Source organism: Urocitellus parryii, chromosome 9 (assembly GCF_045843805.1).
Source record: "Urocitellus parryii isolate mUroPar1 chromosome 9, mUroPar1.hap1, whole genome shotgun sequence".
NCBI classification, from domain to species: Eukaryota; Metazoa; Chordata; class Mammalia; order Rodentia; family Sciuridae; genus Urocitellus; species Urocitellus parryii.
The window spans coordinates 46,142,944-46,287,122 of record NC_135539.1 but is presented as its reverse complement, the minus strand read 5'-3'; the positions used below and the strand labels follow the sequence as shown (position 1 = coordinate 46,287,122).

The 144,179-nt window shown below is 40.8% G+C and overlaps 2 protein-coding genes across 11 annotated transcripts; both read left to right on the top strand.

The window, feature by feature from the left end:
- Window positions 1-74,409: 74,409 nt before the first annotated feature.
- Window positions 74,410-105,296, top strand: Sephs1 (selenophosphate synthetase 1). Of its 7 annotated transcripts, XM_077803054.1 has the most exons (10): window positions 78,581-78,953; window positions 81,006-81,280; window positions 86,492-86,595; window positions 88,874-88,981; window positions 90,074-90,228; window positions 93,762-93,852; window positions 96,154-96,253; window positions 101,285-101,497; window positions 102,442-102,554; window positions 103,405-103,516. In XM_077803054.1, the coding sequence occupies exons 2-10, from the start codon at window positions 81,088-81,090 to the stop codon at window positions 103,414-103,416; spliced, it is 1,089 nt and encodes a 362-aa protein (XP_077659180.1). In that variant the 5' UTR covers window positions 78,581-78,953; window positions 81,006-81,087; the 3' UTR covers window positions 103,417-103,516. The 7 variants fall into 7 exon arrangements, with proteins under 7 accessions (XP_077659176.1, XP_077659180.1, XP_077659179.1 ...); XM_077803050.1 differs by lacking the exons at window positions 78,581-78,953; window positions 102,442-102,554 and adding an exon at window positions 74,410-78,159 and having other exon boundaries at window positions 103,405-105,296; XM_077803053.1 differs by having other exon boundaries at window positions 102,442-103,495.
- A 20,680-nt stretch (window positions 105,297-125,976) lies between these two features.
- On the top strand, window positions 125,977-142,288 carry LOC113197763 (phytanoyl-CoA dioxygenase, peroxisomal-like). Of its 4 annotated transcripts, XR_003302744.2 has the most exons (10): window positions 125,977-126,126; window positions 129,190-129,248; window positions 130,634-130,744; window positions 132,283-132,451; window positions 133,995-134,076; window positions 135,291-135,472; window positions 138,034-138,183; window positions 139,633-139,767; window positions 141,063-141,230; window positions 141,838-142,288. XR_003302744.2 is itself a non-coding variant. In XM_026410272.2 (9 exons), exons 1-9 carry the CDS (start codon window positions 126,040-126,042, stop codon window positions 141,889-141,891), a joined length of 1,017 nt encoding a protein of 338 aa, XP_026266057.2. In that variant the 5' UTR covers window positions 125,977-126,039; the 3' UTR covers window positions 141,892-142,287. The 4 variants fall into 4 exon arrangements, 3 of the variants coding, with proteins under 3 accessions (XP_026266057.2, XP_026266056.2, XP_026266058.2); XM_026410272.2 differs by lacking the exon at window positions 141,063-141,230 and having other exon boundaries at window positions 125,977-126,114; window positions 141,838-142,287; XM_026410271.2 differs by lacking the exon at window positions 141,063-141,230 and having other exon boundaries at window positions 141,838-142,287.
- The last annotated feature ends 1,891 nt before the right edge of the window (window positions 142,289-144,179 follow it).

Sequence of the window (144,179 nt, the reverse complement as noted above, 5' to 3'; positions counted from 1 at the left end):
TGTGATGCATCATCACTACAGCAAAAACTCAAAGCTTGGAACACCTAAGGAGATAAGTGGATATTACTTTTATTATCTGTGCTCTATAAAGATATTTTAACCTGAAAAGGTTCCACGGCACACCCTGGTCCCCCATTCAACAGCATGCGGAAAAATGAGCATAGTCCTAAGCAGAGCTTTAATGTGCTTCAGATCTGGGGGAATCTGAGGGGTCATCTCACCCCTTATTTTACAGATGAGTTAAGGGCTATAAGATAAGGAACTAGAGCAGATGAGTTAAGGGCTCGTCTGATGAATTGCACTGTCTCTGTCCTCCCTCCCAGAATTTATCTGTTCACATTCTAATCCCTCAGTACTTCAGAAAGTGAGCCTGTCTGAAGTCAGGGTGTTTGCAGAGGTGAGTCAATTAAAATGAGATCATTAAGGTTGGCCCTAATACTCATCCTGAAGACTGGTATCCTTGTGAGAAGAGGAAGATTTTGGATGCAGACCCATACTGTGGGAAGAGAATGGCAAAGACACAGTATTTTGCTGCTGCAGCCTGAGCATACTAATACAGAGGCCTTTGTGGCCACCCAGCTCCATGTCCCAAGACCATGCCTCCAAAGCTAACAGTGCTAGATCCCAAAGCCAAACATACCCCTTTGTTTGGAATTTACATGCCCCAAGTCCATGTTCGAAATCATGGAGGAACAAAGGAGCCCAGACCTTCTGTCTTCTCCTAAGACCAGGTTTCCTCTCCAATAAATCCTACTGGGAGATTTGACATTTGAGCCTTCCTGGTCAAAGGGGCCGGATTTGAGTGGTCATTCTATCTCACAGTTCTCTTGCAGTGAGAGCTTTCTCCAAGGAAATCTTCACTCGTGTGTGGACATACAGAGACTGTGCTCACCAAGACCCTTGGTTCCAGCAGCCAGTGATTTTTTTAAAAAAATTTTTTTTAGATATACATGACATTAGGGTGTATTTTGACATATTATGCATACATGAATGCAACCCATGATTTTTCTCCAAGATTTGTTTTTGTAAAGCCCTCAGGCACACTGCCCTCTCTCCAGGGTCCTGCCTGCTCACCTAGAGAGTCAGGAGGCCCAGTGTTAAGTGTTTTCTAGTACCCTCTCATCCCATCTTCTCAACTTGCCTGAGGGGAAGGTATCACCATCTCCATTGCTAGATGGAGAAACTGAAGCACATTCCAGCTAAGAACCTGCCTAAGTTCACATAGCTCACAAGTCAGGGAGATACATTCGCCTTTGAGAGTCTTGACTATCAGGCCTACATATTATCATATGGGAAGAGATACAACAGATTAGCATCCTCCTATGGCTGGGAATCCTGAACCTTAGGCTCCTCCTCCAAGATAACAAAGGGAAAAGGCCAACAGGGACTCATCCAGGTTAGTGTTCATGATATTTGTCTCTGGAAACTTCAGAGTACCATTGCTGAAAATCTGACAGAGATGTGCTTTTCATGTAGCTCCAGAAAAGGGCCACTCACAGGGTGAGTGCAGGAGGGGTGGGTCTGAGAAGGGTTGCTTACTGTCCCACAATGAGGAAAAAGTGAGAGTACAGAAATATCCACACACATTTAGCAGAATGATGCCAGGTCACTAGACCTCATCATAAGATAAGATATGAGCCCAGGTATCATCTATCTTTTTATACAAAAATTTCATCTTTCTCTTCACAATCAGACTTTATTACAAATAAAGGGGGAAAAAACTAGGCCTTCATCATAAAAAGTATGAGAAGTGTTGCCCTGAGCCCTCAGTCACTGACTGAGGAGGGATAAGGAGAGATGGAGAGGCCCAGAGCCCTGGAAATGCAGGGATCCTCTCAAGCAGCCCAGAGCTATCCAGACACCTCAAGGTGGGGTATGAGCCCCTCCAGTCCCAACTGCCCCTTTGTAAGTGACCTCAGGCAATAATCAAATAGGTATCAGACTGGAAGCTGAGTTTGGCTTTTAGCTCTGGTTTAATGCTGTATCCTTGGACCAGAATTTCACCCAAATCTATATGATGGAGATGATAATGGTACTTAGCTTATGAGGTTATTTTGAAGAAAATCAAGGTCATCCTGTTAACATACAACTCGAAAGTGTAGCTCAGTGGTAGTGCCTGGCAGGCGTGAGGCTCTGGGTTCCATTGCAGCACAGCAACAACACAAATACATGAGAGTGTTGTTAATCATGCCTGCATATAGTGCTGTGTTAACTATACAGCTCACTTGTCCTCTCCAGCCTCTGTTTACTGAAATGCCTTTCCAACTATGTTTTCTAGAATGTTTGCTTGTGAAGGAGGTTTTGCAGGGCTCCCATAAACATTTAACTTACAATTGATTTTTTTAAAATATTACAACTATTCTCCTAAAAACTGTCCCACTCAAATATGCTTAACACCCAGTTTTAACACACTGGTAACCACAACCTGGTTAATTTTCTTTCTTTTTAATTAGCTTCATAAACAGAGAATGGAAGACACAGTCTTACTTTCATTGAGGCACCTCCAAAGGAGAACATGACCCCAACCCCAGGTGCCTAGATTCTGGAACTGTAATGGAGGCTGCTGGAACCTATCCAAGTCCCCTTCACCTGATTGGTACCTTGTCCCCTATTATTGACCACTTTCCTGTTAACAGGAGGGACTTCCTTTCCAGAGGACTGCCCTCAAGTGACTGGGAACCTCCACATCTATGTCTCCAACCCAGAAGTACTCTGCTAATGAAGGACTGAGTAAAGCTATCCTTTGCCTTAAAGTAGGACAACTTTGTGGTACAATTCAAGCTGAAGAGCAACCTGAGGTATTAGGCTGAGAGAATGTCCTTACTTGGTTCCTTCTCCTGTACTTTTTTTTTTTAACCTATAAACACAGCCTGAACACATTCACCTGAATCCCAATCTCAAACCATGCTGCAAGGAGCCCACCCTAAGGCACCTTCCCCATGAAGTGCTCATAGTTATTCCTGCTCACTTTACCCTTGTCTCTCAGCTGTGTCCTTGTGGTCACAGGATCCCCACAAATGCCACTAGATTGCTGGTTGCATGTCCTCACTGGTAATGATGGGCTGAATATTGGTGTCCCCTCAAATTTCGTATGTTGAAGTCCTAATCCCCAATGTAATTGTATTGGGAGGTGGGGCCTATGGGAGATGACCAGATTTAGATGAGGTCACGAGGGAATTAGTATCTTATAGAAAGAAAAAGAGACAGAGGTCCCCCTCCCCGTTCAGGCACACACAGAGGAAAGACCATGTTGAGAACATAACCAGGCAGAAGGCCCTTACTAAGAACCCAACCCTGCTGGCACCTGAGCCTGCACTTCTAGCCTCCATAACTATGAGAAAGAAATGTCATACTTTAAGCCAGTTAGGCTGTGGTATTCTGTTATAACCCAAGCTGATTAAGTCACTGGCTCTGCTGCTAACAACCTACAGGGCTAGAGCTGGGGCACAGCCTTTCATGGCTGATGTGACCTCTACTGGCAACTACTTCTTTCCTCAGATTTTTATCAGAATTGGTTTGGTTCCTAGGATGACAGAGTAAGTTCCCAGGACACAAAGCTGCTCTCACAAGGTGCTGACTCTAAACACATCCCCAGGCACAGCATAACCCCTTCTCCTCCGTGCCATGCCCGTATGCTTGCTTGTGCCCTACCCACCCCAATGGGTTTCTGTCTCAGGAAGAAGAGGCCGAGGGCTCATAACCCCCTTCCTCCCACCACATCAGTCTCACCTTGAGGCAAGGATTCCTTTTGGAAACTCTTCTACTCCATCCTTAGCAGGCTTGGGTTTCAATAGTTCAATATTCAAGAGCAATAGTTCTTCATCTCTTTGAGATGAGTAGTAAGTTCCATTTTCCATTCATAAAATAAATTTACATCAAGAAAAACATCATTTTTATATAACTATGAAAAAAATGACATAACTGCATGATTCTTATTTTCATTGTTGCTTTAAAAATGTATAAATAAGAAACATAAGCCCAGAACTTCAGCCATTCATTTCTCAATTATTTCAAGGGACATAGATCACAGATGAGGCTGGAGGTACAGGAGAAGGTCATCCTAACTGGACAGCAGGAAACTGGCCCTGCCATTAACTACCAAGTAACCTCAGGCAAGTTCTGAACCTCCCTCTCCCTATCACCCCTCAAGGGCCTAGGGCTCTGTGACCATGCACTTTTTCATGCAATTGCTTTTAATAGCGACTCCTCCTGTCCTTTAGATAACCAAAAACAGCCAAATGAACCAGAAGGAGCCTGGCCCTCTTTGCTCTTTGTTCTTGAGATCGTCCCATTACTAGGAAAGTAGCCAAAAGATAGCAGCAGAGAGGAGGAGGAAGCCCCATCAGAACAATCAGTCCCTAAAGTGGATTTCACCCCAGGTGAGGCAAACCATGGCTTTAGCCTCCTGCCATTTGCCCAGAAAGCCTGTGGCTGTCTTTGTCATTGTCCCTATCCATAGGACTGTGTCTGCCTTCTCTGTGGCCTGCTTGGCTTTCCTGCCCAACAAATACCTGTGCTTTAGATCAGCCTCCTACTGCTCCCCCTCCTGAAATGTGCTTCCTCCCTCCTGCCCGGGGGCCCAGTCAGACCCAATCTTCCAGGCCACTCAGTCCCTTCCTGTGTCCCTGCACAACTTTGCTCCTTGGGCCCGTTTCCCTCCTACCGCCATCTTCATCGAATCCTCATAGTGCATTATGACAGGGCCTCAGAACAGAAGCCACTAACTCTCACTTCCTAGTTTCTTTGAGCTGCTATGACAAAATACCACAGACTGGATCATAAGCAACAGACATTAGTTGTTCCCAGTTCTGGAAGCCAGAAAGTAGGACTGAAGAAGATTTGTTTTCTATTAAGAGCCCACTTTCTGGTTTATAGATGGTGCCATCTAGCTGTGCCCTTACCTGCTGGAAGGGGCAGGGGAGCCCTTTGGGGACCTGTTTTATAAGGGCACTAATCCAGCTCACAAGGGCTCCACCCTCAAGACCTAATCACTTCCCAATCCCACTTTCTAATCCTATCCCCTTGGGGGTTGGGATTTCAGGGTATGAATTTTAAGGGAATTCAAACATTCAGAACACAGCATCTGGGCAACTGCCCCTGCCTTCCCAGTGTTGCTGTGGTCACAGTGGCAGCCTGGAGTAGAAGGATGGTTAGGTGACACTGTGTGCTTTATGCATACCCATTACTTCCTGTGAGCCTGGCCAAATCCCTGGAGGGGGAGGTAGATCCCTTTTTATAAATGCAGAAAGCGAAGCTCACTTGGGCGCCTGGGCTCAGATCAGATGTCAGGGTGCGTTAATCTATCTTAAAAAGAAATAAGCAAAAGCTGACCACATGCTGAAGCTCAGAGTAATGCACAGCTCGTAAGAGACAGAGAGAGGTTCAGCCCTTTGTCTCTGGGATGCCAAATCCCCTCTCTTCCATGTGGATCTTAGGCCCACCATAGCCAGTCTGCCCCCTCCAAAAATCCTGCCCTCACCCCTGGGTGGTCTGGGCATTAAGAAGCCCCAGACAGGGGCTGGGGATGTGGCTCAAGCGGTAGCGCGCTCACCTGGCATGCGTGCGACCCGGGTTCGATCCTCAGCACCACATACCAACAAAGATGTTGTGTCCGCCGAGAACTAAGAAATAAATATTAAAAAAAAAAAAAAAAAAAAAAAGAAGCCCCAGACAACTAGGCAACATGGAGACCTGGGATTCAGCATGCAGTACCTTTGCAATACCCAATGTAGGAGAAGGGTCCGGGGTCAATTCACCCAGGGTCAAGGGGCAATTCACCCAGGGCTCTACCTAGATATTATATTAGAGACAAGTCTATGGGTGGGGGGAGGGGTCCTCAAGCATATGTCTGTCATGCATTGGAAGAATGTAGGGACATTAGTTTTGTCTTGGGTTTTTTCAGCACAGTGACTTGGGTCCGAGCCACTCTGGATATTTAATGAGTTGAGGATGGAGATGCCAAGCATCCTACAGTGAGCAATTCAGGCCTGTGCAAGGCAGAAGTTCCTGCCCAAATCACCAATAGAGCCCCATGAGGCAACACTGAGTCCCTTCAACTAGTTTTTTCCTTTTGTGTTCCCTCTGTATTTTTTGTCACCTTGGCATTGACCAAAAGGACACAGTTTGCACTTCTGGGGCCCACTGCCTGCTTTCAGGCTGCTGGAGGATCAAGGCATTCAGAAGCATGTGACTAGGCCTCTCTGTACTCAGGACTTTTAATCTCCTTAATTGAAATTGATTGGCCTCTTGGGAGGCAGCTCTGCATTGGCCCTGAGCTTCAGCATGCTATCAACTTTTGCTTATTTCTTTTAAAGACCAATTGACATACCACAGCATCTAATCTTCTCCCTGAATACTGGGCCCCTTTCCTGACCAGGAGCAAAATGAGAAACTCACACACAAAAACAGCTTGGGAAATAAAAGCTCCTGATAAAAATAAGGGAAGAATATTCTTGTCTCATTGTGGCTTAGCATTATACAAAAAGCCAGTCCAAACCCCATTACCAAGAAAAGATGTAATCAAATGGGAAAAGAGCAAAGGGAGGGGTAGGGGGAAGAGTTGCCTTCTAAAGCTTGCAAGATAAATAGACTGGCCCGGAGCACATCTAAGAACCAGCTGCAAAAAAAAAAAAAAAAAAAAAAAAAAAGATAAAAAGGGAAGAAAAGTGAAAGAGCTTCTCAAGTTAAAAGAAATCTAAACATAAGAGAATTGTTTGAGCATCCAGATTTGTGTTCATCTAGGCATACCACTGTCACCCTGAAGTGGCCAGAGCTGGCTTACAAACCGGTTTGGCAGGTCATATCTCCTGGCAAAACCTCTGAGAGGGCTCATTACTTACCAGACTGATCACATATCCTGAAAATACACCTCGGGGAACCTTCCTGTGCCCATGCTAGTGGGTCATTGAATCACCTCTGCCCTGGGCTTGAGCAAAGCTGTGCTGAGAGGCTCAGGCCACCTTGTGGCTTCCAAGCTCTGGCCTCTGTTCCTGAACACAGGAGTGGCACTAGGATATAAAAAGCAGCAACTTAGAAGCAAGCAAGCACAGCACGGACAAATCATATAATCTTTATGATAAAATAATAAACTCATTCTAACAATCTCCTGACTAACGTGAAGATCAAATCTAGAGATCTAGATTTTTTAAAAGTCAAGGGATACAGCTATATTTGTTGTTGGAAATCTCAGTTTTCAAAACAATTCAAGAAGAAAGTGGTTCTTAGTTTTAATGTTGCCTCTGTAGAGAAAGAAAAACTTTTCCTCTACCCTCTTATAGTTACTGCGGCCTTTGAATTAAACTAACAAAGTTGACGTTAGTAAGCATTAAAAATTTTACTTGGCTAGGTGCAGTGATGCACACCTGTAATTCCAGCAGCTCTGGAGTCTGAGAAAGGTGGATTGTAAGTTCAAAGCCAGCCTCAGCAATAGCAAGGTGCTAAGCAACTCAGTGAGACCCTGTCTCTAAATAAAATACAAAATAGGGCTGGAGATGTGGCTCAGTGGTTTAGTGCCCCTCCGTTCAATCCCCAGTACAAAAAAAAAAAAAAATTACTTGTTGTAAATATTTTTACTTGCATGGGCAGGGGGAACCTCACAAAAAAGGGAGACCCCAAGACAGTGGTCAGTTTCAGGGGCTTATATACCACTCTTACAAAAGGCAAGAAATTTTGAAGTGACTGGACAAAAGAAAGGGGATGGTTTGGTCTTCTGGGGATAGTAAACTGTGGAAGGTTAAATGCATGGTAGATTATGTTATTTGGTAAGGTTTATTATGCAATATTATCCCAGTGCTATCTCCAGATATGAAAAGAGTGATTAAGAGTTACTGTTTTCCTGGTGTGTGAAAGAAGAACACCTTTGCAAATGTAATAGTTTCCATTTTACAAAGGGAAATCTATCCCTGTTTTTATAAGAGGAAGGACAAAGAGATTTCTCTCTCTCTGCTTTTTCCCAAATAGCTTCAGCTCAAAATAATTTGTATACCAAAGTGGCATATTTTGGGGTGCTATATTCTGGACCCCTTCACTGGAAGTAGGAATATAACCTAAGTGAAGTCAGAATTAAACAGGCAGTGAGTGTAGATAGGTAAATCGAGTCAGGTGGGGTCAAGGAGGCCAATTTTAAGGGAGTCTGGGAAGTTGGAAACTGTCCCCTGAGGGATCTTACCAAGAACCTGCCCCTGTTGCCAAGATAACCTGCCCCAGGAATTTCCCCTCCCTACAGGGAGATATAAGGTTGTTAATGTGTCCTGGGCTACTCCATCCTGCTCTTCCTCCTTCAGCCCCCCTGTTTCCCACCTTTTGGCCATCCCACCGAGCATTCCTGGGCATATGCAGGAAGGAGAAAGATAAGGGCGGGGGGCGGGGAGAGAGACAGGAGAACCAAGGAAGCCTAGGACATATAAAAAGGGCAGAAGACCCCAGTTTTTTTTTTTATATGTCATTTTGTATAACCCTGAGGATCGCCTTCCATTTCCATGCTATTTCCCTTCTCACTCCCTTTCCCTCCCACCTCTCATCCCTGTTTAATGTAAATCTTCTTCTCAAGCTCTTCGTCCCTACCCTGTCTTTGTTTACTCCCCTTATATCAAAGGAGTCATTTGGTATTTGTTTTTTAAAGATTGACTAGCTTCACTTAGCATAATCTGCTCTAATGCCATCCATTTCCCTCCAAATTCTATGATTTTGTCATTTTTTAATGCAGAGTAATACTCCATTGTGTATAAATGCCACATTTTTTTTATCCATTCATCTATTGAAGGGCATGAATAGGACAGACAGCAGAATACATCAGACACGAGAAAGGCAATATGTCAATCAATGGAAGGGTAACTGATGTGATACAGCAATCTGTATACGGGGTAAAATTGGGAGTTCATAACCCACTTGAATCAAACTGTGAAATATGATGTATTAAGAACTATGTAATGTTTTGAACGACCAACAATAAAAAAAAAAGGGCAGAAGACCCCGTTTCTTGGGATACCATGATTACAGCTATGGCCCCCTTCTCCCTCATAGGAGAAGTGTATATTACCCCTTTTTAAATAAACCCTCCTTTATATGCTTGCCTTGGTGTGCTTCTCTAATGTTCAAATTTCAACATGTGGGGAAGCAGGACTTGTCACCAATAACCAGTGGTATCATAAGGATGAGGGTGAAGTTGTCTTTACAGACAATGGTTATATTTTTTTTTAGTCATCATTGAACCAGGGTCTAAGGGTGCCTTACACATGGTCAGCCCTCAGTAATTATCTGGGTGGTGAGTGAATAAACCAGAGGATAAATAGATTGGTGGATGAATTAATATTGAATAAAATAAGACTAGAGCAACTGCAAAGTGTATCTTATTGAATGTTGGCTTCCATAAAATACCATCTAGACAACCTGTTGACAAAGCAAAGTTTATGGCAGGAAGAGAGATCATTGTCTTGGCAGTCTTGGTCGTGTCTTAGAGTAGGGCAGGTAAATTCAAGATTATTTATGTATCCGTGGGACTGATTAAGATTGGGGAAGGGTCATGATGTAATAGTTCAGGATCATGGATAGAACAAGGTGGATTAACAGTTATTTGCTGCTGATGATCAGAAAGTTAAACAGTAGGGTGGGGGTGTAGCTCAGTGGTGGAGTCTCTCCCTAGCACTTGCGAGGCCCTGGTACAATCCCTAGCACAGGGTTGTTGGGGGAGGGGTTAAGCAGTTTTAAGGGGGTTGGGAGAAATTCCTAAAATCATAAAGTTGCTTGCAACCTCTATCTTCCTAGGCAAGCATTTCCAGCTGTGATAAAAGCATATTGGTAAAGACAGTGGATAGTAAGAAGTTCTATTAGAGAAGATTCCACAGCAATAGTAATGTTAGTGCAGGTGTAAGTAAGCTATGTGGGTGATGAAGGTCTCAGTCCTCAAGCTCATCTTAAATAAACCATTCTCTTTCCACAGTGAGACATATACAGATAGGAAAACCATGTTTGTTCACAGGTCTAAGTGGACCCAGGACAGGGGTGGGTGGCTAAATTCTTGTTAAATAGGACTGACACATGTTGAACCACATAGGGAAGAGGTGATTCAAGTTTGTCATCAGTATCTTCTAACAAGAGTCTTGACAAGCAAGACCAGGTACAGAACTTGCAGGACTCAGTGAAAAATGAAAATGTGAGGCCTCTTGTTTAAAAACTAACATTTTCAAACAATTTGGCAGGTCCTCAAAAAAATAGACATAGAATTGCCATAGGATCCATCAATTCTCCTCCTAGGATTATACCCCAAAGTATTGAAAACAGAGATTCAAACACATACTTGTACAAGAATGTTTATAGATGTGCCATTTACAATAACCAGAAGGTGGAAACAAACCCAAGTGTCCATCGACTGATAAAATGGATAAACAAAAGAGGTTTGATCATACAATGGAGTATCATTCAACCACAAAAAAGAATGATGTTCTGATACATGTTGAAACATGGATGAACCTTGAAGAAGTTATACTAAAAAAAATAAATAAACCTGACTCAAAAGGACAAAGATTGCCTAATTCCACTTATATGGAACATACTAATTGATGGAGACCCAAAGCATTAGTACAGGCCACCAGGGACTGAGGAGAGGGGACATAGGGATTTACTATTTGGAGTATCAAAAGACCTCTGGAAATAAATATTGATAATGGTTGCACAAAATTGTAAATGCAATCTATGTCCCTGAATTGTACACTTAAAATTGTTAAGTAGCAAATTTCCTAGGAATATGTGTGTTCTATTTTTAACGTCACAAAATACTGCTATACATACTTTATCACAATAAAAGTTACTAAATAAGAAAAAATAAAAATAAGATGGCAGCAGTGGAGCCTTGACCAAGTACAGGGCCCTTCTGGCATGGGACCCTGTGGAAAGCCAGACTGGCCAAGAGTACAGAGAGCCTCAAATCCAGGTGACATTTCACATTTGGAGACTAAGAATGCTAAAGAAACCACTGTAGCCCAGGCACTGCCTGGGACCCCAGAGCCCACTTGGAACCTAACAGGAATGGAAAGAAAAACTTAAGACCCTCACCTTCCTGATGTTACCTGTTCCCTCTTTAGCCTTCTGCAGTTTGGAGTCCAGAGACTGGGATTCAAAATCAGGAGACTTCACATGTCATCAGTAGAGATAACAATGTTTATGGGATGTTTTTCTTCCTGCTTCCTTATATCAGTTGTTACTTAACACTCTCTTACTGTTTACAAAACAGACATGGTTAGCCGGAGGCACAGAAGGGAACCATAATGTACACTAAGTCCCTTGGTTGATACTTGAGCAACAACTGCCCTCACACCCTCACCTGGCATCCATTGAGCACCCTGTGGCCATATTTCCTGGTTTCCCCTCACTGCAAACTTCATCTCCCTTCCCTAGCAAGCATGGCAGCTCAGGTCAACCGGGGCAGAATAGAGTCCCCCAAGAGGGCACTAGAGGGATAAAGATGGGATAGAGAGGGTGTCGGGGACAATGTTAGAGATCCAACAGGGTAGCCAGGAAGGATTTCTGGCTTTATCATCCTATTCGCTCAGAGTCTGAAAATAATTTATATTAGGTGCATACCAGCAAGAGGTGGGAGGGGAACAAAAAGGTAAGCAAGGCATGGTTTTGTCCCAAGAAACTTAATGAAAATCAGATTGCCCGCCACCTATGCCACATGCACCTCAGATCATGAGCCCTTGATCTGGGCTTTACCAAGAAGAAATGGTGCCCTTTTGCTCACTGGTGGCCTTCAGTTCGTCCATTTCTGGGTGGCCATTAAGCAGGAGGTTGGGATTCTGCTTGCTGGCAGAGAACAGACCTCAAACAAGACATTTCACATTAAAGTTACAAGAAGCAGCCAGGTGTAGGGGTAAATGATTATAATCCCAGCAACTCAGGAGGCTGAGGCAGGAGGATCCCAAGTTTGAAGTCAGCCTCAGCAGTTTAGTGAGGCTCTAAGCAACTTAACAAGAACCTGATTTTGAAAAAATATATAACAAATTTTTTTAAAAAAGTTGTAAGAAGCAGTTCTTGGTCTCAGATCCTGCCCACCACTGCAGGATGCTCTAGCCTAGCCATTCCCAAAAGCTTCTGTTATTTCTGAGACATCTCATGGGGACATTTCATGGTATCTGTGTCCTCTCAATAGCCGTGGGCACACACTACTTCATCCAACTCTAACTCCGCTTCTCTATAAGGAAAGGTGCTCCGAAAGCTTGAAAACCCCAGGTAGTTGCCTCTGTTGATATCTGCTTGATCCTGGAGGTCAAGCAGGATATCAACAGAGCCTAAAGAAGAGAGAAGCCTAGGTGGCCACCACCACCCCAACTTGGGTCATTTTCTGTGAGTCCTCCAGCAATCCTGAATTCTGTGTGTGCAGTATGCAGTCTTGATATGATAAAACTTGCCCTTCAGGGTCAATGCCAGGCCTGGGATCTGCCCCCATAGCCTTCTAGCAAACCCAGATGAAGCCTGAATCTTGCCCATTTCAGTTTGGTCTGAAGTTTCCAAAAAACTGGAAACACAGGGCCCAGGTGTTTCGCCACAGGGAAATATCAATATGCTATAAGTTCTATTCCTCTCCTTCACTCACTTACTAGACTGTCAGTGTTGGTAAAATGGACCAGGTTTGGGAGACTGTGGATATTTCAAGGAGAGGGTTTAGAGTTATACCAGTTTTCTTTCAATTATACATTGAACAGTGCTGCTTTTTCTTTCTTTCACTTAAATTCCTTTTTTAGGTGGAAGGATGGGGTGGGGACTGGGGATGCTTAACAGTAATTTTACTGAACAATCTGGCAGTTAAGGCTACTTTTCCTAACCAGTACCATTCATAGAATATTTGTTTGGCTGAAGCCCTCACATTTGTGCATTAAAAAGAACCACACAAACATGTGCAGTCATCTTTATTTCAATTCACAAATACATTAGTTCAACCTCAGAGATTTGTTAGGTACATTACAAATATTTACAGTAGAAAACTGAAACCACCATGGATTTTGCTAAGGATCTAACTATGTACATTTGCAATCCATTCATTAAAAAAAACATGGTTAGTTTGTTTGAAATTTCCATTATCTACTTGTGAATGGTGGAAAAAGCCAAGTATTATCTTAGACCTGCATTTTCTAAGGTAACAAGACATTACCTTTGGAGAACGTGCTGAAATAGCGCCCCCTATGGAACAGCTTCTCCACTACCACATTTTGTTCTCATACCCCAAACTCTTCCAAGAATCTTCCTCTGCAAATACATATATATATATATATATATATATATATATATATATATTTATTTATTGTACATGGACACAATATCTTTATTCTGTTTATTTATTTTTATGCAGTGCTGAGGATCAAACCTAGTGCCCCACATTGTACAAGGCAAGCCACTGCCACAACGCCACAATGTCAGCCCTACAAAATATATTTTTTATAAATTTTTTATTTAAAAAAATTTAGTTGTAAATGGACAAAATATATTTATTTTATTTATTTTTATGTGGTGCTGAGGATGGAACCCAGTGCCTCACATGTGCTAGGCAAGCGCTCTACCTCTGAGCTACAACCCCAGACCTGGAAATGTACTTTTAATAAGACTTAACATTTACTGAACATGTTTCATGTATCAGACATGGTCACAGCGTCTCTTCACAATAACCCTATGAGAGAAATAATAATACTGTTACTTCAAGTTCACCAATGCGGAAGGACATTCGGGGAGAGCAGGTGACTTGTCCAGCATCACAGAGCTAGTCAGTGGCAGAGCTAGGATTCTCACTCATCCACATCCCCTCAGGATCCAGAATGAGACCTTTATCCTTCTACATCCCAGTTTTAATCCAGAGGAATTAGCAGACAGGCTTCAGATCTGGCCATAATAAGTTTATCAGTAATAATAACAGCCAATATCTGCATGCCTGCTTCGTACCAAGCACTGGATATTGTCTTTTGTTTTAACAACTCAGCAAAATATATATTTATCCCAATTTTACAAATGGGGGTCCTGAGGCTCAGTGAGTTTGAGGGACATCCTGATGTTATGGTCATTGATAACTAGGGCTCTGGAGCCCCCACCAGTGGAATTCAAAAACGACTCTCCTTCTCACTGTGTGACCTTACACAAGTTGTTAACCTCTCTATGCCTTTGTTTCCATACCTGCACTTATCTGGTAGGATTACTCTAGGGATTCAGTGAGTTAATACATGCCAGGTGCACAGAACTATCCCTAACTACAGAGTAAGAGCTCAATAAATGTGAGCTATTGTCATTACTGCTCCAAAAGGCATGTCTTTTTTTTTTTTCATTAGAATCTCTGTCCCACAATCTTTTCTGGGATAAGAATAAATTACATATTAAAATAAGTAAGATTCTCTTGCTGCAATGATGTTTAAGACTTAGATAAGGAAAAAAATCAACAACAGTCTAAACACATCTATATTACAGTTTCCCCTGAATGCTCTAAGGGAAGTTAAAGCTAGGGAAATACTAGGAAAAGTTGAGTTCGTGGAGAGAATAGGTTCCATTTAAGCCTCCTTCTTTCACCCTGTCTCTATCCTTTCCTTTCTTACCAGGTTCTAAAAGGTAAATTCATCTTTTTGGACTTACAAGAATAAATTTGCTGTATATACTTGTACTCATTATGTCTACCTAAATTAGTCCTTTTTCTGGTACTGAGAGAAAGGTCTAGAAGATGTGAAGATTGAGGTTGACTTCTGGTCCAGCTTTTTACTATGTGACCAGCCATAAATTCCCTAATCCCTGAGCTTCTTGTTTTCAATCTGTGAAAAGTATCCACTACCAGATTTATGTGCGGATCAAATTAATAATGCATTTTTAGATGAAAGATGCCTTGTAAACCATAAATCATAAAGCATGGGAGAAACAAGTCCCTTTGATTGGACTGGCAGGAAATCTTGAGTCTTTCCCTGTTTAGCCATCACACTTAGGAGAGATAGCAGCAGCTTCCTGGGCACATACCTCAAGAAGCTGCCCAGGGGGGCGGGGTGTGGCTCAGTGTTAGAGCATTTGCCTACCGTGTGTGAGGTCCTGGGTTCATCCCCAGCAGTGCACAAAAAAAAAAAAAAAAAAAAAAAAGGTAAAGGGAGAAAGAGAGGAATGGGAAAGAAAAAGAGAAAGAGGAGGAGGATGAAGCCACCACCTAGAATTTCACCTTCCTGGAGGCAGGTTTGGATGAGGGAATGTGTTGGGGAGACCCTTGTAGTCTCTCTTTCTCTCTTCTGGAAAAGCTTTAGTGGCGACCAAGTGGGAAGAGGGAGCCTTACATGGAATGGAGAGGATGGGCTGGGGGGAACATGTTAGTAAAATTGGTTTAGAACAGCCCAGTGCCTACTGGGAAAAGTGGGGTTCCTCCAAATCTGGAACAAACATACCAGGTTGGGCAAATTCACCCTACTTAGGGATATTGGAAAGCTCTTAGAGATTGGATTAGGTGGAAGCTGCTTTATTTTATTTTTTTTAAATAGAATCTCCCAATTTAGGAGGATAAATGCCAATGAGAACACACATCCCTCTGAAAATATCCAATCCACCCGTTCCAGCATAACAAACAGGAATTTAAGAAGAGAAAAACTGTTATTTAGTGCCCTGTCACAAGAACTATGGACTCTGGCAAAGGAGCTATTATCAATGGCAAGATTAGCTGGAACATATTGTCCCCTGATAACACTTAATGCATACATGACAACAGGCTTCACATACAGGAAGAAATAGGTGTGGAAGAGCACCTCATTCAGCAAAGGCCTGGAGGGACAGAACTTGAGAGGGCAGACCTAAGTGGGCAAAGAGGAAATTACCCAGAATATGATGGGGTTCCTGAGAAACAAGCTGCCCCTAAAAGAAAACACCCACTATACCATTCCACGAAGTCACTGTCAGGCTCCTTCCAAATTACTTCCTTTCACAAGTTCACAGACCCAGAATCTGTGGTCTGGAGAACATCCTCCAGATATTCCCTAAAAGCCCGTACCTCGTAGGATTGGTCAAGAACCTTTGAATGCCATGATATCCCATAACTTGCCATAGTGCCCCACGTAGAGCCAACACTGACCCACTGTCGCCCAGGCGCCCAGGTGAAAATAAGGGCCCTTTCTTGCTCTCCTGATCCACAGGATCAGTGACCCTTCCATACCTGGAAGTGAGAGAAGGTCACAGAGAACTAGCGAAGATTCATGGGCAAGGGTGGCCTTCTGAGAGGTGTTCAGACCTCCATATCTCACACATCACAGATGAGGCTGTTGCCGACGTTGATAAAGTTATCTGCCAACCCTGCTGTCAAATATGACAGTTAGACACAAGAGACTCACCAACTAAAGCACAGGTCCATCCTGACATGCATCTAAAAGGAAAAGGAACCACACACAGTCACAATCCCTTGGTTTACATGAATCCGAGTAATGGAAAACTCAGTGAGCAACTTTTATCCCATCTAGATAAATGAGTTTTAGCAGGCAAAAAAAAACTGTTTTTGTGTATGGTATGAGATTGAACCCAGGCTCTCACACATGCTCGGTAAGTGCTCTACAACTGAGCTTCAGCCCAGGCCAAAATTTCTTGATACCATTGATGATTTCTCACAGCCTATATATTACCACATTACCATTGTTATAACCTTGAGTTCCTATAGAATATTGCATACTATGCAGGTGCATTAGTCCATTTTCTGTTGTTATAACAAAATACCTAAAGCAGGGTACTTATTTTTTTATTGTTTTTTTTTTAATGACAGCCGAATGCATTACAATTCTTTTTTTAATATTTATTTTTTAGTTTTAGGTGGACACAACATCTTTATTTTTATCTTATTTTTATGTGGTTTTGAGGATCAAACCCAGCGCCCCGCGTATGCCAGGCAAGCACGCTACCATTTGAGCCACATCCCCAGCCCCACAATTCTTATTACACGTAGACAGCACAATTTTTCATATCTCTGGTTGTATATAAAGTATATTGACACCAATTCATGTCTTCATACATGTACTTTGGATAATGATATCTATCACATTCCACCATCCTTGCTAATCCCCAAGCAGGGTACTTATAATGAAAAAAAAAGGTTTTAGGGGGGATGTTTTGGAGGCTGAATGTCCAAGATCAAGAAGCCCCATCTGGACTCTGGTAAGAGCTCCCCTGACTAGTCACAATAGAGCTAATAGCATCATGGTGGGAACACATGCAAGAGGGAGAGATCACATGGCAAGAGGGAGAGATCCAATGGCAAGATTGGAAGCCAGAAAGATTCAAGGGTCAGGCTCACGTTTTTTATAACCATCCATTCTTGTAGGAATTCACTCCCAGAGACCAGCATTAATTCTTTCTGAGAATGAAGTCCCTGTGACCTAATGACCTCCCACTAGGCCCCACCTCTTTTTATTTTTTATTTTCTAGTACTGGAGATTGAACCCAGGCATACTCTACCGCTGAGCTACACCCTAGCCCTTTTAATTTTTATTTTTGTACAGGGTTTCAATGAGTTGCCCAAGTTGTCCTCACACTTATGCTTCTCCTGCCTCAGCCTCCCAGGAACTGGGCCACTGTGCCTTGTTAGGCCCCACCTCTGAAACAGTCCACCATTTCTCAACATCCCCACTCTGGGAACCAGGCTTCCTTGAGGGACAAACTCAAACCAAACTATAGCAGCAAGCCTTAAAATTAAACCCTTACACATACTTGTAGGCAATACAAATATCAGAAAAGCTATAGAGCTATTCTTAAAAATATCAGATTATATGCAACTTTCAATATCCAGAATTTAACTACATGGGGTATGTTCCCAGTTTCTGGAAATTTCTAATCTCTGGGTAACGTCTTTCTCTGGTTTTGCTCTCCCAGCCCTTCTGCTAGCTTTACAACTCAATTCCCTATATTAAATCCCTCTCTGTATGAAATCACTAAAGTGATTTCTGCTTTTTCTGACTACTTACTGATAAATCTTCTTCAATGTTTTTTCCTTTATACATTTGTATAAAAATGCAAGTATTTATGTTTGTATCCTCTCCTTTGGTCTTCTTGCTGAGTTCTTCAGTATGACCTTTCTGCTTTTAATTTTTTTTTATTTTATCACTTCTTTTCAGTAACCTCTCAACAATGGCAGGCAAAATTTGATGTTTGCCTCTAATTATGGTCCTCTGCCTTAGACCATTGTTATATTAGACTGCAAAACAACTTTAAAGCACTGAGAAGGCCAAATTTTTTCCTCTGGGGACAACTCTACTCCTAGCATTGCTGAACATTTTGTCCCATTAAGTCATTAGAAAGAAGGTCTGGCACAGCAAGACTCTGCCCCTGTGGACAGGAGCTATGCATAACTAATGAACAGGAAAATTGGTATCAAAATGGCCTGATCGGTCTCAATGTGTTTCTAATAACTTCCAAATCTCCCAGTCTTGATTTCCCCGTACGTCTTTTTCTTTTTCTTTTTTTTTTTAAAGAGAGAGTGAGAGAGGGAGAGAGAGAGAGGAGAGAGAGAGAGAATTTTAATATTTATTTATTTTATCGGCGGACACAACATCTTTGTTTGTATGTGGTGCTGAGGATCGAACCCAGGCCGCACGCATGCCAGGCGAGCGTGCTACCACTTGAGCCACATCCCCAGCCCCTCTTTTTTCTTCCTAAGTGAATACTCCAAATCCTCACTAGCCCCCTAACGTATTTTTCCCCCACTAACATTTTTTGAGTCTACATTTACTCTTCCTTTCTTTCCTAAATGACACTTCATTTAGGAAAGGATTACACCAGATTCTCAAACTGTATGCATCTTAAATACTAGTTACTTATCTTAGTCTCTAGTTGTTAAGATGCTAGAGATATCCAACCCTGGGAGATTTCAGGGAAGACTTTGTCTTGTAGTAGTGCAAATACCACATAGAAAAAATACCAGATTTCTGTTTCAAATATGACGTAAATGATGCTCAGAAGAGTCAACCATTTGTCCAACATCACAAAGATGGTAAGAGGCAGAATAGGATCTGAACCCAGGTCTTTCTGATGCTGCAGATCCTGCCAAAGACTGCAGTCAGACAAGGGGAAAACACACACACACACACACACACACACACACACACATATATATATATATATATATATATATATATATATAAAAGCACTGGATTTTAAATTCTAGCAAAATGCTGTCACCACTCTGTCACATTGTGGTATTGTGGTATTTCTTAGATTGAGCATTTCATGCAGGTATCTCTCAGCACCTCAGAAGCATTAATTATCAGGAAAACTTCAGTCCAGCAGCTTTTGCAGAGCTCATGTGTCCTGTATCACACTTACATAGAGGAATATAGTTATTACACCAAGGAGAAAGTGTGTCAGGATACAAAGAGGGAGACAAAGAGTGTAGGGAGATGATAAATTCTGCCTTTATACATCTGTGTTTCACCTGTTATGACAAACATGGGTCTTTCGTGACTTGGCAAAGATGCAATAAAAAAAATTAATAGCTAGTGGCAAAGACAATACTACTACACCAAATCTATTTTTATTTTCTTCTTCCTGTATACAAGAAGACTACATTTCCCAGCCTTCCTTGCCCTTAGGTTGGGTCAGTGTAGCAGGGTTCTGATCTAAGGGAGGTGAGCAGAAGTGATGTATTCTACTTCCAGGCCTGTCATAGAGTCCCCTGTTGTCATCGTCTCATTATCATCCTCTCTCTTCCTCTTCTGTGGCAAACTATTCAGGCCACAAGAGGAAGATGACACCATCACAAGATGACTGAAGTCCAGATCCTTGAGTCAATTATTGGAGGAGAGCTGCTAAGGAGTGCCATTTGATCTTCATCAGACAATGACCTATTGTGGTACTAGGGATGGAGCTCAGTTGTGGAGAACTGTGTGAGGCCCTGGGTTTAATATTCAGCACTGAAAAAGAAGAGAAAGAGGGGGAGGAGGAGGAGGAGGAGGAGGAGGTGGAGGAGAAGGAGGAAGACGAGGAGGATGAGGGAAAGAAGAAGAACAACAACAATACAATGATTTATTGTAAGAGGCCACTAAGAATAAGGGGTTTCTTTGTTACTGCAGCATGGCCTTACCTATTCTGACTAATATAGTACTCACATACACCAGGGATATTCAGAATCCCACAGAGGTCCTGAGAGAGCCTCTTGGATAAATCACACATGGAAATAGGTCTTCAATATTTTGATAAAGGATTTTTTTTCATATTCTAAGTTTGTATGAAGACATTTCCCTTCCGCTCTTCTACCTCTGGATTACCTTCTCATTCTTGCTTTGTTGTGATGTATTTGTTCCAAAGGGAAATAAATCAAGGACTTCAACAAAAAGCATGACACACATACTTTCCATTCTCATTGAAACGAGACCTGAAAAGGGGGAAGTTTTTATTACAATTTTATCCCTCTTCAGAGACCACAGTGTTACTGTCCTAATAGTTACTTATTATATTTACCCAATAAAACCTTGGGTAACCCAACAGGGATGGAGTTGTTCTGAACAAATGTTTCACATTAATATAGTCTATACATTTAGACTTTAAAATGCTGTTAGCTTTTAAATTTTTTGAAAAAGTATTAACTATTAAATATGAAGCATAATAAATAAAGTATGGTGACATATTTTATCTTTTCTTGTTGATTCAGGATTAATCTAAGTTCCTTAAAAGTGCCACACTCCCTGCAGGCGCTTTGGCCATCCCCACTACCTGAAATGGCTTTTTTCTCCCTTGTCTGGTTAAATCATTCTCATCCTTTGGATTTCAACTCAAAGACACTGTTTCCTTGGGCACAACTGTATAAATTTACTAAAACTCATCATACTTCATGTAAACAGGTGAATTTTGTGGCATATATATTATACTTCAATAAAGCTGTTAAAAATAAAGCACCATCTGGGTTGAGGGTGTAGCTCAGTGGTAGAACCCTTGCCTAGCATGAACAAAGCACAAAACTGCAAAGTAAATAAGTAAATAACATAAATAAACAAATAAATAAATGGAGCACTGTGGAGGAGGTGAAGCAAAACGTCCCCATTCCCTCTCAAATGTGGGATGCACACAGTAACTTCCTTTCAAAGACTAGGAAAGTGGTGGCAGGGACCAAGGAGTCCTTCAAAGGAAAGAAACCTGGAAAACTCACACCTTAGCCTACTGGTCAAGGTGAACAACAGTGGTCATGTCATAGTTGGTACCTTTGATATGATGTCAAGCAAATGGTACCCAAAATCCACAACTCTTATCTAATCATGAGAAAAATTCCAGTAGAGATGCATCCTACAATCAAGGTAAGGAGGAATATAAATCCCCCTGCTCTGTACCTGCAGGTTATTCATAATAATTTCCTTCCAAAGAGTATGGTATGGTAAAAAGGCATATACACCCGATGATACTACCTATACCAGGAGATCAAGGTCAACATCCTCAGTGATAAGGCATGTTGAGAGAATGTACCCTTGATACATTTGATGAAAAAATCACTTTACCTTTGTGGTCTTCCTCCCAAAATTCATAACCCCAGTCTAACCACAAGGAAAACATCAGACAATTCTAATAGAGAGAATCCTAAAAAATACCCAACTAGTACTTTTCACAAGTGTCAAGGACATCAAAAACAAGTGTGAGAAACTATTACAAGAGCCTAGGAGACAGGACCACTCTCCATGGTACCACAGATGACATCTCCCTGCCTTCATTTATTCAATGTCTTTCACAGCCAAAAAGCAGAGTAGGCAAACAGGACACAGATAAAGTCTCAAAGTGCAGTAGCAGGACCAGTTCCATGGCAGTGTGGTCAGTTCAGTAGCTGTCCCCATCAGTATTTTACATGGTTAATATCCTTTTTATATATAATCAGAATTTTGATTTTTACTGTTACATTTTACCATATTCATTTCCTAACATTATTAAAAATTACTCACTTACCTGTGGAATGACTGTATAATATTAATGTCACATGGTGTTTCATGCCATAATTTACTTAACCATTTCCCAATTGTTGGACATTTGGATTATTTCCAGTTTTTGACAATTACAAATAACACTGATAAATATCATTGATTATTTCTTTAGACTAGATTCCTGTAAGTGAAATTGCTATGTCAAATATATACATATTCACTTTTAAAGCTTTTGAGACACAGGAAATATCTCCCCTCCTCTGATATTAACCCAACATTAGATCCTGTTTTCCTACATATGTGTCCTCACCCTCTGCCCACCTTACCACCCAAAGCACAATTATTAGTTCCCATAATTATAGGGTTCTATGATAGCTACTAGGAATAGAAAAGCAATACAGCTTCCAGGAGGGGCAAAAGGCAAGGAGGGGCATAGAAACACTTGCATCTGTGAAGCGCTTCTCTGCAGAGCTCAAAGGTTCAGAGATGAGGTCTCATTAATCTCCAGAGAATTGTTACTTTTCCCTCTGATACAGACCCAAACACAAATTGCATGCCTTAGCTTTTATGTACACAAGTGCAATGCTCTTGTTTTCCTGAAATTCCCTAAGATGGCTTTTTATACAATGGGATTTCCCATTCATGCAGACAACAAAAGCCCCAAACTGGGTTGGTTCATTTCTCACCCTCCAAATCCATAAAAGGAAAAGAGGAAGGACAATTAGTTCCATTGTAAAAATGAACAGAGAAATTAAGGAACCCAGCCCTGAACATCCTTGGCAGAATAAAATGGGGATTTAGCCCAAACCCTGGTTGAAAATTGCACAAGCAGGTTGCTTTCTTTCAAACTTACCTGCTTTAACCTTCGTGCATAAATAGACTCACCATTTCTGCCTTCTAGACATTTTTTTATGTAATAATATTGAAACCAAACCCTGGTTCTGGAGCTGTGAATGGTGGCCCAGGTGGGCTGGAGCACCAGCATGGAGCACAACCCAGGGCCAAGCAAAGCCTGCCATGCTGGTCCAAGCCTAGGCACAGTGAGCCAGGGCTGAGGTGAGCTAGGGTGCACTGACCTGTCGAAATGAGGTCACAGTGCTGCAGCCAGAACCCCAACCTCAACTTCCTGCTTCCCTATGAGCAACAAGAAAACAGAAGTAGGGAAGACCTGAACAGGATTTCAGGGCTGACCAAGTAGCATTGGTACTTTTCCAAACCTTGATTAGCATAAATCTGGACCAACAGCATCAACTCAAGTGCTATACAAACCCCTAGACTAGTGCACTCAGGGAGCAACCTTATTGCAACCCCTCTTTCCCCTGCAAGAATTCTGTTTCTATTCTTCACACTTGAATAAATCCTACTTTGTCCCATGAATTTCATTCTTTGGATATGAGAGACAAGAACACAGAAAGTTAGGTCGTGTTCTGTGACCTCACTTCAGTGACTTATTGGAGTCCAGTGCAACACTGAAGCATAGCCCCCCATTTAGAGCTCCAACTGAGAGCCGAGAGCTTCAACACACCACTCAGTGGTAGTGGAGGACAATTGGGCTTTGCCGGCTGCGACCCTTGGAGCTGACAATGGTAGGCATCCCCAAACCTGCTTTCTCGTTGCAGAGGTCTGCAGCTTAGACTCCACATGTCAATAGAAGCAGAAAGCTGACTTTCATCTCAAACTCCAGTTTCAATATCACCAAGTTGTATACTTTAACAAATGATTAAAATATCAATTTTAAGTTATCTACTATTTCACAATAAAAAAGAAGGAGGGAGACAAGAGGGTCAAAATCAGAAAAGGGGATGTAAGGACAGAAGCCAAGGTTGGAGTAGCACTCTCTGAAGAGGCCTCAAGAAGCTGAGAAAGGCAAGGAAACTGGTTTTCCCTGGAGCCCCCAGAAAGGACTCCTTTTGAACTTGGGAACTCCAAAACCATAGATAAATTAAGCTACTAAGTTTGTGATAAATTGTTACAGCCATGAACAGAGACCTATACATGAACACAAACCTTGTTGTTTTATTAGAGATTGCTAATCTGCTTTGTAGTTGATTCACATGACTTTTGAAGTGTTCCATCAAACACTCCTACAGTTTGGGTACAAGTTGCTGATGGTTGGTTCAGGAAGGGCCCTGCTATGGTTTGACTGTGTCCACCAAAAGTTCATGTGATGGAATCTTAATTCCCAACACAATAGCACTGAGAGATGATGGGGCCTTCAAAGAGTTCTTAGGTCATTAAAGGGAATTAATAACTTTCTTAAGAGATGGGATGAATTCTCAAGAGAAATGAGAAAGTTCTTCCTCTTTGGAAACTGGATTAGTAAATGCAAAAGTGGATTGCTATAGATTGAGTCTGTTTTAGTCAGCTTTTTCACTCCTGTGACTAGATATCCAACCAGCACAACTGTAGAGGAGAAAGAGTTCATTTGAGGGCTCACAGTTTCAGAGGTCTCAATCCATAGACAGCCGACTCCATTCCTCAGGGCTCCAGGTGAGACAGGAACATCATGGCAGAAGAGTGTGGCAGAGGGAAGAATCTCAAATGATGATCAGGAAACAGAGAGTCTCCACCTGCCATACACAAATATATACCCCAAAGCTACACTCCCAATTCCCACCTCCTCCAGCCACACCCTACCACTTCAGAAACCACTCAGTTAATCCCTATCAGGAGATTAATTCACTGATTGGATTAAGACTCTTACAACCCAATCATTTCTCCTCTGAGCCTTATTGCATTGTCTTACATGTGAAATTTTGGGGGACACCTCACATCCAAACCATAATAGAGCCTGTCCTTGTGTTTTCCCTCTTCCACACATTCAACTGCTTGTCCTGCTTTCCCACCACAAAAGGACACAGTGCAAGGCCCTCCCAGAAGCAGCCATCTGATCTAGGACTTTAGCCTCCAGGAGTGTGAGTACATAAACTTGTTTCCTTTATATATATTTCCCAGTGTCAGATAATCTGTTACAGCAACAGAAAACAGACTAAGATCAGACTCACTCTATATTTGACCAGGGTCTAATCAGACTGGAATTTGCTGAGTGATTCAGGCAGTTAGAAAGTGGCTCCCTTTTATGAAAAGGTAAGTCTGACAATGGATTCAGTTAACAGTATCCCAAAGAGAAATATTTCTCCTTAGAAAAATAATACTGAAAATTCATGCAGATTTGAATTGTACAATTTATGAAAATTACATCTGTTGTGATCCAAATGGGAGTGTTCTTAGGGACCACATTCAGGTGTTCACTACCTCCCAGGTCTTGCCTCTTCCCTACACTTCCATAGCCCTTGGCCCAACCTCTGACCCCTCTGTGCTGTTCCTTTGAGTGCTAGAGCCAAATCTTATAGTATTTCACCACATAATCATTGTAGATTGTATGCCAATTATTTTGCAAAAAAAAAAAGTGGAATGTGACTTTTATGCAAAATTGTTTTTTTAAAAACTTGTGCTTGTATTACTTAAAAAATATTAATTACAGAGTAAATTATATTCCATGCTTTTATAATTATGTCAAAACAAATCCTTTGAAAAGATATAAGTGAGTCCCCACTGTCATGCCCACCCACAAGAATGGGGTCCGAATTAGAATAAGATATATTTCTTGCTTGTATAATTTTATCAAAATGGATTCTACTATCATGTATAACTAAAAAAAACAATTTAAAAAATAAAATAAAATATCTTGACTGAAAAAAATGAATCCTAATGTTATGTAAAACTAAAAATAATAATAAAATTAAAAATATCATTAATTGCTGGGTGTGGTGGCACAGGCCTGTAATCCCAGGGACTTGGGAAGCTGAGGCAGGAGGATCGTGAGTTCAAAGCCAGTCTCAGCAACTTAGCAAGGCCCTTAGTAACTCAGTGAGACCCTGTCTAAATAAAATACAAAAAAGGGCTAGGGATGTGGCTCAGTGGTTAAGTGCCCCTGGGTTCAATCCCTGGTACAAAAAAAAAAAAAAGTAATTATTAAACTATCTTTGGTGAAAGATTAGGATGTACAGAATATTTGTGAATATACTTTAACATTATGGTAGTGATTATGTGGTGAAATACAGTATTAAACTTGACATACATAGCACAGGATTTATTTTTTCATCCTTATGCCTAATTAAGGAATAAATGGCTTTCTGTTTGATAATCTTCTAGATGAAGGGAGAACGTTCTCCAGGGTATCCTAAAAGATTGAAAAGCCATGTTTCCCCCAGGATATCTGCATTCTAAGTGGCACCTAGAGATATAATATCATTTGCTCCAAAGAATTGACAGAACTTTCCTATCTAGTCCCAGCATTACTTCAATAGGTCTTTACTCCTAGGCAAAACCAGGTGATGTTTCACTAAACCTACAACCTAAAACTGATTAAAAGTCCATAACAAAGAAGCTTCTTATCCGTTTTTCCTACTTGGTTCCACAAACTTGATAACTGCCAATCAAGTCAGAGACAGGTGCTGTGGCTATTGCCTGAGCTGCACCCCGGGAGCTGCGCATCTTCTTCATGTGGGGGCACCAGGCAGGGACAAGGGCTCCGCTGGCAGTAGTGTCACAGCCACATATATTGGTTCAACATTATCTTCACAGGATTTTGAGGCTGGGCCACAAGTGGCCATGGTAGAGATCATGGATTTTCTAAGAATCACAGAGGTGCCCTTTTGTCAAGTGAGGTCAGACACATACCAAGGAGGAGTGGAACTCAGGTGGGAGCCACGGCTGCCCTGGCATTATTTAGACTCTGCCAATCGCCTCTTCCCAAGAGCAATCTGATTGGTGTTGGCTTTTCTGCCCTTTAGCTAAGGTAAATACGGAAAAAGTGGTAAATCCACCTGCCCTTTCTTTCTCCCTGTTCTCCCCAGGAACACCTCACCCCCATACAGTGAATCACTTAACACCAAACCAAAGAGAAGGAAGTGAAAATAATCATTCCATTGCCACTCTATGTAATACTTCTCTATGTAGCTTTTTGTTTTCTATTTAAAGCAGGAATGCATGCTTACTGTAAGTAATTTGGAAAATAGAGAAAAAGCAAAGGAAGAAATAAAAATCATCTGTCATCCTAACATCTTGAGATAACCACTGTCCCTTCTCCCACATTCTCTGCACCTTCACTTTGCTTAATGTTTGTTCATAATTCTTTTAGATTATGTTATTCTTTTTATTTGCTTATTTTTCTGACTATCTCAGTGTAATGTAAAGTCTTTGAAGGCGTGAAATTTATCTCCCTGACCCCCCCCAAAACAGTGATTGGTTCAATAAATATTTGTTAAATGAATAAATATTTGGGGTATATCATATTCTCTATCATCTTTTTTTAAAAAATTTTTTTGTTTTATTTTAGGTGGACACAATATCTTTATTTTATTTTTATGCGGTGCTGAGGATCGAACCCAGTGCCTCCCGCATGCTAGGCGAGCACTCTAACGCTGAGCCACAACCCCAGCCCTCTCTCTTATTTTAATATGTATGTGAGTATATAAAATGTTTGCAAACTGTCATGTTCATTAATTTTAGGAATCATTGTATGACTAAGAATTCCCAAAAGAATATCTAAAAGATGGATGATTTTAAAAGTGGACTCAAATTTACTCAATTCCATATTTACTCTCTTCTCAGAGATTTTCAAAGTAGCCGCTTTGGTGAATGGGCCCTGGGGTAGAACTGATGAGCAAAACTGATATTCCAGTAAAGTAAAGCCCTTTAAAGGCACAATTGGCAGGACCATGAGTTCCCCGTTAGCATGATGAAGCTGCTGGTGTGTGCATGGACATAAAGGTGAGTGGGGTTTCCAGATACAGGGCTGAGCAAGTGGGATGCAATGGAAGGTAATAGGAGTGAGGGAGCAGGTGAGAAAATAGAGGCCTCTGATGAGTGGTGAGTTGGAAAGACAATCACTCTTCAGTCTTAGATTTGACCTCACCTTAAAATTTTTGAGCCAGATATAATGGCACAGAGTTGTAATCTCAGTCACTCAGAAAACTGAGGCAGAAAAATCACAAATTTGAGGTCAGTTCAAACAACTTGGCAAACCCCTGTATCAAAATTTTTAAATAAGTAAAGGACTGGGGATGGAGTTCAGTGGTAGAGTGACCCTGGATTCAATCCCCAGTACCACACACACACACACACACAGGGCTGGTTGCGGTGGTGTACTTCTATAATCCCAGATACTCAGGAGAATGAAGCAGGAGAGTTACAAGTTTGAGGCCAGCCTCTGCAATTCAGGAAGACCCTGTCTCAAAATAAAATATAAAGAGCTGGGGATGTAGCTCAGAGGTCGAGCACTTACCTAGCAGAAGTGACCCTAGGTTTGATCCCCAGCACAACAAAAATATTTTTAAAAATGTTTAGAGCATTCAGAGTGACCATTTCAAATCACCTTTACCCTACAACGACATTTTTCTGACTTTCCTTCACACTATGGTCTTTCTTCTCAAGGGTAATAATCCTTCCGGACTTCCCTTCCTTGTACTGTACTCTTACTGGCACTTTTGATTATGTCCTCTCTCTTCAGTATTTCCAGGTATATTCTTTCCTTCCCCCTTTTTGTGAAAGTCCTCAAACTACTAGATCTTAAAACAAAGTAAAGTAAGATTCCTTCCCATGCATGCCACTACCCCTCCCTTCAAATCCATCTGACTGAAAGAGAAGTTGACACCCGTTGCCTCCATCTCCTCCCTGCCCACTCTTTCCTTAATTTCACTGTAATCTAGTTCCCAGCTAAGGCCACCAGTGACCTTCTAATGGCTCTACCCAGAAGCCTTTGCTTGATCCTCATCCCTCTCCACCCCTCTCTGGCACCTTATGCCATAGACTTCTATTGTCACCTATCTGGGAGGTTGAACTGCAACCTCCCTGAAATTCCCTCCTCATTTTTCTCTGTACCCTCCTAATTGTCCTTCATATGGAAGACAGAATAGCTTTCTGAAGTACAGTTGTGTTCCTACAGGATTCATTTAATTTCTTTCTATGGCTCAACCAGTAAATTAGTAAAAAATGTTAAATACAGTGGGTCAAGATTTGAGAGAGACATTTAACAACTCTCTTCATCCTTGGAGAAAAGTTGAGAAATGGGATCTAGTCAGTACAAATGCTTGACAGACCAAGACCTTCCATAGATGAAAACTGGATATCTCTAGCTACCACCAGCTGAGGGTGAAGTGGATTTGGCCACTGCCATTGCTCAAGGGCACCTGGTAAATTACAATAGAGTAGCCATGCCCCCCAGGCACAGCTCTATGGACTTGTCCCATAGAGATGTCAGACCAAGTTCCTCTGAAATCTGAGGGCAACAGTTCTGTGTCACTCTTCTGAAGACCATCAGTGGATTCCTTCTGGCTACTGTATTAAGTACAAATTTCTCAGCTACCCACAAAGGCTCTTCATAGCATGGCCCAAATCAACTTCTCCATGTTTGTCACCCAAATGCTTGAATCACCACCACCACCAAGTATGCAAATCCAGCCGTGCAAGATACTTACTTGACCGGGTCAACCAACTCTCTTTTTTTTTTTTTTTTAAAGAGAGAGTGAGAGAGGAGAGAGAGAGAGAGAATTTTTAATATTTATTTTTTAGTTCTCGGCGGACACATCTTTGTTGGTATGTGGTGCTGAGGATCGAACCTGGGCCGCACACATTCCAGGCAAGCGCGCTACCGCTTGAGCCACATCCCCAGCCCGGGTCAACCAACTCTCCAATCTCTGTCATTACATTCAGCCTTTTCCCATCTCCAATTCCATCTCCTCCACAAAATCCTCCTCATAGTCCCTTCCTTCCTCTCTTCCCCCATCTCAATAGCACTTTTTACTCTTCTTGCAACCTACTAGTCACTGTGGTAGTTAACAATTACTAGCTTTATCTCTACCTCTAGACTGCAAAATTCTTGAGGGAGAGGGATACAGAATAAATTTGGTAAGTGGTCAGAGAAGGAAGGTAGGACTTAGATGGGGAGAGGGGAGCTCAAGGGACATTCCCAGGCCAAAGAAACTTTAGGAACTTTACTACGGAGGTAATTTTTTTAAAGAGAGAGAGAGAGAGAGAGAGAGAGAGAGAGAATTTTTTAATATTTATTTTTTAATTTTCGGTGGGCACAACAACTTTATTTTATTTTTCTGTGGTGCTAAGGATAGAACCCAGCGCCCTGCACATGCCAGGCGAGTGCGCTACCGCTTGAGCCACATCCCCAGCCCAAGGGAGGCAATTTTTAAACTGACCTTATCACTTGTGTTTCCTTAAGAGTTATTTTGTGGGGTTTTTTTCCTTTCTTCTAAATAGTATAAATAAAAGCACTGAGGAGAGACTGAGCACTTTGCTTTTTGAAGACAACTGGTCTACCTGGAGTGGAGAGTACCTCCATTACATAACAAGCTCAGAGTTGGAACTTTGTTCTTTTAGTGCCAATCCAAGACAGGTAGTCAAGAGTTTGTTAAATGACTTGATTCATTTGTTATAATGAATAAGAATGGAGAGGTGCATTTGGGTCAAAATGATAGAAGGTCTTGAATGCTGGGCCAAGGATAACACATACGAATTCTTGACTGGGGATATAACTTCTGTACACGAATTCCCTAATTATCTTGTATGGTTTTATGTGTTTATTTGTTTGTTTATTTATTTAATCCATATTTTTAATGTGCTCAATTTTTTAAATTTCTGTCTCTCATTTACCTTGTCTTGTTTTGTTTGTTCCCAACACACTGTCACAGGCATTTGATGGCTTTGTTTCCTCCCCTTTTGTCATTTCCCACCTCATTCCCTAGTACGTACTCCCCTCACATTGGACATACAAATTTCCTTTGCTAGCCTTTCCTTTCTGCTTCTGGGGGAGGTGCAGAAGCACCTGTTTCTTGTCTCTTCAGGTGCATGCTTTTCTCTTGAAAATTGTCCCTTTTTCTTCCACTTGCTGTTCAGCTGCCTATGTGCTTGGGTTTTGGCTTCCCCAGTTTCCTTTAGTGAGATTCTATTCACTTCCCATGGAAGACTGCAGGGGGAAAGCTAATCTACTCCAGAAAGCAATCAGGAATTCACTGTGGATTGATGTGTTGCCTGTACTTGTTGCTTCTTTTCCACAACCGCTGGGAGGGGCAGAAGTATTCTGCCAGCCCAGGAGTTGAGCATTCTAGAACTCTGGCCATCTTGCCCTGTGGAAATGACATGACAATGACACCTTGAGCTTGCACTTTACCGATATCATCCACGGAAGTTTTACCTGCACTGATCTCAACATTGAACAATGTGGCACTTAGGTTTCTGTCTTTACCAACCAACAAAGATATTTTACAATTCAGAAAAATAGAATAATTTTCCCAAGGCCACAGAGTTAGTGGGATGACCAGGATTCAAGTTCCAAACTTTCTTTCTCAACATGTGTGACTATTATGGTGTGGGTAAGTGATGTCCCCACAGAGCTCCCATGTTAATGCAGGAATATTCAGAAGTGAATGATTAGATTATGAGAGCTGTAATCCGATTGGTCCATCTTAGTTAGAATGAACTAACTGGTAAATAAATATAGGCAGGTGGGACGTGGCTGGAGGAGGTGAGACACCGGGAGCATGAAAGGACACATCTTTCCTTAAGCCCTTCTGCCTTCCCAGCCCCTCTCTCCTCTTCTACCTGGCTGCCATCAGCAAAGCAGCCTTTTTTCCATCATGATGCACTGCTTCACCTTGGGCCCAGAGCAATGGATTCAGCTGACAGTGAACCAAACTTCTGTATCCATGAGCCAAAATTAACTTCTCCTCCTCTAAGTGTTTCTTGTCAGGTATTTTGGTCACAGCAACATAAAACTGACTAACACAATAATCTCCAGACTTGAAAGCTGCTTCATATTTTGTACTGGGGTTAGAAAACTCAACTTTTCTCTTATGTGCTCCCCTTACCCAAATTTAGAAAGGAAAAACAAATCAGCCAATTAAAAAATTCACTTTTGGGGCTGGGCATGTGGCTCAAGCAGTAACGTGCTCGCCTGGCATGCGCGGGGCGCTGGTTTCGATCCTCAGCACCACATAAAAATAAAGATGTTGTGTCCACCGAAAACTAAAAAATAAATATTAAAAAATTCTCTCTCTCTTAAACCCCCCCCCCGCTCTCTGTTTAAAAAAAAAATCACTTTTGGCTGGGTGAGGTGGTGCACACCTGTAATCCCAGCAGTTTAGGAGGCTGAGACAGAAGAATTGCAAATCCAAAGCCAGCCTCAGCAATGGTGAGGCGCTAAGCAACTCAGTGAGACTCTGTCTCTAAAATAAAATAGAAAATAGGGTTAGGGATGTGGCTCAGTGGTCAAGTGCCCCTGAGTTCAATCCCCAGTGCAAAAAAAAAAAAAAAAAAATTCACATTTGAACATGTTAAAACATAATGCTAACCCTCTTGTAAACATATTAGACGTGTTGCCTTTATAAACATTCCTTGTCCAAAGGGCTTTATGGAGCCCAACAACTAACACCCAGGATCAAGCAATGTTGATTGCCAAATGAGGTAGAAGATGTCTATAATCCCAAATACTCAGGAGACTGAGATAGGAGGATCTCAGATTCTAGGCCAGTTCACGCAACTTAGTAAAACCCTGTCTCAAAATAAAACAGGAAGGGCTGGGGTACAGCTTAGTGGTAGAATGTGTAGCATTCTTGAGGCCCTGGGTTCCAGCACTGCAAAGAGAAAAAAAAAAAAAAAAAACTGTGATAAGACAAACATTGCCTCAGAAGCCCATTTACCATATTTCCCATCATCTTTTCTCCTCTTCTTTCCCAGATGTCTCACCTTTTCTGTTATTAGAGGTGTTCTTTTAAAAATTGCCAAGATTTTAAAGAGTCCATCTACTTCTATTTCCTCTGAGTTTTGCCAGCCCAGTCTTCCATTTTTGGATCTTGGATATGCCTAAGGCACATCACAGATTGGAAAGCACAGCTCCCTCCCCTAGACATGGTCAACTTCACAGAATCTTCAAATGTTCCTAAACTAAAGGATGATATGCATACATCTTTTCCTTGCAGGGAACTTAGAGCATAAATTCAATTTTTCTAATTAAGAAAAAATTAGATAATTCAAAAGATACAAAAGGGTATACCCCCCATCCCAGTCACCAGGTTTCCAACTTGTGTGCTATAACTGTCCCCAGTTTCTTACAATTCCTAAATTCTCTTAGCATTTGCCAATTCAAACAAGAAAGGTTTATGTGATCAATGTTTACAGCAGCTCAATTCACAATAGCTAAACTGGGGAACCAACCTAGATGCCCATCAATAGATGAATGGATAAAGAAACTCTGGTATAGATACACAATGGAATTAAAATAGAATAAAATTATGGCATTTGCAGGTAAATTGATGGAATTTTAGAATATCATGCTAAATGAAGTAAACCAATCCCCCAAAACCAAAGGCCAAACACTTTCCTCTGATATGTGGATGCTGATCCATAATGGGGAGGGAGACAGAGGAAGAATGAAGGAACTTTGGATTGGGCAGAGGGAAGTGAGGGGAGGGGAGGGGGCAAAGGGGTAGGAAAGATGGTAGAATGAGATGGACATCATTACTCTAGGTACATGTATGAATGCACGAATGGTGTGACTCTACATCATGTACAACCAGAGAAATGAAAAGTTGTGCTCCATTTGTGTACAATGAATCCCAATATATTCTGCTGTCATGTATAACTAATTAGAACAAATAAAAATAATAAAAAAAGGTCTAAGTGAATTATTTACTTTTCTCTGTGACTTTATGCTTAAAAGAAAATTCACCCACTCAGTTCAGAAAACATGAATTCCCACTGTACCTTCAGTCTCTTCTAAATGGCCTTCCTCCTAGAAGCCTCCCCTACCCCTCCCAAGCCTGCTTCAAGTGACCCTCCTACAGGCTCCCAAGGCCTAGAGTATTTGCCCCATCATCCATCCTGCTTATTGTGCACAGCAGAAATTGCCTGTCACCTAAAGGCTTGGGACCAGCCCAGTGCCTGGCACTTAAGAGGCTTTCGGGAAAAATGTGTTGAATTCATGTACTTTCTGATTAACTACATATATTCAAATTATGCACAAAATTTTGGGACTGCAATGGTCGACAGAGCCTCGTCTCTGCCCTAACCTTCCTGACATCTTCACATAGTTTAAACAGAGAATCCCTTTAATTGATTCTCCTCTTAGTGTAAGTCCACATGATGACACAATCAGCATGTAATCTATTCTTTCTTTTCCTGTTACTGTGTGTCTTCAGTCTTTATTTATGACCAAAATGTGGCCTACAATTCCTATTAATCTGTGTTTGCCAAGGGCTCAAAGCCTGACAATTTTACCCTGCCTTGTAATTTTTTTTTCTTTCTCCAAAGTGGTATCTAATTGACTCTCCAGCACCAACAATTGAGAATACTGGCAAGAAATTAGCAGTGAAAACACACCATCTGTTTTTAAAACTTCATTCAAAAAGTAACATGCAGTTTACAAATATAATGTCTCAAAATATATTCAGAGGCAGGTGTGTTGGTGCTCTGGGATGTCAGAGCAGGAAAGAGAGGACTAAGCTCAGAAGTCAGATGAATCCCAGCTGGGCCTCTGACAGCTGCTGGATTCTGCCTTGTGGGGTTACTGAGCTGAGGATCACTAATGTCTACTACACCTTTGGTATTGCTAACAGAAGAATAATCCTTCCTGTGCTATGGTGACATTTAAGGAGCCCATCATATATAAATTATTCCAAAATTCAAAGCTATCTGAACTAGTTGGGCACAGAGGCACTGGCCTATAATTTCAGCATCCTGGGAGGCTGAGGCAAGAGGATCACAAGTTCCAGGCCAGCCTGGGCAAGTTAGCAAGACCGTGTCTCAAAATAAAAAAATAAAATAAAATAAAAAGGGCTGGGATGTAGCTCAGTGATAGAGACTTTGACCACGATATTATGAGGTCCTCGGCTAGATCTCCAGTATTTAAAAAAAAAAAAGTATTTTAACTATAAAAAGCCTAGTTAAGTGAAATAGAGCATTAGCTCTGTATAATGGCTTTGGACAAATCACCTCATCCCAACCATAGTTTTCTCATATCTAAAATGGTGAGGTGGGCTGGAGTGCAGCTCAGGTAGGCTACTTGCCTAACATGCACAAGGCTCTGGGTTCCATCCCCAGCACTGAAAAAAAGGTGATAAGTTTGGACTAAAAAAGATTATCATGCCAGGAGTGGTGACACACACCTGTAATCCCAGCAGTTTGTGGGGGCTGAGGTGGGAGGATGTGAGTTCAAAGCTAGCCTTAGCAACTTAACAAAGCCCTAAGCAACTCAATAAGACTGTCTCAAAATAAAATATAAAAAAGGTAAGGGGATGTGGCTCAGTGATTAAGCACTCCTGGGTTCAATTCTCGACACTAAAATGAATAAATAATAAAAAAATTAAAAAGACTATTGTCTTTCAAGAAACAAAACAAGTGCAATAGGTAAAACTTACTTGTTTTTTTTTTTTTTTTTAATATGCGGTGCTAAGGATCGAACCCAATGCCTCACACGTGCCAGGCAAGCACTCCACCACTACTGAGCCACAACCCCAGCCCCTTACGTGGATTTTTGTTAAAAGAAATAAAAAGGCTAAAACATTTAGGCATTGCTGATATATAAGTATGACTACCTACTTAATATTATGGAATTATTAATGTTCCTAGGTGTGCTAGTACTTTTGAGGGCATGTGGAAGAATGTCTTATTCATAGGAAATGCACACTCAAGTGTTGCAATGTTTGCAAATGTCTATTTAAAGGAATGTGAGTTTGGGGAGTGTGTGTGTGTGTGTCTATGTACATAGACAGAAAATGATTGAGAGAAAGAAGTAGAGCAAATATATTTGAAAAGTAAGTGAGCACAGGGTTCCACACCTATAACCCCAGCTTCTATCTTTCACTGGGAGCTGCCTTGAGGTTCCTTCTTGGAAATCATTCTCAATGTGTGTTTGTCTTCATTTGTTCTCCTATATAGTTTCCTCTGCCTTACTTATTGTCAATATATTCCTGTGGATTTGCTTCCTGTTCTATGCAGTAATTTAGTTCTCTAATTTGCCTCACCTTGGCTGAGTTCTTATCACCTCCATGTCTTTTCCATTATCTCAGTCTCCCTCCTCACCCAGGAAAGGAGGAGATTTCATACTATCTGCTACCTTTCTGTAACCCTTTGTTCCAGCCAGACTCCTGAGTTCCTTTACAACCTGGGATTGTGTATTTAACTTAAAATACACACAGAGAGGTTGGGCGTGGTGGTGCACATCTGTAATCACAGAAGCTGAGGCTGAGACAGGAGGACCACGAGTTCAAAACCAGCCTCAGCAACTGCAAGGCGTTAAGCAACTCAGTGAGACCCTGTCTCTAAATAAAAATAGAAAATAGAGCTGGGTGGCTCAGTGGTTGAGTGATCCTGAGTTCAATCCCTGGTACCAAAAAAAAAAAAGAAAGAAAGAAAGAAACCCACACAAGTATATGCCACGATTTGAGTTCAATCTCCATCACTGCAAAGAAATAATGTGTATGTGTGTGTGTGTTTATAAAATGGAACCAAGGACTGAGGCTGTAACACTGTGGTAGAACTCTTTCCCAGCATGCAAGAGGCCCTGTGTTTCATCCCCAGTACTATAATAAATAAATAAATAAATAGCCTATTCTAACAGTGCCCCACTTCCAGCTCTAGTCTGGCTAACTCAACCCTATGTGTTTTAGAGAAGAAAGGCATCTTCTGGCTTCTTATCTCCAACCCCACCTTAGGGTGGAGTTTGCCCTTGAATGATGGCTGCCTCCTGCCCTCTACCACCCGCTTCCCCCCCAATGCCCGCCCACTTCAGATCCTTCTGTCATTTCACCTTTTCTCTGGTTCACAGAACTCTTGAAGGATAATCCTCTTTTATTTTCCTGAACTTCTGAACTCCTCCTGCATCTTTCACCTCTAGTCTTTGGCAGTCAGCCTCAGATTCCTTTATCTGCCTTTGGCCGGGCTGAAACTTTTGCCCAGGGTGACCAACTTCCACTGATTCTCAGTTCATGGCCACTTCGGATCACACATACCATGCTGCGTTGTTTTTTTTCGTCCCTTTCCTCCTCTTCCTTTTAGCTGAGCAAACTTTCCCTGTGTCTCAGTGCACTGAGATTCCGCTGCACTCTGCTCTCCACCTCAGGAGCCCCCTCCTGGTGCTCCCCACCCAACTCTTCAGCCTGCTCCCTGGCAAACTGAGATACCCTTTAATCTCACAAGTGACAAATACCATCTCCCCCACCTCCCCGAAGGAATTTCTGCTGTGCCTGATCCGTTTCAGGAGTCCCATGTTCAAATTTACAGACTGAAGCCACATCTGGGCTCAGTAATCAGGTGACCTGGCTCTGCTCTCAGGGGTGGAGGGATTGTCCCACCTTACCTGCTATGTACAACCCTGTCTTCTCCTGTCCATGCCCCAGCCCTGCTCAGTATTTTACTTGGCTGGGGCCTCGTCAGCCATACCAGAATAGCGTGTTTCATAACTGTTTTCTCTCCCATTGAAGACATAAAAGTGTTTGCTTTTTGTCTCAACTTGGGGTGGTGTGATTACAAAATTCATCAGAGGCTCCCATCTTTATCCCCAAATATTTTTTGAAGGTATGTCATGAAATCTCCCTCTCTGAAGGCTTCGTAACATCCTTTCTCTAGGAACCTCACTTTCACAACGTGTCTTTGGGGATTACACTCAAGAGATTTTGTAATCTAAATTCTCCTCACAAAATTCCTGCCTTGGAATATTTTTTCAGATGACAAAAATCTCCTTTCTAAAGTGGTAGCTGAACCATTTTCTTCAAAGCAGCCAACAAGTTGTGTGAGTCCCTTTTTGTTCAGTGAGTTTCCTTTTTTCTTTAGGAAAATGAGAGAAAGGAATAACAGCAGCATTTTCTACCTCTGACACTTCTCAGTGAGCATAATTTTTCCTCTTTCCCCCTGGGCCCATGTCAACATCTGACTGTTTTCTACTCTCTTCTCTGTTCTGAGCCTGTGACTAGAACTCATTAGAAGAAAGTTGTTCCCTGTTAATTCCTGTAAGCATATCAGCCATTCAGTTAACAGGTATTTCCTAAGCATGTCTAATGAATAGTGATTCATCACAAAAACAGACTGGACCAATCCCAAAATGGCAAAGTGGTGAACAATGTTGGGGTCATCTACCCCTATTGTAGCATGCATGGTGTCAGAGAGGAAAATCTCCTGCACTTAGGATCCCTGCCCATCGTTTCATAGGAAGCAAATGCAAGTGCTTTCAGGAAGAAGTAAACCTAGGACCTACAGAATCACAGAACTTTAAAAGACTTGCCAGAGGGCAGAGAGTGTTTTATCCCACTGCAACAGAGTGCCAATGTGCAAATGTTTTTTATTGACGATGGCAGCAGGTTTGAGGCATGTCCCTGATGGTGATGTAGGACATGCTTCAAAAGTGAATCCCACGTGGAAGCTGGAGTTGTGGCTCAGTCATAGAGCACTTGCCTAGTAGAGAACCCAGGGTCCAGCACCAGAAAACAAGCCAATGAAAACCATGAATGGACTCCATTCAGATTTTAGTCATCTCTATTCTCTTTTGTCAAATCTTCCAGAGTAACCAGATTTTGTAATGCTGTTTGAATGGAAGTAAATTGGAACAGCTTACATTATGTGATTAATTAAGAGTCAGCTTTGACTACAGTGACTAATACATCAATCCTACTACTATGACATTCTGCTCATCAGGAGGTAGGCCTATTACTCACTGAAGGGCTAGTCAAGACTGCTGGCCTATTAGTTTCCAGATAGTAATCAATTCACACTTTTCTTTAAAAATGTTAACCATTATCAAGAGTGGTGAGTCATACTTGCAATCCCAGGAATTTGGGAGGCTGAGGCAAGAGGATTGCAAGTTGGAGACCAATCTTAGCGACTTAGCAAGACCCTGTCTCAAAATATAAACAAACATTCTGGAAAAAAATTAAAGGGTTGGGGAGGTAGCTCATTGGTAGAAGGCCCCTAGGGTCAATCTCTAATCCCCCCCCCAAAAAAATCAGTAGGACAACACAAGAGAATTACTTAATCCTAAAAAGGAATGTGGTACTAACATATACTACATTATAAATGAACTTCAAAACATTGTACTAAGTGAAAGAAGCCAGAAACAAAAGGTCTCATATTATATGACACCATTTATGAGAAATGTTCAGAATAGGAGAATCTAGAGAACCTAGAAAGACAGAACCCAGCAGGTAGCTGCCAGGGGGTGGGGGAGGGAGCATGGAAAGGGACTGCTTGCTGATGTGAGGTTTCCTTCTGGGTGGTGAAAATATTTTGGAATTAGAGGCAGTGGTTGTATAACATTAAGAATGTACAGAGGCCACTGAATTGTGCACTTAAAATAATTAATTTTTATCTTATTAAGCTTTTCTTCAGTTAAAACATAGAGAAAGAAAAGGGGCTAGAGCACAGCCAGGTCAGAGAGATCCCAGTTGACCTGCAGGTGCAGGTACCACACCCCTAACCCTCCCTGGTTTATTGATGAGGGAAGGAAGACCAGAGAGCATATGCCTCAGAGAGGGGCAAAGAATCAGCTAGAACCCCAGCTTCCTGGCTTCAGAATCAGACCCCTTTTCACTACCTTAATCAAAAGAGTAATTGTTTTGATCTTTGAGATCATATCTTCCACAGCAACTTACTGACCATCTTCTGCAAGCCAGTTGCTGAAACCAGCTTTATCTCAGATCAAAGTTATGCTCAAGGGGCTGGGGTTGTGCCTCAGCGGTAGAGTGCTCACCTAGCATGTGCAAGGTGCAGGGTTCCATCCTCAGCACTTCATAAAAATAAATAAATAAAATAAAGGTATTGTGTCCAACTACAACTAATATATATTTATATCATGCTCAAACAGCCCTTTTCTCCCTAATACACAGTTATCACACTCCACCCTTGGTGGTAACTTATTCTAATTTTGATCTTTAATTTTTGTATTAGCTCTTGAATGGGCCCAAGGGATTGATGATCTGAAACTTTTGCCATATGACTTAAAATGAATAGTTTTGGTTTTGATTTAACTTTAAAAAGACAATTAAGATTAAAGGTTTTTTGTTTGTTTGTGATACTGAGGATCGAAGCCAGAAGAATTCTACCACTGAGCTATATTCCCAGCCCTTTTTATTTTTTGAGACAGGGTGTCACTAAATTGCCCAGACTGACTTCAAATTTGCAATCTTCCTGCCTCAGCCTCCCCAGTCACTAGAATTACCCAGGTGCACCACTGTGGCTGGCACAGATCAAAGGATATATGACATATGTGTAAAGTTTCCATGATTCCCAAAAAATGTTAAATAGAGTGGCTCTAAGCTCAGAATAAATCAGCAGATGAAGTCCAGGTCAAGGCTATAAATATTAACTGAGGCCCCACAGTGTTCAAACCTGGCTGCCCAATACAATGATCAGGAGGCCACAGCAAGCCTGACCCTTTACATTGTCAAGGAGGGTGGGTGCACTGGAGACTGTCTGGGAGGATAGGGAGGACCCTGATGGGCAGGTGGTGATACCAGATCCAGGAAGAGGGATTCATATGAGCACATGTCCAGGGTACCCTCTCTGATTTGGACTGAGGAGGTTTGGAATTGGAATGAACCATGAAGGTTTGAGAGGTGGTCTCTTCCCTCTTTACTTCAATACTAGTCTGCAGTCCACATTGTTTTCAAATGCATGTTGTATTTACTAGGGCCTGAAGCAATGTAAATCTGTACATGCACTGAGGTGCCCATCCCAAGTGACCTGGGACCAGGTGTTTTCTAACACACACACAGGTTAAGTGTCTCAGTGCCCTTCCAGACGCTCGCCTCTTTGATTCTTATGCTTCTGTGACTTTTGCAGAAGGCAAAGATTGTCATTCTATAATTAAAGCTCAGGTTTAAAATGTAAGGGCACTCACAAGAGTAACTTCAAATAATCCCAAACACAAGCAACCAAATAAAAATAGATAAGTAGAAATTCATCCAAATTTAAAACATTTTTGCTTCAAAGGATGTTACCAGAAAGTGAAAAGACGACCCACAGAAGGGAATACATAAAAGAACTCTTAGAACACAACAATAAGAAGACAAATAATGTGATTTAAAAAACAGGCAGAGAACCTGAAGAGATGCTTCTCCAAAGAAGGTACACAAAATTGCCAATAAGCACATGAAAAGAAGTCTACCATTGATAGTCATTAGGGAAATGCAAATCAAAGGCACAAGGAGATACCATTTCATGTGCACCAGCATGACTAGAATAAAAAATGCAGACCATAGTAGATATTGGTGAGGATACAGAGAAAAGGGAACCTTCGTATGTTGTTGGTGAGAATGGAAAACGAGCCACCTTAAAAAACGTTCTGGCAGCTCCTCAAAAAATTTTAAACATAGTGTTACTATATGACACAGAAATTCTGCTCCTTGTTATACACCCAAGAAAAATGAAACAGGGCTAGGGTTTTGGCTCAGTAGTAGAGAGCTTGTCCTAGCATGCATGAGGCACTGAGTTCCATCCCCAGCACCACATAAACAAAAACTAAATAAACAAAATAAATGTCTTGTGTCCATCTACAACCAAAATTTGTGTTTAAAAAAGAGAGAAATGAAACATACATCCACATGAAAACTTGTACGCAAACATTCATAGCAGCATGATTCATAAGGGCCAAAGGTGCAAACAACACAAATGTCCACCAGCTGACCAGTGCATCACAAAAACGTCATCCAGCCAGAAAAAGGAATTAAGCATTGCTTCCCACCACAACAGGGACGAAGCTGCAAAATATTACACTCGGGAAAGGAAGCAGTAGAAAAGGTTACATACTGCGGTTCCTTTTATAGAAAATGTCCAGCCTAAGCAAATCTCTAGGGACAGAAAGTAGATTAGTGGTTGCTGGGGGCTGAGGAGGAGAGGAACAGATACACAGTTTCTCTCAGGGTGAGGGAAAATGTTCTGCAATTAGATAGTGGTGATGGTGTTACTGTCATCGGAGCTATTCTGAAGAGGTCCTGGAGAAGGGGACTTCGACTCAGGATGACTGGGTTGTTGAAAAACACTAGTGAACCAGGACCAGCGGGTTGACCCTTCTGTTATTTAAAGATGTGAAAAATGTTAGAGACTTGAGAAAAAGACCATGGAAGGTACCACTGATAGCCATCAATAAATTCTACAATGATTATTGATCCTTTTCAGATACTTGTGGCAGCAAACAAAGCAGTTCACCTCTACAACTCTATCCACTTAAATTATTTTCAACCTTTCCCCAAATAATATTTCAGAGGCTTTGAAAAAATTTGGTATCTCAGCAGATGATAGTTCAATTTTAATTGTTTACACTGAAGAAGGAAAAATCAAGTAAATCAAAAAATACCTAATACCTCAAGTAGAAGGTCAAGAGATATCTCTGAAAAATCTTCCTGAAATAATGAATATTTTTTTTTTGAGAGAGAGAGAGAGAGAAAGAATTTTTTAATATTTATTTTTTAGTTTTCGGCGGACACAACATCTTTGTTGGTATGTGGTGCTGAGGATGGAACCCAGGGCCGCACGCATGCCAGGTGAGCGCGCTACCGCTTGAGCCTCATCCCCAGCCCCAATAATGAATATTTCTGAAGTCAAAAAGATATAAAGTGCTGGGTGTAGTGCAGAGGTGCACGCCTATAATCCCAGTGGCTCAGGAGGCTGAGACAGGAAGATTCCGAGTTCAAAGCCAGCCTCAGCAATGGTGAGGTGCTAAGCAACTGAGAGACCCTGTCTCTAAATAAAATACAAAATAGGGATGGGGATGTGGCTCAGTGGTTGAATGCTCCTGAATTCAATCCCCAGTATCAAGAGAGAGAGAGAGAGAGAGAGAGAGAGAGAGAGAGAGAGAGAGAGAGAAAGATATATAAAGTATCTTCACACGAAGAAAAGATTGGGACATTATTAATTAATTCCACCTTAGTGGAATGTCAACAAAAAAATGTTTTATAAAATGTTAGAAATAGTAACAGAAATTTTCAGTTTTAAAGAAAACATTGAGTTTTCTTTTCTAATTATAAAACTAATGTATGTTCATCATAGAAAAAAAATTTTTTTAAGAGACTGGGGATTGAACCCAGGGCCTTGTACATGCTAGGCAAGTGCTCCACCCCTAAGCTATACTTCCAGCCCTATTTAAAAAAAAAATTAAATCACAGAGATTTTTTTTAAAAAAGCTCATAATTCTACCATTTTTATTAATACTATTACTATTTTTGTTGTTTTCTAGTCTTCTATTTGTGTTCAAAAATTTTACTTTTTATATAATTGAAATAAAAATTGCCAACACTTAAAAAATGAATTTATACACAAGTCAGATATTGAGGCACAGCAACTTATTCAGGAAAGCAAAGAATACACATTCCAAGGAGGATGTGGGCCATCTCAAGAGAGAGAGAGATGCTTTGGAGATTCTTAGGCTCTTCTTTTAAAGGAAACTCTGTGAGGTACTGGCATGAGAAGTCATGTGACAGCAGATGACAGTCTGCTGATCACAAGATGGTGTATAGTGGTTATGGATCTCAGGATCCTCAGACTTCTCCATTATCTGATCAATAGATAACGTTGGGACAGAATTCTATAGTATGGGTTTCTGGGAAAAGTACTGCATATTATAGGTTTAATATATCCCTTTGCTCAATATATTCCAAAAATACATGTACTAGTAGGCTAATTAACAGTATTCAGGGCAATTTTTATAAGTAGGTGAATTTCCAATAAATTTAAGATTGCAAGTGAAGATTTATAAATTTCCCAGAAATTTGGGAGTGACAGGCCTATGAGAGAAAACTGGCTCGGGAAGAAAGAGACGAGAACCTTTAACAAAGACTTGCAGATTAATTATATTCTCTTTCACATTCCTTTTGTCACTGTTTTACCTTTTATTTTTATTCTACCTCAGCACAACCTTGTGAATATACTAAAATCATTGAATTGTAGGCTTTAAGTGTGAATTTTCATTATTTGTGTATTATATCTCAAAAAATCCTAAAGTATAAATTACCTGTTCAATCAGCTTCTTTTCTTTCTTTCATTTTTTGAGGGGGGAGGAGTTATTGGGGTGCTTAACCACTGAGCCACATACCCAGTCTTTTTTTATATTTTATTTTGAGACAGGTTCTTGCTAAATTGCTTAGGGCCTCACTAGGTTACTGAGGCTGCTCTCAAACTTGAGATCCTCCTGCCTCAGCCTCCCGAGCCACTGGAATTACAGGTGTGCACCACCATGCCTGGAAATCCGCTTTTTTACTGAGCACACTGGCAACGGGAGAAATAAATATAAAGAGCAGAGGGTCAGAGGACACCCAAGTTTGTGGCACATACGGGCCCAGAATGGGGAAACCAGGCCCCCTACCCTGTACTCATCCCTACCGTTCTTTCCAGGCTTGTTTATCCTGCTTATCTTCCATTGTCAAAACACAGTAACTTCAACCCTAAGAGGTAAAATAACCAAAAGCATCATTCTTTGCCTTAAAAGTTGTTTCAGGCACCAAAAATCAGACAAGAGACTTTCAAAAAGTTCAACTGACAAAATATGGACATACTTTTCTTACAGCTAAGAAAGGGAAAAGATAAGAGAAATCCTGGCTTCAGGAAGTGCATACTTGCCAAAAATTTTTTTTTATCAAAAGCATGTGTTTCCCACTCAACCGCCTGGACTTAGCCCCAGTGTCAAGATGACTGCTAGGGCGCTGTGTGTGTTTACATAAAACAGGTTCCTCTGAGCTCCGCAGATGGTCAACGCCATCCAAGAGCAGCAATCAGACAGCAGCTTGGTTTCTTCTTTGCACTGCAGCATACTCCAGAAGATAACTCCAGAACTCAGTACTTCCATGACATCCTTGGGAGATCTACTGGCTCAGGTTGGGTGTCTTTAAACCTGGCTGGACTCATTACATACCTTCATGTCATAACAAGAAGAGATAGATACTCACTAGGTAATCTTAGAGGAGATTTGACTTGTAAATTTTTAACAGACATTGGATCAAGAGAAATACTTGACAGGGAAAAGCAAATACTTTTTGGGTGAATTTTCTGGTAGCTTGGAAGTTCTGCAAAAACCCAGAGTCTGACTACAGTTCTGCCAACCTGTACAGAGCACCGATCAGACCCCCGCCTTAGAGACTGGTCTTCTGGCTTATGATCCAGGTTCATGGTGCAATTATGCAGCACCAATAAAGAATGACATTGATTCACCTGCTGGATTGTAAACTGTTTTTACAGCAACAGGTAAGGGGAAATATGTCAGAGCAGGTTAGGAGGGAAATGAATATTTCGAGTTTGTAAAATAAGAACAGAATCTACACATCTGCTGTTTCGGGGAATAAAGCTGGCCCAAAGATGAGACATGCACTGGGGGGAGTCCAGATGAGGGGTGTTGAGAACGTCAGATCCAGACACAATGAAAAGTCTGGATACCAGAAAATTGGGATGAGCCAAGAAACTAAAAATTGTCTCCCGTAGTTGCTGGAAAGATACATTATTTGCAGATGTTTAAAAACTGGCTCAACCCTCCAAAACTTCATCCTGTAGACACTCAGAAGCAATCAGTGAACTAGAGTTCAAAACAACAAATGAACACAAGGATGTCACCATCTCCTGGCCTATGCCACAAATACCTCTCAGCAGGGGTTTCTATTTTTGTATAATAGAGTCTATTTGGATCCTAATTTAACCTCTAATTTAAAATTTTTATTTTTCAATTTTTTTATTGGTGTATTATGATTGTGCAAAACAGTGGGCTTTATTGTTACATATTCATTGATACACAAAACACCCTTCTCCCAGACAAGAGCTCTTCTAACATTTTGGCTTTTGCATTAACATCATTGTGCCTTCTGTTCTTTCCCAATATTTTCCCTGAAACTTCTTGCTGACTTTCCAGGTTCTATGTGAGGTTCTGTCACATAGAATCCTATGGATTCTTGGAGATGCTGTCCAACAGGGTAGTTGCCGGCCATGTGCCTACTGAGCGCTTGAGATGTGTCTAATCTGAATTGAGATGTGCCCTAAGTGTAATATAGGTGCCACATTTTAGAGACTTATTAAGACATTTCTAATAATATTTCTAATAATTTTTAAGTTTTTGGAAACTTTTTTTTTGGTACTATGAATTGAACCCAGGGGTACTTAACCACTGAGCCACATCCCCAACCCCACTCCTCCTTTTTTTTATGTTATTTAGGACAGAGTCTCACTGAATTGCTTAGCGCCTCGCTAAATTGTGGAGGCTGACTTTGAATTCATGATCTTCCTGCCTCAGCCTCCTAAATTGCTGAGATTATAGGTACTCGCCACTGGTCAGTAACATGTTGAAATGATTATATTTTGAGTATATGAGTTTAAATAAAATACATTAAAGTTCATTTCATTTGTGACTTTTTACCTTTTCAACATGGTGACTGGAAAACTTTAAATTGCCGCTGTGGCTCACATTCTGTTTCTATTGGACAGAGATTCTATTTCTATTGGACAAAGCTGCTCTGAGCTTTCAATACACTAAAGTGCATTGTGAACCTCCATAAGGAGACTGTGATAGTCAGAGTTTCCAAACCCACGACCACAGAACCATCTGTCATACGACACCTTGTTTTAGTTATCTATTTATCCTCCTTTATGGGGTTTAAAAATGTCATCATGTCTACCAACTGCCACAATCTGCTTGTAGTCCCATGTAGGGAATATCAATAGTTTCAGTGCCCTGCCCAGATGTATGCTTCCTAAAGAAGCTAATTTATTAAAACAAGGCCATCGAGGCCCTGTGACAATTGGCTCCTTATTCCATCAGCAGGGGTGTCTCACCTATAGGTGCTCAATGTGTAAGTGTTTTTTAAGCGAAACCAAAATGACAGTATAGTTTATCATTTATTTCACTATATCCCATAAAGTCACAGAATGTGAGTTTTAGAAGATGTCTAATCCAATATCCCAAATCAGCCTTGATTAAGGACCAACCAACCACCTAAACACCAATAATGTGCCAAATATTCATTGAGTGTCCACTGTGTGCCAGACGCTCACTTCATACTCCTTCAGACTCACGAGGAAGCTTGTCAAGCTGGTTCTATTGTGATGAGTACAATTCATAGATACTGAGAAAGTCAGAGCAGTGGGACCACCTCTCTGAGGTCACACAGCTGGAGAGAAGGGCTATTGTGCTACTCTATTATGCTTTGCTACCTCTGGGAAGTAGAAACACTTCAAAACCATGGGACATAATATTCAAGCTACTTTAGATAGCAACAAACCAAGTTTTCACCAGACAAATGATGGCTGTAACATATTCAAAAGCATAATATAATCATTTTCAACAATTTTCATGTACTAAGATCAAAATACAGAAATGAAAATTGCCAGAAAAACCCTTGCTTTTCCATTTTTTCATAACTACAGGTGGAAGTTTGCCATGATGTTTATTTTAATTCGGACAGAGCTACACACTGGAGATCTACATACTGTCTGTCCTGAACTTTTCATTTCGTCTCTTTGATGAATCTACAAACCAGACTTTCCATCTACAAAAGTAGGAACCAGGCTCACTTATAAAAAGCACTGAGATTTCCAGATTCTAGGGTCCAAGTCAGAGCTCACACTCAGCTGTGGTTTCTGCAATGATGTTTGACACCTCCACAGCACTGGATGTCTTGAAGGTGTTTGGCTATTAGTTAATTCCTACCTTTTGCATGATTTAGATAGAGAAGGAAACAGAACCTGAGAACTGATGAATGGCTCCTCCTCCCTGGGCCAGACTCCAGCAACGAGGATCCTGATTCAGACCATTAGGTTATGCTGCCGCCTGCTGGCCAGAGTGAGACACTGCACAAAACCCACCTCCAGGAAAATTGTAATTCAGGGTTTCACAACTTGATTAATACATAGATTCTTTTTAAGGGGGAAAAAAGCTCTTTTAAATATATCTTCAGTCCCCAGATTAAAAATAAGCAGTCTAAATGACAAAAATAGTAAATTTAAAATAGCAACCAAGCCTTAAATTCTAGGACCTGAACTCTGTGGAAGATACTGCAAGGTACAGGCGTTATTTTTGTTCTCAGGATAATGCCCTTTGTGTAGTCCCCGCAACAAATCTTGCCATAATGATGACCCTTGGCCAGGGCACCGCTCCCCTTAGCCTTTTTTTCTTTTCAATTATGAGTGAACTCAGGGGTGCTTGACCACTGAGCTACATCCCTAACCCTTTTTATTTTATTTTGAGACAGGGTCTCACTAAGTTGCCCTGCTGGGCCTGGAACTTGTCTTAGCCTCCTGAGTAGCTAGGTAGGATTACAGGTGTGCATCACCACACCAGGCTACCTTAGCTTTCGGTGCTGTTTATAACCCCATTCCTATAGACCCATAAGCTCTCCACTAGGTCCATCCCAGACTTGTGTGGAACTGCACTGTCTTATCTTGCCCTATGCATGTTTCTGTATTTTCCTACTTTAAATAGGGGAGGACGTACCTGCTGAATCTCAGCAATTGTCCTTTTACGGTTGCTTTTTATGGGATCACAGCCCTTCTACAGCTTCTCATGTCACCTTCATAAGCTTATCCCACCTCCATCCCTCCCCTCTTCACAGACAGAACCTGTACCTCTCTATCCACCTGGCAATGACTCTGCCTAGTCCTAAGCTCTATGACGTCTGACCTCATTTATAGATGTCTGCCTTGCTTCCTCCACAAACTCAAGGACAGAAGATCGTGTCTTCCACATTTTTTAATAATATGTTTATTTATATCCCTTGAATTTGAAAATATGCTCAGTGTTATTAAAGGAATCATCTTGACTAAGATGCCTGAATAAGAGTTTTGCAGCTTATTAAGACATATAGATAAACAACTGGGATACAAGATAGAGTGACAGATAAATGACGGTTTACAGAAGCTGATAAAGCTCTGCAGTAGCTTCTGGCTAAAGAAGGAGGAAATGGTGTTTGAGGCTAATCTGAAATGAGAAGTTGTATGTGCGGATGGGGATGTGCAACTGTCATTTGGGGAGGGGGCTAGTCCAGACAAAAGAAAGAAAAATAAAATAATAGGATAAAATATTAGCCTCTGAGATAGGAAAGGGCATCTTCTATGAGCAAGGAGAGGTGCTGTTCTCCCAGCATTTAAGGTAATTTCAGAGGGGAAAGGGAAAGAAATACCAATGGGCCGGGTCACTGAGGGGCTTTGAAAGCTGCACTAAGGGTACCAGGATGTTCTGACCAGGTGGTGTCAGTGGGCTGGTGGAGCACAGAGACACCTCTCTTTCCGGTGTCCAGCTGTATCCCACTGTGCCTTGGAAGCTGTCATACCTTTGAATCCTGCCACTGGGGTTTGAGCATATAGAGAGCATGACCTGTTGGGGGCAGCTTTAGGGAGGGTACATGGAAGCCCCTGCTGGACTCAGGGAAGAGTCAGACCTAGAGAACCAGGCAGAGCCCCAGGATGAGCATGAGGTGAGTGCAGGGTTCTGAGCACTGCAGGGCAGCCAGCAGCAGAGCTAGGACTGTCCCTGGGGTGGCCTGCACAGCCGTGATGAAAGGATTGCACTAGGGATTCTAAGGAGAATGTTCTTTACCTCTGGAACATTTCAGCAACGTTTAGAAGGACATTCCTGAACCCCTTGCCTTGGCTTGGGTGTAGAGGAGGGAGCATAGTCTTCATTATACCAGAGCAGCTTCCCCAAAGTTGAGAGTACGTCAGAATCCTCTGGCAGGTTTGCCAAAGCACAGATCTCTACCTCCTCGGTGTTGGAGTCCAGACAGGTCAGGAGCAATGGGGCACCAAATACATATTTCTTTCTTTTTTTGGTGGGGGGATTGAACTCAGATGCACTCAACCACTGAGCCACATCCCCAGCCCTATTTTGTATTTTATTTAGAGACGGGGTCTCGCTGAGTTGCTCAGCGCCTTGCCTTTGCTGAGGCTGGCTTTGAACTTCCAATCCTCCTGCCTCATCTGGGTTACAGGTATGTGCCATTGCACCTGGCCCCAATACATATTTCCACCAAGTCTCTGGAGCAGGCAGATGCTGAAGGTCCAGTAGAGTCTCTCTGCTTCCTGATCATCCTGTGAGCTGCTTCCCTTCCAACACACTCTTCCACCATGATGTTCTGCTTCACCTTGAGCCCTGAGGAAAGGAGCCTGCCATCTATGGACTGAGACCTCTGAAACTGTGAGCCCTCAAATAAACTTTTTCTTCTCTGCAATTGTTCTAGTCAGGTCTTTAATCATAGAAGCCAAAAAAAGCAGACTAAAACACTTGGTCACCAGCCTGTGGCCCTACTGGGAAGTGGTAGAACCTTTGGGAGGTGACACATAGTGGAAGGAAGTTAGGTCATTGGGAATGTTCCCTCCGGGGGAACATGGGAACCCAAGCCCCTTCCTCTTCTCTTTATTTGCTTCTGGACCAAAGTGAAGTAAAACCTCTGATTTTACCCAAGGTGACCATCATCTGAAATCATAAACCAAAATGAATCTTTCTTCCTTGTAAGTTGATTTTTCTCAAATAGTTTATCACAGCAACAGAAAACTGGCAAACACCAGGACCCATGTCTATTTGTTCATGAGAGGACTCAGCACCTGGTAAGGTATCAGAAACATAAGCCATCCATTACACATAAATAAGATGTGCTTGTAAACATCTGTGGTCCCAGATGCATGTGACAGAGAAAGCCCTATCTTCAGATGAAAAAAAAAAAACAAAATAATAATAATAATATAAGCCCTATTTCATTTGAACATCTAAACAATTTTGTAGAATTTTTAAAGAAATAAAAGTTTACAGGTAGAATTCAAACCTAACACTCTCTTTCATTCCTCCAAGAAGTCAGCTATTCTGTGCTTTACCTGGCTCTTTCTTGTTCTTGTCTTTTTGAGGTTTTTGGTTCTGTGTATTTATTTTTAGTTGTAGATGGACACAATACCTTTATTTTATTTATTTATTTTTATGTGGTGCTGAGGACTGAACCTGGTGTCTTGCCTGTGGTAGGCAAGTGCTCTACCACTGAGCTACAACCCTGGACCTTATTTGTTTGTTTATTTTTATACTGGGGTGCTGAGAGCCATAGCCAAGTCGGAATGATGCATGGCATTTTTGCCAGAACGGAGCCATTGAGATGATAATGGTTATGTTAAGCTGTGTTTTCAAATGCATATTAGACCCCTGCTGTCCACCTAGGCCTGCTACTTTGGAGTTCTCCCGGGGATTCCCGGAGAGTTCCCATTGGTTGGGGAAGTGCCGGAGGAGGGATTTCCGGTTGGTGTGTGGCATGGGTGGCATTGGCGGAAAAGCGCACGTGCAGTGCCGGTGAGAGTTGAAATAAAGTAGTTGCTGTTTGAACCTACAAGGCTTTGTGGCGGCTTGGTTATTCGTGCCCAGCCAGACTGCGGCACTGGGGACTGAACCCAGGAGCACTCTACCACTAAGCTACATCCCAGCTCTTTTTTAGTTTTTAATGTGAGACAAGGTCTCATTAAGTTGCTGAGGCTGGTCTCAAACTTGTGATCCTCCTGCCTCAGGCATTGGCGTCACTGGGATGACAGGCCTGCACCATCACACCCAACTCACCCTAGTCTTCGTCCATTTATCACAGATACACACATTTAGTAGGTAGGTAGCAGTGTTATTTTTTTAAATGTCATGACTGGCATCATCAATGCCTTTCATAATGTGCTTTTTGTTTTCACTTAAAAATCTTGGTTTCTCATTGTAGTGAAATACATATAACATGACATTCATCATTGTCTAGGGACAGTCTGGTGGCATCAGGCACATTCCTGTTGCTGTGCAACCATCACCACCATCCATCTCCAGAACATATTTTTAATCTACCTGACACAAAACTCTGAAGTCATCAAATGACTTTCTTAACACTTAACCTTCATACATTACATCTTTCTACTGTTGTATCATATTCCATATTGTGAATATGCAACTTTTATTTTTTCCTTTCTCTTTTTTTTAGAGAGAGAGAGAGAGGAGAGAATAGAGAGAATGTTTTAACATTTATTTTTTCAGATTTCAGTGGACACAACATCTTTATTTTATTTTTATGTGGTGCTGAGGATCGAACCCAGCACCCCGCGCATGCCAAGCGAGCCCGCGTTACCACTTGAGCCACATCCCCAGCCCTCCTTTCTCTTTTTGATGGAAATTTAATGGCCATTTTTAGTTATTAAAAATATCCTTGCATGCACCTCTTTGTGAACACATCACTCAAGAGTTGGAGGATGTAGCATCTTCCCTGTTACTGGAGACCCTCCGGTTGTAACCAAGAGCTCCGTCCCTATACCCAATGCCAATCAAATGCCAGTTTAATAATGAGGAGAAGGTCTTGAGAAAAAGAAAAAAGAAGGTTTATTGCTTTACTAGCAAAGGAGAAACACAAAAGACTCCTATCCCAAAGGCTCTGACTCTCCCACCAGGAGGGACAGGGGAGTTTTAAAGAAACTCTTCAAGGGTTACATTCCAGGCATGCTCTGGTAGGGGGTCCCTGGACACCCTGATGGCCTGTTAGGATTCACTTGTTAATTTGGGAGAAGTCCATTTCCCAGATCCTCAGCAGGCATCCTCCTTCCTGTAGTGGGTGTGTTCAAGGGCCATTAACTAGGGGAAGAAAAAATAACTCTGTCTCCCTAATCTTATCAGGGAGCAGAGAGAGGAGAACAGAAAAAAATATATATATTAAAAAATAAATAAATAAATAAGCCTTAGCCAGGCACAGTGGCACACACCTGTAATTCCAGTGGTTCAAGAGACTGAGGCAGGAGGATCATGAGTTCAAAGCCAGCCTCAGCAACAGAAAGGCACTAAGCAACTCAGTGAGACCCTGTCTCTAAATAAAATACAAAATAGGGAGGGAGGTGTGGCTCAGTGGTGGAGTGTCCCTGAGTTTAATCCCCAGTACCCTTCAGAAGGTGAAGGATCCACTGTTGCATGGTCGCTCTACAAATGGCTTTACTTGTTTGTACCTTGCCATCAGCATGAAAGAATTCTATATCCCCCCACCATTTTCCTGGCAATCTTGGGGCAGTAGTGGTCAATGTGGTGGATTTAAATGGTATCTCACTTTAATTCACATTTTTCTGATTACTGATGAGGTTGAACAGCTTCTGGGCATTTATTAGCAACTCAAATGATCTTTTTGGTGAACTCTCTGCTCCTAGTGTCATTTTTTCTACTAGATTTTCTTTCCTTTTTTTTAATATTTATTTTTTAGTTGTAGTTGGACACAATATCTTTATTTATTTATTTTTATGTGGTGTTGGGGATCGAACCCAGGGCGAGCGCTCTACCGCTGAGCCACAAACTCAGCCCTTCTTTTCTTTTTTTTATTTTTGGGGTTGGTGTGAAAGACCTAAGCAATCTCATTCTGCTTGGAACCTCATTTTGCTCTGAAACTTAACCTCTGACCTACTGTAGTCCTAAAGTCAGGAAAATACTACAGAAAAGCTCTGTGGAAACAGCAGATGGTGATCACCTAAGATAGGCCAAGATATCCACATATCTGAAATTCCAGATGGCCCCCACCTAGGTGTGGTGACCAGTATCTAAACTAGAAGCCCTGCAGTTTGGCACATATCCCCCTTGCGACATCCTCACAATTTAAACCAATCAATTTTAAGTGCGTCAACCCCTTGAACTAACCAATAATTCTTTCCAGATTCTTTCCCACCACTTGATACACTAATCATGTTTTAGGGTTGTTATTTGATTTTCCCGCGATGTGTGATGATTTGCTAAGAGATGCTGTGATGTATGTGGGGGTCCCTGCCTTCTCCAAAGAATGTATAAAACTGCTGCAAACCCTGGGCTCGGGGCCTCTCAGCGTCACCAGTTGCTGTGTGTGAGCGGAGGACCGAGTTAGCTCGCAATAAACACCTCTTTGCTGCTTACATTGATCTTGGTCTCTGGTGGTCTTTTGCTCTGTGACCTGTCTTTAAAAATAGATCCAGGGCTGGAGATGTGGCTCAGCGGTAGCGCGCTCGTCTGGCATGCGTGCGGCCCGGGTTCGATCCTCAGCACCACATACCAACAAAGATGTTGTGTCCGCCGAGAACTAAAAAATAAATATTAAAAAAAAATAAAATAAAAAATAAAAAATACAAATAGATCCAAATATCTTTAATTCATGTGATTCAAATGGTTCAATTTAGATTGGGTAAACAGATAAAAGTAAAGATGTCTTCAAACTTAGGCTTATACGTTTCTCTAGGTGTTCATAAAGGCCCTAATAAAATGTTAACTCTGCTTAAATTTAAAAGTTTACAAGTATTGTTTCAAAATATAAACAAAAGGAGTTAATAGATTAAAAAAAAAGGTTCTAGGTATGGATCTAATAGAAACAAAATTGTGTTTCTAGGTAGGAGAGTCTATGTGACTAAGTAATCAAGAGGGTTTAAGTAAGGGATGAAGGAGGTTTATGTAAATTGGTTATGTGTATAAATTTTTGAGTAAGTTATACAACTTGCATGGAGCCAGTCTCTTGTGTGTGGTCTCTTTCTCCGACGCTCCGCCGGACCCTTACAATATGGTTGGAGTATCTTTTTAATGTATAGAAACTTTGAGTTTTAATGTTGTCAATTTTATCAATATTTTCCTTTCTAAAGTTGTGCTTATTTTACTTTGTTTAAGAAATTCTTCTCACTTGGAGTTGAACCACTTATATTTCAGAACTGCAAAGATAGACTTTCTTTTCATAAAACCCCTAATTATCTGGTTACTAACACAATTATATTACATTGATTTTTGGGGGGGAGGGGAATGTGTCTGCCAATAGCATTATATTATTAACTATATATGTTTTAATTATACCACTTTTTAATTTTTGTTTTTGTTGATACATAATAATTATACATGTGGAGTACAGTGTAATAATTTGATATATGTATAAAATGTATGATCGTCAAATAGAGGTAATTAGCATTTCTTTGTGATAAGAGATTTCAAACTCTTTGGGTTATTTATTTTTATTCTTTTTTTTTTTCAATTTTCTTTTTTTTTTTTTTTTCTTTTTCTTTTGGTACTGGGGATTGAGCCCAGTGGCACTTTACCATTGAGCTCCACCCCGCCCTTTTTATTTTTATTGTTTATGTTGAGACAGGGTCTCACTAAGTTGCTTAAGTCCTTGCTAATTGCTAGGCTGGCCTCAAACTCGCAATCCTCCTTCCCCAGACTCCCAAGTGGCTGGGATCATAGACATTATTGTTAGAGAGAACCTGACTCAGGCAACGTCATTTTGAAACATATCCTCCACCTTACAATTACTGTCACCCCACAGTCACTCTGACCCATAACAACAGTCAGCCTGACTTATACCCCAGACAACACCCTGTAAGGAGAATTGTTACAGGGGACTGAAATCTTGAGAAACACCCTATTTAACATGGAACAGTCACCTCCACAAAGAATGACAGTGACCATGAGAACCCTTCCCCTGACAACTCACCCTTAGCAACATGCAAGCTGCAAAAATTCCCCCGCCCCTTCACTCCGCTATAAAATGTCCCTTAAGCAGAGGACAGGACCCAGGCCCGGTGGAACTCTGCCTCTGCAGCTTTATCCCAAATAAACCTGTGTTACTGCTGAGCCACCTCTTCCCTCTCTCTTTATGTCCTTCATTTTGTCCTTTCTTTAGAGTTACAGACCTGCATCACTGTGCACCGGCTCCTGCTTGTATGCTGCTGCCCATCTCCCTATCCTACCTGCACCCTTCTCCTCCTGGCGTCTGGTAACTACCACTGCTCTCCTTGGAGGAGGTCAACTGTTTTGTTTTGCAGGACTGGGGATGGAATCCAGGATTACCGCACAGGCTAGGCAAATGCCTTACCCCAGCCCTACTCGAACTTTATAGCCTCCCTGCATAAGTGAGGGTGTGAGGTACCTGGCTTTCTTTATCTGACTTATTTCACTTAATGTGTAATGTCCTCTAGTTCCATTCATGCCGCTGAAAATGACAGGATTTTGGATTTATTCCTTTTTTTTTTTCCCCCTCAGTGCTGGGGAATGGAACCCATGGCCTCATGCATTGAGCTATGCCCAAGACCTAGATTTCATTCTTTTTTAGGGCTGAATAGTATTCCATGATGCACCTGAATACTACATTTTTTAAAAATGTATTCATACATCCATGAATACACCACTTCTATTTGTAATTTTTGGTATTTCAAATGTTTTACATTAAAGCATAAAAGTTCAAAAAATGGAAGAGGTGCAGGTGAAGGGGACAGACCTGATTGAGAGAGTCAGTGCTCCTGAGCAAAAGAACAGCCCAGCCTTGCTTTGAGTGGCTGGACAGGAAGCTTCTGGTATTTTTATGCTAATTCCTCTAAGGAGATTCTTTCTTATGGAAGAGACTCTTGACAGCAGCAGGGCCCCTGCACCAGGTGTTTTTGGTTGATTTGTTTAAGAAAGGGAGGATAAGAAAAGGCACATTTCTAGCTACAGATTATGAATTAAGGTCTGAGAGTTTATCCACCATTTTGTCTTCTGTTTTGGTCTCTGCCTCAAAACTACCTTGGACATTTCCAGGAATTTCAGAGAGGGAGGCATTGCAAAAGGCAGGACTTGCCCAGCAGCTCAGGAGGCCGAGACAGGAGAATCTCGAGTATACAGCCAGCCTCAGCAATGGTGAGGTGCTAAGCAGTTCAGTGAGACCCTGTCTCTAACTAAAATACAAAATAAGGGGGCTGGGGATGTGGCTCAAGTGGTAGCGCGCTCGCCTGGCATGCGTGCGGCCCGGGTTCGATCCTCAGCACCACATACCAACAAAGATGTTGTGTCCGCCGAGAACTAAAAAAAATAAATATTAAAAAAAAAATTCTCTCTCTCTCTCTCTCTCTCTCTCTCTCACTCTCTCTTAAAAAAAATAAATAAATAAAATAAAATACAAAATAAGGCTGGGGATGTGGCTCAGTGGTGGAGTGTCCCTGAGTTCAGGACTTTGTTTCCTTAACCAGCTAGGATCTTGGAATCTTAACATGGGTTGTGAATAACAACAGGGCTCATGTGCACCTCATAGCTCACAGAGGTGCTGGGTTGAGGACAGGGACCTTGATTCCCTTGCCCAGGGGCCACCAGGGTGTTAGGCTTGGGTGTGGCATTATCTGAAATGTGCCTCAGAACTGACATCTTGGGGAGATGCATGAGAAGGCTGGGAAGAGGATGGAAAAGCAAGATAGGATCAGTTAGGAGACCATTGCAAATGCAATGTGAATTGAAGAACTGATGGAGAAGGTCGAAAGTGGATAGATTTGAGGAAAAAACTCAAGAAAAGAAGAAGCAACAGGAAGCCCAAAGTGAGCCAAGGAAATCACCACCGAGGAACTGTCAGGGACGCACCTCCCCCTCATACGCATCACATCATCACCAGGCTGAGAGGATCTTAATGCTCATCCAGTACAACCAGCCATCTGTCACTTGGATCCTCTGCCAAGCATGGAAATGGCAACATTTTCCCTGGCTCTCTTTGAACACAACAGAGTACTACGAAGGCTCGCTCGCAGAGAAGGCCCGCAGAGGAGGATCGGCTGTGCTCAGAGAAATTCCAATGAGGGAGCTCAAACCTAAATGACATCCAAGATCAGAATGGTCCCTATGTTCCAGATGTGGATTGTTCTGAGAGTATTAAAACAGAACCTGAGTCTGCTTCGGCCACTGTTTTTTATCATCCTCACCTTGCATTCTGTCTGTACAATTTCAGTGCTGGGGGGGTAAGCCAGCTCTAACTCCTGAAACATCCTCAGCATGAGGCCTAGCATACTGATGGCAGATGGTGAGAGGCACATGGGGACCACTGACACCAGGGTGGGATGAACTCAGTTTGTCATTCTTTTCCCAAGTGCCCTCAGACCAGAGAAGGAGATATCAAGGAAGGTGGTGTATCTTGGGGCAAAGGGTAGAGTCTGTCACGGATTAAACACTGGAAAACAGAGATTGTGAATACATCCTTCTCCGTTCCTTGGGGAACAGTAAACTGACAATTCTGGAGTCCATTTTTATTTAATAATTTCTAGAGCTGGCAAAAGACAGCTTGAAACATGTATCTGCACATACATGTCTTCTTGGCCCATCTTATCCACATCTTTCTCTCTGTCAATTCTCCCTTTTCTTTCCCTCCCCTGACTATGGGTGGGGGATGTTGGGGATGTGATTATCAGCAATTGTCATTCATTCCAATATGACTACTTGTAGATGGTCCTCAACACTAGGAAGCAAAGAAGAGCCACTTACATTTAATTCAGGAAAATGTGAAGGAATACACCTGAACCGGGTAAGTAAAACTACTTATTGTATTGCACATCCCCTGGAGAACAGGAGGCTGGAAATGATGGTGGTTGGTTGAGATGGGGTATCTGCCTGAGAGTGAAGAGCAACTATCTGCTATGGTTTGGGTGTGATTTGAGTGTCCTCTAAGGGTCCTTTGATGATTGGTGGCACTATAGTAGGTGCTGTGGACTTTAAGAATGTTCTTAGGTCAATTGGAGAGTGCCCTCAAAAGTTATGGTGGGACCTGTTTCTCTCTCTGTTCCTGGTTCAGGATGTAATCACTTACTTGTTCTAACACATGCTTCCAATATTGCTACCTATATCATGAGGTAATACAGCTAAGGAGCAGCCCTCTTCAAAGCTGTGTTATGTAGTTGGATTTTTAGCTTCCAGAACTGTGAGCTAAAGAAACCTTTTTTCTTCAAAAGTGTCCCGTGTCAAGTATTTGTTATAGTGATGAAAGCTGACTAATACAGCAGCTTTCCTTAAAAGAAGAGGGAATGAAATATTTGAATGAAGGACTTGGATAGCAGAAGTGGATATATACTAAGTTCTCAGAATTTGTGAGGGTGAAATTAGGCATTTTTTTGAAATGATGTGCAAAATTTCACTCATTTTAATTAGCAGAGATGAAAGGAGGGGTTTAAAAGGCAATTTTTAAAAAAAAAGAAACCATTTCTTTTCCAATGTTATCTTTCATGAATAAAAAAAAGACAATGGGAAATATAATTTTGTACTCTCTGGGTACAAAGAAATCCTCATTTCACAGCACCAAACTCATGGAGTTCACTGGACAAATGCTGTGGCAAGCGTGGTGTGGTTTTTGTGGAATGTGGCTCCCTTTGGGAAGGTGCCAAGCCAGAGTTTTGGAAAGCTGCTTTTAATCCATCATGTTCAACGGAGAGTAGCTCCTCATCTTACCACACTTGAGGTGTAATTCTGTCCATCTTTATCTACATAGATGACTCTCATGTTGATGCTTAGACTGAGTTTGATTCTTGTGTCCTGCTGCCATGATTCGTGGTTTAATGACCTTTCAAATGCCCAACCACAGAGCCTGACACAGTTTAACAACACTGGGAGTGGGAACAGGGATGCCACAGAGACCCTGGGGGAGTCCAGGGTGGGGAGGGGAGTTTTTTTTTAACTATGGTCAACTCCATGACATGTTCTCCATTTAGAGATCCTTAATTCGATCCTTCCAAAGTCAAACCACAAAGTGCCAAGACCATAATTTGAATTTCTTGTTTTGACCTTTTTTTTTTTCTTGACAAAATGTTATGGTTTATTAACAATCATTAAAGGCCTTTGATGAAAAAGAATGAACATTATTGAAATCATGGAAGTCTTAATGAATTTACAGAATAGTCATATACTCCCTACATTTCCAATTCCTCCTTGAAATTCAAATTCTGTTCTCCCACGACACTAGCCACCAGTTGACTCAGTCTTGAAGTCACAGACCCCTCTGAGCAGCAGGCAAAAGCCAGGAACTCTCCTCCCATAAATGCACAGGAGACACAAGTTTGCACACCATTTCAGCTGGCTCATAGAATCCCTGCCTCTTTTCCAAACAGCAAAAACAACAAACAAACAAGAAAAGCCCTGAGACCTTAACTTAGCCCTTCATATTCCAGCTGTTTGCTTTCATCAGTCGGGCTGGAAAGCTAGCAAGTACTCAATGGTAGAGTTTATTGTTAACCTGACTTTTCAGGCAAGAGTGGTAGAATGAAAGGAATGATACTTAGAAGTAGGGAGAAAATTATTTATTTTATTATAGGGAAAAACAAGTATTGATCTTTCATCTGTTTCCACTTTTATTGAGATTTAATCATTTAGAAATTTCATAGCATGAAAAAACAGGGTTTCTTAAATAGGAATCTGAAAATTTTGCCCTCTGAGGAGTGAAATTGGTCTAGAAAGATGGGTAATTACAAGAATAACCGGAGTCAGGGGCTAGAGGAAAACAGAGAAGGCCTCTCAAAGATCAAGATGAAGCTTAGAATTTGCCTTGACAGTCTAGGGTATTTTTTATAGAATTAACTTCTCCCCCACCCAATCAGGAAAACCACTGTCTTTAAGGATTCACAGTGAAAGCTCTAGGCCTACTTTTGATATAGTCCAGAGCCTGTCATTCTCCCCGCCGAGCTACCAAAGCCCCATCTTTCCTTCCCAGTTTCCATGACCCTAAACCTATTATTTCTGAACCTCCTGATTCTGGATCTGGATTTCGCCCTTCCCTTACACACCCACTTTCAGTAAGGTTCTGGCACTTGGCCCTCAGCCCAGCTAGCAGACAGTCCTAGGGTTACAAAGGCAGATCTATAGGGAGAAGGGATGTTGGTAGTGTGGAAGGACCTCTTCAATCCAATCATCCATTTTCAACTCCTCATCTTACTTTACTATAGTGTTTAACTCTTTCTGCCTTCCTAAAGTTCTCTTTGTCCCTAAATTCCAGAATGCCACTCTCCTGCCTTTCTTACCATATTACAGGCAATGAGTGAGGCAGGGAGGTGGGGAATGGGCTAAGATAGGGAGGTGGGGAGTGGGCAAAGATATTTAAGAGGTCCACTCTACAGGGAGTGCCCGTGGTTTGATGCAGAGCATGGAGGAAAGAGACAAGGTATACGGAACGTGATTGTGGATCAGCAAGATGCCATCTCAAGAAAATTAATTTAGTCACATCTGCATAGCACCTTTTACCACATAAGTTAATATACTCATAAATTCTGGGGATTATGATGAGGATATCTTAGGCAGACCATAATTTTGCTTATCAAAGATAATATGCTTGTTCTTAGAATATCCACAGAACTCTTCTGAGAGAAGAATCCTTGGAGCCAAATCCTTTTTTCTTTTGGTGACAATCATTGAAAAATATTTAAAAGAAAACATGTTTACAAACATCAAATTACATCCATAAGACTGAAATCCTTTGCTTGTTTCCCAGACAACTGAAGATCAGGGAGTCAATTCACCCAGCTCAGATGGAAAGTCACCCTCAGAGCCAGAAATGCTGGTATTCCGTTGCTATGCTTGTTTTAGTCAAATTTTTCGCTGCTGTGACCAAAAGACCTGACAAAAACAATTAGAGTAGGGAAAGTTTATCTGGGGGCTCACAGCTTCAGAGATCTTAGTCCATAGATGACAACTTCATTCTTGGGAACTCGAGGTGAGGCTGGAATCATGATGAAAGAAGGAAAATGGCTTAGGACGTGACCACAGGAAGCAGAGACAGAGATAGAGAAAGAGATAGGGAGCCTACTGCACTCATAGGGACAAAACACATACCCCAAGGCATGCTCCCAATGACTCACCTCCACACCCTACCTGCCTTCAGTTGCCACCCAGTTAATTCCTTTCAGTGGGTTAATGCACTAACTAGGTTAAGGTTCTTTTTTTTTTTTTAATATTTACTTATTTTTTAGCTTTCGGTGGACACAATATCTTTATTTTATTTGTATGTGGTGCTGAGGATTGAACCCGGGCCGCACGTGTGCCAGGCGAGCGCGCAACCGCTTGAGCCACATCCCCAGCCCTAGGTTAAGGTTCTTATAACCCAATCATTTCATCTCTAAATCTTCTTGCATTGTCTCATACATGAGCTTCTGGGGGACACCTAATATCTAAACCATAACAGTGCCCTTTGGCTGACTTTCCTCTCTCCACTGCTTTTTAATTCCAAGGGATCTGATCTCCTTAGACAGGCATCCAGAGAGCAATGCTCTAATTTAGATCACAGGATCTTCAGGGATCTTGACAGTGTCCACACTGTGAATAAAGTAACAGCTTTAGACTGGGCACCAAGGACTTTCTCCTTCTTGTTCTTTACTAAACTTGAAGACTTCAGAACCCTAATAGAACTCTTTGTGTTGAAATTTACAGGTTTGCTTATCATTCATATTTGCCAGAGGGGGTAGGTAGACAAGGAGTGTCAACAGAGAAACAGTACCTGTTGGGATATTGAATTAAGAAAAAAAAAAAAAAAAAGGAAGCCCAGAGATCTGGAAGAAGCTGAAGAACAGGCAGAGGGTACTATCTGGAGATTAGATAGAAAGGAAAAGCATGGTTGGGTACAGTGGTGCAGGACTATGATTCCAGTGAAGTGGCACCCCCTTTCTCCACAGAAAAGCCCTCTTCACCATGGCTGATTTTAGGACTGTCAGCAAAGAGTCTCTGCAAAAGAGTCCAATGTAGGGCTGGGGATGTGGCTCAAGCGGTAGCAAGCTCTCCTGGCATGCGTGCGGCCCAGGTTCGATCCTTAGCACCACATACAAACAAAAGATGTTGTGTCTGCCGAAAACTAAAAAATAAATTTTAGAAAATTCTCTCTTTAAAAAAAAAAAAGAATCCAATGTAGATAAACTTCCTATTTTCGTGTCGCCCTGTTTACTTGGCCACTGACCGAGAAGATACCAGCCCTCCAGGTGCTGGACACCCCCTTACTAGTTTTTCACAAACGTATCCAGTATAGTACTTTGAAGAAATGTGCAAACAAGGCCTCTGGCCTTGAGCTATCTACAGAGCTATCTACATTTGTAAGATAAGTTAAATAGGCTCCATGGTAACATCTGGTAGCAAGAGGAAAGAAAGGGGAGAAGAAGCTCTGCCCTTCTCAGGTGTTGTCCTTGAAGAGTTAACTTGCCCAGATCACTGAAAGAAAAAGCTGCTTTTATGTGAACTTCTGCAGACTGTGAACTTCTGAGCCCCTCCCCTTACATGCTGGGTATAAAACTCTGAAACTCCCTGAACTCGGGGTTCAGAGGATTGATTGATTACAGCAAAGGCTGTACCCTCTGAACCTGGCTGCAGCCAAATAAAACTGTTTCCTGCTATCTTCGGTGCCTTGCCTCGTTTGTCCCTACTACATTTTTGGCGACCCAGATGGGACAGAGGAGGTAAGGAAGGCTATTCTGCCTCTCTTGTCTCCGGGGACTGGCTTCCCTGGGGCGATGTGGGACAGTGGTCCTCTTGGCACACCGAGGCCACTCTTGGCCTGAAGGAGGATTGACTCACCCAGCGCCCTGGGGCTGCCACCCGGGAGCACAATGGAACCCACAGGCAGCAGGAACCAGAATTAGGGTTTTGAAGCACCGTCTATCTGAACAGGGAGGACCCGGGTCCATTTGGTTTTGAAGCCCACCTGACTTCCCCTTTTAGGCTTTATCAACCTCTATTGGGTCCCGAGTAAACTCCAAAGTGGTTGGAACTGAAAGGGACCCAGGGAGTAGCCAGAGTAGTCTCTGTTCAGGGTCAGAGAGCAGAGGAGAAACCATTACTCCCTTTTTGTTTGGTTTGGAATTGTTGGAATTTGGGCGGTATATAAATTTTGTTCAGGCCATGTCTATGTGAAAGTGTGTGAATGAGATGGACAAAGGGAAGGGTTCTGACCCAACCCGAGGGCCAAAGCGAGTGTGGTTCCATGGCACCTCATACAGTCTATGGCAGAATTTCACCAACCAACGTCTAAATGAAAGCTCCAGGTCAGGGGGCTGATACCGACCTGCAAGGCTAAGAGGGCCCTAAGTCCCCGCAAGGGGAGCTGCTGGGGATGGACGAAGCGTGTCTTGTCCTAAGTGTGTTTTGTTCTAAGTGTGCGACACAGATGCAGGGTGGAACATGGGAGGCACACTAAGGAAACTGAGCCTTCTGAAATGTGCATAAGAGACATTTAGGAAGGTTTTTCCTGGTAACTGTGGGGTGAGACTCACTCCACAAAGGTTGCATACTCTGTGAATTAGAGTAGCTCACCCAAGATGTGGGCTGACCACCAGAAGGATCTTTAGATGAGAGAGTCACTGCTGAGGTCCTTTTGATTGTTGTTGGAACCCTGAACCAATTCTCTTATATTGATTGCTGGCAAGAGATAGTACAGAAACAGCCCCCTTGGTTGAGAGCTTGTCTAGATGGACAGTCCAAGCTGATGTTAGCCAGGAGCATAGTGGTCTCTAAGACCCAGCGGAAAGCAGCTAAATAGAAAACCTGACTAGGAAAACAGGAAAGGAAACAGTCCCCACCCCCCCACCCCCCCATCCCCCCACCCCCACCCCCGTGAGCCAGAAGAGGACCCAAGACCTTATGTGCCACTCTACCCAATTTTGCCAAGACCACTGGGACAATAGACTGTCCCCTAGCCCCCTTGTCCTCAGAGGCAACAAATGATGGCCCCCCAATACTGGCTATTTCTTCCTCTGTGATGTCCTCAGAGCCAAAGGCTTCCTAGGACCAAAGACTCTTTCACCTCCCAAGATTAAGGTGGGAGATTTGTCCCAAGATTAGAGCCACAACTCAGATAAGAACTGTTAGAGTCTGTAAACAAGTCAGGATGGCCCCTGGCATTTTGCCAGGGTACTCTCCAGATGCCCCTGCAAGGGACTAAAGGACCTGCCCATATTGATCAGAGGGAAACTCCTGAGGAAGACAGGGCAGTTTTGTGTGCCAGCCTTTCTCCACCACTGAGCTCATAAGCTGGAAAAATCCTACTCCCTCCTACCTGGAGAAACCCTGGGCCATGACTGATCTGATGCAGCCCATTATCCAGACCTAGGATGGGGCCCCAACAAAGAAGAAGGGCTAAAGATAAAGAGATGTCAAGAAGCCCTCAGAAAAAGTCTAAAATGAATAAATAAATAAATAAATAAAAGAGAACAGAATACACCGTCTGTGCCCAAGAGTTAGAAGGAATCAGACCCAGCCCTAAGCCCTAGCCTAAGCGGAGCGCATCTGCAGACAGAGCCAAAATAAGCCTCCTGCTGCTCCAGCATCTCCCTCTCACACCCCTGATAGCCCTGAACATTTCTCTTGGCCCCACATCTGCCTAAGGCCCCTCTGCCCCATGAAACTGGCAGCAATAATCGAAAGAGATGTGCCCAACTGACTCAGAGCTGAATGTCCAGGCCACCACCGCTGCTGCCCCTCTCCCTGTCCAGAGATGCCCGGGGGAGGAGGGGCACCATACAAACATTGAAGCTGCAGTGCAAATTTATTTATTTATTTATTTATTTTTATTGGTTGTTCAAAACATTACAAAGCTCATGACATATCATCTTTCATACATTTGATTCAAGTGGGTTATGAACTCCCATTTTTACCCCATGCAGTGCAAATTTATCAGTGAAGAAATGCGCAGGTGCAAGCAACAGGTGATCAAAGCAGCCTTTGTAGGACAGACTCAGAGTGACATTTGCCAAAAATTACAAACCTAGACAGCATACTGAGAAGTATGCCAGAGAGCTGATTAAGGTGGCCACCACAGTTTTCATCAATAAATATCCAGAGATTCAAAGACAGGCAGACCAGAAAGATAAAGAGGAGGATGGATCTCCTTACAAACCCAGAGGTCACTCAAATCGGGGTCTCACTAGTTCAAAGCCAATGGTCCAAATGTTTACAAGAAAAAAAAAAAGCGTGGCCAGACAAAAGGGGAAGCCTCCAATGGCCCCATAGGGCAGCACCCACTGCCATGCTCAAAAGCTAAGACTTGAACAGAGAAGGAGCGAATGTTTTCCCCCAAGACTTTGGTCCCAACCCCTCCTTTCAGTTTCTTCCCACTTGCTCAGAAGTCTGTGATTGACGAATATGGCAGGGGTCCCATAGACACACACAGCTGCATCTGATGCATGGGACCCAGCACCTCAGGAGGGCTCAGCTGCTGCAAGCCCCCAAATGAACCAGGAATATATTCATGTTAACAGCCAATAGTGGGCCATCAGGTGCTCACTCCAAAAGGACATGCCACCCTGGCTCCAAGCCACACACTGTGAGCCACCAGCAGGAAGGGCCACAGAGCCCCATGCACCAAGGCTTACTGCACAAAAACACAAGTAGGACAGCTACTATATACAATTAGAGCAGGCTCCCACCTGGCAAGAGGAGAAAGCCACATAGTCAAAGAGCAAAACCTAGGTGGGCACAATGTGGTTGCCACACCAGGACCTGCATGGGACCACACCGCTGCCCTCCAACCTTGGCAGATGGCCCATGGGAGATTTACATTGGTGCCTTTTACACAAATGATGTCCCAGGTCATCAGTCTCTGCTAAGATTTACATTAGATTTAAGAGTTGGAGAATCCTAGCAACCAAGATCCTGCACTGGGAGATAACAAACAATTTTCTGCATCTTGAAGCGCCAGAGGATCTATGTTTGCTCCCCTTCCCTAAATGACAGTTCCTCCCAGGGGCTTGAGGACACCATCCTTGGGACAGCACTGGACTCTGACTTAAAAGCCCATATCTATCAAGAAAAATGTCAAATACCTTGGTTACCATCTGACTCATCAACAGAACAAACAATAGCCACTGGGCCTCAAAAGAAGCAGGAGCTCTGCTCAATTCCAGTCCCTTCAACCTGCCATCAGACTAGAGAATTCTTGGGGGCTACTGGATTCAGCCATATATGGATCCCCAATTTTCAGTTATGGCAAAGCTCCTCTATGAAGTCGCAAGGGGTCGGGGAATGAGATCCTCTAATATGGGGGACAACTAAGCAAAAGGCCTTTGAGGACATTAAACAAGCACTCACCAGTGCACCTAGATTAAGGCTCCCTGACCTCACAAAGCCTTTCTTTCTGTATGTCCATGATTGGTCTGGAGTGGCTATGGGAGTTTTGACTCAGATGCTGGGGACATGGCACTGTCCAGTGGCCTATTTGTCCAAGCAGCTGAACTCTGTAGCCCAGGGCTGGCCATCTTATTTATGGGTCATTGCAGCCACAGCTCTTCTGGTGTTGGAAGCTGATAAACTGGCCATGGGACAAGAACTGGTTGTCAGAGTTCCTCATTCAATTTTGACATTGTTAGGACACTATTGGTTGACTAATGAAAGAATGGTCAAATATCAGAGCATATTATGTGAAAACCCATGTATCCACATTGAGGTTGTCAGAACTCTAAACCCAGCAACTTTGCTGCCCATTGGACCTGGAAAACCTTACCACAAATGTGTTGAGGTCACGGATGTTGTGTTCTCCAACAGACCAGACCTAACAGACCAGCCACTCAAGGACGCTGATGCAGAGTACTTCACAGATGGAAGCAGTTTTATAAAAGGTGAGGTATGTTTTGCTGGATATGCAATGGTCACTCTCGACTCCACTGTTGAGGCAGAACCTCTGCCTCAGTGAACCTCAGCACAAAAAGTAAAACTTATTGCTTTGACTCCAGCACCTCAGTTGATAGCAGGAGTCTGTGTGGATATTTACATAGACTCAAAATATGCGTTCGCTACCCTTCATGTTCATAGGGCCTTATGTAGGCTAATTAACTCAGGAGAGAGAAAAAAAAGGGGCATGATGGATGGGCAAGAAATTTTTAAACTTTTGGATGCACTGTGGGCTCCCAGGAAGGTTGTGATTGTATATTGCCAAGGTCATCGAAAGGGAAACACTGTGGTTTCTCAGGGCAACCAGAGAGCTGACAGAGAGGCCAGGTTAGCTGTCTGCAAGAAATGGGAAGAAAATCCAGGCCCAGGTTTAAATGCTGCCTTTCTGCCTGGCCAACTAGCTAACAGAATGAGAGCCAACATACTCCCAACATGAAAGTAAGTGATTTAAGACAGAAAAAGAAAATTTTCTCCCAGGTGGATGGTGGAGATTTTCTGATGGCCAGAATAGCCATCCTGGAGATTCTAGCCCCAGCCTTTATCAGACAGCTTCGCAGGAAGACATGTTGGACATACAACACTTGAGACAGTTCTGAGTCAACATTTCTATGTCCCCCAGCTCATGGGCAACACCTGGATGATCTGCAAACAATGTGAGGTTTGTGCTCACAACAATCCTTGTCAGAGGCCAAAGCTTCCACCAGGAATCCAAACTATAGGAGGAGCACCTTTTGAAGACTTGGAAGTAAACTTCAACTTCACTGAACTACCACGTTCATGGGGCTATAAGTAACTTTTGGTTTTTGTGTGTTCCTACTCTGACTGGATGGAAAACTTTCCTACCTGCACTAAAAAGGCTAAGGAGATACTAGGATGCTTCTCTGGAAAATGATTCCCAGATTTGGTGTCCCAATAACTATTGGCTCAGACAATGGGCTTTTGTGGCTGAGGTGATACAATTACTGACCAAGAGTTTAAATATCAGATGAAAGTTACGTACTGCCTATAGGCTGTGAAGTTCTGGTAAAGTTCAAAGGATGAACAGGACTTTAAGGCTCAATTGGGTAAGCTGTGTCAGAAGACTCACATTGTGATGAACTTCTCCCTGTGACACTGTTGAGGATTAGATCCACTCCCACTAGGAGTGGATTTTTCTTTTGAGATAATATATGGGACGTCCACCCCTCTTACTAGGGTACTACAGGGAGACTTAAGAGAGGTAGGAAAATTAACCCTGAGACGACAGCTTCAGGCCTTAGGGAGAACTTTACAGGTTCTCAACCAATGGGTTAGAGAAAGATTGCCAGTAAGTTTGACCCAAGTGCACACTCCTTCAAGCCTGGAGATTGAGTCTGGGTCAAAGAATGAAATATCCAACCCCGGAGCTTCTTTGGAAGGGCCCTTTCAATGTTATTTTATCCACCCCAACTGCCGTAAAGTTTGCAGAGATAGATCCCTGGATTTACTACACCAGACTCATGCCTGCAGCTGCGGACTGGGAGTGCTCTCCATATGCTGCTACATCCTTGAAGCTGACCATCCTGAAGAAAAAGGAGCACCAGAGAAGCTTGAGGATCAGAAGGACAACAGCCCTGCTCCAGTCACTCTGGAAGCTGACTGGTCTACGCACGGCCGAAGCTTGAGGAGACTATGCCCCTGTTTCAGCCACAAAGGAGGGACTGGCTGACCAATGAATGGTGAAAGACAAACTTCCCACCAGAACTAATGAACTATTTCAACCTCTGAGTTAGTTCTTATACTGTAATGCATTGCCACCCCTTGTTTCTAGATATATACATCATTCTCTGTTTTTTTTTTTTTTTTTTTTTTTTTTTTTTTTTTTTTTTTTTTTTTTGCTACTGGTTTGATTATAGTAACTCCTACTGACTGGACTCTGGGTAACAAAATTTTACTTATAGTTTTTTATCTTGCTTATATAAGTTTTCTAGGACTTGCATGGTTTGTTATTAGTTTGGCTTTGTTAATTTATGCTGTTTAACCTATGGTAACCAAAATGTTAGTCTATTATTTAGTTTGGTTTCCTTTGATAACCTTAAGGGATTCTGCCCTACTCCTATTCTAATCATGGAGATCATGTGAACCATGTGTCAAGACAATCCACTATAACCAAGAGGTGGTAAAACATATATTTAGGACCTGCCCCACCAGAGGAATGCTATAGATTGATGACTGTTTGGAAAGGAAAAAGAGGTCCATTGGAAAGAAACTTGATTTAGGAAGTCACCAATCTTGGGGTGAAGGTATCTGGCCACCACAGAGGATTATTGCCACTTATGCTTCAGCTACCTGGGCACAAAATGGCAGTTGGAGCTATAGAACTCCTATTTACATGTTAAATAGAATTATTCACTTACAAACTACACTAGAAATTATTATTAATCAGACTGCCACAGCCTTAGACCTCCTAGCCACACAACAGACCTGACACCAGTGGCTAACTATCAAAACCGATTGGCATTAGATTACCTACTGGCTGAGGAAAAAGAGATATGTGGAGAGTTCAACAGCTCAGATGGTTGCATCCAAATGAATGACAATAGACAAACAGTTAAGAATATAGCCAACAACACAAGAGAACTAGCACATGGTGCTAGTGCATACCTAGAAGGGCATTAAATTTTGGGTCCCAAACATGCTTTTGGAAGATGGTTTTCAACTCTTGGTAGATTTAGAAGCTTAACTGGTAGTGAGTATTTTGCTGTTAACCTGTTTATTGCTCCCATGTTTGGCTCCACTGTGCATTAAAACTAATGGGTCCACTAAAGAAGCTGCTGTTGAAAGGATGACAACAATTAAGGTTTTGGCATTATATAAGGCTTTAAGCCAAGATAATGGCAATGATGCTCTTAAATTTAAAGAATTAAATTATGGGGAGCATCATTAAAGGGGGGAATTGAAGTGGCACCCCCTTTCTCCACAGAAAAGCCCTCTTCACCATGGCTGATTTTAGGACTGTCAGCAAAAGAGTCCAATGTAGATAAACTTCCTATTTTCGTGTCGCCCTGTTTACTTGGCCACTGACCGAGAAGATACCAGCCCTCCAGGTGCTGGACACCCCCTTACTAGTTTTTCACAAACGTATCCAGTATAGTACTTTGAAGAAATGTGCAAACAAGGCCTCTGGCCTTGAGCTATCTACAGAGCTATCTACATTTGTAAGATAAGTTAAATAGGCTCCATGGTAACATCTGGTAGCAAGAGGAAAGAAAGGGGAGAAGAAGCTCTGCCCTTCTCAGGTGTTGTCCTTGAAGAGTTAACTTGCCCAGATCACTGAAAGAAAAAGCTGCTTTTATGTGAACTTCTGCAGACTGTGAACTTCTGAGCCCCTCCCCTTACATGCTGGGTATAAAACTCTGAAAATCCCTGAATTTGGGGTTCAGGGGATTAATTGATCACAGCAAAAGCTGTGCCCTCTGAACCTGGCTGCAGTCAAATAAAATTGTTTCCTGCTATCTTCGGTGCCTTGCCTCGTTTGTCCCTACAACACTAGCAACTTATGAGGTGGAGGCAGGAGGATAACAAGTTTGAGGCTGACCTCAACAACTTAGTGAGACCCTGTCTCAAAATAAAAAATAAAATGGACTCCCCATGTGGCTTAGTGATGAAGCACCCCTGAGTTCAATCCTTAGTACCATTTTTTTTTTAAGGAAAAGTAGAAGCTAGATCCTGAAGGGATTTTTGTGTGTATTTGTTTTTATAGTAATGGGGATTGAACCTAGGGATACTCTATCCCTGAGCTAAAAACCCAGCCCTTTCCTGTTTTATTTTGAGATAGGGTCTCATTAAATTGCCCAGAATGGCCTGGAACTTGTGATCCTCTGCCTTAGCCTCCTAAGTAACTTGGATAGGAGGTACCACTACACCTGGCTGATTTTTTGGTTTCATTTGGATTTTCATTTTTATCATATGAAGGAGTTCAAAATTTATCCTATAGCTACTAGTTATTGAGCCAGGGCTTCTACTTTAAATTGTGCTGTTTCTTTATACTTTTCCTTCAACCAGATTACTTTTTAATAATTTTTGTTTGCTTGGTTGAGCTTGTTTTTGTTTTGTGCTAGGAATTGAATTCAGGGCCTGAGTACTCTACCACTGAATTACATCCCAACATCTAAACTGAGTCATTTTCATCCTGAACCTTACTATTTGTGAAAGCACAGATTTTATATATTAGTTACATCTTTCCGATAGACATTACATGTGAATATTCAATCATAAAAAGAAAATGTTCTGGGCTGGGGTTGTGGCTCAATGCTAGAGCACTTGCCCAGTACATGTGAGGCACTGGGTTCGATCCTCAGCATCACATAAAAATAAATACATAAAATCAAGGTTAAAAGAAAGAAAGAAAATGTTCCTTCATGGAACACTGGAACTCATCTGCACATATTCACAAATGAGTACCAGACTTTGAGAAATAAGTCATAAGCAACAGAAGCCTCTTCAAGGTTGTATGCAGGGAAAGAACATGACCAGGTTTGCCTTTGATACATTACTGTTCAACAGCATGAGTCACAGGCCGGAATGGTAGAAGTAGAGGGGAGGGCCCGGATGTCAAAACTATCAAGGAGACAGAATTGATGGATAGTAGAGGGCAGACTGGAAAGAGAGGAAGGAATTGGCTTAGTGGTATAGCACTTGCCTAGTATGTGCAGAAGTAGTCTGATGGGAGATGGGAGAGTGAAGGAATAGCAAGGAATAGCTAACCATGGAACCCAGAGTATTTTTTTAAAAAGAAAAGTGTGAATACTGAATGCCATCAAATGCTGGAGGGAGGCTCTCAGGGCAAGGTATGAGGGCTCCAGACTTAAAACAGCTCAAGTTCAAACCTTGGCCTTACTGCTTACAGCTAGGCACTGTGATAGAGCTGCCCACACCTCTGCCTACCCGAAGCTGCAGGGGACAGTGTGCATCCCTCTGACAACACCCCATCTTGATTGTCTGCCTGGTTCTCCAGGGCTGCTCTGTGACTCCAAAAGTTCCAAGTCTTTTCCAGTCCAGTGAAGGGCCAGGATGGGAGCTAACGTCCCAGGGCAACCTTAATCAAGGGAGGGTGGGAGTGAGCTCATAAATGCTTTAGCCTCCCGGCCTGCCAGTGGCACAAATTTAAAGGAGTGGGTTAGTTTTCTGTTTTTGCTGTGACAAATTAGCACTAAGTCCCTGGCTTGAATTGTTAGCTGACAGTCCTGTGAATCATAGGTCTGACATGGATTTCACTGGGCTGAGGTCAGGGCCCCTCCTGGGGACAGTGGAGGAGAATCCCTTGTCCTTGCCCTCCACTCCTTCTAAAGGCTACTTGCTTTCCTAGATGCTTAGCCCCTTCTTTCATCTTCACAGCTGGCAATGATGGTCAAGCCTTCTTATGCTGCCATCTCTCAGGTCCTCTCTTCCATTCTTAAGGAGGTGTGGATTACGCTTGGGTTCACCAAGATAATTCAGGATAATTGCCCTCGTTTAAACTCAACTGACTAACAAGTTTCATTCCATCTGGGAATGACATAATATATCTGCAGTTCTGGGGACTAGGACATAGACATCCTTGAGTGGGCCTTTATTCCCCCTCCTTGTCTCCTGGTAGGGAGCTGCTCACTATAGTTTTTCAAGGAGCACAACAGGGCTGAGTCCCAGTTGCTCCTGGTGATAAGAGACTCATTAACATTCTTTTTGGTTTTCTTCCTTCCTGGTTTCCTGGGATCACTTCCCAAATTAACTCCTTTACTCCTAATTCTTATTCAAAGATCTGCCTTGGGCGAACCCAAACTAAGATAGTGACCTTGGGCAAGTTATGTAATCAACTAAGTCCTAGTTTCTTCCCTCAGGAAACAAAATGTGTAATGGAACCTTCTTCCAGGATAATTCTGAGGAAACCTGTAAAACCTCTGGAACAGGGAGTACTGAGTAGGTCCTCAAAAAAGGTGAGCAACTGATGGAGAGATAGAATGTGGGGTACAGACAGGCACTACCCTTGGACAGACAGGTATCCACCTGTTCTTGAAGGCACTGGAATGTGGAACAGGCCTCAGGGAAAATAATGAACTTTGGAAATGACAGTCTTGAGGACTTTTTGTTGTTATTGTTGCTATTCTGGGAGTTGAGTCTAGGGCCTAGTACACTCTACCACTAAGCCACATCATCAGCCCTCCAGAATTTCTGAGCTGTCAGAAAAGCCCAGCTAGGGGGATAGGGATGTAGCTCAGTTGGTAGAATGCTTGCCTCAAATGCACAGACCCTGGGTTCAATCCCCAACAATACACAGACACACACACACACAAACAAAACAAAACAAAACAAAACAACCCAGCTGGCACAGGGGATTGTATATTCATCATGTCAAGATCTCCACGTTCTGAGTTTTCTCTAGCCAAGTGACTGAAGAGGGTGGACAGAAAGGACTTAGGGCCCCATTTGTAATCCCAGCAACTTGGGAGGCTGAGGCTGCAGGATCACAAGTTTGAGGCCAGCTTCAACAATTTATTTAAAGACCCTAATTTCAAAAAAAAAAAAAAAAAAAAAAAAGCAGTGGGGAAGGTGCTGGAGATGAAACTCTGACCCTGGGTTCCATCCCTAGTATTAGGGAAAAATAAAAAGATCCTAGGGTTGGACATTTGAGGATGGAGAGGGTCAAAGAAGTAGTTGCATGGGGGATTAGGAAGGGAGCCTGCAAAGTTAAGTGTGAGATCCACGCTAATGGAAAGAGAAAGGGATCATTTTGGGAGACTAGTTAGTAATCCTTAAGAGGTAAAGTGCAGGTACCAGGGTGTAAAGATAGGATAGAACTACCAGGTAGGAGATGGAGTACTGACTGACATTTAAGCTTTCCAGGGCTAGGAAGGTTCACAGTGTTAGGGCAAGATCCACCCACATAGTCCAGGTGGGGGGGGGGCGGGGTGTCTGTGCCCACAGGTTCTTTGCACTGTTGTCTGAAGAATTTCTTTTCTTTTTTTTTTTTAAGAGAGAGGAGAGAGAGAGAGAGAGAGAGAGAGAGAGAGAGAGAGAGAGAGAGAATTTATTTATTTATTTATTTTAGTTTTTCGGAGGACACAACATCTTTTTATGTGGTGCTGAGGATCGAACCCGGGCCGCACACATGCCAGGTGAGCGCGCTACCGCTTGAGCCACATCCCCAGCCCCTGTCCGAAGAATTTCAATCAAGTCACACATAGTAGCAGATAGGGATTTATTAGAAGGGAAAGGGAAAGAGACACTCTCAAGGGAAAAAGGGAGGGAGTGCCTCCTCTCAGAGGTCCCTATCCCCTCGTTCTCCAGTTATATTGGGGACCCCAGGGAAGTTTCCAGAGTCTCACCAGGTCCACCCCCTGACTTGTGACTTGACAGTAGGATAGCATCAGACCCCTGAACTGGGTGTGTAAGTCAGCAAGTGGTGGGAAAGCTGCATAGCAAGAGTCATGAATGAATGAGAAAGGCAGACCAATAGAGAAGTCAAATAACCAGAGCGGACTCCAGAATACAGGGTTCAAAAGAACAACCATGGTGTAATATGAATAGTAATACATATTTATATAATATATAATTAATTAATTAAGAAAGAAAGAGCCAGTCTGGGAGTGTTCCTCAGAGGCATCAGAAGCACCTGAGAAGCCCAATAAAGTATGGATTCTTAGCACCCCTTCCCCACAACATATACCTCAGAGCTGCTGGATTTGGGTCCTGGGGCTACTACAACAAAGTACCACAACTGGGGGCCTTAGAGCAATAGACATTTGTTCTCTCATCCTTCTGGAGGCTGGAAACCTGAAGTCAAGGTGTCAGTGGGGCTGCATTCCTTCTGCAGACTCAAGGGAAGAATCCTTCTGTGCCTCTTCCAGCTTCTGGTATTTACTGGCAATCCTTGATGTGCCTTGCCTCCTGGCTACACCACTTCATCCTCTACCAAGGTCTTCACATGGCCTTCCTTGTGTCAACACCTTCAAATCTCTCTTTTCTTGCATGCTCTTTTTTTTTTTTTTTTTAAGTGAGGATTGAACACCTACAGGTATACTACCACTAAGTTATATCCCCAGCTCTTTTTATTTTTTGAGAGAGGGTATCACTAAGTTGCCCATGTCGGCCTGAAATTTGTAATTTTCCTGCCTCAACCTCTTAATTAGCAAGGATTACAGGTGTGATTGTATTAGGATGGACTGGATTTAGGATCCACTCTAATTCAGCCTTCATTTCATTTTAACTTAATTACATCTACAAAGACTTCTATTTGTAAATAAGGCCACATTCATAGGCTTGGGGGGGGGTCTTCAACATATCTTTTGGGGGACATCATTCAACTCATTACAGATACTACATGTAACTTTTCAAATGCAGCTGGTAAATGGTATTTCAAATAAGCCTCAGTCAGATAATGCTACCGAGAGGAACCAGAGAGCCAGCAGAACCTGAGAACCCAAGGGAGTTGGCTCCCTGAAATAAAGTTTGGGTGAGCCCTCCAGAGTGAGAACTGTTTGACAGGTTAGCAAGAGAAAGGCTGACTTCAAGCAAAGCAATACATGTGGAAGGAGCTCTATCTAGAAGAAAGGAAGAGGGACAAGAGGTCTGCTAGATTATCTGGGCCCCAGATGAATCATGGTTTCTATGACTCAATCAAGAATCTGCAGCCTGGGTTCAAGAGAACCATTTCAGGACCAAGGTGTAGCTCACAGATACAGGGCTATCTAGCATGTGCGAAGCTCTGGATTCCATCTCCAGAACTATTTGAGAGTTGCTTAAGAGTGCTAGCCCTGGTGGCTGCAATAAGGGATGGTTCTAGGGATACTTGCTCTCTCCAGTCTTGGAAGAACTCATCAACTCTAGCTTGCCCAGCCATTCTGTTTCCAAGTTCTGCAGAGTTCAGTCCAATGTCTTCCTCCCTTTTTTCCTGAACCCTTCCTCTGGGTTAATCCCACCTCTCACAGAGGCTTCAGACACCATTTACATGGAACTCAGATTTGCTTCTCAAACTCATGAGTCTGTTTTCCAATTACCTCGAATACCCTGTGAGCTTGGAATCTAATATTTCCAAAGCTGAACTCACCCCAAATCTTGCTTGCCCTCTAAGAGTTCCAATATCAGAAACATTGCTACCCATTCTGTCCCAAGCTAGAAACTTGGGGTCTTCTTCCTCTTTGCACACATTAAGTCACATCAGCTCCTTTCCCTATCTACACTCCCCCTACTTTCAATTCAAGTACTTCTGCAGGCTTAACTAGTACAAAGACCTCTCAACCAGGAACACTGCTCTGGTTTCCCCTCTGGGAGAGGGCATCCTCCAACACTGTTTCAGAGCTAAAACTACTCCTTGACATGACACACAAATCTTAGCATAGGGTCCTATGTCACCTTCACCTAACCCCTATCCCACCAAATTTTCTCTAATCATGAAATTTTCACTTTACAAAATCACATTGCCAAAAACACAATCAATTTTAAAAAGGTGTAGCGGGATAAAACTATTTTTATCCTTTTCCCCTGATTCTGGACTCCGAAGAGTGGTACCTGGTGATTGTGTGCAGGTGTCCTCTTTCCAGGAAGTTCCCAGACAAATCCGGTTTTGTCAACCGCAGGAGTCCTGATGATCTTACAAAAGTCTAATTGCACGTTAAAGAACCGAAAAGTGCTACCATGCACTTCTGAAACCTTACAGGTCAAGGAGAAAAAGACAAAAACAGGAGGAGCTTGTATCCACCCAGTCTTGGAAGTGGCATCACTTCTGCATCCACACCTAGATTAAAACCTTAGGTAGCTTGCAAACATTTCAAGAAGAAAATGGACAACTCTGTAATGTGAAAACCTGAAAGCGCCCATAAAGCCCTGTTCCATTGCTCCAAAATAATTCAGAAAATGCTGACCCACTCCAAAAGTTTGGTATGGCATTGCTTTACCCTGCTCAGTTTTAAGGGAAGCCCTAAAAGACATTACACCGACACATTTTTACTTTGTTTACATCCACAATGCATTAGAAAGTCGAAAACCTGAAAAGTCATTTCAATTTCATGAGGTGAAGCTGCCTCACTGATGTCACTTTAAACAAACACAGGAGTAGGCTGCCATGTTTCCTGGGACATGTGAATAACAAAATGATGTAACTGGGGAACCTTAAGCTTTCCCCCCAAACTTCCTACCAAGCATATTAAAATGTTCAAGAAACTTCGCAGGGATTTTGCATATTTCACTGAGGCTCCAGTGAACTCCGGAGCCGGGGTAAACAATAGGTGGAGAAGATGATGGGAATCAGTGAGACTCAAACGCGCCGTTAATATTTTCAAATCTTTCACTGGAGCAGAGGTAGCTTTTCCTCGGCTCCTACACTCTGCAAATTGTTTCCATGGTCATTGTCTTCCATCATACTCCAACCGCTGCGTTTGAGGAGCAGGTATTGCGTCCCGCTGGTGCAGCGCGGTCGAACACTGCCAGGTTGAAGAAATCACTCCTGGCCTTTCCATCGGGTCGGGGAAAAGGAGGTGGACACGACGCCCCAGGCTGCTGCCAATGCAACTCGCAACTTTTGAAATCAATCCTTTTTGCATCATGCAACGGATGCCACCGCTCCTCGGGTTTGCAACCCCCCACCCCTCCCCCGAGACCAATCATTGCCGCGCTCGGGCCTGCACAGCGCCCCCGCCCCCTTCCCGGGCCGCACGCAGCCACCGAGCCGCTCCGGCCGCGGCCCGCCGCCTCTTAAAAAGAGGTGGCCGGCCTCAAGGAACCTTTGCGGCCCAGCCGGCGGGAGCGCGGCGGCCCGGTTCCCGCAGGGCCGCGCGCAGTCAGGCCGACCCCCGCGGCGCCCAGGCGCGGGCCGGGCCTCCGCCGCCGGGAGCAGCATTTTTATTCAGGCGACGCTTAAGGGAGCCCGGCGCGCCCGGTGCATTGTGGGAGCGGCCGCGGCCCGTTTTCGGGAGGAGGCGGAGGGCGCAAAGCGAGCCGGTAAGCGGCGGGCCTGGCGAGGGGGGGCGAGACACCAGGCTTAAAGGGGAATATCGGTCCGCAGGCCCGCGGCGGCCGTTGCAAATCCCCCTCCGGGCCGCCCGGGACCGCCGGGGAGCCGTGCACGGCCGGCCCTTCCAGCCCTGCCTGGAGAGGGGCAGAGCCAGGGCTTGGTGGGGCCGCTTTAAAAAAGAAGCACCGCCCGCGCCGCCGCCGCCGCCGCGCGGGGCCGGGGAAGGAGGGAGGGAGGAGGCGGGGAGGAGTGGAGGGGGAGGGCGGCCACGCAGGGGTTAATTTTTTCGCCCGCCGACATTTTTGTGCGGCGGCGGTGGGGACCCGCGCGCGCGCGGCGGGAGAGCCAGCTCGGTGTCCCGGGTGCCGCGCCTTCGGCCCTCCCCGCCCCCACCCGGCCCGCGCCTGCAGGCCCCGCGGGCGCAGCCGGACCTGGGCGCAGGGCTGGGCCTGTGGGTCGCGCGCACCTCGCGCCCTTCCAGCGCCTTGGGCCGCGCGCGCTTCCCGCCACCCTCGACGCCGCGGATCGGCCCGAGTGAGCATGGCCCAGTCGGCAGCTCCGCGTAGCCTCCCCCCGGCCGCCAGCCCGCAGCGCGGCGCCGCACAAAGAGTGGGGCCCGGGCCTGCTGTGCCTTTAAAGGCAGCAGCCTGAGACTTAAGGTGTTCCCGAGTGCCGTCCTTCGCGCCCGGGCCGCCTGCGCCACGGGCCTCATGGAGAGCGCCCGGGCCCTGCGCGCACGCCGCGGTGTCCACCCCTCTGCACGTGCGGGGCCTGGGGGTAGGTAGGTACAAGGCGGGCCGCTCGCCCTGCCCACCGCGCTGACCGCGCTCCCCGGCCCTGCGTCTCGCGCTCGAGTCAAAAATGAAAACGTGCCCAGGAAGCAAAGGGTTAAACGTTATCTTTAAATATTCATGTCATTGTTTTAAAGGTGTAAACACGTGGCTCCTCAGTCGCGGTCGACTCTCTTATTATGCAAATTTAGCCCCTCTTTCTAATCTTTACTTCACTAGCGGTCCCAGCGACCCTCCTCTTTTCTCCTCCCCTGCAAATATATAAGTTCAACTTTTTTTTTTTTTAAGCTTGGAATGTGAATGTGGTGGCTTGTATTTCTCAGTCCACTTGGAATTTTAAAACTACTGAGCTCCTTCTTGATGTAAGGTGTTTATAACTTTTTTTCCCCTTCTAAAAGTGTGGGAAAATAGAAATTAAAAAGGAAGTTCAATCCCCAAATTCTCCTCCCCACCTTCTGGTGGTGGGGCAGGATATAGGGATGGGAGGTAGGAAAATAATTGGATGCTTTGAGGAGTTGGATTTTCTTTCTTTCTTTTTCCCCCTGGTGGGGATCGGGTGGTGTTAAGTGTAAGGCATTTTGCGGAGGCAAGAACTTTGCTGTTTTTGTTCAAACTTTTCTTAGTCGAAGTGTTATTAAGACTTTCCAAACTCTAAAATGGCTTCAAAATTCCCATCACTGTAACTTGCTTGGCTCGCTTTCTCTTTTGGGGCAGTTTGGTTTCTTGGAATGGTGTTGGAAGGTTAGTCCTGGTACAGTTGTAGCTTTCCCGCTAAAGTCTTTGCTCATTCCGAACATGTTTTTGTAAGGATGCTTAGGATTACTACTCAAACTCGGGCTTTGTAAATTTATTTTATATGAACGATGTGCTTCCCAGAGGATGCAAAACTCTATAAATAGGAATTATGTTCTTAATCATAGATTTTATTGGGGAAAATGACCCTAAAACTTGGGGTGTCTATAATTCTATGCCCAATAAAGTATCAATCTGGAGGTTTACAAACCTTTAGATTGATACTTTATTGGGAACACATGTTTTTTGCTTTAGCCAGAAGGCTTCTAACTTAACATGTTCCAGAAACTTATGATGGTCCTAGATATTGTAAATGCTAGTGATTTGGGAGGTTCTAATTTATTGTTTTAGTTCTGTAATGAAATGGTAATGAGCAGTAGCATATTTTGTCAATGATGTGTGTACTAGTTTGTTGGGCGGGATGTTTGCTTTCTAGGAAATAGCACTGCATTAAAACATCAGAGAACTTTCCAAGTGCTCTTAAAGAAGACAGACTTTACTGTGTTAAACAGCCATTCAAGTTTTTAAAGTTAAGTCTATTAGGGAATCCTCCTGTTAGTTCATTAGTTTTGTATTGTGTTGTATTCTTATGGCTGGGAAGGAAACATGGTTTTCTAAAATTAGAATTTAGTATCTTGAAGAATTTCATCAAATGGATTTGTATAAATGTCCTTTTCCAGTTTCCAATAGGTGTTTTGTTTTTCTATCAGATACCAAAAGATCAAAAGGTTTTCTAGAAAAGTCACCATGGTGGCTTTCGGATCTACAAATGAAGTGGCTGGCAGTTTGGTTCTCATAATATTGCACCCTAGAAGAACCTTTTGGGGTTATTGTTCAAGGTGGCACAGTGCCATATGAGCTTGCTGGCCAGACTGCCTTCTTCAGGGAAGATCTTTCTTACTATTTTCAGAGCCAACATTATAACCACACTTCAGATCTTGCATAGATATTTGGGATGGCATGGGCCCTTTTCTTGTTTGTTCTGGAAATTGAACCCAGGGCCTTGCCCTTGCCAAGCATTGACTCTACCACTGAGCTATATCCCCAACCCACATATAGACTCTTTTTAAAAAAGATGTATTCCAACTTATGCATTACCATTATGAACAAGGTATTATGGCTATTTCCTTATGGTCTTAGTGGATTCAGCCATTGTCACATACTGAATTTCCCTAATGTGTTCACTTGATTGTTGGCAAATACATGTCTGTATTCTTTTAATGATGTTTTTATGTTTTGGTGATACCTAGGTGGATCAGAAGTAAAAAATTCAGCCAAACAAGAGAGAGGGAGGGGAAGGGCTAACCTGTGAGGAGTGTGGGCCCCAGAACCATGTCTACGCGGGAGTCCTTTAACCCGGAAAGTTATGAATTGGATAAGAGCTTCCGGTTAACCAGATTTACTGAACTGAAGGGCACAGGCTGCAAAGTGCCCCAAGATGTCCTGCAGAAGTTACTGGAGTCTTTACAAGAGAACCACTTCCAAGAAGATGAACAGTTTCTGGGAGCTGTTATGCCAAGGCTTGGTATGTAAACCATTGTTCTTCCATACTTTACAGTCCAGTCAGTGAGGCCAAAACCAAACTTCTGTCTACCCATGTTGCCTTTTTAAAAAAAATGTCTGTAGAATTCAAAGATCAATCCAGTGGTGACAGTTTTATATTATTATCCCTAGTTTAGAGGAAGTACTTGGAAAGCATCAAGACACGGAGTCTATAACAGTTATTAAACTGTGGAGTATGTGATTGACATCATTATAGTACAGTAAAAGCATTTTTTATGTTAAATTGAATTTTTTGGTTAGCCGAGGATTAAGCAGAAATTCTTTTATGCTTTTTTCTTAAAATGATCCCTGAAATTCATGCATCCTCTTGACAGCCCTAGGGAAGGTTATACTATAAGCATAATGTATAATACTTTGAGAGTAGTGACTGGGCCTGGGAGGAACTTGGGATCCTATACAGTAGACAATGATTGGAAAGCTGAGAGTAGGACACACAGGACTGCTCCAGACTCAAAAGACAGGTTGAAACCCTGCTTGACCTTAGGGTGCCATCTGGAATTGAGGGCAGTAGTTTTTTTTTTTTCCTAAATTCCTGGTGCTTATGGTTTTCCTTTTCCCAAACAGAGTTCAGAGAGACACTTTAGGGTCTGGGAAATTGTTCATTAGAGTTTTTTGTATGGTTTATTAAGTGCATGATGAAATACTTATCACTTTACCCTGTGAGTGGATTGTGTTCTGGGGGTGTGGATATTCTGTAGTTAGGGTGACTTGATCTTTCTCACATAAGATTTAATTTCATTTGTTTTGGCTCACTATTTTGTTAGAAAATTCTGTCTTACCATCTTGGTTTTGAGCTTGAGTTACTTCTTTATTCCATAATACATAAAGTTAATAAAAGGATTGCACTGGGCTTGGTGCTGTATTCCTGTGGAGGATCACAAATTCAAGACTAGCCTCACAGAGCCTCGCAAATCCCTCTCTCAAAATAAAAATATAAAGGCCTGGGGATTTGGCTCAGTGGTAGAGCCCTCCTGGGTTCAGTCCTCAGTACTGGGGTGGGTAGGGAGTTGCTTTGGTTGGGAGGGAGGAAAATTACTCCTCATCCCCTCCCCCATGGCCTACAGGACTCCCAGAAGCTCAATTTGAAAACAGTTTCTCTCCTCTAGCTGTGGAGGAATATCAACATGAATGAGTTGGATTTAATGTTGACTGACTTGTCAAGAAGTGAGAGTACACTGAGGAAGCTCTTGAAAATAGTATAGAAAAATAAGCCACTCAGTGGTCAAAACCAAATGAAATAGGGCTGGAGATGTGGCTCAGAGGTAGAGTGCTTGCTTAGCATGCAGAAGGCCCTGGGTTCAATACCCAGTACTTCAAAAAAAGGAGGGGGAAAAAAAAAAAAAAAACTCCTATGGATAAAGTAAAGTAGTAGGGCTGGGGCTGTGGCTTAGTGGTAGAGCGCTCGCCCAGCATGCGTGTGGAACTGGGTTCTATCCTTAGCACCATGTGAAAATGTAATAAAGATATTGTGTGACCACCTACAACTAAAAAATAAAAACATGTTTTTTTAAAAAAAGTAAAGTAGTAATTGCTATTCATAGCATCATCCTGTTGATCTTGTTTGAGATCCTGAGCCTGCCTTCTGTCCCTGAGTGCTTTGATGGGGCCTGGTCACTGTTCTTCCAGTAATTTGTGAAGCTTGGAAAGGTGGTGCCCATTCTGTGGGTAGAGTTGGGTCAAGATCTGAATTCTACCTCTTCGTGTTGCTTGCCTTCTGGTTTCTAAAACGAGATGGGTTGGAAGTAGGGAGAGGATCTGCTTTGGCTTCAGCTTTCATCAGTGACAGAAGAAACCAATGAAAAGGCAGGAAAAAGTAGATAGAAGAACACAAAGACCATTTGTCTGGTCATATATGGTTTTTGAGAAGCAAATGAAACAATTTTCTCAGAAAAAACATATCCCCTAAATTTGCATTCATGGCAAACCCTGAAGGTATACAGATCCCCAGATGACAAGCAAATAGATGCTGAAAGAAGCAGAGTAGTAAAACCTATAGAAGTGGTGTACCTTCATGCCAGAACTTTTCCTTGGAATCAGAGTTATACTTAACCTGCTAATCTTGTACCAGTTACTAATGTTACTCAATTTCCAGTCTACAATATGAGACAACAATACTTATTGAAATAGTTGTGAATGCCAGAAATTTTCTGTTTTCTTTACCTGTGTCTGTATCCATATGTATAATATGTGTATTAGATGTGTATATGTGTGTGTATATATAGTACAGATGCATATTTATATGTGATTGTGTTTCTACTTTTAATTGAATATCATAATTCATTCTAATTGAAGAATGAATCAAAACAGCTTAAAGATGCATACACTTGGGCTGGGGTTTTGGCTCAGTGGTAGAGCCCTTGCTTAGCATGTGTGAGGCCCTGGGTTCGATTCTCAGTACCACATATAAATAAGTAAAATAAAGGTCCATCAGTAACTTTAAAAAAAAAAAAAAGGTGCACATGTTTACTAGATGTATCCCAATTAAGGAAATGTTTGCCTAAGTGTGTGTTAGAAGCTGGTACATACTTGACATGTTGGTGGTATATGATGAGTTGGATTATTTATTTATTTTGATGGAGAGTTTTAATCTGAGAATTCCCCATCACCTGCTAATAATTCAACATAAGCTTCCCAGACTAGTGTTTTCTTCTTACTTCATGGCATTTTCCTTTGTTCATTTCCCTTTTCCTCTCTTTCAATTTGAAACCTTAGTTTTTCAAAGCCTATGGTCTGTCTCAGGCTTATGCCTTTCCCTTCCTTAAAATTTTGGAGGTGATATACCCCAGTATATAAAAAATTTATTTTGAATGCATATAAAACATTATTAATGAGTTTTTAAAAAAATTATTTAAAGTCTGGTGTCTATTTTACACTTATATCACATCTCAATTTGGACTAGCCGTGTTTCTAGTGCTTAACAACCTCAAGTGGCTAGTGGCTACCACATGGGACAGCACTGGTCTTCATTACAGTAGTGTCACAGTTGTGAAAGGGAAAATGTGGATAATGGCAGTTTCTTTTTAGCCCAGGAACATGCTCAGAGTCATTAGCTACTCTGTTGAAAGAATTGGCTAAGTATAGAAATAAAGTGCTTTACAAATCAAATGTATTTAGTTCAGTTTGGGATGTGGAGTACTCTATAATCTGAGCTGCATCCATAGCCCTTCTTTTTTATTTAGAGACAGGATCTCACTTAGTAGCTGAGGCTAGCCTTGAACTTGTGATCTTCTGCCTCAGCGAATCACCAGGGTTATAGTCATTCTCCACCATTCCCAGTTTATTTAATACAAATTTAATATTGAGATCATTATCAGCAATTTAACAAGGACTTAAGCAACTTAGACCCTATACAAACAGAAAAAAGGGCTGGGGATGTAGCTCAGTGGTACAGTGCCCCTGGGTTCAATCCTCAGTGTGTGTGTAACATTCAACAACTATCTCTTTCAGTAGTCTTGTAGTTTAAATAGAAACGTAGAGGAAACTATTTCACTGTTTTCCAAAGTGAATAATAGTACACTCAGAACAGCCTGTTGTTAGAATTGTTATTTAGGGAGATAGTTGCAGTTCTTGCTGAGTGCATTTACCTGCGAAAGAGCACTGTTGGGTGAAATTTGTGTCTGTGCATGTGTGCCATTGAGGTGAATTTTCATACTTTGTTACCGAATTGATACAAACTGAGCACAAGTCAGGTGTACTATTGTCTCCAGTTTGTGAGACTTGCCATTCTGAAATTATATTCTCCATTCCTTACTTATCTCTTTAAAAATTTCTATTTTGCCATCAGGTATAGTAAAATATAGTAAAAAGCCTGTTTTCACAGTATGGCTTTTTTTTAAAGGTTAATTTTATTTTTGCTTTAGTTATAGTGGACCAACTCTAGAAAAGAGAAAGGGTAGCAGCAATCAAATGCTATTGGATCTGTTGCTGTCATGATATGAGATGGTTTAAAACAGTTTTGCTGCTGTAAAATATGAAAAGTCCTTTCAATGAGATTGAGATATGATTTTATTTCATTTGGAATTCCACATTTATAGGGTAGACTCTATCTTCTTATTTTTGTACTTCATCCTGATTTTTTTTTCCTGACTTTGGCTATTGGACTGCCAAAGTGAAATATTTCCTAAGAGCATGGAAGGGCATCCTTTTGAGATGGGTGGTATAGGAAAACACTCTGTATTCAGCTTATTTGGGAATGCCAGTCTGAATTTGTAAAATGTGTACATTACAGGTAATTTTCAGATTAATGTAGACTACTGTAGTGGCATCAAAACTATTTTCAGAAAAAGGGAATTCTTTTTAATTAGCCCATTGGTGGTCCCTACTACCTTTCTAAATATTGAGGAATAATTTTTAATAACCTGAAGTATTGCTCATATCCATACTGAGTAATTTGGGTGGGGGGGGCAATGCTGGAGATTGAATCCAGAGCCCAAGTACTCTACCACTGAGCTAAGCCTCCCATATAGCTGGGATTATAGGCGTAAGTCACAATGCCCCACTGAGAAATTTTCTTTACAGTGGACAGAAAGTTTATATTGTAAGCTAGTACATGTGATGATTTTAAGTTTTTCAGAAAGGGACTAACATGGAATTTTAAGGTCTTTTAAAAATTGCTTTTGGGAACCTATAAAATGAATTATATAGATGTTAGTAGAAAATTTTGAATTTTTATTCTGGCTTTGTTCTTTCTCATTTTCATTTTTCATTAAAATAAAAAAGTAATGGTAGCATTTTCTGTATGTGAAATACATAAATACCCCACTGGAAAAATAGAATAATATCTAAAAATATACTCAGTATTTATAGATAAAAAACCACAAATTCATATGTACTATTTTCATCTTTAAAGAATTCCTGAATGGTACCCATAATATGATATAGTAATGCAATAAAAATACAGAAATAAAAAGAATTTTTATTCAAACATTAAGGATTAAAAATCATCCCATATTGAAATTGGGTTTTGATGACTAACTTTTTTATTCATATTTTCTTTCTTAATCTAGTTAAGTTTCATGTTATGGTTCTTGATAGGAAACACATGGCCTCATTTGCAATGCAGAATTGCCATAAGTATTTTATACAGAAATCTTCTTGTTCATAATGTTGATCATATGAAATAAAACGACTTTCCCCTTTTATTTTTGGATGCTGATGACTTCCATCTTCCCAGGCATTGGAATGGATACTTGCGTCATTCCTTTGAGGCATGGTGGTCTTTCCTTGGTTCAAACCACAGATTACATTTATCCTATCGTAGATGACCCTTACATGATGGTAAGTTTAACCTAATGTGTCTTTATCATTGGAATTACATATGCATTTGGTTTGTGGTTGTAGCTGTAGTTTTGTCTGTCTGTGATTTGGGGGTTTTTGTTCTTGCTATATCCAAAGTACACTACCCATCCCTGCTGTGACTCCTGTAGTCAAAGCAGTTGGGCCCATTCTGTGCTCATGCTTGGCACTGTCATAAAGTAAGTAGAACAGGGAAGTCCCTCTCTTGCTTTTGTACCTGAGTGTATGTTTGTGCATAAGAACACCTATTGTTTTAGTCGTTTTCTTATATTCTGTTTCTTTGACATTCATTTTTTTTTTTTTAAGAGAGAGTGAGAGAGGGGAGAGAGAGAGAGAGAGAGAGAGAGAATTTTTAATATTTATTTTCTAGTTCTCGGCGGACACAACATCTTAGTTGTTATGTGGTGCTGAGGATCGAACCCGGGCCGCACGCGTGCCAGGCGAGCGCGCTACCCCTCTTTGACATTCATAAACCTCACCATTCCTATGTTACTGAACTCTGTCTCAAAGGTTTCCTTCCAGAAATAAAGGAGCTTAGTGTCTCATTGTAATTTGACTTCTTGAACATTTATTCTGATAAACGTCAGCATTGGTTACTTCCCATCAGTCATCTGCATACCTACCCACTACAGTGTTTATGACACTATGTATGACATATATCTGATCATTGAATTGAAGTTCCTAGCTACTGATCACGTATCAACAGATATATTTTCCATTTTTCTATGGCATGCTTATGACCACATTAACCTAGTCAGCCTTTAACCCTACTTCCCTACCAACCAAGAGAGGCCAATCAAGACATGGGGATATCCCACTTATTATAAAATGCCAGATGTCCTTCCTATATGGTGAGGACATTGGGATTAATCTGCATAAGAGGAATTTAGACTGTGAGGTAGCAAAATAATGGGTATTCACTGCTAGGATTCCTGTAACAAGTAAACAGGTTATTAGGAACCAGTGTTCTTTCTGCACCTCCATCTGTTCCCTCCTCTAGTCCAAAACTCCTGAGAGACTGGGCAGGTGAGCCACACCCATGTGTCCCACCTGAGCAGGAGGCAGAGAGGTTAAAGCCAGAATTTATTCTCTTTATATCATCTCTTAAAAGCATTTGTGAGGGGCTGGGGTTGTGGCTCAGCGGTAGAGCGCTTGCTCACCTAGCACGTGCAAGGCACTGGATTCAATCCTCAGCACCACATAAAAGTAAATAAATAAATAAAATAAAGATATTGTGTCCAACCACAACTAAAAAATATTTTTAAAAAAGCATTTGTGAGTTCCCAGTAAGTCACTACCACTCGGACCAGTGATTGGTGTCTCCAAGTTGTATACTACCTGTTGGCCTGATGTTAGTGGATCTGCAGAAGGTTGTTAATCTACCAGGAATTTATAAGAAAATATAAAACAATTAAACAGCCATTGAAACTGATAATACTACCTTAGAGTTTGATTATCTTTTTATGAGTGGAAAAACTTCATTTTCTCGTTATTGTCTGAAAAAAGAGTATATAATAGCAGCTTACATTTTAAAAATCCCCAATGGCAGTTAAAAAAAAAACCTTTATTGTTACATTCCTATTAAACAATTTCAAGTTCCTAATAAAGCAGTATAGTTTACTGGGAAATACTTCTTTAGAAAAAAGTCTTATTTTAGGCCTGTATATTTCTTATTTCTTCTATTTTTTTTTTGTTTGTTTCTCAAACAAGATGGTTTTCCTGTTTATTTCTTATAGTCTTGAGGCTACAAAAATTTTTCAATCCAAGTACATAAAAACCATCTTCTTTTCTTTTCATAACCAGTAATGTCAACATTTTTGTAGAATCTGTTTAATTAAGATAAGTGGATGTTTCCAAGTTTGCCTTAGTGTCATTGTTTTCAGAGTCTTTCACTCCCTGACTCTCCTAGACTATTGGTTCTAATTTTTGTCTTCCTGACATCCCCCCACACCCTCCTATATCTAGATAAATCAGGCTTCTGATATTCAGGATGATGATATTGGGGGGGAAAAACAAAAAAAGAACATGTAAATCTTTATTCTACACAGAAAGGGAATGTGTTATCAGGAATGTCTGAGAAAGACATACCAAAAGAAAGGTAACTAGTTTGCAAATCTAGAAGTTGAGGACCACATCCTGGTAATTGCTCTTCCTGGAGAGTCTCTGAGTTTTCCTTGGAGGCCAAACCATAGGCTTGGTCTTCATTTCTGCAGTTGGAAACTCCCTGTTTGTGCTTCTCACATCTCCCCTCTCTTCCCAGGGCAGGATAGCATGTGCCAATGTCCTCAGTGACCTCTATGCAATGGGGGTTACAGAATGTGACAATATGCTGATGCTCCTTGGAGTCAGTAATAAAATGACCGACAGGGTAAGTAGGAGGTCCCTCTGTGTCTGCTTGCTGGTCTTTGTGGTCTTAGTTGTGAGACTTTTCTGACTTGTTTCCCATCTGGAAAGTGAGGAGGCCATGTGGCTTCCAATAGCCCTTCCAGCTCTCTAATTTGGGGTGGTTAGCAGTAAATTAAAATGAGAGCATCTGGATTATTTATCTTTTTATTTCTACCACCCTGCTATCTCCTTCTCTTCCAGGTAGATTGAAACTTAGAAGTTTTATGTATGTGTGTTTTAATAAAGTATAGGCCATAGTAATAGTACCTAAGTGCCAGACTTGTGGGATCAGGCCTTATATATAGGTCCAGGACTCTTGATACTTAGAGGGTCGGTAACCTTGTGTTGGTGGCAAGATGTCACTGAAGACACTTCTGTGTAATTTCCTGGAGATACTTTGTCTTTGGTACTTGTTCCTTGAACCAGAAATGAATTCCTCTTGGCTACTTTTGACAGATACTTGGTTTTATTGACTCTCCACCCCTGTATTCCCCCCAAATCAGCTTGCCTTACTTTACGGAAATCTTGCGTTTTTAGTAGGCCCTCTTTTCTACCCTAGCAATGTGTGCTTTGATCTGTTATATGTAGTGGTGTCAGCAAGGGCCTTGTTGTGTGCATTCCCATCTTGGCCCTCACCAGTCTTCACACTCTTTGGTAAATGTAAGCCTCCCCAAAGGTAAGGTGAATATGCAGAGGGAGCTAGGTTGGTTTTTGTTTTGTTTTGCAGTGTTGGGGATTGAACCCAGGCACTCTGCCACTGAGCTACATCCCCAGGCCTTTTAATTTTTTATTTTGAGAGAGAGTCTGATGGTCATCAGACTTGGAGCCCAGCCTGTGGACCAGTCCCATACATCTCTCCTCCTCTCTTGATTAAGTTCTCTTAGCATTGTAGCCCATAACAATTTCCAGCATTTGATAAAAACGGTTACAATGTGAAATACTTCCTATTTTTGTTACACCCTGCCTTATTGTTAGTTTTCAGGATTTAGGATCCTGTGATTCTTTTTATAAGTATAGAAGCTCTTTTCTGAATTGAAGAGAATTGACTTTTCTTTTTTGTCCTTTTAAACCCTAGGAAAGGGATAAAGTGATGCCCCTAATTATACAGGGTTTTAAAGATGCAGCTGAGGAAGCAGGAACATCTGTAACCGGTGGCCAAACAGTATTAAACCCCTGGATTGTTCTGGGAGGAGTTGCTACAACTGTCTGCCAGCCCAATGAATTTATCATGTAAGTTGATTATCATGTAAGTTGATTTTTGTTTCATGCCACCTGATCTGTTTCACTGTTATATAAATCATTCACATACCATATAGTTCACCCCAAAAGTATTCAATTAGGTGGGTTTGTGTCTATAAAGTACAGCCATCACCAGTCAATTGTAGAAAATTTTTATCATCCCAACAAGAAGCCCCTTGGTTGTCAGTCCCCATTTCTATCCCTTCTTGGCTTATTTTACTTCGTATAATTAACATATTTTAAAGTCTATCCATTTTGTAGCAAGTAGTACTTCTTTGATCCTGTTTTTGAACATTTTCTATATTTAAATTGAATTATAATTCACATAACAAAATGTCAGATGATTCATCATTCTAATGTATATAATTCATTGATTTTTGTGAGGATGGGGTTATATAATCATCATTACTATCCAATTCCAGAAGCAACCCTATACATATTAGCAATCCCTTCCAATTCCCTCCTCCCTACCATCCTCTGGCAAACTCTCTACTTTTTGTCTATAGGGATTTAAGTGTTTTGAACATTTTATATGGAATCATGCAGTGTATGACATTTTGTATCTGGCTTCATTCACTCATTGTAATGTTTCCAAGTTGTAGCATAGGGGTGGAGATATTGCTCAGTTGGTAGCATGCTTGCCTCCCATGCGCAAGGCCCTGGATTCGATTCCCCAGCACACCCAAAAAAAAAAAAAAAAAAGTTGTAGCATAAATCCTTACTATCTACTTTTTTATGGCTGAGTAACCCATCATTTGGACACACATGTTTTATTACCCATTTATTGGTTGGTGGACCTTTGGGTTATTATCTGTTGTGAATGATGCTATAAATACTCATGCAGGTTTTTTGGTTGGACATAAGTCTCTCCACATCCCTTCTAAAATCTGTTTATTGTTTCTTTTTGATTATAGCCATCCTACTGTGTGTGAAGTAGTAGCTCGTTGTGCTTTTAATTTGCATTTCTTAATCAAAGTATCTTTTCATATGTTTTTTGGTCCTTTCTCTATATTCTTTGGAAATGTAACTCAACACAGGTTGTCACTTTCCGTATTTAATGTCTTGTTAAGAAAAGCCACTCTGCCCTGTTTTTGAAGGCACTGTAAACTCTATTTCTTTCTTTCTTGAATAGGTACTGATAGGGACTGTGTTGAGCAGGTTCAGAATTCAAAAAGGTATGAAAAGAATCCACAGTGCAAATGGTTTCACCTATGGCTAGATCACCAGATTGATTCCTGCCTGCAAGGCATCCTTTTTATTAGTCTTGTATATTGTTAAACCAATCTGCTGTTGACACTTAGATGATATTCAGTCATTTTGACATTGTAAATAATACTCTAGTGAGGGGCCTTAGAGATAACAGATCATTTTACTCAGGGGAATCTACTGAAAAAAAATTTCTCAGTGGAATCACCAGAGCAGGGTGACATGTGCTGATGATTCTGATATCTCCATTTAGCTTGCCCTTCATAGATGTTCTACTGGTTTATGCTCCATAGCAGTGAATTTAGTGGATCAGTTTCCCCACATCCTGAAAACTCAGTGGGGTTAACAAACTTGATCTTCACTGATCTGCTTGGTGGGTTTTGTTTTTTTTTTTAATATTTATTTATTTTTTTAGTTTTTGGCAGACACAACATTTTTATTTGTATGTAGTGCTGAGGATCGAACCCAGCGCCATGCGCATGCCAGGCAAGCATGCTACCGCTTGAGCCACATCCCTAGCCTAATCTGCTTAGTGGTTTTAACCTTATTCTTTTTTTTTTTTTTTTTTTTTTTTGATACTGGGGATTTAACACAGGAGTGCTTTACTACTATATCCCCGGACCTTTTGATTTTTTTTTTCTTTTGAGACAGGGTCTAAGTTGCTTAGGACCTCGCTAAATTGCTGAGACTGGACTTGAACTTGCGATCCTCCTGTCTTAGTTTCCTGAGTCACTGGGATTACAGACATGTGCCACTATACCCAGTTAACCTTATTCTTATAAGTGAACATTTTTCACAATAAGATCTTTTGCCCATTTTTTTTAAATTGATGGAAGCTCCTTGTTATTTTTACTATCAGATAGCTTCTGCGTTAAGGATCGTGCATTTTGTATACCACCAATGCTTTATTTTCCCAACATATAGCATATGTTAGTAGTTTTCAGGCTTTCCACTTAGATAAAAGGATCTTTATCTCACCCATTTCAGCTTTTTTGTAAAGAATTGAATGGGGAGAAAAATTAACGAGTATTTTGCCAATAGCATATATATTTACTTTTTAAAAAAAGCTGAAAGAACTTGAACATATGATTACATTCTGTCATATTGCCCATAAACTTGAAAATAACTCCATAGTTTATTACACTTGATATAAATTTGTTGCTTGCACATAACTGTTAAAGTGTAATAATTTACTAGCCTCAGGTATGAGTGGACCAGAATTGAAGGATCCTTTTTCTGAAGGTCTAGTGTTTGGGAGATGAGATTCCTGTACAATTTCCAAGTTTTATATTGCTCAAAATTGACAATGAATACAAATCTTATAGGTTGATTTAGGGAGTGTGGTATGCATTCTGAAGTCTTTGCCCTAACTTGCTTTTATATCATTTTAGTAGTTCCAGTGATGTGGACAGCTCCTTGAGCTGAGACAAGAAAGGTCTGAGTGGTGGATGCACATCCTGGTAGTGAGGATACAAATATAATAGTTGTTTTCTTTGGAGGATGTCTTTTCCTTTTCAGGGCTGCCCTTTTAGAATTTGCTTTCTTTCTTTAAAGCAGGGTCTACCCTGACCCTTGAGTGCCAAATAGGAAACTTATTATTGGTCACTGAGTTTGGGAAGCTGGTTGCAGAAATCACCAAACACCAGACTCAAATTCCAGCAAAATCCCATAATCTAAAAAATTCTACCTGAGTCTCTACCATATAAGTGATCACGAAAGCCATCTTTGAGAAGTCTTGTTGCCTCAAATAATTTGGAACTCTGGTACATCTGTGAATTACACCCACTCATATATGGCTAAGGGAAAACGGCCTGATGGGAACTTGGAAGACTAAATGATTTGCTTCTTTGCATACTGTGTGTGTATGTTACTGGGATCAAACCCAGGAGTGTTCCACCTCTGAACTGTATCCCTAGCCCTTTTTGTTTTAATATTATTTTGAGACAGGGTCTTAACTAAGTTACCCAGATTGGCCTCAAACTTCCAATCCTTCTGCCTTAGCCTCTCAGCCCCTGGGATTACAGGTGTGTGGGACTGTGCCTGTTACATTTTTTTTTTTTTTTAAATCTATAGATAATTGACCAATGTGTCTGTGGATGTTTTCATTTTCCTTTTAATATTTTGTTGCAGTAATAGCTTCAGTAGGAGGTTGTAAGGCCATGTCACCTAGTACATGGTAACAGTTGGCTTAAATTTAAGTAAGTCCAAAAGCAAGTACTTTTTTTTTTTTTTTTTAAACAGAATTTTCCTTCTCCTGTTTTAATGAGTTGATCTCCTTGGTTAGTTTTACAAGAATGTGCTATTTTTCTTTTCTTCAGGCCAGATAATGCAGTACCAGGGGATGTGCTTGTGTTGACAAAACCTCTGGGGACACAAGTTGCTGTCGCTGTGCATCAGTGGCTGGATATTGTGAGTAAACTGCTGCTTGTGTGTGATGGGGGCGGGAGCACAATAATTACTTTTCAGAGTTGTAGTGATTTTTATAGGAGGGTTTAGAAAATGAAACTTTTAGTTTTCAGTACCATGGAATTTAATTTCATCAATCAGGTCCTTAAAAGATATCCTCAGAATTGCCCATATTCTTGTATCAATTGAAAGTTTCAAGTAGCTTTTGAAGTAAGTAACCCCAGCTTAGGGCTTCAGAGGTTTTCTATAAAGAATTTGGGAGGCCAGGGATTAGCATCATGTATTTTTGGTTTGATTTTCACATCTTAAACATTAAAAAGTAATACGGGGCTGGGGGCGTAGTTCAGTGGTAGATTTCTTGTTGGCATGTGTGAGGCATTGGGCTTAGTCCCAGCATAACCAAATGATTATGATGATGATAGTAAAAACACTGTGGGGAGAATTTGTGGAAAGTTGTATTTGGGGTATAAATAAGGCCAGTTAGGGACAAACTTTTAGTCTTGGGGGTTGAGTTTTTGTTTGGTAATTGTCTTTTAAATTGTTTAGTAATTAAGAACATTTTTTAAAAATATTTTTTTAGTTGTAGGTAGACACGGTACGTTTATTTTATTTATTTTTATGTGGTGCTGAGGATCAAACCCAATGCCTCACACATGCTAAACAAGCACTCCAGCACTGAGCCACAACCCCAGCCCTAGTAATTATGAACATTTTGATGTGTAATTCTCTCATGGAGAATGCATCTAGAATAGAAAGGTATTTCTCCTAAGCATTTTCCCACTGAACTATAATCATACCTGAATTTGTTTTTTCTCTTCCATAACAACTCAGAAATTAATAAGATTGTAGTATATTCTCTCATTCATAAACCTCGGGTATATATCCTATTTGTAACAGATGTAGCAGAGTAAGAGATTCTCTAAGTTTGCACCTTCTCAGTTATTTTTTCCCTCCTCACCCAGGGATGTAAACTAGATAGGAAGGGCATTGCAGGGGGTACTTCACAGATGCTAGCGAGGAGGACAACCTCCCAGGACTACACAGTTGAGCAAGGGAGCTGGAAGCAGGCAAGGCAAGGGGGTTGGTATCTCCACCTGAGGTCAACATTACCTTTGCTTTTTTTTAAACCAGTTTTTTTAAATGCTCAGAATTGAAGAAAGCAAGTACCAAAGACACATCAACAGCACACTATGCTTTTTTTTTTTAATGTTATTGTATTTTTATACCTTCATTTTATTTATTTTTATGTGGTACTGAGGATCAAACCTAATGCTTCACATGTGTTAGGCAAGTGTTCTATCATTGAGCCACAATCACAGCCCTACTATATGCTTTTTATGAAGAACAGAAACAACCAAAGAGTGTGCTGTTTAGGCATTATGAGAATACTATTTTTTGAATGTTAAGAAAGTACAAAATCCAGGATAATTGCTACTTCTTGGGAGAGATGGAACAATGGAGTGAGGGTATATAGGAGATACTGCTGATGTTTAGTTATTACACTGGGTGGTAGGTTACTGGGTTTTCTTTATTCTGTAATAAAACAAATAAGTAGATGCATAAATGGGGGTAGTTAATGGGCCATATGACAGTATGTCATGAACCCAGCATCATAGTGCTGGATTCTTCAAAAATTCGGCTGAGGGTAATAAAGGCAGACCTCTTTGTCCTCAGTATGATGTTCTTTTATTACCCATGACTGACCTGAGTGTGCATGCACTTAAAGTTGTTTCCAGTTCTTCTCTTCATTAAGATAGCTTCACTCCTAGGCAGAGGCATGTGCCCATAATCCCAGGATGCTGAGAGGGCAGGATTGCAAACTCAAGGCCAGTTTGGGCAACATAGTGAGACCCAGTCTCCAAAAGAAAAGCTTTACTCCAGGCTTCAATTAAAATCAATAAAAATATAATTATAATATGAAAAATGAAAGCTGTGGACATAGTAGGAGAGATAAGAGGAGAACCAGAGGACATTCAAAGCTATTGATAATGTGATTTACACCCTCCCAAAGAGGAGCAAGCTTCAGCCTGTGCTCACACACCTGTTGCCATGTTAGTGTAGCTGTGTGTATTGCCAGGTTTACATAGCCAATAAGATGCAATATTGGTTACAGAAATGTAGAATGAGAACAGAAAAGAAATCATGACGATGGGACTGATGGACACTTAATATTTGGTATAAAGTTAGATAAATAAAACTCAGAAGATGACTAAGCAAAAAGGTGTTCTTTGTGTCAGTGGTAAGAAGTAAAGATTAATCATATTTTCCCCCTCTTTTCTCCTTGACTTATGTTTCTGTTGTTAGCCTGAAAAATGGAATAAAATTAAGCTAGTAGTCACCCAAGAAGACGTAGAGTTGGCATACCAAGAAGCAATGATGAATATGGCACGGCTCAACAGGACAGGTATGGGCAGGGAAGGGTTCTATGGTAGGGTTGGCAGACATTCTGAGAAGGCCAAGGTAGTAGATATTTTAGGCTTTGAAGGCCACATAGAGTCTCAGTTGCTCATTGATTTCCCCTACCACATACATGCACACAGCTTTTTAACACAAAAGAAAACCCACTTGTGGCTGGCCAGATGTGATTGTTGACTATAGGCCATCTTCTCTTGGTACCTGATTTGGCTTATGTGAATTTACTCATGGAAATCCAAACACAGGTCCCCTACTAATGATGATTTCACTTAAAAATTTTCATCTTTACAATGGTGTTAGAGTGAGAAATATTCAGCAGAAACCACAATTTGAATTTTGAATAATCGGTCTTTTCTGGTGCCGGAGATAGGCAATATGATTGAAATGCTACGTGGCAGCCTTGGCTCCTAATCAGCTATTTTGTCACAAAGGTAAACAGCCAATATTCTATAGTCTACTGTATTGCCAACCTATGCTGTTTGGTAGATTGTGTGTATTAAATGCTTTTTCAACTTAAGATGTTTTCAGGGTACAATGGATTATTGCACAACCCCATCAGCAGTCAAGGAGTGTTCTGTACATTGGATGGGTTGTCTGATTTCTTGGTATTTTCCCTTTTATTTTTAAACTTTCCCAAAATGATATTGATCCAAATATATGTAATACTTAAGTCATGAATTCTTTGGGTATTTGTTTGTTTGTTTGTATTTGTTCTTGTTTGAATGAAATGTTGGGGATTAAAACCAGGAGTACTTTATCACTGAGCTACATCCCCACCCCTTTTTATTTTTTATTTTGAGAAGGGGTCTTGCTAAGTTGCTTAGGGGCTCAGCTTCCTGAGTTGCTGGAGTTGATATGTATACACCACTTTGCCCAGCAAAAAATTCTGTGTGTGGTAGTGGGGGTTGAACTCAGGGCCTTGCTCATGCTAGGCAAGCACTTTACTATTGAGCTACATCCTCCAGCCTGACCAGAAATTTTTTTTTTTAAATTTTTATGGTTGGACACAGTACCTTTATTTTATTTATTTTTATGAGGTGCTGAGGATCGAACCCAGGGCCTTGAACATGCTAGGCTAGTGCTCTATTGCTGAGCCACAATCCCAGCCCCATGACCAGGATATTTTTAAAAATTTCTTTTTTTTTTAACTGTATTATTAAAAAATAATTTTAAAAAAGTTTTTTTTATCATTTTAGTTATATATAATATTGGCTTTCATTTTGACAAAATTAAACAGACACAGAGTATAATTTGTTCCAATTTGATCTCTGTTACTTTCCATTTGTGTCTCATCCTCCTACCCTTTTATTCCCTTTTCTCTACTCTGTTTATCTTTCTTCTGTTTACTTATAGGGTTTTTTTTTTTTTTGGTCTTGTTTTTTATTAATCTATTGTGGATATACATAAAGGTGAAATATACTGTGGCATATTCATATATGTACATAGGAAAGTTTGGTCCGACTCATTCCATTGTTCTCCTTTTCTTGTCCCCAGGAGATCTTAAGAGATCACATCTGACACTCTTGATTTTGAAGTATTAAAAATATTAAAAGATTTACTTTAGCATCTGCCTTTCTAATTACTTTATAACATTCCACTGCATGGCTGCCTTATTTGATCTGCTGTCAGTGGACATGGGCATTACTGCTAGAACTTCTTTGGTCTCAGCTTTTCTAGATAGTGCCAAATTGTTTTCCAAAGTATTATGTATCGATTTACAGTAGTGTACTATATGTAACTTTTCTTTTTAACATCTCTCTCTCCCCATTTATCCTACTATAGAAGAATTACATGTTTATTTTAGAAAAAGTATTAGAAGATGGAAAACAGTAGAAAAGAAAATTATCTGTAGTTCCACCACCCCAAAATAGCTCATTAGTATTTTTTATTTATTCCCGCAGAACTTTTTTTGGTTTCCTGCTGTTTTTTAAACTAGTGTGAATCATAAATTATGTATCTGGAATCTGCTTTTATTCATCTAACATTTTAAGATTGTTTTTCCATATTATATATCCTCATATACATAGTTTTTTTTCTTTTAGACATACATGACAGTAGAGTGTATTTTGACATATCATGCATACATATATAGAGTATAACTCATTCTAATTAGGATCCTATTCTTGTAGTTGTACCTGATGTGAAGTTTCACTGATTGTGTATTCACATATGAACATAGGAAAGTTATGTCTGATTCATTCTACTGTCTTTCCTATTCCCATCCCCCCTTCCCTTCATTGTCCTTTGTCTAATCCAAATAACTTTTATCCCCTCTCCCCTTATTGTGTGTTAGCATCTACATATCAGAGAGAACATCAATCTTTGTTTTTTGGGATTTGGCTTATTTCACTGAGCATGATAATCTCCAGTTCCATCTATTTACTGGCAAATGCCATAATTTCATTCTTCTTTATGGCTGAGTGATATTCCATTGTGTACATGTACCATATTTTCTTATCTATTCATCTGTTGAAGGGTACCTAGGTTGGTTCCATACATAGTTTAGCTGTTGAAAATTGAGCTGCTATAAACATTGATGTGGCTGTGTAACTATGGTATTGCTGATTTTAAATCCTTTGGGTATATACTAAGGTGTGGGATAACTGAGTCAAATGGTGGTTCCATTCCAAGTTTTCTGAGGAATTTCCATACTGTTTTCCAGAGTGCTTGTACCAAATAAAAAAATTTGCAGTCCCACCAATAACATATGAGTATACCTTTTTTTTTCCTCAAATCCTTGTCAACATTTATTGTTACTTAGTATACGTAGTTTTTAATAGCCAGATAATGTTCTACCAGATAGGGATTACATTTTGCCTTTTTTTTTTTTTTTTTTTTTTTAATTTTTTTGGGTGGTGGTACTGGGTGCTCTACAACTAAGCTTACATCCTCAATCCCTTTTATTTTGTATTTTGAGATAGTGCTTTGCTAAGTTGTTGAGGTTGGCCTTGAACTTAGAATCCTCTTGCCTTAGCCTCCCACGTCACTGGGATTACAGGGATGTGACACTGCACTTAGTAACCTGTTACCTATTTGTGAACAATTTATTTTGAAATATAAATTTTTCATACTTTCCCCCCTTTACTTGTAAGAAATAATTTATAGATCCATAGAGAGAAATAGAAAAATAGATTGACACAGCCATAGTCAAACTACTGACCTCTATCAGAGACACAAAGGCAATTCATTGGGAAAAATGTTTTTCAACAAATGGTTCCGGAACAAGTGGACATTCACATGCAGAACATAAATCTAGACATAGACTTTACATGCTTTATAAAAGTTAACTTCAAATGGATGTAGACCTAAATAAAAAACAAAACTGTAAAACTCCAGGAAGATAAATAGAAAATTTAGTTAGCATTGAATTTGGAGATGACTTTTTAGATAAAACACAGAAATATTTTCTGTGAAAGAAAAATTGGATAAGTTGGACTTCATTAGTATAAAAATCTGCTCTGTGAGAGAGACTATTAAGAAGAAGAAAAGATAAACCTTAGATTGGGAGAAAAATCTGCAAAATGTATCTGGTAAGCGTCTGGTGGCTAGAATAAGTGAAGAACTCTTAGAAGTCAATAATCCAGTTTTTTTTTTTTTTTTTTAAGAAAAACATTTCAGTTAAAAAAAGAAGGGCCAAACCCCATAACATACACATCACCAAAGAAGATACATAGATAGCAAATAATCATAAAAAGCTACACAGCCTTTCATTTTGTTAGAGAATTGCAAAGTAAAAACTAAGAGTTACTACTGTACACCTATTAGAACAGCTAAAATCCAGTAGGCTGACAACAACAAATGCTGACAAAGATATGGAACAATGGGCATTATTACCATGTGATCCAACAATTGTGCTTTTGTTAATTTACCCTCCTGAAGACTTAAATTCACATAATAACCTGCATGTAAATGTTTACAGCAGCTTTATTCATGATTTTGTAATTGCCAAAACTTAGAATCAGGACGTCCCTCAGTAGATCAACAGATAAACAACTGGCATATCCAGATGATAGAATATCATTGATATTAAAAAGAAAGGTGCTATCGTGGAAGAAGCCACTCTGAAAAGCTTCTACAGTATGATGTATCTGATAGCACATTCTGGAAAAGGAAAAACTGTAAAGACAGTAAAATGATCATTGGCTGCCAGGGGTTTGGGGGAGAGAGGGTTACTAGGCACAGCACAAGATTTTTAGAGCATGATTCTGTAATGTTGGATGGCTGTTGTTATACATTTGTAAATGTGTAGAATTAACACACTCAACCCTCGTGAGTTATGAATTTTTGTTGATAGTTAAGTACTAATTTGACTCATTGTGCTGTAGATGCAAAATGTTCATGTAGGTAAAACTGGGGGAGGGGCATGTGGGAACTCCCTAAACTTACCCCCAAACTCCAAAATATAGTCTATTGATATTCTTTTTTTATTAATATTTTTTAGTTGTTTGATGAACCTTTATTTATTTGTATGTGGTGCTGAGAATTGAATCCAGTGCATCACACATGCTAGACAAGCACACTACCACGGAGCCACAACCCCAGCCCCTATTGATATTCTTTTCAATTGAAAAGTAAAGAACTTTCAGATAATTGATCTCTAGCAAGAGTACTTTGATTTTAAGTCAAATAATCTTTAAAAGTCCTCTTTGTATTTAGGAGGAGATCTAAATTACCTGCTGTTGAATAATTCCTCTGTATAGTTTTTGTCAGCACATTGGAAATAGCTCTTGATTGAAACTGCTGACGGGTTCCAGTTTAGATTGAAATAGATCAGGGCTAGGGGTATAGCTCTGTGGTAGAGTATTTGACTGGCTTGTGTGAGGCCCTGGGTTCTATCCCCAGCACCACAAAAAGAGGAAGAAAAGGAAGAAGGAAAATCAGAATTTTGTTGATTTTGCTAATTTTGTAATACTATCTTTTTTCATGATTTCTGTATGCCATCTCCCTGACAAATGAGTTTTCACTAGTTTGTGATTTTGAGTTCTTCAACTAAGGTATTTTTTTCTTCTGGCTCTCTTAGCTGCAGGACTTATGCACACATTCAATGCCCATGCAGCCACTGACATCACAGGCTTCGGGATCTTGGGCCATGCTCAGAACCTGGCTAAGCAACAGAGGAATGAAGTGTCGTTTGTGATTCACAACCTCCCTGTGCTGGCCAAGATGGCTGCTGTGAGCAAGGCCTGTGGGAACATGTTTGGTCTCATGCATGGAACCTGCCCGGAGACATCAGGTATGGGATCCTGGGTCCAAGTCTGAGGGTTGGACTTAAGCCAACAGAATGCTCCATGAGAAAGCAGTGGCCTAGTGTGTGAGTGTGTCTCCACTTTGTGAGGGTAGTCCTAATTATTTCTGGCCAACTCTGTGTGGGTTTCCAGTACCTACCATGTGTGACCAAGAGCCATATTTTGAGTGTTCCTTTCTTCTCCCTTTGGATATAGGAATATAGATAGCAGTGGAATGGGAGTGGGAGAATGTGGGAAAGATAAGTCATTACCCAAATGTCATTGGAAGCTTAGTATTTGAAATAAACTAATACCTACAGAAGACATTGAACTGACTATGATTTTTTCTTGAAAAAATGTCGAAAATTGTTCTTTTAAGAGTGAAATAGAGCTAGGTTTAGTGGTGCATGCCTGTAATCCCAGAGGCTCAGAAGCCTGAGACAGGAGAATCTTGAGTTCAAAGCCAGCCTCAGCAATGGTGAGGTGCTGAGCAACTCAGTGAGACCCTGTCTCTAAAATAAAATACAAAATAGAACTGGGTATGTGGCTAAGTGGTCGAGTACCCCTGAGTTCAATCTCTGGTACCAAAAGAAGAAAAAAGAAAAATAGAGCCAGGTGTCATGGCTGTATTATTACATTCCTGTAATCTCAGCAGCTTGAGAGGCTTAGATAGGAGGATCACAGGTTTGAAGCCAACCTCAGCAACTTAGTGAGGCTGTAAGCAACGTTTTTATTATAAGACCCTGTCTCAAAATAAAAAGGGCTGAGTATGTGGCTCAGTGATTAAGTGACTGAAAAGTGACTTTGGGTTCAATCCCTGGACCGCCCCCCCCCAAAAAAAAGAAAGTAATATATTGTTTTCAAAGTTCTCTCCCCCATTTCTCCCTTGTGCTTTATCTTGACTCTTATCAGATTCTCTCTTATTTCTTTTTCCTTTTCTGTATAACTCTAGTTTTCTACCCTGGGAACTTAAAAATGATCAGTTGTCTAGACCTGACCCCCAGAATACCTGATGTCAGATCTGGAGTGGTCCTAGTACTCTTGAAGATTCTGGTATGGGCAAAGGTGAAGACCACAAAGCCCTGCCCACTGCAGCCCCTTTGAAATGGCTTGGAATTTCCGGACTTCATCAGGCCCCCTACGGATTTTGATAAAGACCCTTCAACTTCTGCTTGAAAGAAAAAAGTTTTGTCTCAAAGCAGGCAGAGATTTCCCCCTGTTGGTTATCTGGTTGGAACAGTCTGCCATCTAGTGGGCACTGAGGGAATATTGAATGAGTTAGTGAATAATACCAATTACTTAAATTTGTTTTTTTATTCAGAATGAGTTTTTACTTTTTAAGTGAAAGTACACTATACAAATTGTTCCTGTGTTAATTTTTACTTAGAAGCAATTTTTATCTGGCCTAGTTACTAGAAATAATGAAGATTTATTTTAATGTGTTATTACTATTTCTGTTTTGAAGACAATGTGTTGGAACTAGAACCTAGATTCTTTGAGGCATAAACTCTTTCATGAGTCTTAAAATACAAACAAGTGGTTTTGGTGAGATGAGGAATCCAAATTGAAAATGAGCATTTCTATTCATTTGTAAATATTTCTTTCAATGTAGTGTTAAAAAAAAAAAAAAGCTACCACATGTTACTGAGACCCCAGCACCTTACTACACACAGCATTAAATGGTTCGAAGATTGGTCATTGTCACAGTTTAAAGTTTATTGTTGTCTAGGTGTATACCAGGGAATTCTTTAGTCTATGGGATAGGGCAAGCATTTTGGTTTAATGGAAAGAGCAAGTTGATTAAGTTGTTGGCTGAATTTAGATCTTGTGTAGAAGAAATTTTTAGTAGAGGCAAAGAAACTGCTTCAGCTTGTAATATCACAATAATGATAATTATTTTCTTTTCCTTTGCCAGGAGGCCTTCTAATATGTTTACCACGTGAGCAGGCTGCTCGGTTCTGTGCAGAGATAAAGTCCCCCAAGTATGGCGAAGGTCACCAAGCATGGATTATTGGGATTGTAGAGAAGGGCAACCGTACTGCCAGAATAATAGACAAGCCCCGGATTATCGAAGTTGCACCACAAGTGGCCACTCAAAATGTGAATCCCACACCTGGTGCCACCTCCTAATGTAGACAGAAATAGCTATTTGGTTTTGTTTTTAAATAGATCTATTTCCTTTATCATCACTTCAATTAAAGACTATAAGCAACAACAAAAATCTCATTGTGTCTACACATCTGGTGACCTTAGGTCGATTGTGAGTGGATACAATTAATAAAATGAAATCCATGGCCTTCTTTTCCTGTTACATTAACTGAAGATGCACCTAATCTTGAGGCAGCTTCTGAGTTGAGAATTATATTGTTATCCAATACTGTTGATTCATTTTGAATCTTTAGACACGTATCTCTTGCCGCATAGGCTCTTTCTAAAGGTGCTTTCACACAGCACAGACATTACTGAGAGTAGTGTCACATAACAGTTGTGTCTTTTCATTATATGTGTATTTATCATATCAGTCTGGTCTTTTTTTGTATCTTGGATGGTATTCTGGAAGGTTAGATTTGGTAAGTGACAAGATGGTCTCCTGGTAGTAAGAAGGTTGCATGATTCCTTTGCATCTTTGATTTGTAAAGCTGAGACTAATAATTCAAGAGCATCTCTTTGACCCAGGACATTCTCCAATAGTGCATTCAGTTTCACAAGGCAAGTGCTTCAGTCTGCATGGAAAGCACTTTGAAGACAAAAAAGAAATGTTATTTCTTTTTGTAGCCTTCCTGATATTTACAATAATATCATTAACTTTTCTTTACTGATATAGCAAAAAAGAATACTTTTTGCAATGTAATTAGATGTTCTATAGTGCAACAAGGAATTGCCTTCCAATAGGGAGTTCATGTATAATACTCATTTACAATTCAATATATAATTAACTACGCAAATAATTTTTAAATATAATCAATAATAAAGGCTGTTGTGTGAATGGTAGTGTTTAATACATTTTATATTTTGTATAGTGATTTCAAGCCTTTTGTTTCCTTAAAATCAGCAGCTCTTTAGCCTAATTCCTAGCATTGTTTTGTCCTTTGCGCTAGTACTTTTTTGTGCACGCTTTTTGTGATCTGTTAATCTGCATTGCCAACATTGCAGCTCGAACTTAAAACTTGTTATTCAAATAAATATTTAATTTTTTAAATTGCTCTTGTATAATCAGATGCCCCTTTTAGTATTATTTTAGAAGCGTTGGGAGGGTTTTGCCTAAAGTACAATTTATCGGGGAAAACTAGATTTTAGTTTTATAAAACTTTTAAGTCTTTCATGGGACCTATATTTTCTTGAATTAAATTTTGTAGTTCTAGAACAAATAGGCAATCTAAAGAGGTGTTATCTGTGTTACTTAAAGCAGAGGCTTCCTTATATTTTAACCTACTAAGCAGTAGAGGGGGTTCCAGTCGTTAAGCACAAGGGCGCTGCATCTTCCTGTGTCTTCGAAAGAAGAGAAGCATCAAGGGTGCCAGTCCTCCGCAAGGCTTTGAAGGCTTCCTGCTTGCCGGCACTGCAGCCGCACTCCAAAACTGTCGATCCTCACCAAAGGAACTCTCCTCCCCACGCAAAGCTACCTGGAAGCCAGGGTCTTCAGGCCCCCCCTCATGTGTGCACCTGAGACTGAGGCCCTTGGTGGCGGGCAGTGCAGAGGAGGCTGCCACAGACTGGCAATACTGGACGTTTTATAGGAATTTATATAGATGTCGGTCCTCAAGCTGCACGCCCGCCAGTGGTCTGCAAAATAAAATGTGTTGGAAACCTCTGAGTACAAAAAACACTGTTGAGCTTTTTTTTTTTTTTTTTTTTTTTTTTTAAACAGGTGATGCAGATCTGATCTACCTTTGGTATAGATTAGGTCTCAATGTTGATGCTGTCCTTGGTGGCAGGCCCAAGAAGAGGAAGTAAGCTGAACTGGATTATGCCCTTCAGCTCTTTAAAGATTCATATTCATAAAGAGAAAATGCCTGAGATGTCTGTGTGATTCATAGACCCCCAGGAGCAAGAACTTAAGTGGTATTTTTCAGAGAGTGACCCAGATACTCCTGCATTTTAGAATCCCTTGGGGGTTATTTGTCAAAAGGGACATTACTGCCCTTTCCCCCAGACTCACAGAATAAGAATTTCTGTCTTAAAATATGTACCCAGAACTGTTTATCTAAAAGGAATGTTGCAGAGGGAAGGAAAGAAGGAAGTGGATGAGCTTGGATCTACCATATGCTTTTCCAGGAATTTTTTTTTTTTTTTTGATCATTCTTTTTATTCCCGTGTCTGAGCTATGGCCCAGCAAGGAGGAATGAATGACAGTCCCCTGGAGTCAGATGATTGTCACTGAGTATTTGAGTTTTCGGCAAAGTCTGTGTAGGACATTTCAAAATCCAGTGAGCAATTAAGTTATTCAACCTCCTGGTAGCACTTTAAAACTTAACATTGAAGTGTGTTTGTCTTGATGTACTAATTTATTTTCTGTAAATCCTATGATGTAGTAGCAACCCCAAAATACAACTGTCAGAATGCACAGGATTAGTGAATACATCCCAAAGCAGCTGGAACCTGGTGCAGTCAATTCCTTCTGGGCATCAGGAGTTGTTTGCAAAGGAATCAAATTGTAGTGGATTGTTTGTACAAGCTGTGTCGAAACATTTATTGTGCTTCTAAGAATTTTAGTAGTATACTTTTTGGCTCAGAAGTTTAAAATAACGGTATATGATAGTCTTCCAAGTTCCGCATGCCTTGTGCTGTAAAAATGAATGTCCTAAGTGGTTCTAATTATAGATACATGAACCAGCCAATTTCAGTCTGAATTTAGCATTGCCTTTGAAGAATTTTAATTTGAGTCTTAAGTCTTAGTTTTATTGTAGACATCAGAATAATTGGACAAACATGAAACTAGATGCTTGGGATGCTTAAGTGGGTTGTGTATGCACACATACACACCTTGAGCTACTTTTCCACATCTGGCCACCTTTTCATCCAGGCAGTTGCGTTGACAACTTTCAGCAGTCATTTCTACCTTTTCTCATTAAGGGTCCATGTATGAATCAGCAACTGTTAAACATGCCAAGGATCACAAAATATGCCAAATTCTGGTAAAGTGGAATACGGGAATATCATTTTGCCTTTGTATAAACTTTTTTTTTTTTTTTTTGGTACCAGGAATTGAACTCAAGGACACTTGACCACTGAGCCACATCCCCAGCCCTATTTTGTATTGTATTTAGAGACAGGGCCTCACTGAGTTGCTTAGCACCTCTCTGTTGCTGAGGCTGGCTTTGAACTCCCAATCCTCCTGCCTCAGCTCCCAAGCTGCTGGGATTGATTACAGGCACCTCTGTGCCCAGCCCCATGATAGTTCTTATAGGCTTTATTTTCGTTTTGCCCTACTTGGGAGTGAACCCAGGAGTGTTTTGATGCTGAGCTACTTCCCATCCCTTTTTTAAATTTTACTTTGAGATAGGGTCTTAATAAATTGCCCAGCTGGCCTTGAACTTGAGATACGTCTGCTTCAGCCTCCTGAGCAGCTGGAATTACAGGTGTGCGCTGCTGCTCCCTTATAGCCTTAAGGGAAGAATAAAATCATTTTCAGAATGTTTTAAAAAGGTTAAAATCATTTTCAGAATGTTAAAAAAAAGGTTGAGGTGAGCAAAAAAGGTACCAAATGAGGGCTAGAGCTCTTTAGAAATTGGCATAGAGGCTGGAGGTGTGCCTCAGTGGCAGTGTGTGCAAATGTGAGGGCTTGGGTTTGATCCCCAGCACTGCAACCCCCCCCCCCATGAACTATATGTACTGCTGTGTAATTTGTTTCCTTTCACTTATGTCCTGGAGATAATTGCCTATATCATATTTAATGAAAGGAATGTCCTCATTCATTTTAACCCTATCTTGATATTCCACTGTATGGCTGTAGGATATTCAGTCATGAAAATATAGGTTTTTGAAGAAGTATCCAATTTCTTCTAGTTCTCTCATCCTATGTTTTGTCAAATGCTAACCACTGAAATGTTGAAAATCAAAATGTTGTACTTCCATACTCTACTGAAAAGTTATTCTTCATTTGTTCTTTCCGTGGCAGTATGCCAGAACGGATTTCTGTTCAATGCCAAGTTCATGGAGCATAATTTCCTGCCAGGTTATGAGATAGAAATGTGAGTTATGAAAAAAAGAAATGTCTTTAAAAAGCCAGAAAACTACCGGTGATGGTGGCACAGGCCTCTAATCCCAGCGGTTTGGGAGGCTGAGGCAGGAGGATTGCAAGTTCAAAGCCAGCCTTAGCAACTTAGCAAGGCCCTAAGCAATTTAGCGAGATCCTATTTCAAAATAAAAAATAAAAATGGCTGGGGATGTGACTCAGTAGTTTAAGTGCACTTGGGTTCACTCCCCAGTATTAAAAAAAAAAAAAAGAAAGAAAGAAAGAAAAAGAAAACTTGAGTAACAAAGCTATTGAATTGTCACTAAATCCTCCCATTCTCTAGTCTTGGAAGTTCTTCAAAGTTTAAGAACAGGCAAAATATTTGAAATGTGAAACAAGTACACACATGTGTTGGTCAGCTTTTTCTCTCTGGGACAAAATACCCAAGAAAAACAATTTAGAGGAGTGGAGACCTTGTGGTTCAATTTGAGATTTCAGTCCAAGGTCTGCCAGTCCTGTTGCTTTGGGCCTGAGGCAAGGCAGAACATCATGGTGAAAGGGTGTGGTGGAAGAGGAAAGCGGCTCACCTCCTGGCAACTGGGAAGTAGAGGGAGAGAGAAGTGGTGAGGAAAAATATATACTTTTCTACGGCATGCCCCAAGTTAGGTATTTCCTCAAACTAGGTCTCACCTCCTGCAGTTTCTACCACCTCCCATTAATGCCATTAAATTACAAATTCATCAATGGATTAATTCGTTGATGAGGTCTGAGCCCTCATGATCCAATCACTTTCCTAAAGACTCCACCTCTGAACATTGCTGCATTGGGGACCAAACCAAATATGAGCCTTTGGGGAATATTCTAGATCCAAACCATAAGTATACATCCATATATCCTATAACCACTACTGCTCTGAAAGTAAGGGGTATTTAATACATAGGTAGATGGGTGAGAATAGAGGCCTGTATTCATGTTTTATTGATGCTATTGAAATAGGACAAAAACTTGGTGAATTAAAACCACGTATTCAGGGGCTGGGGTTGTGGATCAGCGGTACTGCGCTCATCTAGCATATGCGAGGCACTGGTTCGATCCTCAGCACTACATAAAAATAAATAAATAAAATAAAGGCATTGTGTCCAACTACAACCAAAAAAAAAAAAATCACATATTCCTTTATGTTACAGTTCTGTATCTGAGCAGTCTTACTTGACTAAAATCAAGGCTTGGCAGGGCTGTGTTCCCCTTGTAGGTTTGAGGAGAATCCATTTCTTTTCCAGTTTTTTTTTTTTTTTTTTTTTTGTACAGGGGATTGAACCCAGGGTTGCTTAACCACTGAGCCACATCCCCAGCCCTTTATAAAATATTTTGGAAATAAGTTTTCACTGAGTTTCTTAAAGCCTTACTAAATTGCTGAGGCTGGCTTTGAACTCTCAATCCTCCTGCTTTAGGGCCCACTGGAATTCAGGAGTGTACCAGTGTGCCTGGCTCCTTTTCCAGATCCTATTCAGACTACTTTTCTCCTGGCTTTGGTCCACCATCCTCACAACCAAGAGTTTTATTCTCTCTCTGAATCTGTTTACACATCTATCTCTTTGCTCACAACTGGGAGAGGCTTTCCAAAGGATAGATGATGATATTGGGCTCACCCAGATAATCTCATATCAAGGTCCTTAATCTTTTTTTTTTTTTTTTTTTTTTTTTAGGAGAGAGAGAGAGAGAGAGAGAGAGAGAGAGAGAGAGAGAGAGAATATTTTTTTAATATTTGTTTTTTTATTTTTTGGTTTTTGGCAGACACAACTTCTTTGTTTGTATGTAGTGCTGAGGATCGAATCCAGGGCCTTGCGCATGCCAGGCGAGCGCGCTACCGCTTGAGCCACATCCCCAGCCCTCAAGGTCCTTAATCTTAATCACATTTGTAAAAGCTCTTTGCCATGTAAAGTAACAGAGCTACAGATTCCAGGGATTGGGACATGGACACCTTTGGGGAGGACCATTATTCTACGTCCTACAGATTCCCATAACCTATAGTGGAGCTTCACCAAGGCAGAGATTTTTGCAGCCATGAAGTAAAGCTGTTGGCTCTCAGGGCTTTTCAAATCTATTAACAAGAACTGCTTATTTAGCAACGTCAAGTGGGAACCAGCAGAGAGGATGATCTATCTGGCACTAGCTGCCAGACGTGCAAAAAAGCAAACCTGGGCCAATGGGCAGGTTGTGGCAGAATCTATTTTTCTATTGTGTAAGGATAAATTGGCTATTGGTGACTAATAATTCAGAACACCCTATCCTAAATACTTGTGTTGTAAAACAGCAGGGAAATTTTGTACATGATATACCATCTAAGGGTCTTTCAATCCACCAGTTCGTAGTATTTGTCTCTGATTCTCCAACTTCCAGAATCTCATTTTTTTTTTTTTTTACTCTTTAACTTGATTCTCATTTTTTTAGAGGTGGAGGCATTTGCTCTAGTCTCAATTCTGTCAAGGGCCTCCTATAGTCTCATTTTTGTTTCACTGCTGCCCTCAGAGGCTACAGGTTTAAGGTGGTAGTGTCATAAAATGGACTCTTGGATGCCTGAATCACTGTTTAAAAGAGTAGTTGAGAAGTAAACCTTTATTTCATTGAGTGATTAAGATTTCAGGCAGGATAACAGGATTCTCCTGTTATTACAGCATTGTTTAACCTACCCTGACTAATGCAGAAATCAATAGGCAATTCACTGGTACACAAATGATGAATTTATAGTTAAAAACATTCAATTTCATTAGACAAGCAAATTATAATAACAATAGAGGTCTTTTTATTTTGTGTCTACCTAATTGGCAAGGATCTTAAATGAATAAGGCCCAGGGTTTTCTTATCAGTGCTCATTTATAAGAACATGTGGAGGATAGTTGAACAATTCAGATGTTTAACAGCCTTTGACTAGTAATTCTACATCAAAGAATTTATCCTAAGGAAATAGTAAAGAGGGTATCTAACAGTCCATGTACTCATCAAGTTGTGATTTAAAATTGTTAATATAATAAAAGACAGACTCAGTGAATTTTGGTAAATCCACATGATAGAATTCTGTGAAGCCATGAAACTAGGTATTTATGACTTTTAATAACAGGAAAATATTTACAATATAGTATTGAGTTAGAAAAACAGGTTTTATATGCAGTATAATCCCAATTTTATAATTAAAAAATGTACATGATATACACAGAAAGAGAATAGAAGGAAAATTCTCAGATATCCTTGGTAGTCAAACTATGAATGACTTTGTTTTTGTTTTTCTAGATAACATACATTATTAGGAACAACATATTATTACTGTCAGTTGAAAAATACAGTAAAAGTCTTTAAAATTATCTGTAATTATATCTCAGGAAATCATGACTTTAAAGAGTATGTGTTGATGATAAAATGCTTATGTTAGGGCTGGGGATGTGGCTCAAGCGGTAGCTCGCTCGCCTGGCATGCGTGCAGCCCGGGTTCGATCCTCAGCACCACATACCAACAAAGATGTTGTGTCCGCCAAGTACTGAAAAATAAATATTAAAAAAAATTCTCTCTCTCTCTTTAAAAAAAAATGCTTATGCTATAATGTAATGTGAAAAAAAGACATGAAATGTAGTGCATTTAGCATGATAACAGTTTTATAATATATTGATAATATTTCAACTAAATATGAATGAAAAAAACACTGAATTTTAACAATGGTTTTCTTCACAGGGCAAATAAATAAGTAAATTTTAGATTTAAAAAATTCCTTCTAGCTGGGTGCGGTGACACACACCTGTTATCCCAGCGGCTCAGAAGGCTGAGGCAGAATCATCACAAGTTCAAAGCCAGCCTCAGCAACTCAGGGAGGTCTCAAAACAACTTAGATCTGGTCTCTAAGTGAAATATAAAAAAAGAGCTGGGGATGTTGGGTTAAGAGCCCCTGGGTTCAATCTTTGGTATCACACACACGAAAAGTCCTTCTAGTCCTTCTGTACTTCTTCAATTTCTCTACAGTACATATGCATTTGTGTGTGTGTGTGAGTGGTGTGTGTGTGTGTGTGTGTGTGTGTGTGTGTGTGTGTGTGTGTGTGTGTGTGTTAGTTACCGAAGATTGTACCTAGGGGCATTCTACCACTTAGCTACATCTCTATCCCTTTTTATTTTTTATTTTGAGATAGGATCTTGCTAATTTATTGAGGCTGGCCTGGAATTTGTAATCCTCCTGCCTCAGCCTCCAGAGTCACTGGATTATAAGCATGCACCACTGTACCTGGCTATAAATATGCAAGGCAATTAATATGTATACATACATTTGTATCATTTATATGAATAAATAATGTAAATTAATATGGCTGATGCCAAGATGGAAATATACATGAAAGATCATGGAAGTACAAAATTTCCCAGTGACAGTTATAGGTTTGTTCCCCGTTTTTCCAAGCTGTTCCTCTAATTCTAGCCTCTAGTCCTCTTGTAACCCTTATTCCCTCCCTTCCTTTACTGTTTTTGTTTTTTTATTTTTTGGTACTGGGGATTGAACCCAGGGGCGTTTTACCACTGAGCCACATGCCCAGCCCTTTAAATTTGTATATATTAATATATATTATATTATTACATATTACTTAATATATTATATATTAATACATATTAAATGTATATTAACACATATATTAATATACATTACTATATATTAATTTTGAGACAGGGTCTTGATAAATTATCTAGGGCCTTGCTAAGTTGCTGAGGCTGGCTTGAATTTGCGATTGTCCTGCCTCAACATCCTAAATCACTGGGATTACAGCTGTGCTCCACCATGCCCAGTCATTTTTAAAATTTTTGAAACAGGGTCTTACTAAATTGCCCAGGCTGGTATCAAACTTGAAATCTTCTACCTCAGCCTCCTGAGTAGCTGGAGTTACAGGTGTGAGCTGCCCAACCTGTCCGCTCTCTATCTTCTTCCACATGCTTCTCAGTTCAGAGATTCCTCTAGCTCATGTCATTAGGTCCTGTCATGCACTATCTTTTTATCCAACTACTTTGTGAACCTGTTGTTAACATAGATCATTGCTTGTACCTCTTTCTGTTTTTCCTTGTACTTTGAAGACAGCTCTACACAAATTATGTACTCAATAATTGTGAAAAGATTTGTCAGTTGATTTATCTTCATTTCATGCTAGGTAATTTACCCTGGTCCTCTTGATATTTCTCAATCCAAATAATTTCATAAATGATACGTTTATTCTCTTATCTTTTCCCAGATTTATACATACATGTTTTTAGTCTTCTAGTTCATGCTGGAAGATTCAATCTCTTTGTATCACATATCATCTCATTCTTTAGACTTATTTACATAATGGCTTACATCAGAAAGAGGCTTGGAGAAAATAAGCTTGTATCTCTTTGTTGGAAAATGATTTATAGGAAGCCTGTGTTATAGACACAACATACAGTTTAATTATATTTGTGCCCTCAGAAATACCTCTATCTTACTTTTCTTAAATTATTTTTATAAGAAAAGATCATGATATTTATGGGACAGATTCTGAAATTACAATTCAAATCTAAAGGAATGGAAGTGAATGAAAAGTGTGACATTAGGTTTTGAGCCTGTCTAGTGACCTAACACTGATGGGCCCAGGCTAAGCCCACCTGGAATCCTGAACTTAATCGCCTCTGCAAAACTGCCTTTTCCAAGTAGGTGGACCTGGGCTGGGAAGTAGGATGTGGACACATCTTTTGGCTGGGGCTCAGGGAGGGGAGCGGGGTGCAAGGAATTCCACTTTGAGGTGTCTGCAGACATCTAGTGATAAGGTGAAGAAAGCCCTGGGACAGAGTCGGGAGTTAAGCAGAGTCCAGGCTAGGGATACAAATTTGGGAATCATCAATATATACAAGAAGCCTAAAGTCATGAAACTGGAGGAGATGACTAAGAAAAGTGGTGTTTATAGAAAAAAAAAAAAAGATATGAAAGGATTGACTTCAGAGCTGAGGGGAATGAGGGAGAAGCCAGATGGGCAGGTGACTGGGAACAGGGAGTGTTTCTGTCTTCACCACCGCTTACAGTTCAGGGAGCTGTGGAATGAGGTTTGAACACTGGATGCTCACAAGGTGGTCCCTGGTAAAATTGACAAGGACAGTTCCCACAAAGTGATGAGGGTAGGACATTGGCTGGATTGCCAAGAAAATGAAGGGAGAGAAATTGGAGATTTTGAATGTATACAATTCTTCCTAGATTTGTTGCTGAAGGATAGATAATTTTCTATTGATTTTGTGAGTGATAACTGGACGTTGATGAAAGGGGTCTTTTATAAGGGAGAGGGTGTAATATACAGCATGATCTATGTTGTGGGGAAGAGAAGGTCCAAAAAGATGAAGGATTGCTGCAAGAAGGTTCTAGAACAGGCAAGACAGGGCACCAGAGTGAACACACAAAGGGACAGCTGGCTTTCTCTAGGAGCATCCAACAGCCCTTCAGGTATGGAAGAGACGATCGAGTATAGACAGAGATGCAAGCAGTTGGCAAGAGAGCTTGCTTCTATTGGTGAAAGAATGAAATAAATGAATTTTAAAACTTGTGACCAGAGCTGAGATCATAGTGCAGTCGTGCAGCAGTCCGGCTGCAGCAAAATAACAGGGGGGTGACGAGCAACTTGTGTACATTGATACAGCAGGAGTAGGAGCCATTTATTGTAGGACAACAGAGGTATTTATACATTCCACACAGCTTATCTTAATTAGCATAAACTAGATACAGCAGTCAACCAATAAGAAATCTCCACACTTAATGGCTAGCTGGCATCACTTCACAAACCATTCCCCCTGGCAAAATACCAGGCGCCATCCAGACTTGTTTACAGACCCTAACATTTGCCAGGTGCCATCCTGACTTGTTTACAGACTCTAACACGGTGGTAGAGTGCTTGCCTAGCTTGTGTAAGGCACTGGATTTGATTCTCAGCACTGCACATAAATAAATAAAATAAAAATTAATTGGCAACTAAAACACACACACACACACACACACACACACACACACAGAAAACCTTGTGACCAAATTATCTGGGCTATAGTCATATCTGTTCTCAGAATTTTTAAATCTAGAGCTGATCACAGGCAATTTCTGATTCATATAAGAAAAATTTCTTTTTCTTTTTTTTTTTTTCTACCAGGGATTGAACTCAGGGGCACTTAACCACTGAGCCACATCTTCACCTTTTTTTTGTGTGTTTTTTTTTAGAGACTCACTAAATTGCTGAGGCTGGCTTTGAACTTGCAGTCCCCTCTGCCTCAGTGCCTAAGCCACTGAGATTACCGTTGTGCACCACCATGCCCAGCAGGAAATGTTTTTAACTTTGCACAGCATTTGAACAATTTAATCCAAGATTTAAAAATTTGTACTATTTTATCTTAGCTAGTCAAAAATGGATGTTACCTATTTAAAATTTATTCTTAGGTATTTGTGAGAAACTATTAGATAATTTTGAAAACAGTGTTTCAAAACTTGTCTTCCCCGGTTACTTTCAGTATTTGGGTAAGTCAAACACATTGCTTAAAGAGGAAATAAAAAGCTAGTTGTGAAGTTATCTTCAAAATCCTAACTTTAATAAGAAAAGAATAAATATTAAATTCTAAAGGGGAAATAAATGGTTATTCTTTTTAAGACATATTTTTTAATTAATCGATTAATCTATTTGTTCTAATTAATCTATTTGTTCTAATGCAGAATGCATTTTGATTCATACTACACAAATTGAGCACGATTTTTCATTTCTCTGGTTGTACACAAGTAGAGTCACACCATTCATGTCTACATGTACCTAGGGTAATGATGTCCATCTCATTCCACTATCTTTCCTACCCTATACCCCATTTCTTCCCCTCCCTCCCATTTACCCTATCCAAAGTTCCTCCCATGCTTCTCCTACACATATACCCATTATGGATCAACATCTACATATCAGAGAAAATATTTCACCTTTGTTTTTTTGGGATTGGCTTACTTAGCATGATATTCTCTAAGTCCATCCATTTACCTGCAAATGCCATGATTTTATTCTCTTTTAATGCTGAGTAATATTCTATTGTATATATATATATACCAGAGTTTCTTTATCCCATTCATCTATTGCAGGGCACCTAGGTTGCTTCCACAATTTAGCTATTGTGAATCTGGCTGCTATAAACATTGATGTGGCGGCATCACTGTAGTATGCTGGTTTTAAGTCCTTTGTGTAAAACCGAGAAGTGGGATAGCTGGATTGAATGGTGGTTCCATTCCAAGTTTTCTAAGGAATCTCCATACTTCCAGAGTGGTTGCACCAATTTACAGTCCAACCAGCAATTTAAGAATGTGCCTTTCCCCCAATCCTCGCCAACACTTATTGTTGCTTGTATTCTTAATAACTGCCATTCTGACTGATATGAGATGAAATCTTAGTTTTGAATTGTATTTCTCTAATTACTAGAGATGTTGAACATTTTTCATATATTTGTTGGTCAAATTTATATCTTCTTTTGAGAAATATCTGTTCAGTTCCTTAGCCCATTTATTGATTGGGTTGTTTATTTGTTTTTTTTTTTTTTTTTTGTTGTTGTTGTTAAGTTTTTTGAGCTCTTTATATATCCTGGAGATTAGTGCTCTATCTGATGTGTGTGTGGTAAAAATTCGCTCCCATTCTGTAGGCTCTTTATTCACCTCACTGATTGTTTCTTTTGCTGAGAAGAAGCTTTTTAGTTTGAATCCATCCCATTTATTGATTCTTGATTTTATTTCTTGTGCTTTAGGAGTCTTATAAAGGAAGTTGGGGCCTAATTGGACATGATAAAGATTTGGGCCTACTTTTTCCTTCTATTAGGCACAGGGTCTCTGGTCTAATTCCTAGGTCCTTGATCCACTTTGAGTTGAGTTTTGTGCATGGTGAGAGATAGGGGCTTAACTTCATTTTGCTGCATATGGACTTCCAGTCTTCCCAGCACCATTTGTTGAAGAGGCTATCTTTTCTCCAATGTGTGTTTTTGGCAGTTTTGTCTAGTATGAGGTAACTGTATTTATGTGGATTTGTCTCTGTGTCATCTATTCTGTACCATTGGTCTACAAGTCTATTTTGGTGCCAATACCATGCTGTTTTTGTTACTCTAGCTTTGTAGTATCGTTTAAGACCCGGTATTGTGATGCCTCCTGCTTCACTCTTCTTGCTAAGGATTGCTTTGGCTAGTCTGAGTCTCTTATTTTTCCAAATGAATTTCATGATTGCTTTTTCTATTTCCATAAGGAGTGATGTTGGGATTTTAATTGGAATTGCATTGAATCTGTATAGCACTTTGGGTAGTATGGCCATCTGCCTGTCTAAGAGCATGGGAGATCGCTCCATCTTCTAAGGTCTTCTTCAATTTCTTTCTTTAGTGTTCTGTAGTTTTCATTGTAGAGGTCTTTCACCTCTTTTGTTGATTCCCAAGTATTTTTCTTATTTATTTATTTATTTTGAGGCTATTGTGAATGAATTAACTTCTTAACCTAAAGAGAAATTATTGTTTTAATTTCCCATGGGATTTTTTTTTTCTGATGCTGGGACAGGGCCTTTAACATGTAACCTCTGCACTACCCACTGAGCTGCACGCACTCATACCATACACCCCTATTCCTTTCCTCCCCATGAGAGAATGATAATGATGATTTTTGGTACTGGGACTGAACCAAAGGGAAGTCTACCATCGAGCCATGTCACCATCCTTTTTATTTTTTATTTTGAGACCAGGTCTTGCTATTTTGCTGAGGTTGGCCTCTAACTTGGCAATCCTCCTGCTTTAGCCTACTGAGTGGCTGGGATTTCAGATGTGCACCACAATGGATGGCTTCTCTATGTGATCTTGAATGAGAAATTTAAAACCCAGTATCCCTCTAATTTTAAAAAGGCAGATGACAACTGGAAGCATTCAGGGATTGCCTTCCTTTATGATTACTATTGATAATTTAAACAAATCCTTTGTAGAGATGCCTTATGGCAGAGAAGGCAGGAATCTTTGCATAGTATTAAATTCTGGACATTTTAAAGGATCATTAAAAATGCAGGTGTATACTGGTGGCTCATGCCTGTTATCTCTGCTACTCAGGAGGCTGAGGCAGGGGAATTACCATGTTGGAGGCCAACCTTAGCAGTTTGGTGAGCCCTGTCTCAAATTATAAAAGAGCTGGGGCTCAGAGGTAGAGCACTTGCATGAGACTCTGAGTTTGATCTCCAATCATGTCAAGGAAAAAGACCCCAGCTTCCCCTGCAGGTACAGGGAGCTTTATTCCCATACCACATGTCCCTGGGGATTGCGTCCAGAAGCTCACACATGCACCCCAACACTGAGTTACATTACTAGCAAGTAGCATGACCCCATTAACATTTCTCCACTGATTAGAAAAGCCCATTACTCTCAGAGTAAAGGTCTTATAGCTCTAATTCAGGTAGAGGGGAACTGAATTCACATTTTTGTTTTATTTTCTCCTTCCAGCAGTCCCCACTTTTTACCAGGTGAGGGCAGTAGGGGGATGAGTGGCCCAGTGGGATAAGTGCTTTCCTTGGAGCAAAAAGGTGCACACTCTGGAGTCCCCCAGAGGACAGAGACTTCAGTTTAAATGGTGACACACATAAGCCTGTCTCCTGAGAAACCTCTGTGACCTTTGATGACTAGTTCAGAGTCAAGTTCCTTTGGTGTTACAGACCTGGAGCCTTCCAGGAAACTGAGGCAGTGTGAAGACCCCCTTTCAAATCCTGATTCTTGCCATCAAGTAAGAAAGGTATCAGGCATATTGCTCAGGAATTCTTTTATTGAAGGGATAGGAAAAGGCAAAATCATAAGGGAGAGAGTGGGTCCTCTCCAGCACTTCAGTATTATTATGGGATCCCACAGAAGTTTCCAGAAAGTCCTCCTCCAGGACGTCCTCTTTACTGACAGCAAGATGACATTAGACTTTCAAGTATCCATTGTCATGACAACTCTATGTCACTTTGGTCCATGCTGGCGAGTTCTAATTGGGTTTTTCCATGTATTCTTATGTATTTTATGGTTATGAGGAACTATCCTTATCTCCCAGAGTTTTAGGACATGGTCATGAACGTCTCCCCCTTCAGGGCAACTTGGGCTCCTCTTACCTCTTAACATTATTTTGGGCCCAAATTTCTCTTGCAGTTAACAGGTAGTTTGCTAAGGAATGAGACATATCCTGTCCACTTTAGCCAAGCAGGGTTGCAGGTTAATTATTTCTTGGAAAAGAGAGCATGTGGGAGTCAGCAAAGTGAGCTCATTTTATAGAATTATTCTCTTAATCTCATGTTCCCACCATCCAAATCTGTCTGTCTCTTAATATCCAGGATATCAGCTCAGGCAGATGAGATTGACTCTAGTAGGGGAATCTGCAGATCCAAGTGCCAGGTAGTAGTTAGTAAAGAGCAGAGACATGTGAGCCAGTAACACAGTGGGTCACTGGGTTTCTCTGAATTGCCTTTCATGAGCAATCAGGTAACTTGTAGAACCATAGGTGTACAAATCCTGAGAATAAGCAAATGGAAAAGAATTGAGTCTATTAAGGAATACTGTCAAGAAAGAGATCAACCAGGCTAATTCCTGGCAGCATCTACTGAGATCATTGTAAAGTTAGTATTTGTGGCCATAGGATTCTCGATGTATTTCTAAGGGAAATTTCATTAATAGCACAGATGCACTAAGATGAAGTCTGCCCTCACTGACCCCAGCACCTGCATGAAGATAGGATTGACTTGTGGATGCAGCCCCCCTGAATAGGATGGTCACCATGACAGTTCCAGAGAGGACCCACTAGGGTCAAAAACTCCTCCAGCAGGTGGGAAGGGGCAGACCAGCATCTGATTGGTGAAGACTGCAGGAGGGGAACCCTCTTCTCCTGGTAAACAGCAAAGAGCATTCAAGTTGGGAGCAGCACTGGTTCCTTTGCCCTTCTCTGCTGGAGTCCACCCACTCTCTCTCTCAGCTCTCTGCAGAGCCCTACTGTGCTCTCACTCCTACAAGAAAATTCTCTTGCTTGGCTTTTCCTGTCTGACTTTAGATTATCCTCCATGAGGACACCAGACCTGAGGTTTGGAGCTTGAGCTCCCCAGTCTCCTGTGACACTGGGTCCTTCTGTGAGCAAGACTTTGAACCTTGGAACAACAAATGAAGAATGCCATAGGAAAGGCATAAAGAACCCAAAGGTGAAGGCCAAAGGGCAGACCATGATCTAGTGACTGATGTTCCCTCTGGGAAAACAGGAAGTAGCTGTTGGTCTGATGGCCTGTCTCCTGCACTATGGCACTCTCTCCAAATTACACAAAGACTCTATTTGATTCGGTACTGGACACTATAATGCTAAATGACTCAGAAAGTCAAAGGTGGAATGTTTTATGAAATACCTAAAAGGTAATCTCAAATGAAAGAGAGGGGGAGAGATAAAGGGGATGGGGAAGAAGGGGAAAATTCCATCAAAATAAAAGAAAATATTCCAGTGAATCTCACCTTTCTGTATAACCACAAGACTTAAATTTTACCAAAAAAAAAAAAAAAGGTAAATAAATAGAAAAATCAGTAGAGGAGTGGAAAGGAAACAGGGCGAGGGAGGAGAGGAAGGGTAAAGGTAAGTACTGGGGACTTAATTAAAGTAGATTATTTTATGCATTTATAATTATGTCAAGATGAATCTGAATGTATGTATATAACTATTATGAGCAAAAAAAAAAAAAGACACCATTTAAGAACTGATAACATGATTATAAGAAGCAACATTCTGGAAGTAACTCCTTGCTTAAGAAATAATGAAAAAATGAGGGGAAAAAAGAAAGCAGATTAAATGTTGATCATCTATAGATCTTACAAGAGGTGTTACACAGAGATCTTACAAAAATAACTTAGTTCTATAAGAATTTTTTTTTGGGGGGGTGCAGGTGCTGGGGATTGAATTCAGGGGCACTCAACCACTGAGCCACATCCTCAGCCCTATTTTGTATTTTATTTAGGGACAGGGTTTTACTGAGTTGTTTATGGTCTCACTTTTGTTGAGGCTGGACTTGAACTCCTGTCTCAGCCCCCCAGTTGCTGGGATACAGGTGTGAGCCACTGAGCCCAGCTTAGTTCTGTAAGAAATTTTAAATTATCCTAGACTTCATTAGACTTTTCATAGTCAATTTTTTCATACACTTAAAAAAACATAGAGCAGTCAAAATGTAATATTTTGTGCTGGACTCACTAAAACTCTTTTGAACAGCACAAACAACCTTTAAGGATAAACATTTGAATTTTACTGGCTTAGTAGTGGAAAGATTAGTCACTGGGTGGCTATTAATAGATTGAGGCTATGAAGTTAAGCGTGTGGCTCAGGTCCAGGCTCAACCTTTGGTCACAGAGTGTCCCAGCCAAGTCCCTGAGCCCAGGATCCTGGGTGTGGCAGGGAAGGTCCTTGGGATTAGTAACAGGCAGCATGAGAAAAAAAACGCCCCTTTTCTAGTTCTATGAAGAATGTAATTGGAATTTTAATAGGAATTGCATTAAATCTGTATAAGAGTTTTGGTAGTATTTTGACAATATTAATTCTGCCTATCCAAGAGCATAGGAGATCTTTTTATTTTCTATGGTCTCCTTCAATTACCTTCTTTAGTGTTCTGTAGTTTTCATTGTAGAGGTCTTTCACCTCATTTGTTAAGTTGATTCCCAAGTATTTTATATTTTTGAGGCTATTTTGGATGGGGTAGTTTTCTTAATTTCTCTTTCAGTGGATTAATCACTTCAGTATAGAAATGCATTTGATTTATTGGTATTGATTTTATATCCTGCTATGTTGCTGAAATCATATATTAGTTCTAGAAGTTTTCTGGTGGAATTTTCTGAATCTTCTAAATATAGAATCATGTCATCAATAAACAGTGATAGTTTGAGTTCTTCTTTTCCTAAGCATATCCCTTTAATTTCTTTTTTTAAAATGTTCATTTCTTTAGTTTTAGGTGGACACAATATCTTTATTTTACATTTATGTGGTGCTGAGAATCAAACCCAGTGCCTGATGCATGTTAAGTGAGTGCGCTACCACTTGAGCCACATCCCCAGCCCTCCCTTTAATTTCTTTTGTTTGATTGCTCTGGCTTGAATTTCAAGAACTATATTGAATAGAAGTGGTAAAAGGGGGCATCCCTATCTTGTTCCCATTTTTAGAGGGAATGTTTCCAATTTTTCTCCACTTAGAATGATGTTGGCCTTAAGCTTAGCATAGATAGCTTTTACATTGTTGAGGTATGATCCTGCTATTCCCAGTTTTTCTATTGTTTTGAACATGAAGAATTGCTGTATTTTATCTAATGCTTTTTCAGCACCTATTGAGATAATCATATGATTTTTGACTTTAAATCTAGTTATGTGATGCATTATATTTATTACTTTTCGTATGTTGAACCAAACTTGCATCCCTGGGATGAACCACACTTGATCGTGGTGCACTATCTTTTGATAGATTTTTGTATGTGATTGGCCAAGATTTTATTGAGAATTTTGTGTCTATGTTCATCAGGGATATTGGTCTGAAGTTTTCTTTCTTTGATGTGTCTTTTTCTGGCTTTGGTATCAGGGTGATGCTAGCCTCATAGAATTGAGTTTGGAAGGGTTCCCTCCTTTTCTATTTCTTGGATTAAATTGAGGAGTATAGGTATTAGTTCTTCTTTGAAGGTGTTGTAGAACTCAGCTGAGAATCCATCTGGTCCTGGGCTTTTCTTGGTTCGTAGGCTTTTGATGGTGTCTTCTATTTCCTTGCTTGAAATTGATCTGTTTAAATTGTGTATGTCCTCCTGATTCAGTTTGGATAGATCATATGTTTCTAGAAATTTGTTGGTATCATCGACATTTTCTGTTTTATTGGAGTATAAATTTTCAAAATAGTTTCTAATTATCTTCTGTATTTCAGTAGTGTCCATCCTGATATTTCCTTTTTCATCATGAATTTTAGTAATTGGAGTTTTTCTTTCTCTTCATTAGCATGACTAACTAAGGGTTTATCAATTTTATTTATTTTTTTAAAGAGCCAAGTTTTCATTTTGTCAATTTTTTGAATTGTTTATTTTGTTTTAATTTCATTGATTTCAGCTCTGATTTTAATTATTTTCGGTTTCTACTACTTTTAGTGTTGGTTTATTATTCTTTTTTTTTTTGAGGGGCTTGGGATGTAATGTTAGGTCATTTATTTGTTCAATTTTTATTCTTTTAATGAATGAGCTCAATGCAATGAACTTTCCTCTTAGCACTGCCTTCATAGTGTCCCAGATATTTTGATAGGTTGAAAATCAGTGTTCTCCTTTACCTCTAAGAATTTTTCTTATCTTCTCTCTGATGTCTTCTGCTATTCATTGTTCACTCAATATCATATTATTTAGTCTCTAGGTGTTGGAGTAGCTTCTACTTTGTATTTCATCATTGATTTCTAGTTTTATTCCATTATGATATGATAGAATACAGGGTAGTATCTCTATTTTTTAATGTTTTCTGAGAGTTGCTTTGTGGCATAATATATGATCTATTTTAGAGAAGGATCCCTGTGCTGCTGAGAAGAAAGTGTGTTTGCTCAGTGATGGATGAAATATTCTATATATGTCTGTTAAGTCTAAATCATTGATTGTATTATTGAGTTCTATAGTTTTTTTAATTTTTTGTTTATAAGATATATCCAGTGGTGAGAGTGTGAATTAGAGTCACCCAGTATTATTGTTTTGTGATCTATTTGCTTCTTGAAATTGAGAAGGGTTTGTTTGATATACATAGATGCTCCATTGTTTGGGGCATAGATATTTATGATTGTTATGTCTTGTTGATGTATGGTTCCCTAAAGCAGTATGAAATGTCCTTCTTTATCTCTTCTGACTAACTTTGGTTTGAAGTTCCCTTTATCTGATGTAAAGAGAGAAACCCCTTCTTGTTTACATGGCCCAGGTGAGTGAGTGATATGTTTTTTTTCCCATCCTTTCACCTTCAGTCTGTGGATGTCTTTTTCTATGGGATGAATCTCTTGAAGGCAGCATATTGTTGGATCTCTTTTTAAAATCCAATCTGACAGTCTATGTCTTTTTTTTTTTTAGAGAGATAGAGAGAAATTTTTTTTAACATTTATTTTTTAGTTTTTGGTGGACACGACATCTTTATTTTATTTTTAAAATAAAGCATGGTAACGTGCTCGCCTGGCATGCTCGGGGTGCTGGGTTCGATCCTAGCACCACATAAAAATATCAGTTGTTCACTCTGCACAGACAATCCCCTGCCATTTCTCCAATGCCAATTGCCACTACAATGACATGAATGGCACCAGTCAAGAAATTATAGAAAGAGCTGATTCAGTTCTCCAGTGCTGAAAGTAGCATAGACTTGAAGGTACACTTGCATGAGATGACCAAGCAAAGATTTCTGAAATTTCTTGTCTTCACATGCTTAATTAATTCCTGATTAAATTTGAAATGAAGGACATGGATCCTTTTGAAGACACAGGAGCAAATATGAAGGTCTGAGACTTCAATAGGCCTCTTTTCTTGATAAAGAATATTTCCATTAGGCAATTCAGTCAGACTCCAGAGAGCAATTCTGGAGCCAGAGTTGCTTTTGGTAAATTTGCATCTGGAGTTTTATGGGAGGCATAGTGTGCACGGGGCACAGATGAAAGGCCAGTAAGGCTTATTGTTTTTATTTTTAATTTTTAGTTGTAGATGGACACAATACCTTTATTTTATTTATTTATTTTTATGTGGTGCTGAGGATCAAACCCAGGGCCTCACATGTGCTAGACCAATGCTCTACTGTTGAGCCACAACTCCAGCCCATTAATACTTATTGATGAGGGGCTTTAGCCAATGTTTCATGTACTTTCCTAATTGATACACATCTGTTGTAAAGTATGTATATATTTATTTATTTTGGGTACTAAGGACTGAACCCAGGGGCACTTGGCCACTAAGCCACACTCTCAACCCTATTTTGTATTTTATTTGGAGACAGGGTCTCGCTGAGTTGCTCAGCACCTCCCTTTTGCTGAGGCTGGCTTTGAACCCTGGATCCTCTTGCCTCAGCCTCTGGAAAAGCAGAGAAGCCGCTGGGGTTATAGACTTGCACCACTGTGCCCAGCTAAGTATTTGTTTTTAAGTAGTGGACTCCGGGCGCAGGAGGCTGATGAGCAATAGACAAATTATCAATCAAGGCAATTCTTCATTTTGTAGAATACACACATTTTATCCTCTGATCCAAGAAGCTATTTTTATTTTATTTGCTTGAGAAAATGATAGTACAGGAATGCCCCTTCCCCCAAGAGACTGAGTTTGATAACTCTGGACCATCCAGGATGCTGTTGGGCACCACACAGAATTTGCATGCCACTGTCCCTTTGGGAACCATCTGAACACCCTCTGGATAAACAGGAAGTATCTGATGGGCTGATGGTCATAGTGCACAAAGGCACTGTACAGAACTATATAAAGATTCCATTAAAGAAATGATAACAAGTTTACAAAGAACAACATTCTGGGGCTGGGGATAGAGCTCAGTTGGTAGAGTGCTTGCCTCCATGCACAAGGCCCTGGGTTCAATCCCCAGCACCACAAAAACAAACAAACAAACAAACAAACAAAACAACAACAAAAACAAAACAGGAACAACAGTCTTTAAGTAACTCCATGGTAAAGAAACAATGAAAAAATGTGGAAAAAAAAGAGGGCAGATGCAATGTCAATCATCTGTAGATCTTACAACAAGACATGACCAAGAGATCTTACAGAAAGATTCTACTTTAAAAGATCTTATTTTTAATCCTGTAAGAAAATTTAAATTCTGCTTGACAGTATCAGACTTTTCTGGGAGTCGTTAATTTCATACACGTAAAAGTAAAAAGGACCAGCCAAACTAGTATTTTGGGCTGGACTTGCACTAAATTAAGTCTCTTTTGAACAGCACTACGATTTTTTAGGGATAAACATTTGAATTTTATTGGTTTAGTAGTGGCAAGAACCATCACGAGGATGGCTGTAGACAGACTGAAGCCCTGAAGTTAAGAGTGTTGCTCAGGTGAAGCAGGGAGGGTCCCCGCGGATCAGAAACAGGCCGCATGAGAAGAAGGTGCCCTGGTGGCAGGGTCCCCACCCCACCCCGCGTTGAACAGCCTGGGCGTCTCGGTTGTCCCCAGGGTCCCCCCACCCCACCCCGCCCCGCGCTGAACAGGTGGCCTAGGGCGTCTGGGTCATCCCCAGCAGTCTGCGCCCGGGAGGCGGAGCTCTGGGGGGCGCGGGGGTGGATGGGGGACACCTTGTTCCTTTATCTCTGGGAGGAGAGGTGGCCCGGGAATGAAGTGTGACAGTGGCCCTACTCGCCGCCGCCATGGAGCAGACTCGCGCTGCTGCTCGCCTGCGGAGGATTTTGGGGCACCTTGGCGGTTCCTCGGTTCGAGCCGTGGTATCCTTTGGGGTGAGGTGGACTCGCGCCACCCAGTTGGGGCCCAGCAGCCTCGGCCTTGGAGGTTGACGCGGGCCGCTGTGGTGGCCTCCCGGTCTCAGGACTGCTCCTTCTCTTGCCCTTCGCACCCCTCAGCGCAACTATCCCCAGAAAGTTACATCTCAAAAGGAGGCCTGGGAGGGAGCGGGGTTGGATCTCTAGGTTCTGGTGGCCCCCCATGACCCCAAAGGCATCTTTCCCCGGGTATTGGGTACGTGACTGTCCTGGTCTCAGTGGCCGCTATTGCGCGTGGCTCCACCTTTCTGGTACTTCTTAGTGTCTACTGTTGTTGCTTTGTGAAGAGGGGAGGTTGGGGAGGCCTTGCCATGGTCATCTGCCTTGTTATTTTTTTTGTCCGCGGTGTGGGAGAGCTCTAGGAATGCTTGGAGACCAAGAATTGCCCGAGGGCAGTCACATTAAACAGGAGCACAGAGCTGCTTGGGAGGGACCTAGGGGCCAGACATCTGTCCTCCTCTCAAGAGGGGATGCCAGTCCTCTGAAGGGGTGGGAGCTGGACACACTGGCGCTGCTACGGGACAACCCCCGGAGGTGGAACCTTGCCCCAGCCTCTGCTTGGGAGCTTCCTAGGGGAGCTCTGGGCTCTGTGGCAGCCTCTGGAGGCTTGGGGACCCTGGCAGAGTCCTAAGCTGATATCTAGGAAAAGGATTTAGACAAGGATTTAGTCCTTGTCTTCAGAAGTGAATCCCAGAAGGAATTTGTGTGCCAGGCTTGTAGGGGAGGAGCAGACCCAGAAACAGGGTACTATGAATAGACCTGCCAGTCCAATCGGCTTCTTGAACTGCTTTTGCCTGCCCATTCAGGGCACACTTTTGGAAGCTCTGTAGGTACTGCATGGAGTTTTTCCTTAGGCCAGTAGCCTCTCTTCTGCTTTATGTTAACATCCTGACATCTCTCCTAAGGTTGATTATCACAGCTGCTTCTTGGACTTTCAGTGTTGCTCTTCCCACTGGGTTTCCAAGCAGCCATGTGGGAGAACATTGAAATGCTTAAACTTTGTCCATAGAATGATAAAGAGACCCCAGGTGAGGATGTCAGCTCATTTTCCAAGTGAGTAACAGAGACTAGGAGAGATTAAAAATCTGGACCAAGATCATTGAACTAAACCAGTGTTTGTCATAGTGTGGTCCATGGAGCGGTGTCATCTGCATCCCCTGGGAACTTGTCAGAAGAAGTGGTTAGAAAAGGACTTCTGCTGGGCAGGTGTAGCTCAGTTTGCTTAGCTCAGTGGCAGAGGGCTTGCCTAGTACCACAGGGCCCTGGGTTTCATCCTGGGAGAGGTGGGGAATGCAAATTCTATGGCTCAACTCAACTCCAAAGTTGCTGAATCAGAATCTAGAATGATGCCCTTAGGTGTCCTTTATCCTTTACATTTGTGATGCAGCCTAGATTTTGAGAGTCACCAATACACTGGGATATTTAGAAGTTTAATTAGGGTTTCTTTGTTCAGTGTCTCAAGGCTTTGTTTTCCCTCCCTGAATTTAGAGATTCTTTTTTCATGGCTGTTTTCTATAGGAGCACTGTTTAACATGGCTTTCTGCAATGATGGAATATTCTATGACTGGACATGTATCTATTGAGCCATTAAAATGGGACTAGCGCAATTCAGGGACAGCATTTGACACTGAATTAATTTCAACTTAAATAGGCAGAGGAGCCTGATGGCTATAATCTTGGATAGCACTGGCTAAGATTTGCAGTGAATTTCCTTTAGTCTTATTATGTTTCTGGAAGTTTTGTGACAGTTTTTCTCCAGCCTTCATTGTTTCTTAGGAAGGTGAATTTTGGAATAAGGACTCATCATTTTTGATGTATAAAATGTCATATTTATTTTTTAAAGAAGATATGTAGAAAGGGGGAAATTAGAGACATATAACTCATTGTTCTACCAGTCACAATTCATTGGTAAACTTTTTAGTGTTTTCCATTTGCATATGTATTACAAAACCAGGATTATACTGTATGAGGTTTTTGCATCCATTGTTTTCACCTAACTTTAGATTATAAACATTTCCACTTTATTAAAATTTCCCCAAGAACAATAATAACAAAAAAAAAACATGCTGGAGGAATAGTGGAGAGGCACCAAGAACACTGGCTAGAGTCTGAAAACTGAATATCTTGGCAATGACAAATTGCTGAGAGTGGTTGTTCCTGGGCGTCAAATCTTCTGCCTCTGATAGAGCAGACAGGAACTCATAATGCTGACTCTTGGCTTGCATCCCTCCTGGACTATGATACTGTCTCCACATTCCTTAGAGACTTCATTTAAGAAATGATAACCTGTTTATGAAAAGTGACACTTTGAAAGGAACTGTTTTAGCTAAAGAAACAACAAGAAAATAATAGAAACCATGAGATGCTGTGTCAATAATCTGTAGGTATAAAAAGGAAAAGTGATCTTATAAAAAATAATTTCTAGTCCTTACAGATATTTTAAAATTATACCGTGGGGTTCATACTCAAATTGGAGTCATTGTTTATTTTATGGACTCCCATCCCCCCATCGAATGACCACCCAAACTTTCTAATATTTTGAACTGAAGCCCAACTCAATAAAATACTTTTTGTGAATAACCACGTTCTGTCTTTACTTTCAGGTTTGAACCTTTGGGTTTGTATTTGTTTAGTGGTTAGGTGAAGTGAATCACATGGATTAAGACAGACTGAAGCCTTGAAGCAGAGTGTGAGTTCTGTCCTGGCTCAGCCATTCTTCTCTGGGTGACCTTGGCCTGAGCTCCAAGCCCAGGTTTCCAAGTGCAACAGCAGGAATGACTATAAAGCCCCTGATATATCTGCCACCTCCTCAGATTATTGTGACAATGAGACAAAGTGATGTAAATGAAAGGACTTAAAGCAGCAGTGTGTACCTGTCAGGGTGACGTGGGAAACCTGAACACCTGGTGCCTCTTTAGGGAACTCCTTTCCTGTGAGAACCTCCCCAGAGAAAATGGTTGTTTCTAGACAAGTTTGACTCCCAAATTTTACTTTTTTTTTTTTCCTTAATTCACACCCTAGGTAGCTCACTGCACTTCAGGGAAGATTACCCCTACAAATTTCCATCCTCAGCAATTCCAGTAAGTAGAAATATTTTTAATTGGTAACTCTACTATATGTATCCAGTGGTAACTTGGATACAATATACAATATAACATGTTGCCTGATTAAAATTTATTATACACATTCTCTGTTTCCAGGATTTGTTCTAATTAGTAGAATTGTGGATACTTTTGAAGACTTTGACTTTAATTTTCAATATTTATTCTTAAATTTAGAAAGAAGGAAAAATACCAGAAAATGTATAATCTGAGTTTTGAAAATGCAACCACAAGTTATCCCAACTAAATTAGTTTGTAGTTTGATTAAACTGAAATATTAGCTAATTTTTGGTTTACATATATACATTATATTTTCTCTTTTTTTCTTCTGCTTTTTCCTCTTCTTTTTTTATAATTTTTTTTTTTTTTGAGTTGTGGATGTTGCTATGTTGCCTAGGTTGTTTTGCACTCCAGAGTTCAGGCAATCTTCCTGCCTCAGCTTCTTGAGTAGCTGGAATTATAAATATGTACTGCCACACCTGGCACGTTTATTATTATTATTATTATAACACTGTAGATTGAACCCATGGTGGTTTAGTACTGAGCTATATCCCCAGTCCTTTTTATTTTTTATTTTGGGACAGGGTCTGTGTAAGATGCTTAGAGCCTTGTGAGCGCTAAGTTTCTGCGGCTGGTTTAGAAATTGTCATCCTCCTCCCTCAGTCTCCTGAATCACTGAGATAATAGGCCTGAACCACTATCCTGGTTCATTATCTTAAATCACCTTTAAGGGGAATACCTTGACTTTTATAAATATTGTTATAGCCAAATTTCATCTTAAGAGATGAGTGATTTGCGTTTGCTTGTTTGTTGTACCATCATTTGGTTTTTGTTACTTTAATGACTTCTGAGAATATATTGATTAAATTGAAAACATAAAATTTATTAAATTAGTTCCCCAACTGAAAAACCATATACATTCTAGGAAAAATTCAAAATTAGAGAAATAGAGGGAATTTTTAAACAATCATTTATAATTCCATTATTGAAATGCAATTACTGCCAAAATCTTTTTTGATGTATTTCTCAATAGTCTCCTTTTCACAAATAGTGATGTGTTTATATCATTGTAATCATATTTTATTATAATTGCATGCATTGTCAATACTCTTTTGTCCTTTACTTTTAATGCATCAAGTGGTTATAATATCATTAGTTAATTTTTCTTCAATTAATGTACATTTTGTGAGCATTTTTAATGTTTTGGACCTGAAGTTTTTCAAATATTTTAAGATTATTTTGTTAAAGTTCTACAATTAGAAGTATTGGATTAAAGAATATGAACATTTTTGGGGGGTTCTTGGCACATAATTTTGCATTGTAATTTAAAATTTGGACTAATTTGGTGCCTTTTTCTCCTATAGGTATACTTTGGATAATAATGTGCTGAGCCTGGAACAGAGACAATTTTATGAAGAAAATGGATTTCTTGTTATTAAAAATCTAGTATCTGATGCTGATATTCAACGCTTCAGGTGCAGAAATACTCTTGCTTATTTTACAAAAAATATGTTATGGCGATTGTGTCATTTTCAGGAAAATGCATAGAATTGGAGAACATCATGTTACGCACAGTAAGGCTGACTCAGAGTCAAAAGTCATTGTTTTCTCTCCTGTGTAGAAACTAGAGAGACACAAGTAAAAAAGTGGTCTCAAGAAAACAGAAGGGAGATCAGTAGATACAAGAAAGATGTCCATGGGATGGAGGAAGGGAGGGAAAGGAGTGGTGCTAGGGAATGAAACTGACCAACTGATGCTCTGTGCAGGTGTGAATACATCACATGGAATCCCAACATTATGTATCATTGTAATTCTACATAAAAATTTGTAAACTTTGTATTACATGTATGCAGTGGGATTACAAGTTAGATTAGCCTCTGCATGTTTAGATACTTTTGAGTGATGTGGTTTGTTGAGATGTATTCAGGAGCATGGGATCAGGAGGCAGACTTTCTGGTCTCAATCTCAGCTCTACCACTTAACATGGCATGTCCCATATCGTCACCATAGTTTTCTATACATGTGTGTACTCCTCTGTAAAATGGTCATAGTAATAACACTGATCTCCTAGCATTGTTGATAGGAGAGAAAAGGTAAAATATGTGGCATCAGGTAGGTGCTACAGGAGTATTTGCTATTAAAGGCCAAGCATCACTTATCAGAAAACCAGTATCCAAACCATTGAACACCAAGATCATGTTATAAGGGGAAAATTCCATACCTGGCTCATATGATGGTCATGGTCACAACACAGACACACTAAAAATATTGTATGAAATTATCTTCAAGCTGTGTGTATGAGGTATAGAGGAGACACAGAGTCATTTTGTGATGACACTTAGGTTTCATCTTCCAGATATCTCATTATTATATTTTGTTATTAAGATTATTATTATTTTTAGTGCTTGGAGTTGAATCCAGGAAGTTCCATCCCCATCCCTTTGTTCATTTTATTTTGAGACAGAGTCTTGCTAAATTGAATAGGCTGGCTTTAAATTTACTATCCTGCAGCCTCACCTCCTGAGTCTCTGGGATTACAGCATGCTCCACCACAACCAGCTCATTTTGTATATGTCAATATTCTAAGATCCAAAAATACCTGATGTTAGTTCTAAGTATTTTAGATAAGGGATATTCAGCCTGTATTATTACAATGGTACCAGAAAACTATGTCACCACTGGTATGTTAAGCAAAGCAATATTCCCTGTTTTTTGTATTTTTTGTTTGTTTGTTTGTTTGTTTTGGTGGTGCTGAGGATTGAACCTAGGGCCTTGTGCATGTGAGGAAGCAATAGACTGAGCTATTTCCACTGCCCCCCTGCTTCTTTCATTATTGCAGGAGGCCAGGAGGCCAGGACTTCTCAGTTGGCCATTTTCTCCTCCCTCTACTAGGCCTTAGGACTGACTTAGCAGAGAGAAACTGTTCCTGAATCTGTAAATCTTTGCACAGGTCAGGGCCAACCAGTGGTATGGAGCAGATGTCATGATGTTATTTGTAAATTTAATTTTCTAGGGTTGCATTTGAAAAGATCTGCAGTGAGGAGTCCAAACCTGCAGGACTCATTATAATAAGAGATGTGTCCTCTGTGGAATCAGAGGATATGCCAAGTGAGAAAACAATTGCAAGGATTCAAGATTACCAGGAAGATAAGGAGCTCTTTAGATACTGCACTCTCCCAGAGGTTAGAGACTTGCTCTTGGTTTGGTTTCTCCTTCATAGACAGCTTGCAGGTCTGCCCCAAGATCCCCTGGTTGTGCTGGATCTAACCCCTTCCTACACATAGTACTAGAGTGGTGGTTCTCATGTGGAGGTGATTTTGCCTCCCAATGGATATTGACAATGTCTCAAGACTTTCCTGGTGATGGTAACCGCATAGTGGGTACACTAGTGGCTTCTAGTGGGTAGGGACCAAGGATGCTGATAATTGGGCCTGAGATCCCATGATGCACAGAGGAGCTCTCTCCCCAAGACTTGACCCAACCCAGATACCAATAGCACCAAGACTAACAAACGCTTCTGTGAAGTGTGCTAATTGTCTTTTTTTTTGGGGGGGGGGGGAAGACAGAAATTCTGCGTTAAATAGAAAGAGCGCTTCTAAGAGTCAATATCAACAGGGGTGAAATTGTGAGGCTGTAATGTGTAAATGTATTGACTTCTTAATGTATTTCATAAATTGGGTCAGTAGAATTAATTGCTTTTAAACTTAATTTATTTTTTATTTAATTTGATTTATTTGTGGTACTAAGAAATGAACTCTGGGGCACTATATCTTTCAACTACACTCCCGACTCTTTTTATTCTTTGTTTTGAGAAATGGTCATGCTGTGGTTGAGACAGGCCTTGAACCTATGATTTTTCTGCTTCAGCCTCCCAATCTGCTGGGATAACAGCCATGAGTCACTATGCCTTAAGTTAGTTATTTTTTAAAATTTCTTCTTCTTTAATAGTAATTGATATATCTAAAAGTATCCAAGCAAATCAGAAGGGCACAACATGGGAAATAGTGTCTCTCTACTCAGCCTCCCTTGCTCTTGGTGCATTCTTCTGGAATTAGGTCCTGCATCCTCAAGTGTGTTTGTTCACTCCCACCTTTTAGCACCGTGGTTTCCTAACCACTTGTTTAAAATGGTTTTGAAAGAGACTTTCCATATAGCAGATGCTGTCAGAGTGTTTGACTCCTGAAGACAGACTGCACAGGTAAATCTCCTGGGATATCGTGCCCAGCACTCAAGAGAAAAGGCCCAGGGGAAATGACCTACAACCATCTGTGCTTCCCACCTACGGTGCTGTGATGGGAATGGAAGTCTGCAGGTGGTCACAGATAGAATTTGAAGCCAGAGGCAACTTGTGTTAGATGAAGCACTACCATCCATGATGTTCACATTTTCTATTTTCCTTTCTTCTCATGAGACTAGGACCCTATGCTTATAGGGGGCTGCTTTTTTTGTCCTTGGTTCCTGTACTGGCCATTATTTTGCCTTGTTCATTAACCTTAGGGAAGAGATTCAGGAATGGCCAGACTTATTGGATTATATTCCATGCTTTCTCAGAACAGTTCCATTTAATTTGTAGTGTTGGACATTCAACACTATATTTCATGATTGTGGAATACCACTTGGTATTTAAATTGTTGTCATTTGAGTTCTTGTGTGGACACTTTATGCCTCTTGCCTATACTTCTAGTTTCCAATGAGATTGTTCTTCTTTCTTCTCCCTTTTCTCAGGTTCTGAAGTATGTAGAGTGCTTCACTGGACCCAATGTCATGGCCATGCACACAATGCTGATAAACAAACCTCCAGATACAGGTAAAGGGCTCTTATTATTACAGAGAAGCAAGAAAAAAAAAGATTCTTTAATTAAAACATGTAGAGTTGTTGTTCTAGATCTGGTCATGGTGTAACTGTCAAACTCTGGGTGAGTGAATGTGGGTGCCTTTGTTTAAGACTTAAATATCTCATGTTATATCAACTTTGAAGTGTAATAGTGATTTCAGATGTTGATTATAGGGTTTTTGCTAAATTTTCAGATGACTGGCTCCCTGGAAAGGTAGGCTGAGAAACATGACTATTATTATGTCATAGACTCCCTCTATTCAACATCTGTGATCTTCACCAACCATTCTTAGCCAGGATCACATGGATTCTGCATTCCTGATCGGAAGACATGATTTTTACTAACAGGATGAAAGCTGTTACTACAAGTCACACTCAAGTGCTCGTGGTACCTTGTGCTTGCCAAAACCTAGATTCTAAGTCCTCATGGAGACACTGATTCTGAAGTAGATCCCAGATGTCTGCATTTTGATACCAGTGCCCAGAGATTCCACTGCAGGTGACTCTTGGACCACACTCAGAGATTTTTCTGTATCAGGCAGCATAAATCAGTCAAGAGGGCTGTATCCTTTTCTACTTTTTCTTTCTTTTGACACCTGGGAGAGGTTTATTTGATAGGACTGAAGCACAGTGTTTTCCTCCTTGGATGTCCTGCTTGGTGCGATGAGATTTTGGGCGAATCAAATTCTAAAATCAAAGATGGGGAAAATGTTTGTATGGTCAGTGGTTCTGACTAGTCAATAACTATACAGAGGATGTCTATTGTCTGTGAATTAAGACCTCTAAGAAAACTGTTTGTGGCATTAGCCACTTAGAAGGGAACCTCAAATTTGAATCAGTAACATTCTCTTTAATTTAATTCATTCGGTTTTTAAATTTTTAAAAAAATCCTTTTGTATGCTAGCTCTGTGCCAAATCCAGAGTGATGAAGAAATAAGGCACAGCAGAGATGATGGAGTATATGCAACTTCCTAGAAAAGAATGTAAGCACTCAGCGGCCAGTAAATCAGAAGAAAATGCTCCATGTTGACTCAATATTTTACTTTAGTGCTGGTCTATTGGGAATGATTTTCCACAGTATTTTTTTTTTTTTTTTTTTTTTGCAGGGAAAGGTAATGTGTTGTTTATTCCGGCATGGAATAAGAATTGTGAGGTATAAGCTCCTTTTGACAGCAGTCTCATTTCAGGCAGGAAGACTTCCCGGCACCCCTTGCGCCAGGATCTGCACTTTTTCCCCTTCAGGCCCAGCAATCGCATTGTTTGTGCTTGGACCGCCATGGAGCACATTGACCTGAACAATGGCTGTCTGGCTGTCCTCCCAGGCACTCACAAACTTCCTCTGAAGCCACATGACTACCCCCAGTGGGAGGTAGGTCTGTGGGTCCACTGAGTCTGGATCAGAATCTCTTTCACTGTTGTTATTTCACTTAAGGTGCAAAAAACTTAGAAATGAGACTGCTTTCCTTTCTCAGCAAAGCATTGACCTGAAATTTGCAATTAGGATCAGGGGGAGTTCCAGGACATCACATAAAGTATTCATTTGATTTGTTCTTTCAACATGGGCTTGAAAGCCAGCCAGTGTGGAGACTTAGGTAGGAGCTGCCTAGGATCTGAGATGGTGAGGCCTGATGGCAGAGGTCAGGCATCAACCCTTCAAATCTAGTGTGTGTGAAGTGCCCACTGACTGAAGGCTCTCAGAGTAGAAGAAAGGAGGGAGGGATTATCTCTGTGCACCTGTGAAGACTAGAAAAATGCTCAGGGGTGGGAGGTGGTGATTGAGCTGAGCCTTAAAGGACAAGGTAGAATTTCCTATCACAAAAAAATCTCCTTGGAGGCATCAGGGTCAAGGGGAAGTGGAACCTGGTTAATGAACATGAAATATGGAAGGCATTCTCAGATCAGATGGGCTGGGGGCTGAGGACATTATGGTGGGTAGAAGGGGAAGAGAACCTTAGAAGATCCTCCAGGACCTGATTAAAAATGACTTTAACACCTACCTGTAGGTTACATGGAGAGAATGGGGTCCTTTCCTTTTTAGGAAACTGGAAGAGCTTTTATTTCTAATGAAAGTGTTTTTGAGGTATAAGTATCATATAATAGTACATATTTTCAATGTATAATTTGATCATTTTGACACACACACACACACACACACACACACACACACACACCTGGTACCACAATGAAGGGAATATTTTCCACCTCCTCCCCAGGCAACCACTCAGCTGATTTCTGTTCCTATAGATTAGTTTGCATTTTATAAAATGTCATATAGATATAATCATGTGGCATACACTTTTTTTTTTTTTTGGAATGGTTGCTGTTGCTCAGATTATTTACTTTGAGATTCAACAAAGCTGACAGTCTCAATAGGTTGTTCCTTTCGGTTCAGTGGAATGGCTGAACAATGGTTGGTTTATCCATTCAAATGTTGGTGCTGGGGAGCTATTATGTGCTTTGCACCCATGAATGGCAAGGCTTTATCCATTCTTCAAGAATATGATCTCAGGTCTGGGGTATGATTCATGATTCCCAGGGGGTGTAGGAGCTCAGAGGCAGCAAAACCAGAGAGCAGATCTCAGCCTTTTTGATGCCAGACCAGAAGACCCTGAAATCCCTGATGATGGTCAGAATGGAAAGGACAGCAGTGGTGAGCAAGGAGACTGAGTCATGCTTCTGTAGGAAATGAAGACTGTGGCTTCAAGGGCTTTTCTCTCTGAATTCTTGTACTACTGATTGTGTTCTGTGGAAATATTTGAGTCTGAATCCATATATATAAGTGGAAATGGTGAAATTCATCAGTTAAGTTCAGGGACAGGCAAGGGTTGGTGCAATCCTAAGGAGGCTTATTGAGCAGAAGGGAATGGCATCCAGGGCTATGGGAGCAGACTGGTGTCTGAGATGCTGCTGAGATTCACAGCAGTGGCAGTGGAAGTTTTATGCTTAGCTTAGCAGGGACCAATATGCACCTTGGCCAGGAAAGAAGGACACAGAGTCAAAGTCACAATATTGTGCAGTAGGACAATGATTATTCCCCATTGGAATGGGACACTTCTGCCCAGATGCATAAAGGCTCATCAACTGTAGTCACTTCTCACTTCAATTTGTATAATAAGGACATACATACACATTTCCTGGAGTTAAGAATACTTTTGGAAATAGTTATCAAATATACAGTGTTATACTTACTATTCTCTTTTTATTCTGAATATGATATAATTCCTTTGAACTTAGAAAAATTGAGAATGTTCTGTACTTGGTTTGGGGAGAATAATTAGCCTCTTCAAGATACTCTGAGTAATACAAGAATGATGTGAACAAAGTTCTAGGTGAGGAGAATGTCAGGCTGTGGCAAGGATGTTAAGATTGAGGCTGTCAATGCCTAAGAGCTTTAAAGGTGTTCACCTGCATTCACCACAAGAGGCAGAACTGATCTAGATTGTTTATAATTCAATGAGGAAGGGTAGGTAAATTTCCAATTTGGTTCATTTGTTAAAAAAATGATTTTAATATAAAAACAATTAATTTAATATATGTGATTTTAATTTGTTGCATTGCTGGGGTTCAAATCCAGGGCCTTGCACATGCTAGGCAAGCCCTCCACCACTGAGCAACATCTCTAGCCCTTTGTAAAAATCTTAATTTAAGACAAAGTCTGGCTAAGTTTGCTATTCTGCCCTGAACTTATGATGCCTGGCCTAAGCCTCCCAAGTAGCTGGGATCACAGGTGTGTACCACTGTACCTGCAGCAGATGATGTTTAAAAACCCAGAAATATGAAAGACTTTTGCATTTTTTATATTTAATAATTTAATTTAGATAAGTCTTCCTCTTAAAAGAAGTCAGAGAACCCTTGCTGTCCCTGCCAAGTCATACACAAAGTGTTCATTTTGTTGCTTCCTCCAGACTTTGCCTATCTTATGTGTTTCAGGGTGGAGTTAACATTTTCTACTATGGGATCCAGGACTATGACCAGGACCATGCCCGAGTGCACCTTGTGATGGAGAAGGGAGACACCGTTTTCTTCCACCCATTGCTCATCCATGGATCTGGTCAGAATCAAACTCAAGGATTCCGGAAAGTATGCATCCATGTTGCTTCAGTTTTGAAAGATGAATGGGTTCAAAACAGAAAATCATAGGTATATTAACACATAAAAGATTTATGACTTTTCACTAAACTGGACTGTTTTTTCCAGTTTTCTTAACCAGGAAGAATATTTGCCTTCCTTGTACATTTTTTTTTTTTTCTCTACTCAGTCAGAACCCAGGTACCATCAGGATCCTAAACCTGTTACTTGTGAATCTTGGTCATTTGTGGAATTCCTTCAGAGCAGTGGCTCACCTTGCAGTGCACAGTTTCTGCTTTCTTGAGTTAAAACAAATACTAAAATACACTTGGGATTTATATTGCTCAGGGTAACAAGAACAAGAAGCAAATTTAGAATATCCTTATTATTATAGAATATCCTTATTTATTTGGAAAAACAATATTGGTCCTAAGCAAAGGTTCTGAATTGTCTGCACATATTTATTCCCCTCCAATCTCAGTGTTTTAAATTAAATAATTTTGTCACTGACATTTAAAAATTGACAGAATTCATTACAATTTCCCTGATTTCTCACTTGTCTCAAATTCAGCAGATCTTAGAGTATTGTGGGCTCACTTTCCTCATGGTAACAAGGTTGTCCATAATATTGAGGCTCCTTTAAGATTCAGTGGTGTTTCCACCTGGTTCCCACTGATCCCTGTTCTAACCCCAATATAGGGTTGCAGGCTTTATTCATTTATATTTGCACCAGGCTCACTAGGGCCTGGTACAAGTTGATACCAATGGGGCAGTGCCTGAGGACAAAATTGAAGGGGCTACCAAAATCTCAGCCATCAAGTTAAATGCTGTTTTACTAAATCAAAATTAATGAAAAAAAATCCATGCTGTGTACAATGTCAAAAATTTAAATAAAAGACAGGAAGTACACGCACTAGCATAGCCCTCAGGCCGTGTTAAGTATGGAAGTGCAAGCACAAAGATGCAAATAGTGATGTGTAATACATTCACTTTGTAATATTTCCATATTTTCACTGATTTTAATGTTCTGGAAGAACATTTACAATTATTTCCTAACAACATGGATGTAGAAGTACACAATTTTCCTTATGTCTTGTGTCTTGATGTGGCTTTGTCTGGCGCAGGGTCTGCACAGAAAATAGAGTTTAAAGAAAACTTTAAATGCTTAGAAATGTGAAGATCTTTTACTTAGATAATTATGCCACCTGTCCTGTATATATCTTTAAAAAATAAATAATTAGGTAAAAGACTCTTTAGTCATTTCTTAATTAGCCTTTAGGTGGGAGAGCAGGAGGGAGAGGCTCACCTAGAAAGTGACAGATTTAGGATGCCACTGAGGGCCTGGTAGTTGACTAGTCAAATCCTGGGCAGAAGAATGGACCCCCTGAAAGGAGAACTCCTAGCATGGTTGTTGGCATTCATAGGATGCTTTTCTCCATTATCAATATTCACTCTGCACAGGCAATTTCCTGCCATTTTGCCAGTTCTGATTGCCACTACATTGATGTGAAGGGCACCAGTCAAGAACACGTTGAGAAAGAAGCTGTGGGAATAACAGATAAATTATATGGAAGTGACAGTGGCTTAGACTTGAAGGTACACTTGCATGAAATAACCAAGTAAAATGTCTGAAGTTTCTTGTCTTCGCATGCTTATTTAATACCTAATTTAATTTGAAATGAAGGATATGGGGATTCTGAATGTATAGGAGCAAACATAAAGTTTTGGGACTTCAGTCAGGCCTTTCTTCTTGGTAAAGAATAGTTTCATTAGGCAATCCTGTAAGACTTCAGGGAGCAATTCTGGAGCCAGTGTTGCTTTTGGTAAATTTGCATCTAGAGCAGAGATGGAGTAATGCTTATGGATGAAGGGCATTAGCCAGCATTTCATGTGCTTTCCTAATTGTACACATCACTTGGAAAGTATTTGTTTCTAAGTAGTGGACATTCAAGGCCACTAAAGAGCAATAGATAAATTAGCAATCAAAGCCATTAAAAAAAAAAAAAACCTTCACTTTATAGAAAACACACAGTTTAGGTTCTGAACTAAGAAGTTATTCCTATTTTACTTTATTTGCATGAGATAATGATAGTATGGGCATGTACTATCAAGAGACTAAGTGTGATGATAACTCTAGTCCATCCAGGAATCTGTAGGTCAGTGCACACCAGTGGGACGCTACAGTGCCATTGGGAACATTCAGAACAGGTTTCTAGGGTGGAGAATCTTGCTTCTCTCTTTAGAATCTACAAATGTGTCCCTTGTCTGAAAATACTCCACGTTTGGGGATTAAACCAACTGAAATTTGGAAAAATATTCAGAATATTAAACGATGTTTGAAAAAAATTGCATCTGTATTAAACATATATAGACATTTTTAAAATCATTATTTCCTATGTAATACAGCCTAACAACTACCTCATGTTTCTATTGCACCAGGTGCTATAAGTAATCTAGGGTGATTTAAAATATATGGGAGGATGAACAGAGGTTATTTTATTGTAGGGACATGAGCACTCATGAATTTTGGTAGCTGAGGGGTCCTGGAGTGTACATTACATTGGAAGTTTGTAAAGGTCGTCCTGAATGAACACCACCCATATTTTAGTTACCTCACAATTAGAGCTTATCGGATATATTTAGAATAGAAATAGAATAATAGATAACAATAACAACTCATATAATTCTAACTTATAAAAACACTTCCATGGGCCCGAAGTTGTGGCTCAGTGGTGGAGTGCTCACCTAGCACAGTTCATTCCTCAGCATCACATACAAATAAATAAATAAATAAATAAAGGTATTGTGTCCAACTAAAAATAAAAAAAATATATATTTAAAAAAATAAAACTAAAACAATTTCATGTCCCATTTCTGATTTTCTTCACCAGAATGCAATGAACACTCTGTAATGCACTTGCTGTAAGGATAAATTGAAGACCCAGAGACTGGCCTAAGAAACAGAGCTAGATTTCAAAGTCAGGCCTAATTCTGAAATCATTCTTTCCACAATACCTTGCTGTCTGCTCAACAAGAAACAAGAAACAAGAAATTAGAAGGTCTCAATTGCTTTATTAATAAATGCAGTAGGGTGCATTGTGGCACATGCCTGTAATCCCAGCTACTTCACAGTTTGGCTAAGGCAGGAGGATTGCAAGTGAGGCCAGCCTCAGCAACTTAGTGAGCCCCTGTCTCAAAATGGAAAATAAAAAGCCTGGGCATATGGATCAGTGGAGAGTGGCCCTGGGTTCCATCTCCAGTACCCCCTCCCCACACCCAAGTAAGCCAGTATCCATGGTACCATGTTCACTACTCTGATCTCATCAGAGTTGCCACCTCAAAGTGGTTCAGGCAAGTAATAAAAAGACAAGCCAAGAGAAGGATCCTGAGCTGCTGTGACTCAGCATCACAGCCTACCCTCCCTGGTGCATTACTGTGATCAGCGAGGCCGACAGCTTGGGGATCCACCGACTCCATGCAGTTGATATTGTTTTAATTCTTGGCAAGAGAATTAATTGCAGTTTCAAAGCTGGTTTATTTATTAATCAATATAATAACCATAGCATTGTTTTCCTATTTAACCATTTGTAAAGCCTAGAAATCTCTTGTGGGGAATAGGCCAATGGATGTGTTCCACACACTCATTCTGTTTGGTGTTATTTCCAGGATATTTGGATGTTTCGAGCCCGACTTGTGAAAGGAGAAAGAATCACTCTTTGAAACAGTTCTTGATTATAACTCTTCCAAAAGGAGATGAAAAAAACAAGGAGTCTAAGGAAAATGTTTTCATATGGGATGATGTAATATTTTCTATCACTTGGTACCAAAATCAAGAAACACGCCTTGGGAACTTCATTTTGCAGAGTTAATTTTGCAGTGCAGTGATGTTACTTTAGTGGAAGTAAGAACAGTAAAATGAAATATAACTATTTTCAGAAAATCTGGTTTGGGATTACAACCAATAAATGTGGCATATGATTTAAGTATGTTCAATCGGGGCTGGAGATGTGGCTCAGCGGTAGTGCGCTCGCCTGGCATGCGTGCGGCCCGGGTTCGATCCTCAGCACCACATACCAACAAAGATGTTGTGTCTGCCGAGAACTAAAAAATAAATATTAAAAATTCTCTCTCTCTCTCTCTCTCTCTCCTCTCTCACTCTCTCTTTAAAAAAAAAAAAAGTATGTTCAATCAGTTCCTCTCATTGATTAGCTGTTTATTCCAGCAGAAATGAATTCTCTGAAACTCAGTGTGCACTGAGATGAGCATGCCTCTCCTAGTAAAGTCAACACTTCCCCATTTAATGTCATGAGAGATTTCAAACTAGAACCATGTGTAGTACATTCACATTTGGTGAAGGGCGTACCAAGGCCATCGTGGGTCAAAATAAGGTGGGTCCTCATTCTCTGACCCAGGCTTCCTTCCAAGACTTCTTCAATCCAGCTACTCTCCTTCAAAACCAGAATATTTTTTCAAAAAATATCCTTTGTTTCTAAGGAATGTAGACAAGGGCACCTTCCCAGATATTTCCTGTTAAGCAGGGCAACTGAAAGCCTTTAGAATTTATGAATGAAACCTAAGCTTTTTTGAGGACCAGAAACATACTGTAGGCTGAATTGGGAGTGAGCCTGGACTGGGGATTTATTTCAATATAACACTGTATTTCTATACCAGTTGAGGAGTGCAACCACTCTGGAAAGAAGTATGGAGAGTCCTCAAGAAAACTAGGAACCATTGGACCCAGTTATCCCACTCCTTGATATATATCCAAAAGTTTTTAAATCAGCATACTACAGTAATATAGCCACATCAATGTTTATAGAAGCACAATTCATAATATCTAGGCTATGGAACGAAACTAGGTGCCCTTCAATAAATGAATGGATAAAGAAATTGTGGTATATATGCACAATGGAATATTACTTAGCTATAAAGAAGAAGACTTTATGACCTTCACTTGTAAATGGGTGGGTCTGGAGACTATCATGCTAAGTGAATTAAGTCAAATCTCCCCAGAGCCAAAGACTGATATTCTCTGATACATGGATGCTAACCTACAACAAGTTGTGAGGGAATAGAAATTCAGTGGTTTTAGACACAGGGAAATGAAGGGTGGGAGATAGGAATAGGAAAGACAGTGGAATTCTTCTGACATAACTTTTTTATGTATATGCATGAACAGACCACAGTGAATCTCAACATTGTGTACATCCACAAGACTAGGATCCTGACTAGAATAAGGTATATTCCATGTTTGCATAAATATATCAAAATAGTTTCTACTGTCATTTATTACTAAAGAGAACATTAAAAAATTCTCTTAAAGACAAAAACATGGTTCGTATTTTTAAAAATTATATTTATGGCTTGATTAAGAATAAAACAGCCAGTTCCTTCCTTGTGATTCTGCACAGCAGAGGATTTCCTGGTTTGTTAGTTTCTTAGCCCCAGCTGGAAAGGAGAGAACGCAAGAGAATCAGGAAAGGCCTAAGGAAAGGATTCCTAGAAGGATGGGAACTAAAAGGTAAATAAGGAATGCCAGTGCAAACAGCATGCAGGAAGCAGGGCTTGTATCTAGAATGAACCTCCAACTAGTTTCAACCTGAATTTCTTTCCCTGCCTGGGCCTCCCAAGAAGCTGTGATTACAGGTGTGCTCCCCTGAGCCTTGCTCTACCCCAATTAGAAAAACCAGATTTCAGGGAAAACAGCACAATTTGTTAGTCCCCAATGCATCTGTGAGTGAAAGCCAACTCTTCAATCAGGAAACATGCACTTCTCATCTCATCTGTGTCCCTTCTGTCCCTTAGTTCACACATCAATCTGCAGGTGCCCACTCTGCAGTGGGAGGGGAATGACAGCAGGATGAGTAGGACTGCTTTTCACCCATGTGCACCCTCCTTGTGAAGGACGGGAGGAAACCCCTGGTGGAACATGAAGAGATGGGACAGGACACCTTGGCAGAATGAGGAGAAGTCTGGCTGCCCAGTGAGAGGGGATGTGTTCAGGGCTG

What these genes read in the sequence shown, in the direction of transcription:
- Sephs1 (XM_077803050.1), top strand. Translation starts at nt 81,088, where the DNA reads ATGTCTACGCGGGAGTCCTTTAACCCGGAAAGTTATGAATTGGATAAG. An exon ending in GTAATAAAATGACCGACAGG is followed by an intron (nt 88,982 to 90,073) that starts GTAAGTAGGAGG and finishes TTTAAACCCTAG; the next exon opens with GAAAGGGATAAAGTGATGCC. An exon ending in TGCATCAGTGGCTGGATATT is followed by an intron (nt 93,853 to 96,153) that starts GTGAGTAAACTG and finishes TTCTGTTGTTAG; the next exon opens with CCTGAAAAATGGAATAAAAT.
- LOC113197763 (XM_026410271.2), top strand. Translation starts at nt 126,040, where the DNA reads ATGGAGCAGACTCGCGCTGCTGCTCGCCTGCGGAGGATTTTGGGGCAC. An exon ending in AAACAAACCTCCAGATACAG is followed by an intron (nt 134,077 to 135,290) that starts GTAAAGGGCTCT and finishes GTCTCATTTCAG; the next exon opens with GCAGGAAGACTTCCCGGCAC. An exon ending in ATGACTACCCCCAGTGGGAG is followed by an intron (nt 135,473 to 138,033) that starts GTAGGTCTGTGG and finishes TATGTGTTTCAG; the next exon opens with GGTGGAGTTAACATTTTCTA.